We start from the raw sequence: 121,896 nt of genomic DNA, 5'->3' as shown, positions 1-121,896 counted from the left end.
GACATTTGTGGACGGGATTTATTCTCGATCCCCCTTTAATCTCTGCAAAAGAATAAGTTAGATTGACCATTTGACTTTTACATAATTTATGAAATTAAAAATAATTTTTTCTAACAAATGTTAATGTGTTTGAGTGGCTAATGCGACATGTCCATTTGGAACATCGTGATTCTTATCACATCATAACCACATTAGTTGATCGGGGACAGCTGGTTTGGAAATAGTGACATTATTGAATCACATCATAACCACATTAGTTGATCGGGGATAGCTGGTTTGGAAATAGTGACATTATCTATGATGTTATCTGAATTAGTCACGAAAGAGAGAATTTTTCAGACTGTGCAACCTCGAGAGATTGTCGTATCTCTGTCAGGTAACAATATAACAAAATTTACGCTAAAACTGAAACTATAGAAATCATATTAATAATTTTAAAACTATTTATGTTTAAATTGAAAAATATTTTCGTATCGATTTAAAAGAATGAAACTATAACTAATATTGAAAATACTCTCGATATCATCCTTATTACATATGCATATACTAGACTCATTCCTTCTAAATTTGTAAAGAAAAATAAGATTGAAAAAATCATAAGCAGAATATGGTACATGTTAAAAAAGTTCGAGATGAACGGTCTAGATTAATCTACTCCTTTTAACATCCACGAACTTCTAAACGAAACCGTTTCATTCAATTCTATCAAACGAAAAGTCTTTATGACCAATATCAATCTCATGTTGAGTGCGCGTTCGAGACGGTCGAACAGGGTTAACTTCAGTCAAACCTGATTCAATTGGATCTTTATCATAGCTTCCCATCTCAACGTGGGGTTGTGACGAGGACGAACCATCAGCATGACGAGAAGGGGACGGTGAATCATTGTCCCAACGATCTGGTTCAAACGGTGACCTTCTCGGCGAGTTATGGAAGCTATCGACCTCACTCTTGTAATGTCGAAGAAGGTGAACGGGTGACATGTGGTGAGTCGGAGTGGTGGGTCGACTCGACATTGGGGTGATCGAACCACGGTTGTGTTTGATGTGCTTTCGAGCCGTGTGGTACCAATTTCTAAGGGCAGCTGCCACTCTCTCATTGAATATAGTTGGCTTCATTGTTGAACCCATCTATATAGATACACAAATTTAAATCAATGCTTTTAAATTTTACCAAAGAAAATATGTTAATATTTCCAGTAAAAATTCAATTTTTACCTGAGTTACCAATGCATAAAGAGGTAGAGTTACATAACTGCAAAGGATTTGTACAATCACCCTGACATTCATAATTATATAATATCAAATATGTTAATATCTTCTTATAAAATAACAATAATAAATAAATAAATAAAACAATGTATGATTTTTTATAATAATTTTAAAAAAATTAATAAATTATGTTTAATATGACGATGAATAATTTAAAATTAAAAAATTTATTAGATACAAAATTAAGAACTGACCGACTGATCAAATAACTTTTTTAGTATTAGTATAGCAAACTTACCCCATCGAGATTCTGATCACCACATCCTCTACATGCTCGTGGAAACAAGAATTCAGCCCGAACTCATACTGAAAGAAAAAGAAACGTCAATTAAGATAACATCAACCTTTTGGAATGATAATCGATGTTCTTGCAATGGCCTACGTCCACCGCTAGCCGACATTGTCTTTTTTGGACTTTTACTCCAGTGCTTCCACTCAAGGCTTTAAAACACGTCTATTAGGGAGAGGTGTGAACGTGGGTTCTCACAATCCACCGTCCTTGGAGTCCAGTGTCCTCTTTGGCACACTGTTTGGTGCCTACCTCTCCATAGAAGACGCAAGGCTTTAAAACGCGTCTATTAGGGAGAGGTGTGAATGTGGGATCTCACAATCCACCGTCCTTGGAGCCCAGTGTCCTTTTTGGGCACACTATTTGGTGCCTACTTCTCCATAGAAGATGCAAGGCTTTACAACGCGTTTATTAGGAAGAGGTGTGAATGTGGGATCTCATAATCCACCGTCCTTGGGGCCCAGTGTCCTTTTTGGCACACTGTTTGGTGCCTACCTCTCCATAGAAGACGCAAGGTTTTAAAACGCATCTATTGGGGAGAGGTGTGAATGTGGGATCTCACAATCCACCGTCCTTGGGGGCCAGTGTTCTTTTTGGCACACTGCTTGGTGCCTACCTCTCCATAGAATACGCGTTTTAAATTCATGAGGCTGACGATAATACGTAACGGGCCAAAATAAACAATATCTGCTAACGGTGGATTTGAACCGATTAAATTAAAAGAAGGACGTACCCAAGTCCAAGCAAAGAAGCCAACTTGGAAGGCGTTTTGGAAGAGAACGAAGTTAATAAGATAAAGAATGAGGCGAGGGCGATTGAACCAGAACAGGTCATCGCCAGGCTCCACCACCGGCACGCCCTTCACCACTTCGCCTCGCTCTTGTATTCTCAGCGCCATCTTCGTTATGATCACCTGCAACTTCGTCCCGATCAGCAGCAGAATCTGCAAATAATCGGTAACTTTTTAGTCAAAATCATCTTCTTCGTCATTTTCCCACATCGAAAACACAGATTCTTGGCTAAGTTCTTACGATTAATGGGATGAATGGCAGCCATAGATATGCCCTCCAACCTGTTCGACGAAATGCCCCAATGAAAATTTTGTCAAATATTTTGGTTCTATTAATTTGATGATATTGATGTTTTGTTGTTGAATCTTACCGTGGGTGTTTGAGAGGAGGAATAGCACAGCGAAGAACCAGATTGGTGGGCTGCAAAATTAACCCAACAAAAGAGTTATTCACTCCGATATATGATCAATAAAGACGTAATTAGAGATGTTCATTGAGCGGGTTAGACGGAAACTAAACGGAAAAGCTTTCTCCGTTAACGTCTCTGTCTTGGTCTCCTATTTCAATCTCTATTCTCGTGAAATACCTAATTAAGATGTTCACCGAGCGAGTTAGATGGAAACTAGACGGAAAAGTTTTCTTCGTTTTTGTCTCTGTCCCCGGCTCCTATTTTAATCTCTATCCTCGCAAAATACCTAATTAAAGATGTTCATCAACTGGAGTTAGACGGAAACTAAATGGAAAAGTCTTCTCCGCGTTTCTGTCTTTGTCCCGATCTCCTATTTCAATCTCCATTCTAGTGAAATACCTAATTAAAGATGCTCACCGAGCGGGTTAGACGGAAACTAAACAGAAAAGCCTTCTTCGTTTCTGTCTTTGTCCCGACCTCCTATTTCAATTTCCATTCTTGCGAAATACCTAATTAAGATGTTCACTAAATGGGTTACATGGAAACTAAACGAAAAGGTCTTCTCCATTTCCGTCTCTGTCCCCACCTCTTATTTCGATCTCTATTCTCGCAAAATATCTAATTAAGATGTTCACCGAGTGGGCTAGACATAAACTAAACGAAAAAGTTTTATCCGTTTCCGTCTCTATCTCGACCTCCTATTTCAATCTCTATTCTCGCAAAATACCTAATTAAGATGTTCACCGAGCAAGTTAAACGGAAACTAGACGGAAAAGTTTTCTTCGGTTCCATCTCTATCCCCACCTCCTATTTCAATCTCTATTCCCATGAAATTCTCTATTTATTTTTACACGAATCGAGATAGAGATTCTCCACAGAGAATTTGTAATGAATTAATTAATAAAACTAACCTGATTCCCACGACTACTTTGAAGTCTTCTTCAAGAGAACGATTAATGTACTTTTGGAAATCGAATTGTGTATGACTTTGAGGAGCTAAATGTGCCTGTAATTAAGATAAAAAGAGTCCAATTTTCAACGACGGGTAACACACACTTTGACTCATATAAAAATCGAACTTCAATAAAAGCAACTAACCATTATAAATCCATGTCGTAACGTCAAGTAATCAACTTTTGGAACCGATCTTACAAACTGCCGGAAGAAACAAACCTGTTCAAGCCAAACAAACAAATTTCCATTAGTACAAAACTTTTTAAGAAAATCAGCAACAAAATCACGAGAATTTATGCTCAAAATTAACATTACCATACCATTGTAAACGTTCCAACTGTGAAAATTTAAATAATAAATTTTCATAAAATAAATCAATTTAAATATTTTGTCAGTAATTTAGAGCTATTTTCCCTCCATGTTTTAAAGCGAAATTTCAATATAATAAAATTATTAATTTAAAGTTTTAATTAATACGACCTCCAAAATCATGGGGGTATAATTAATTTTTTTTTTATTTCTCGTCAAATAAATTTTATTTAATAGCTGTCACGAAAATTAAAAAAATACTTTATAAATTAATCTATATATATATATATATATATATATATATATATATATATATATATATTGCATTTATTTAATTTTAAAAAGGTCAAACTGGTAATGTCACCAATAATGGAATATTTGGGCGGCTAAAGTCATTATCCCAAAGTGGCTTATTCTGACCGTTTTCATTTCCATAAAATTGCATCCACATGATTTTCCAATAATTGAATTATTTTTTTAATATAATAATTTAAGGACTAAAATGAAAATTAATTTATAATTACATATTAAATGTGGATTAAATAAATAAATCTGTCGAGGACCAAATAATAAATATATATAAAAAAGAGGATCACTTTCGTGCAATTAATATAAAATTAGAAACACGAAAAGAATCTTACTATCCACATTAGGGCAGAATTCTTCGTCCAGAAGTTTAAATGTCTTCTCCCGAACGAGGTGTCTCTTGCAAACCTAAATCTCTCGGGATCTGCCATAATTTTGTTATGTTTAATAAATCTCTAAACTTTACTAACAATATCAAATAAGTCCCTAAACTTTCGACAATTTGTTAAAATCTACAAACCCAGTTTTGAATATATCAGAGATCTATTATATACTGAATTGAAAACGGTACCGTGTGAGAACTGATATTCCGCCGTTTTGGTTTCTTTTTCCCATGTTTTCCAACTCCTCATCTAGACGTGTTAATTATAATAGTAAGAGAGAGAAAGAGAGAGGGGTAATAAGGTAATTTCACACTATATAAAAATTTAAAAACATTAAAAATCTTACCTTTGCTCTAGCCAAAGCATAAGTTAGAACACAATACAAAACATGGCAAACAGCCAACACGAATATGAAGATATGAAGTTGATGAATTCCTTCCGCTGAAATAAACGACACTAAACCCTGTAAAACCGAACGATGTTGTTATCGTCATCGTCATCGTAAATCAACGTTTTTAACCTAAAATTAATCTCGTGCTAGTGATATGAATACGAGTTGAGATTTTTTATTTTTATACTGCATTAAATTACTATCGAATTCGTGATACTACTACATGCTCGACAAGTGTGTTTTCTTTTTTTAAAAAGTCTTCACCTCTCTATCTTATCTTACAAACATTTAATGGTGTCGGACCGATAATTAATTTATGTCTTTTTTAAAAAAATAATAATAAATAAAATTCAATTATATAAACCTCCAAATTTATACATCAAATATTTAATTAAAAATTTATTGTATTTTACAAATATTTTTAAAATCTCTAAACCAAAATTTAAAATTTTAAATAATGGGGTTTTTAAAAAAACCGGGTTTTATTTTTCAAAAACCGGTTATGTGTTAGGTTTTGGTCGTACCTTAGCAGCACACTTGTCGGCTCCACCAGGCGCGGCCAAAACCCGCCGGAAACTTCCACCAGTTCCGTTCAGATGGAGAAGTCTCCGGCCATTATTAGCCAAATGTTCCACGGATTTCTCCATATCTTCATTCATCTTCGCTTCTTTCTCCTTCGTACAAGGATGCCACGTGGCAGCCACGTGTTCAGGAATACATATGTCAGAGATCGGACCTTGCCCGACCGTTAAAAGCAGCGATATGAATCCCAATAACATAAGCTCTACAAAAAAATAAAAAAACATTAATTTTCATTAAATTTAATTAATTTTCATTAAAAAGCGTTAATTTTTATTAATTTTTTTTTTTTTATTAAACCTGATTTGATCTTCTCAAGAGCTTCAAATAAAGCTCGTTTGTGTCTCTTCTTCAGCCACTTCAAAAAAAAAAAAAAAAATCATTAGATTTTAAGCGAAATTTCTAAAAGATTTAGCGTTTAAGCTTACCTGTCCGATAAGGTGGATTATATATTCGATGATGATGGAGATGAAGAGTAAGATGAAGCAGACGACGGCCACGGCCCACGTCGGCGTTTGCTCGAGCGACTTGCCACCACCTGCGGCCGCCATGGATGGACTATCGAGCTACTTCCGATGTTTGAATTTTCTCGAGAAAGTTTGAAGGAAAATGGTGGAGAATTTTCCGGGAAAATTTGGGAAGATGGTATGAAGTATGAAGTTGTTGTTGATGAGGATATTGTTGTGTTGAGTATGGACGATAATCATATGATATGATGGGAATGAAGATATATATATGGTTTTTAGAGAGAGAAAGATAAGAGAGAGAAAAAGGAAGACTTTGACTTTAAGTAATTCTCTATAGTGTTTTAAAATTTTGTTTTGTTTTATTGTATTTCTTTGTAATTTTTTTTTTTTTTTTCATTTCATTTAGACTTTGATTTTGTTTAAAAAAGGTTAATGTAATGTTTTGTTTTGTTTTTTTTTTTTCTCTCTTGAACTTTGGTAACTTTTAGGTTATTTGAAGGGAACATGATTTGTGGATCGTAGTGGTATGGTTGTTGAGCTCTGTCCTCGTCGTGTTTGATAACCTATTAGATAGAATAGTTGTCTTTGGGCCTTGTCTGCCCTTTTTCGTAGAGAATTTCGACTTGGATTGTGTAGCTGTTGCGTGTCATTGTCATACTTGTCCAAGACATGATGTCTGTGGCTGCATGTCGGATGTTCCGGTCATGATTGTCCAGGACGTGTTGTTCATGGATGCATGCTCGTTCCAAACCCTTTTTACTTGCTTTCATGTTAGATAGACATGTTGTCCAGGACGTGTTGTTCATGGCTGCATGCTCGTTCCAAATCATTTTTACTTGCTTTCACGATCATACTTATCCAAGACGTGTTGTCTGTGGCTGCATGTTGGATGTCCCAATCATGATTGTCCAGGACGTGTTGTTCATGGCTGCATGCTCGTTCCAAACCCTTTTTACTTGCTTTTATGTTGGATAGACTTTTCCTATTCTTGTTGTGTCAGGGGTGTATGATCAGTCACCAAAATCATGTCTACACTCGTCAGGTCTAAAATGCCCCAAAATGTACTATTGGGAGATGTGATTGGTTGTCAATTTTTCCTACCCGAGTTATATGCTATCAAAGTCGTTGTTGTTGTTTATTTGCTTTTAGCTTATAACATTGTCTCCTTTAAAATTGTTTTCAATGTATTTCTTCGTTCACGTTTTCTAAAACATTTCTCTCAAACGTGACCTGAGGCTCAAGTATATGTCAATATTGTCCACAAAGTTCGAATTTCACACGGCTAACTTATTTGCTAAATTAGAACAAGTATCGTACAATCGTTGTCCCTCTGCTGTAGGTTCAACACTACGCCCTCTCCCTTCTTATTCAATGGGGCAGTAGGTTCGACATCCACCAGAAAAGAGAGAATCCACACCAGATAACCATGTTATTACAAGTTTGCAGACCAAGTTCATACACATATAAGCGCTGATGCGTAGCTTCGAAATAAATTTTCATTATTAATGTTAAAGTTCATAAAATTCAGCAACAAAATGGTTAGTTTTGGTAAAAAAAAAAAGTATTTTTAAATTAATTTATTTTAAAATTAACCGGCAAAGTCAAAATATATCCTAACAATTTAGGTTCATTAATTATAAGGTCGAGTAAAGAGTTACACTTTGCATGTATATATATATACACAAACCGAAGGGTTATATATATGTATGGAGTTTTACTACGCGAATACGCATATACAAACCGAGGTCAATGGATTGTTATCTACTCTAGTGACTACTCCGAGAGCCGATAATAATCTCTTAGTTCGTTAGCTCGGACCAATCTCTATGTTGGGAGGTCAATGACTCAAATCTCTGTGTTGTATTAGTTTAATCTAGATGTTGACTCCTTCAAAGTCGGCTAAATAAATTATAAAATAATAAAAATAATAATAAGCAATTATTTTTTTAAAAAAAAAAAATTTAACGGATATATAAAAATAAAATAATTTATTTCAATTTCTTGGAGAGAAACGTTGACTTGATCAAGTAAAATTTAAAATAACAATATTTCGGTTTTCTTTGACTAATTCTTATCACGAATCTCAAATAATTAAAAGTTAGGTGGTAAAATCTGGACCGTCCATCACAGTCTAAGTCAAACCTTTAATTAAATTAATAAAATAAATATTTACGTAAATTACCTTCCTCTAATCATGTCTTAATATCTAAAACCCATAATAATTATAAGCTGTTTTTGTTCATATTAGGGGAAATATTCTCTCTGACCAAAGACCAAGAACATAATTAAATAATATATATATATATATATATTAATTTTAATATATGTAAAAATAGATTAAAAAAAAAAACATTTTCTTCACTTAGTCATCCCGTTGTTTTTCAAATATCGTATCCTTTTTGTGACTTTAGAGGGAAAATATTATTATAAAAAGAAGAAAATAAACAAAAAAATAATTATTTAAAAATATATTGGAAAAAGACTGAATTAAAATAATAATATTTAAATATGGATATAATTAGTCAAACAATGTAAAATTATTAGTGCTTTAATATAATAATTATTTATTATGTTAATTAGTCGCGTAAAAAAATATTTACCATGCGAATTTTACCATGGTTGAATTTATAACTTTGTTTAGTCATTTTAATGTTACCTTGATCAAGAGAAAATGGTAAGTTGTGAAATTTAAGAACTTCGATAGGTAAGATATTTTGACAATTGAAGACATGTTCGAGTCAAGATTTGTATATTATCTTTGATTGACTGTCGTGCAAAATGTCAAAAGACTTTTTTTTATAAGTGATTGGTGGAGCGGATCAGGTTGAATATTATGTAACTGGTAAGAATTTACTTGTATACGATATGGAATCGAGTTGAACATTATGTAAATGGTAAGAATTTATTCGTATACGGCATTAAGTTCAACTTTAATTCATTAGATGCGCGTACACACCCTTCACCCAATCTCGATTTTGGCCCATGATACCCATGACCTAACGTCAACACAACTCCGTAGCCCATACGACTCGCGACCAATGACCTGCATCCAACCCATGAGCCTTCAGCTAATCCACATCGCCAACTGATCTTACTACAATTCGAGCACTCCTGACTCACCCCACGTCATTCCCTTTGTGTGTGGCTCAATTCCAGTGCTATCTAGCTGACTAGTATCGATTTCAACTTGGTGGCTCGACTGACACAAATTTGGCAGCTGCCCTTCAGCTTAAATGACTCGGCTTGAGTTCTCGAGACCTTCCCTACCAATTTGGACCATTTTAGAGCTTCTTTTGACATTTTTAGAGACATTTGAGGTAAGTATGGCCACTTGTTCGTCAATTTAAGTTGTTGCTGGATACATAAGTGGATTTAATTAATACCATTAGATGAGTTGGATCATGTATTATGTATTAACTCAATGTCTTGAACCCACCTAAGTTAAATTTGGATACTTTTCCATTATGATGAGTACGGACACATACATTATGAATTACGACATTTATGTTTGTCATGATGTTATGCGAGCCTTTTCCCTCCATATTATTCAGTATAGTACGTTTGCGAGCGCTAGCCCGACGAGTCAATACCCACGGGGTGTGCGAGCCCGCTTGGTGGGCTCATGCTCAAACGCGTAGGTCGTGTGTAGAGAAGTACTACACATCCAACTTTGTCCGGATTCTAAAGTTGTCTAAGGTCATGTCATGATATTTTCTTGACATCTTTGTTTCTTCTCTTACTTATACCTTAGTTTAAAAATCGTCTTTTCTAGGTGTCTTGAATGATGCACTTTCATCCTCGGTCACATCATAACACTTATCTCGATTATATTTGTTTTTGCTAATAACGACAAGTATTTAGAAGTTAATTGAGAATAAATTAAAAAAAAATTAGAAATTAAAATTTTATTTGAAAATTCAATAAATAAAAAAAAACGAAATAAATATGAAAAATGATAGACAAATATAGTAATAGCAATAATGAAGTCAAAACTGTAGCTTTGATGTAACCAAATTATATTAATATAAAATTAATAAGACCCAAATATTAAATTAAATATGATGATAAATTATTATTTATTATTATTATTATTATTTTGAAAAATAATGTGATATTTTATTCCATTAGGTTTGAATAATAAGTTCAAACGGACACACATGACAGATCATTAATATTATATTATTGTATCGTAAATTGTGTCTTGTCGTAAAATATTTGGATAAGTATTAATTAAAAAATTGATCGAGGTAAAAATGTTGGAAAGTTGTTTTTACAAATTGTTTTTTAATAAGAAAAAAAAATTAATGAAAATATTTTTTAAGGAATTGATTTTGGAATTCTTAAATAAGAATTCCAGTTATACCCTTCCGATCGTATGTAGGTCGGTTTCGTCTCCATTAGGGAACACTTTCTTGTTCGTACGGTAAAAACCTGAAGCAAATAGATTGAAAAGCTACTCGTTTCTATTCTAGTTGGGATTGTTTGTCGATGTCGTCATGTAGAAACTTTTTCTTGTTCTATGACGTGTTTTTTTTTAGCTGCATCCCTAACTATTTTTGTAAGGGTTTTTCACTTACTAGTCGGGTGGTACGGTAGGGCATATTGGACAAAGTTTCGATACCACTAACCGTCTCATCTTAATATCCCCTGAGAGCTCGAGAAATGATGTTTTTACCGAGGTATTTTGAAATATTAGAAATAGTCATGGTTGTTATGTTACGTGAAAATTTTGGAAATTAAAATTAAAGTTGCATATTATGCTTCTTACGCCACGAACTTGTTCCCTTGCATTTTTTGTGTTGAAATTGGCATGTTAGAGTCATTCAAGTAATATTGATCAAGTTATCTTGTATAGTAATTTGAATCTTGAGTTTAAAAATAAGTTTTTTTACTCTTGGTATTGATTATAAAGGTAAATCCAGAATTTACTGGAGCATAATTTAAAATTTATATCATTTAGGTAAAGAATTCACCGATAATAATTTTATTATTATTATTCTTATTATTATTATTATTTTAAATATATGGCTTGATCCTGTGACATCCCACATCGGTTGGGGAGGAGAACGAAACATTTTTATAAGAGTGTTAAAATCTCTTCCTAGCAATCGGGTTTTGAAAATCTTGACGGAAAACCCAAAAAGAACAGTATCTGCTATTGCGCTATTACAGATCCTCTGTTCTCACGGTCAATGAATCAAATGCAGTTAAACTAATTGTGGTAATAATCAGTATAATACATTTATGTCTTAACTCATCGAGCTATTCAAATTATATAAATGCTATAAAATGTGAATGTTGGTAGAAAAAGATTTTCAAATTGCAAGAACAAGACAAGAAAACACTACAACTTTGTCTAATGTCTGATACTTTATATGAAATAATCATGGGAAAGAGAAACTAAAAGGAAATAAGAACAAAGTTTTGTTCCATTGGTATTGTAAGAGTTGACAATATAAAGCGACGCCGTATTTGAAAAGTGGAATTTGGTAGTCTCTTCCAAGAACAATGACTCATGGGGTCTTCTTCTTCCATCTCCTCTTTTGTTCCTTTCTCATTACTTTCCGTTTTTTGAGACTTGTTTTTAAGTTTCAACCAACCAAATTATTGAAGATTCTCCATAGTCGTAACACCGAAACTATGATGGATTAATTTTTCGATTTTTCTGCATCACCGAGCGCTACAGAAAGGAAAGATCCGCATGCATGTAGTGACGTCTCTAATTTAGAGAAGAACATTAAGGGCGTTACAAATGTTCGGGCTAAACCCTGATTCTCGGTTAATTGAATCTCCCGCTCTTGGTATTATTTCGAGACGTTCTGTATATGCTCCTCAAACAGGATTTATTGCTATTGATTCGATGATTCCTATCGGATGTGGTCGGCGAAAAATAATTATTGGGGACAGGCAAACCGGTAAAACTGCTCTAGCCACACATACCAATTCAATGAACTCCTATCGGTACCCACTGATATCTCTTTTTTCATCGTGACAATTCCAATTTCTAAGGTAGAAAGCGTCATTTATTCATGCATTACGATAGCCTTTACATGATGAATAATGAAAATACTTTCTCCATCTATGAATCTGTGAATAGCTACATCAGTTATGATTCGGGAGAGTTCATAGAATGTTACGCACCGCGACAAAATAATCGATATGATTGTAGACTATATGTGAATGGAAACTGCTAGGGGGATATACGAGCCCTATTTCAATGTTGAACAATTTCGAAGTAAGAATGAGACTGGTGGATTAATCGATATTTTGAATTTCGAAGCAAGAACGAGATTGGTGGATCAATCGATATGATGCAAAATATGAATTGTAAGTGTGCTAAGTCCAACGTGCACGGTTACACATTATCTTTGTGTTAATCTCACAATTTTGGCCTCTAGAAGAGGTTTCTTGTTTAAATAAAATATGCAAACCCGTTCATCAATTCAAATGAATGTTGTAATACGGTTTCAATATACGACATACAAGTTTAAAGATGACCTGATAACACGTATGTTCTAGTCATTTATTGTATATGTAATGTTTTAAACAATCGAATTACGATCTAAGTTATCAACGTGAGATCCTACATCGGTTCGAGAGGGGAATGAAACATTCTTTATAAAGGTGTGGAAGCTTTTCATCCCCACCACCTATTTCATTTCTTATCTTCACGAAATTTCTCATTTATTTTTTTTTAAGAATCAGAGCTGAAGTTCTGCGAAAAACTTTTACTTGTTTATTATTATTTAAAAAGTAATCATTTTAAATAAACTTTTAAACGTATACTTTTCATTTTTTCAATATAAACTATTAATGGGTGTTAGATTCACTCGTTAAAAATGGTCAAAGAATATTTAATACTATAATATTTCCATTTTATTACTATTTTCATATCCTTGAAATTTATTTGATTATAAATAGATAACTTTCACATTATTTAGCTGTAGTGGATTAAGCAAACATTCTCAATAACCTATGCTTTTATACGAAATTAAACATTAAAATTGTAATGACCCTAAATTTTACCTATTTAATCTAAGGTCATTACTATGTCTTGAAATGCAGAATTTACATTAAATGAACCCTGATCATAAATGTGACTTACACTAGCCTTTTAGTACCTAGTGAAAGAGAAAACGAATACTAGGTAAGGAAAGGAAAAAGAACAATATTGAAATAAAGGAAAGGGAACAAAACTGAAAGAATGTCTTACTCTACGTAAGGTTTATTATGCAAATACAATTCAACCTATGCTAACCTATACTAATGATGCAAACCAAATTCAACCTAGACTACGAAATGGGAAAACAACTACCATATGCTTGTGCCACGGTCCTAGGGTGTACGATGCCGCCGTCAATGTCACATGGGTGCCTTGCCCTTATCTGAAAAAGTAAAGTAGCACGAGGCTTGAGTATTTCTAGAATACTCAGTAAGTGGCCCCCTATCGGGGTTATGCAACAAACGCATGCAATGATAAGATGGGACCTATCTTTCGTTTCATTTTCCCTACAGTGCTGTCCTAACGGGTAAACTTTGGACGTGTACCATATACTCTACACACCGCCCATACGTGCGAGTATGGGCTCACCAGCTAGTTCGCACACCGCTGGGCCACTTTCCTCATCCGGTGGGCATACTCTAGGAGCCCCTTATGTCGGAACCCGTTAGAACTAGTAACCGTCACGGCAGCGCTATGCCTATAACGGTCGTTGTCCTGCCATTGGACGTACGCGTCCATACCCTCGTGATGGGATAGGGGTATCCCCCAGATGTATGAACACACATAATGCATGAGGTCCCCATTACTTCTACATTTAACATTAATGAACATAACCCCCCTGTCACGTTCCATGCTTATATGTCATTCTCATTTTCAATTTACGTATCATACATATTTCTATCGGGGTTATGTTTCCAGGCAGTTTACCGTATTTCATATCATACAATTCATGCTGTTTACATTCAAATATTTCATACAATCATGTCATAATCATTCAAGAACAACATAACGTCACATGCATTACATAACACATCAGACTAAACAGCATACATAGCATACATTCACGTTCACATGATTACGTTCTTAAGCACAACAACCTATCACACGATTTAATGACATGTGCAAATCCACTGGCACGTGCCAACAAACGACAAATAACGTGTAACCTACGACGGGTGAGCCACTTACTTGGTAGGCCTTAACCGAAGTACTCCCTAAAATATAAACGTCAGCTCCTAGCTCCTCATAACTGTTCTACGCTTTCGTTGGTGGTTGGTTCCTATTGGATCATTCGACACCTTCGTTAGTATTTCACAAACATAATTAATTTCCAACTTGAATTTGTGAAATACGACCTTAAAATGATCTATTTTATCTTAAACGGGGTCGAAACTAGGTTCGGGAGGGTCGAAATTGTACCAAACAAGGAAACAGGTTTTCCGAGCTGAATAAGCCGTCAGAGTCGAGAAGCCGCTGCAAACGTGCCACGTGGCACAACCAAAGGGCGACGCGTGTGCAGCGGTCTCAAGCCGAGGCGCGAGTTGTCGGGTCACTCGTGGGTAATGGGTCGGCCTGGGCTGAAGGAAACGTGTAGGTGGGCTGGGCTTTGCGTGTCGGGCGTTGGACTGGGCTTGCGGGTCTCGGGTAGGTTGGGTTTTTTCTCTCAGGTCGTGGCTGGTGGGTTAGGCCGTAACTGGGCTTACGGGTTTGGATTGAGGCGACTAGGCCGCGGGAGTCGTCGGGTGTTGGACTGACTTACGGTGGTTGGACTCAGTTCGAGTCGCGGGATTCGACCCTCTGGTTAGACTTCGTCTTCTTCACTCGGTTGCTTGCGTTTTTCCGGCGACCTCTCTCTCTCCTCGTTAACGTCGTTTCGACGTCCTTTTCCCTTTTTTTTCCTCCATTCCCGAGTCCCTTTCTCCCCCTAATTTCGTTTCTGGTATTGGTTTGGTTCGTAAAGGCCTCACATTCTCGAAGGGGGGTGGATTATGTGATCTCACATTGTTGGAAGAGAGGAACGAGTGTTAGGAAGGACACTGGACCTCAAAGGGGATGGAACGTGAGATCCCACCTCAATTGGAGAGAAGAACAAAAACATTCTCTATAAAAGTGTGAAAATCTCTCCCTAACACAAACGTTTTAAAAACTTTAAGAAAAGTCTGAAATAAAAAACCCAAAACAACAGTATCTATCACAGCTCTTACACTTAAAATCATTATAATGATAGTGGAAAAAGAATAGTTAATCAAAAACATTATTTCGTACAGACTTTTTAATAGAAATTGAGTAAGACCATCATTACATGCATATTGATAGTTTTTTTAAATAATTAAAAGACTTATTTAATTAGAATCCAATAATTTTTTTTTATATATAAATAATAATAATAAAATAAATTGAAACTTTCACGAATCAATAATTAAATTTAGAAAAATTATTATTTTTTGGTTCATGAAGATATTATTGATAGCGTAAATTTCCATTTTCAGAATTTAAAAAAAATTAAATTTAAGAATATTTTTTTAGACTAAAATTAGGTATTTTTATCAATTTTTTTAAGGAAGGGAAAAACGGCTCACAGTGATCCCGTTTCAGGCGGCTCTCCTCCGACCGATACCCACTCTCTCCAGTTTCCATTGATCCCTCCCTCTGAAATTTAAGTTTCAGCCCTAACTATACGCTTCGGCCTTGTCTCCATCGCTCCCTCTCGATTTTCAGTCACAAGGTAAATCTGGCAATGGAGCAATTACTTTTATTCAATTCTTCAATTCCTTCTGCAATGAAGTTTCTGTTTCTTAATCGTTCGTTCAAAATTGGAATGTGGCCGAATTAAACTTGATTGAAACTTTCGTAAGTATTTTCAATCCGGTTTGCTTATATGGCAATCAGAACAGCATGATGAGAAGCTGCTATCTCAGTTTTAATGTCTTCTGTTCTTCAAATTATGTATACATTCGATTGTTTTTTAATGCATTGTTTATCTGTTAGTTGGCTTCGGGGTGATTGATGTTTTTTGTTTCTTTATTGCAGTCATGGCTTTGCGTTCAGTGACTAGAAGGATTGGAAGTAAAATTTTTCCAATGTTTTCTTCTGCCAATCATTTACATTCACATGCTACAAGTTTTGGTTGGTTGCTCTCTCCCCCCCCCCCCCCCCCCCCCCCCCCCCCCCTCTCTCTCATTAGAACAGGAAGGATTTTTGGAAACGGTTGTCTTGGTTTTATTTTTGGCTTTTGTGGTCTTTGTTGGTGCCTAGTGTTACAGTCGTACATTTTCAACCTTGTGACATTATAGCCTTAAGGGGAACTCAAGCTCCATTCATATTTTTTGTCTGGCTTTGTGGCTTTGTTGGACCTTAGGCGATGTTCTCCTTCGCTAACCGAACACCACTCATGTGGAATTTAAGCTTGTTTGGCCATAGATACCGTCCGTGTGTGCATGTTCAATCGTGTGCGACCTTAACTGACTTACCTTGACGCTAGGCCAAGTCATCTGGCTCGACCTCGTCACTACTCTAGGTCAATGTCATTCATATGCATCGTCGCCTCTCATCTCCGTTATCTTGATTCTGAACAACATGGCCCTCATATCATGATGTCATCTGAGGTCCTGGAATGTCATTGGCCATTGGAGCTTTCTTGGACATGTCTATTTAGAACTTACCCATGTGTTGTTCATATCATCGGGGCATCCCGAACATTCATTCATTTGGATTCTATCGAGACAAAACCCTTCTGTGTCCATACTAAGTCATTTACGAATATCGTACTGGTAGTAGGTGCATATACCAACCTCCGATACATGGGCGGGGACGCAATGTCGGTACAATTTGAGCTCTTAAGGTTAATGGGATAACTACATGGTGCCAAGTTGGGGAACAAAGAAAATGTGGATATTGGACTCCTCTGTATAGTTTTCTTCAAGTTCATTCTCCCCAACTTTTGGTACTCTTGTTTAGGAATGAGAAAATTTAGGCGACCATTTGGTTGGAAGGTTTGCTAAGACGGTTAGAATTTTCATTTTTATACTGTAATTTGGTGGAGTAATACAGTTGAAAGGTGCTTGCTACAGGGGATGGTTGTGTAGTTGGTACTTGGCATTTCTTATATGGGAACGGCACCTGCAAAGGTTAACAAGGTTTTGGGAGCCCATCGAAGATAAAATCATTGGAGAGTTGGCCAATTGGAAGAGTCTCCCTTTCTAGAGGTGGTTGGTTAACTTTTGTAAATTTGGTTCTCTCGAGCATATCATTATGCTTCTGTTTCCATCTTTAGATGCCCATGATGGTTAAGAGCTGATGGTTAAGAGCTGGAAAACGTCCTTAGAGATTTCTTTTGGAAAGGGAGCGTTGGTGAGGGGTATCTAAAAACTCATCAAGTGGATATCGTGTCTCTCCCAATCTCCAAATGGGAGCAATTAGAGCTGGAAACATCAAGGCAAAGAAATAGCTTTGTTAGCCAAGTGGGGTTAAGCGGTTTTCAAAAAGAAGAAAGTTATTTGGAGAACAGTTTTGCTAGCAAATATCAACTCTCAAATGCCAAAATTTTATCTAATATTGAATTTAAGTAGTTTATTGCACAAAATCTTATTTTTATCCGAATACAGAAATTTTAAGTTGTATTACAAATATTTAAAGTAATAAACGAGACATTACTGAAATAAATCTGTTGAAGGAAAGTTTCTTGTATACGTAAACGTGATTTCACACTCATTGTGCTAACATCTAGTTAATAACGATTAATTTTGGTAAATGATCATAGACAAATCTTGTTTTAGACTTCAAGTAATTTGGTGTGAATTTAAAGTAACTTGCATTTCTCTTCGTTAATCCTCTTTTATATATTTGTGAAAAAAGACAATGATATATTGCTACTTTTTGCAGGATTCAAAGAAGTGCCTGAAGAGGAAAAAAGCCGACTGGTTGGTAATGTCTTTAGCAATGTTGCTTCAAATTATGATGTGATGAACGATTTGATGAGTGCTGGATTGCATAGATTGTGGAAAGACAGGTGCGACTTTTTAAACTCGAATTTCATTCTCTCGCCCACAGGACATATTTTCTTCTTTTCCTCAGGGCGTGACAGTTGAGTATCTTATCCTTCATCTGCCCTTTGGTGATAAAGGATAGTTTTTGTGGCAGATGGGTGTGTGTGCTATTTTGCGGAGGCTTTAGGGGGGAGAAAAACAACAAAAGTCTTAGAGAGGGTGTGAGAGTTCTTCTAGCAATATTTGGTCCCTCGTTAGATTCTCAGTTTCTCTCTAGCCTCAACTTCTAGGATTTTTTATAATTATTCGCTTGGTCTTATTTCTCTTGACTGGATCCCATTCCTGTTGTTTGGCTCCTTTTTGTGGGTCGTTTGGCCCATAATTCTTTTATCTTCTCTCAAAGAAAGTCAAGTTTTATGATTAAAAAAAAAAAAAAATTCTTCTTTCTTCGTCTCTCTTTTATTCTTTTTTGTTTGTTTTGATGTTTTATGCTAAATATTGTAGACTCGTTTCCGAGCTAAATCCTTTTCCTGGAATGAAGCATCTTGATGTGGCTGGTGGTACAGGTACGCAAACTATTTATATTTTTTATTTTAATCATGAGATATCAATTCTCGTGATTGTCATAATTTGAAATTGTTTATGTGCTAACTTTGATTAAGAAGAGGCATTCATTTTTATCAACATTATTTGTAAAGACTCTGTACTTTGTTTTTGACACTAATTCTTTATGTTGTTTGGAATTTCAAAATTCTGTAGTGTAAGATGGCTTGCTTAGGTTAGGTAGCCAATCACCATTTGTGGACCTAGTGGTCAGTGATTATTCAAGTCTGAAAAATGTAAAAGACTTGGAGAGAATGTGTTCTGTTAGACTCCTGATTGTGATATAATGCACGAGAATGGGAAAGAAGGGCATTTCATTGTCGACGTGTTAGTTAGGATTGAGGGGGTCATAGAATGTGTGTGGAAGTGCATTACAGGGCTTTATGATGTGAAGGGCACGGTAGTATTATGTTTTCATGCTTTTTATCTATGGAAAAGAGAGAGAGTTTACCAGCCCTCTCAAAATAGGCTGAGGTTGTTTTGTATTGCCTTGGGAAATTTCCTTTTTCTTATATCAATATATCGTAAGGAAGATACCATGCATATTGGTATAATGGTAAAACCTCTACATTATTGGAATATGTGCACTGTCCATGTAATAGGACATTACTTTTGGTGGTTTGATTCGAGTTTTATCTAAGACCTTGAATTTGTTAGATTGTAGTGCAACCTATATTGAAGTTCAAAAGAGCTTTTATCGTTTCATCCGTGCTATAATTGAAATTATGGATACAAAAAGGGATTTGTTTTTCCGTTGATTTGGGGATATCACTCTTGTTGATATGTAATAGCCCAAGCCCACCGGTAGCAGATATTGTCCTCTTTAGGCTTTCCCTTCCGGGCTCCCCCTCGAGGTTTTAAAACGCATCCGTTAGGAAAAGATTTCCACACCCTTATAAAGAATGCTTCGTTCTCCTCTCCAACCAACGTGGAATCTCACATGATATACCTTGTCTTAATGTCTTATAAGAGCACTTTAGATCTAAAAGATTTTTTTGAATCCGTTAGACATTATTCAAATTAGCTCTGTAATTGAAGATGAATAGTCTGCTCAGCATAGTTGTTCACCATCTTTTGATGACTTCTTAGTTCCATCACTAGGTTTTCTGCATGCTTCAAAGGAAAATTGAGAGATGACTATTACGATCTCTAATGATACATATTGGTCATTCCATTTCGGCACATGAATCTTCTAAGTCTTTAAGCGTTCAAGAGGTGAAGAATTGTTTTATTGCAACTTATCCCCAGTACTACACTCAAAGAAAGGTGCATCGTTCTTCAATTCCTCCAATCATTGTGGATAATACATTAAATCCAGATTGTATTGAAGAAATTGTTCTAGTCTTTTGGGCCACATCTATCTAGAAAGTTGTTTCTCATAATTGTAGTCAACAAGAATTTACAGTATTAGATTTTGATGTTGTTTTCACTAAAGGAGTATTTCATTCTTCAAAGAATACCACTGCTTCTCCTTCTCTCACATGATGATGATGATTGTGATGTTGCATTTGAAGTTAGTTTGAGTAATGTGGAATCTACTTTTATGATTATAAAAACTATTATTAACAAAAGATTTATTAATGTGGAACCAAGCTACATCTTTCCGGCTTTAGCAGCATACCATGAGCTCTAGAAAATGAAGAGTAACACAAACTTGCAAGGATCGCCTTTAGCAACATACCATGAACTCTAGAAAATGTCGGTCTAAATGAACCAATTTTCACCAAGGAACCAGTTGAGAATGATAAAAGCCATTGAAATCAAAAAGTGTCGACTCCAATAGGAAAGACCTAGCGTATGGAAATGATGGAAGAAGCAGACCGATGACACAAAGCGTAGAGAGAGAGACCAACAATAATGAAATTAAAAATCACCAAAATCCTACTTTTCAATAAATATAAAAATATCAAACATTCCTCTCTAACAGAACCTTTAAAACCTTAAAAACTACAAATATATATATATATATGTATGTATGTATATATATGTATGTATGTATGTATGTACAACAAAAATATATATAATTAGGGACCATTAAACTGAAAAATTCTCTGCTCTATAAAACAAGATTTTCCAAGATTTTAACACTAAAAGATTCAAGATTTACAACTGTTTTGCCCAAAATCAGATCTGAAAATACACTGAAATTTCTGTAAAAGAGTAAAGACATTCATTTTTCATGTATAAATCAGAAATATAAATTACACTTTATATTAGCAATCATTTTATGAACTTTTTGTGCAAAAAGAGTTCAAAAGAAGCACTATAAGAAACTCAACTGAAAGTTTCTGGAATTCTCATTATTCGAACCTTCAATTTAAACCAAAGGCCATAAAAGGAAAAACTTTGATAAAATTTGGCAAAAAACCTGAAACTTGTTAGGGCAAATAACTTCAAGATTTTCCAGTCTAGTCAATGAAGAAGATTTTTTTTTCTTCTCTCTTATAAATCTCTTTTTCGCTTCTCATTAGTTTATTCTGATAGATAAAGCCTGTTTTCTATTAAAAGAGCAATCTAATCTTCTGTGTTTCTATTAAAAAAATCTTAAATTTTTAGTTACTCGAATCTTGTGTGGGTGCAATATTTCTTTCCTTATCTTCCATTTGTAACCTATTTGAAACTGTCGATGGAAGTTCTCTTTGGATGTAAGTAACTTGAATTTCAAAACTATAATTACTTACTCACCACATGAATTTCCGTCTCTTTTGTGCTTATAAGATGTGACAATTATTAGCTGTTATATTAATTTCTCACATATTGCAGGTGATGTTGCTTTCAGGATTCTAGAAAGTATTAATGATGTGAAACGTAGAGAAAGGCAAGATGTTCGGGAAGATGATTCTCAGGAACAAACTCAAATATATGTTTGTGACATCAACCCACATATGTTAAACATTGGTAAAAAGAGAGCCATTGAAATGGGTAAATATACGATTGACATGGAATTGTCTGCATTTTCTGAATGCAATTTGTTGTCAGGAAAATAGTATCGTAATGTTTTCAACTTATAGGTCTAGGAGAAGAAAGATCTCTTATATGGAAGGAAGGAGATGCCGAAGCTTTGAGTTTTCAAGATAATTCAATGGATGGTTACACAATTGCATTTGGAATTAGGAACGTTACTCACATTGAAAAAGTTCTAGATGAGGCCTATAGGTAACTCTATTGTCTTATGATTTTTTTTTTTTTTCTTTTTACATTAAATCCTATGAAAAAATGAATTGTGTAGGTTGAATAAGACCAATTTTGGTGTAGAGAATGTGTATAAGGCTGCCTTCAAGTGGAGATTGCATTTACCCCTTTCTAAAAGTCATCTACGTGATATTGAGCCATTTGAGGGTTTCTATGGGGCAACTGATGCCCAATTGGTAGAGCATTTTGATGGGACCCTGCATGATGTCAGTTCATGAAGGGGTTCCTTTAATGCTTCGTGTGGAGGGGTGGGAGAATGTTACACAATGTGAGATGCTAACCATGACCTTGAATTCAAAACAACATTGTCCTTAATGAAAGATTGGGCTAGAAACCACTAGGTATGACAAACATAGGAAGGGATCTTTATGGCATCTTGATGGCATGGGGTAGGGACTGTTGGGGATGTTTGAGGATATTTTGTTGTTTCCCCCTTTCAGAGAGAAGACAAACCCTTTGATAGGCTTGGTATTTTGTGCTACTGCGTGGGGGATTTAGCTTGGGAGGAGTCCTAGAATTCTAGGTGAGGGTGAAAGATCTGAAGAGTTTTGGGAGTTAATTAGGTTTAATGCTTGGCGTGGGCTTCTGTGACTAAGGTTTTGTTTGTAATAATTATCAGCTAGGTTTCATTCTTTTGGATTAGAGGAGCTGTATTTTGCATGTTCTTGGATATTCTTTCATTGGTTCTTATAAAAAAAGAAGTGGTTTATGACTCGACCTAATCTCATTATAGGATTAGGAGTTAAGTGAAAATTAGGAGGGCCAAGGCTTTCTTGGCTTCTACAAGGGAAGGTGAGTGATCACGTTGTCTTGTGCTTGAAAGCTAGCTTGTATAAGTTGAGATTGTTCAAGTAGATGTAAAGGAGCTGATTATAAGTTTCTATGCTCTTTATTGTATTTTTCTTCGACACCTTCTTTGAGCAGCTTTTGTTGGTTGTAGATTGAAATAGGGAGGAATGAATTTGATTTGTCTGCTGTGAGCGTGAAAGACGAAGTGAGGTTTGCGCGTCGAAGGATCAAGGGACATCCTCTAAAGGTTCTTGCTTAAATGTTATAAGTGATTTTGACTCGACCGTTGGAAGATTACTTTGCTTGCCCTTAGCTAGGGGTTCGATTGTTTGTTAAAGCGTTGGGGAATCCTTCAGGTTGGAGAGGTCGAGTCTTTCATTACCCAAAGTGGAACTTTTCAGTATGTGAAGTGGGCAACGGTGTCCATGGCTAGTATCCAATCAAGGATTCCTGAGGAGTAGGTTGAATTTTTTCCCAAGCTTGAAAGTTCAAGATCCCAACAATGAAAGAACTTTCCGTTGGTATTTTTCACAAAAATATAAATACTCTTAGCCACATCCAAGGGAAGAAACATAATGTAGCCTTGTCTCATAGGAAACACGGACATGGATTGGACACGTGTTTGACATGCTTAACATGTCTGAATTAATTTTTTTTTCTAATTTTGGACACAACTAAACAAGACTTGGATACGGCACTAGAAAATATTTAACCTAAAGTAAAGGGGGAAAAATATTTTTTCTTATAGATTGGTTCCTTGTATATTAATCAATCCTAAAGTATTAGGACGACGTCTTGTTCCTCTAGTCATAACCAACTAAATCTTTCTACAGCTTTTAAGATTTCAAATATCGTTAATCGACTTAACTTCGTATATTTTTTTTGAAGTATATTATGTTTTTATGTTAAATTTACATGTTTTAGCTGTAGTGAAGTATTAATGTATCAACATATACACGTTATAGGGGAAAAAATGTGTTCTCACGGGTTTGTGTCTTACTTTTTTAGAAATTGACATGTGGTCATGTCCGTGTCCGTGTCCGTGTCCATGTCCGTTCTTCTTTGCTTGTCTCCTTGTTGGTTTATTCTCTTTTTCTGATACAGGTCTATTAGATAGCTGTGTAATAATCTTGTTTGGCACTTTAATGGGGAGATGACTCGTCTTCACTCTCTCCTTTGATAATGATTATTTTTCATTTCTTGAACTATCTAAGAAGCAAGCTCCTATTCGTCTCTTGCTTTCTTTTGGAATTAGTTTTTACTTACAAAGTGTGTTTGTTTGTAGGGTTCTAAGACGAGGAGGAAGATTTCTTTGCCTCGAGCTAAGCCATGTTGAAGCTCCCGTATTTAAGGAATTGTACGTAACTTTCACACTTTTTAATAAGGGAAAGTTTAATATTTCGTGATTTAAATAGTGATCTACAAACTTTAACGTCTCTTGCATTGATGCGATGATTTAATCTTTTCGAATTTTTTGAAAACTTCTCATTAATTTTTCTGTTATATTGATTTTTTAATGAATTTTGGCATTGAAAATGTCATTCTGCAAAAGCTTAGAACGACGTTGACCGAAACTTCTTGGCTAAAGTTTTGGAAAAGAAAATTTGGGTTGAAATGGAGAGTTTGGATGTGGAATAGTATTAAGATGGTTAACTTCTCCATTTTTGTTAATGGAGGGCTGAGGGGTAAGATTTTTTCTACGAGGGGCCTTAGAGAAAAGGAGATTGGTTGTGGGCATTTCCTCTTCCTTTAGTAATCGCGGGAGTGGAAAAGGGAGAGATTGAGGGAGTTAAGGTGGGTAAGGAGCCTGTTCACCTTTCTCATCTTGAGTTTGCTAATGACCATTTTTTTTTATGACTTGAGATTAACTAAGATAAGAAATCTATTATTGATTTAGATTGTTGCCTCTCCAAATTAAGCTCGAGATCTTCTTTGGTGGGTTGTAAGGTGTATCAGCTCCCTTCTTCCCACCTTGGATTGCCCTTTGGGGGAAGACTAAAAGTTGGGTTTTCTAGGTTTTCTAGGATCTCGTGGGGGAAAAGGTTTAGAAAAGGTTGTTAACTTGAAAAAGGTCTGGTTCTTTAAAGGAGGCTTACTCCTACCAAGTGTCACAGTCGTACACTTTCAACCACGGATTTTCTGCGACCCAACTGACTTGCCTCTAACTATGCCAAGTCATCTGGCTTGACCTTGCCTCTACTCGGGGCCAAGTCTCTCATATGCAACATCGCATCTCATATTCTCATTTTGGTTCCCAATTAACACGATTTTTATGTCATGATGTCATCCCAAGTCTCGAGATTTCATCGGCCATCATAGCTTGCTCAGTCATGCCCATCGAAAATGTGCCCATGAGTCGTTCATAACGTGCCCATGTGTCGTCCATGACACATCATTTACGGACTCCGTACCGGATAGCGGGTGCATATATTGTAACGATCTAAATCCACCGCTAGCAGATATTGTCTTCTTTGACCTTTTCCTTTTGGGTTTCTCATCAAGGTTTTTAAAACGCGTCTGTTAGGGAGAGGTTTCCACACCATTATAAAGAATGTTTCGTTCTCCTCCCCAACCGATGTGGGATCTCATAATCCACCCATCTTTGGGGCCAGTATTCTTGCTGGCACTCGTTCTCCTCTTCAATTGATGTAAGATCTCACAATCCACCTTCTTTCGGGGACCCAGCGTCCTCGCTGGCATTCGTTCCTCTCTCCAATTGATGTGGGTTCTTACAATTCACTCCTCTTCAGGCTCCAGCATCCTCAATGGCACACCGCCCAGTGTCCACCCCCCTTCACGGCTCAGCGTTCTCGCTGGCACACCGCCCGGTGTCTAGCTCTAATACAATTTTTAACGACCTTAGATTTCTACTAACCTAAAGTCGCTACCATCTTCATAACATCATCTCATGTGCGGAAATAAGCGTTTAAAACATCATAAAAGATTGTCATGGATTTATATGTTTGAAAAGGGTCTTGAAAGCAGCATGACGAAATATTAAATAAAACAAAGTAAATAATAAGCATGTGTCATGGTCTTTACTTGCGATGTCAGTCGTCAACCATACAGGGGTCCTTTGCCTTTACTTGAAAAATAGGAGTAGCACATGGTTTGAGTATTTTATGAAATACTCATTAAGTGGCTCTACTATTGGGGTCAGAGAATACAAACATGCAACTCATGATTAGGGATCTATCGTTAAAATCATAATAGAGGTATCTATCGTTAAAATCATAATAGAGGTGGTTTCCAATTCGGACTAAATTGGATGTGTACTTCCCTAGACACGACCCACACGTGTGAGTGTGAGTCCCTAGGCGGTTCGCACCCCTTGGACCCATCATAGTTGGGCTAGTTATCCGTAGTAGGGCGTCCAATCCTCGAATATCACGCAAGACATGATCATCATCATAGTGTACGCGTTCGTACTCATCATCATAAATGAGGAAGTAACCCGATGTATATGAACACACAATCTGCATGAGGTCCCTATAGTTATCATCTTAAATCATTCTTATGACACAATCTTATACATCATTCGCATATTACTCTAGGTAACATGCATGCATTGGCCTTTATACGTTTATTATCACAATGTATCAGAGCATTTAGTACATGCACATTATCTTAACATGGAATATCATTATATTAAGTCATATCATCATCATGCAACTTGCATCATCATGTTATCATGCATTATCATGTCATCATATCATCACATCATTATATCGTCATGTTGTCAGCCTCATATCATTGTCATCACATCATCATACCATCGTCATCACATCATCATATAACGTCATCACATCATCATATAACGTAAAGCATAAATGACACATGAAAGGGCCACTTGACACATGTCATGATACATAAGGCGAGTCTTCCAACCGAGCAATAGTAAGACCACTTACTTTGTTGGCCTAGACCAAAGCTACTACAACTCGTTGATGCTGCTTAACGCTACTCTCTGAAATTTAGTTACGCCTAAGGAGTCCAACAATCATAATTAGAATTCTATTGTGTAATTGGTCTACCTAATTTTGCATAAAATAATTTAAACTTACTTCTAATAATTTAAACTAGCTGAGCCTAATTTTTACTCGTCACAATTTAAACTAACTAAACCTAATTATGCTTAAATAATTTAAACTTGACCCCAAAAATTTAAACTAGCTAAAAGTAGTCATACTAACCTAAAAGGAATGGGTCCGAGCGTATCGGACCCAAGTCGCCAGCCTTGAGTCATTAGAAAGTGTATTCTCCGACTAGTTTCGAACCGTTCAAGTGGGATGATAAAATGAAATGAGGGACCTCCCTTTTATAGTAGAGGCCAACTCCCCATTTCTCAACTTAAGCAATGGGGGACAATTTTTTTTTTTTTTTTTTTACAACCGTTACATTATTTACCCCTAAAAAGGACTTTCGAGTTGATCTAGACTTGTTCAGAGACATAAAGTTGTAAGTTCCCTCACTCTGAAAATGTAAAAGGTTTGTTCAAATGTTTCGAGTTGGACTCAGTCAATTCATACAAGCATAACTCGCCCGTACAATCAGTCGAGCTTTCAGAAGTCAAGGAATTTGCTGGCCTCAACCATAGTATAAACATGTGTTGGATGATATATGAAAGTTAGTAAGGTCTAATGATGTTATGAAAATGGTATAAACATGTGTTGGGAAGACCGAAAATGGTCTTTACAAAACCATCAAGCGGAAGAAACTATGGAAAAACAGAGGGAAGAGATGAGGGAGAAATATCCCAAGTAATTTTAAGATTGAGACGCTTTCGAGGACGAAAGTTTCTTTTAGATGTGTATGATGTAATAATCCAAAAATTAAAAAGAAATGGAAATTGTCTCATGCTTAAGTTGAGGAGTGGGGAGTTAGCCTCTACTATGAAAGGGAGATTCCTCACTTCATTTTATCATCTTACTTGAACGGTTTGAAGCTAGTTGGAGAATACACTTTTTGATGGCTCAAGGCCGGTATTTTAGCTGATCCGACTTGGGTCTGATACGCTCGGATCCTTTCTTTCTAGTTTCAACTCTTCGGAAGTGTTTAAGGTTAGTATGACTCTTTTTTAGCCGTTTAAATTTTTGGAGTCAAGTATAAATTATTTATGCATAATTAGACTTGGCTAATTTAAATTATTAGGAGCAAGTTTAAATTATTTTACCTAAAATAACCAAATAAATGGTCTTACTATCAGCTCGGTGAGAAGACTCGCCTTATGTATGACGACACGTGCAAGGGTTCACGTGTCATTTATGCTTTATGTTATATGATGATGTAATGATGTTACATGATAATATGACGATGTTATATGATGATGTGATGATGTTATAGGATGGTGTGATGTTGTTATATGATGATATGAGATGATGACATGATATGGTGATGATGCATGATGATGTGATGATGCTATATAATGATGTTATATGATGATGTGATGACGATGAAATGATGATGAAGATATGATGATGATATGTTATATTAAGATGATGTGCATGTACTAAATGTCATGATACATTACGATGAAGAGTTTTCTAATATTCAACCCTAAATGATGTTAACGATGATGAACGTATGAAGACAATGCACGCATGTTACTTAGAGTAATATGTGAATGATGTATAGAGTTGTATCATAAGAACTATTTAAAATGAAAACTATAAGGACCTCATGCATATTGTGTGTTCATATACATCGAGTTATTTTTCCATTTATGATGATGAATACGTGTACACTATGATGATGATCATCATCATGTCTTGCATGATATTCGAGGGTTTGCGCTTGACAACTAGTCCGACTATGATGGGTTCAAGGGGGTGCGAACCGCCTGGGAACTCACGTTCGCACATGTGGGTCGTGTGTAGGGAAGTACTACACATCCAATTTTGTCCAGATTGGAGGTCATTTCTATGATAGTTTTAACGATAGGTCCCTAATTATGAGTTGCATGTGCTTGCATTCCTTGAGGTCATTGAGTTGCATGTGCTTGCATTCCTTGAGGTCATTTACGGAGTATTTCATAAAATACTCTAGACATGTGCTACTTCTATTTTTCAGGCAAAGCATCCCTGTATAGTTGAATACAGCATCGCAAGTAAAGACCATGACACATGCATAAGATAGTTGTATTTAAATTTTTAGATGATAGGTTAGTATAAGGCATTTTTCAATTTTAATATTTACTTTGTTTTATTTAACATTTCGTCATGTTGTTTGAAAGACCATTTTCAAACATGTAAGTCCATGACAATGTTTTACGACGTTTTAAATGCTTATTTTCGCACATGAGATGATGTTATGACGATGGATGCAACTTTAGGTTAGTAGAAATTTAGGGCCGTTACATATACCCATCTCCAATGCATGGGCTAGGGTACAACGTCCACATACCATAATGAGATTGTTCTAGCTAAGTGATTGTGGGCTTCTTCATGGAGTCTTAATCTGCTGTTGTCTAGGGGTGATTGTGAGTAGATACGATCTCATCCTTTTGAGTGGGATGCAAGTGGTGGCCAGAGAGGCCTTGGCAAAAATCTTTGGAAATGGTATCTCTTCTTTTCCTTTCTTTCTCAGGTTCAAATTTCAAAGGTTAAGGTGTTTGTGTGGCAGGTTTGACATGGGAGAGTTAATATCATTGATCGTGTTCAAAGACACTCTTTCTATGCTTTGTTTCCACAAGGATGCACTCTTCCTAAGCATATTAAATATATGTCTGGAAAATGTATTGATTTTTTAAGACATTTAATTGCCGACCAAGGTCACATTACATATACGTATGTATACATTAATGAATTAAGATTAAATTACTTTCTTTGTTTGACATAAGCATATTGAACTAGGACACTTTCTGTTCTTGCTAATTTATGTACTAGGTGGAATTCTTTAGTTTAATGCTGTTTTTGTGTCTTCTTTGGTTGTGAGATCCCACATCGGTTGAAGAGGGGAACAGAGCATTCCTTATAAGGGTGTGGAAACCTCTCCCTAACAGACGCGTTTTAAAACTGTGAGGCTGATGGCGATACGTAACAGGCCAAAGCGGATAATATCTACTAGCGGTGGGCTTGGGCTGTTACAAATGGTATCAAAGTCAGTCACCGGATAGTGCGAGACACTAGTTGGAGTAGGGCTAGACTCTCTCCATAGTTGATGCGTTTGAAAACCGTGAGACTGACGACAATACGTAACGGCCCAAAGAGGATAATATCTACTAGCAATGGGCTTGGGCCGTTACAAATGGTATCAGAGCCAGTCACCGGATGGTGCGAGACACTTGTCGGAGTAGGGCTAGACCCTCTCCATAGCAGACGCGTTTTAAAACCGTGAGGCTAACGGCGATACGTAATGGGCCTAAGCGGACAATATCTACTAGCGGTGGCTTGGGCTGTTACAAATGGTATTAGTGCCAGTCACCGGACGGTGCGAGACACTTGTCGAAGTAGGGCTATACCCTCTCCACAGTAGATGCGTTTTAAAATCGTGAGGCTGACGACAATACGTAACAGGCCAAAGTGGACAATACCTACTAGCGGTAGGCTTGAACTCTTACAAATGGTATCAAAATAAGTCACCGGACGGTGCGAGACACTTGTCGGAGTAGGGCTAGACCCTCTCTATGGTAGACGCATTTTAAAATCGTGAGGCTAACGACAATACGTAACCAGCCCAAAGAGGACAATATCCGCTAGCGGTGTGCTTAGGCTATTACAATAATCCTCTTAATCAAGCCCGTGGTAGCATGAAGTTTTGACTTCACTCATTTTCTTTTTTCTAGGATACACTAGATATTAACATTAGAATCTTCTAGCGATTAAGTTTTAACTTGAATTGCCCTCTTCTAGTGCAGGTATGACTATTATTCGTTTTCTATCATTCCAGCCGTTGGAGAGCTAGTTGCTGGCGACCAGGAATCCTATCAATACTTGGTTGAAAGCATCCGTCGATTTCCCCCACAGGTGATAGTCTTTTCCTCTTCTCTTCTTTTTCTCAGACAACAAACATACTTGAAGTTGTGAAAAGTAACAATCATATCAGTATGCGCTGTTTAACAATTTCAAGAATACCTTCAATTATTATTAATTAAGCATGGCATTACTATAATTTTGTTTTGAGGCACTGATACTCCAACACACAAATTTTGTTTTTTTTTTTAATTTTCCTTGCGCCTTGCACTTGAGTTCCAAATGACTATTGTGCTTTAGTGTGGCTCTAACCTTGAGAAGCTCTGCAGCTTTACGTGGTTGTCAGCTTCTGATTGAACATCATTTGACTTGCTAAGTCGATCAAGAAAAATTATTATAATCATTCCAGTGTTTTGTTTCTAGTGAACTTTTTGAGATGGTGGGATATGTCATTATTATTATTTAGTTATCTAAGAACTGAATCAGTAACTGGTAGCTACGTTCACTTTGGCGATAGGATTAGTTTGTTCATACTAGTTTCCATGACGAACCTTTGGCTTTTATGGTAAAGATTACGAAGAGTTATTATAATCATTCGATTCTTTTGTTTCTGATAAACTTTCCCAAAGGAAAAAAGGTAGGATAAGTTCCTCTTATTATTTGGTTATCTGAGCAAAGTATGTTCACTTTGGCGATAGGATGAGTTAGTTCATACTAGTTTTCATGACCAACCTCTAGCTTTTATGATAATCATTTCAGTTTCTGAAAAACTTTTTGAAAGGCAAAAAGGGTGGAATATGTCACTACTATTATTTAGTTACCGAGCACTGAATCAATAACTGGTAGCTATGCTCACTTTGGCGATAGGATTAGTGTGGTCATACTAGTTTCCATGACCAACCTCGGTTTTTATGTCTTTTATTTCTGGTAAACATTCCCCAAGCCCAAAAGGGTGGGGATATGTTCTATTATTATTTGGTTATCTGAGCACTAAATCATTAACGGGTAGCTATACTCACTTGAGCAATAGGATTAGTTTGTTCATACGAGTTTCCATGACCAACTTCTGGCTTTTACGATAACGATCATGAAGAGTTATTATAATCATTCCAAGTTTTTTGTTTTTGGTAAACTTTCCCATAGGTAAAAGGGTGGAATATGTTACTATTATTATTTAGTTATCTCAGCACTGAACCAGTAACCGGTAACTATGCTCACTTTGGCGATACAATTAGTTTGTTCATACTAGTTTTCATGACCAACCTCTGGCTTTTACGATAACGATCATGAAGAGTTATTATAATCATTCCAAGTCTTTTGTTTTTGGTAAACTTTCCATAGGTAAAAGGGTGGGATATGTTACTATTATTATTTAGTTATCTCAGCACTTAACCAGTAACGGGTAGCTGGTAACTATGCTCACTTTGGCGATAGGATTAGTTCGTTCATACTAGTTTTCATCGCCTTTTATGATAAAGATCATGAAGAGTTATTATAATCATTCAAGTCTTGTTTCATAAACTTTCCTAAATACACAAGGGTGGGATATGTTCCTCTTATTATTTGGTTATCCGAGCATTGAATTAGTAATTGTAGCTACGTTCACATTGACAATAGGATTAGTTTGTTCATACTAGTTTCCCCTATTGTTTACCTTATTAATGATTTGGTGGGATGTAGGAGAAATTTGCTTCCATGATCGTCGATGCAGGCTTCGAGAAGGTCGAGTACGAAAATCTAGTCGGAGGAGTGGTTGCTATCCATTCAGGCTTGAAACTCTAGAACCAGCTTTTGCATCCACATGTAACTTCTTCACTTTAGCTATTTCTTAATTCATGATAAAAATGTCCCCAGATGTTCCTACTCTTTCCCCCCAAGTTTAGTTATTTTTACTACGGGAAAATGTTTTTATTTTACCACTGTAATTAGTTTAATATGTTAGTTTATCAAATTAAGGAGTAAAACGATTATCGCTTCTGGTAGTTTATTTCAGAAATATTCTTTTAAAAAAAAAACGTTAAAATAATACTTTTGAAAGTTCATGAACATTTTTTAAACTTATGCTAATAGTAAGAGTATTTTTAAACTTTTAAAAAAAATTTAAAGATATTTTTGAAGGTAAGTTTAAGAGTTTTTTTTTTTAATTTTTTTATATATAATGTCAAGAGTATTATTCAAACTTTCAATCTTCACTCGTATTTTTTAGATAAAATATCAACTTTAACGACATTTTTATTAATTTAACCTAAAATTAAAATAAAAAATTTAGAATGAATGACAAGTCTGTGGTACATATTATATACAAATGATTATGAGAGGAAGGATTCTGTATCTAATACTTCAAATATTATATACCCAACTTATAAATATTAAAATAAATAAACATTTCTTGGCAACTCCGTTACATTATTTTTAAAAAATACTAATTTAAATGTTTAAAAATAGAATGAGTTTGAATATAATTAGAAATATAATTGTCTTTTTTATGTTTTTTTTTTCTTTTTCTAACTTTATTATTTAAATATAAAATAATTTAAACTAATGCGTCCATTATAAAATGAATAATATTTGTTTTTATTTTTCTTTAAGAAATATTTATAAAATAATATTAAATTAAATAAATGAATATAATATTGGATCGTGTAAACAGCTGACCAAGGAAAAGGATGCCAATAATTAAAAAATATATATAATTTAAATTAGAAAATAATATGTTGTTTTAATAATAATAATAAATCTCCCCACAATATTTATCAAACTTTTTCAAATTTAAGGGTATTTTTGAAACATTTTAAAAAGTTATGGAGACTCTAACATGATCGTACAATAAAAAAATAAAAAAAAAATTAACACTTATCGTGATGATAAACGGCTCATCTAACCGTGACCTTCTTTGAATTCTCAAAACTTCTGTCGCTCCTTCCCTGCAAAGGGCAGAGAACCCATCATTGTCTCGACTATGCTATCGGAGGCTCTGAAGAAGTCGTAATAAGAGAGCACTCATTTTGGAGTAGGCTTATTATTTACATGTTTTTAGCAGTTATCTGATTCGCACTTAGCTACCCAACATTTACCGTGGATATGATAACTGATACATCAGATGTGCGTCCTTCCCGATCTTCATGTACTAGAAAAAAGAATAAAAAAATGAGAGTGATACAAATTTATCACAATTACATAAAAATTATAATATTAAAGTTGATTTTAAATTTATGAATATTTTTATTAATTTAGCGTGAATATAAAATAAATGAATTAAATGTGAGATTATAATTATAAAAAAAAGTGTGAAAAGTAGATAGAAGAAATTAATGATTTTAAAAACCGCGTGTTGAGGTGTAATGAAACCTAACACACGTGTCGCTTCATTGATATGCATGAAAAAAACAAAAAAGAAACTAAAATTACATTTTAAATTTTGAAATAATAGTAAGAGATTTTTTTTTTTCACCTAATTTAGTTGAGATTTATAACATTTAAATCATTTAATTTTTAGGATTATTGGCTCGAACAATTCCAATAAAGTTCACAACCAACGGAATTTCAGTTGGGTTGAATTGGGTTTAAATTGTTTTTTTTTTTTTTAAATTCTTCTTATCCACAGTACATTTTACATTAATAATTAAAATTTCGTACAATTTAAATATCAAATATTTACAAAGTTATAATGCATCACTAACTGTGAGATTCTACATCGGTTAGAGAGGAGAACGAAACATTCTTTATAAGGGTGTGAAAACATCTCCATAGCTTACGCGTTTTTAAACAATGAGAGGAAGCTTAGAAGAAAAAACACATAAAAGACAATATTTGCTGCTAGTGGGCTCGAGCCGTTACACTAATCATAATTACAAACCCAACATTTGTAGTTCGGGTTGTTCAGATCAAATCATATGAATATTTTTATTGGACTCAAAATTTAATTAAATCGGGCAATTATAGCATAATTATGCTCATGCTTCCACGTAAAAATCTCAATAACTTATGAATTAAGTGAATTAAAGTTTTGGCACAAAATAAGTTTAGAATTTTTCCAATTTTTCATAAATTTTAATTAAAAAAAACTAGCTCAAATGTCTTTTTCTTAAAAATAAAATAAAATTATAGGGACTATAAATAAATAAATAAATAAATAAATAAATAAATAGATAGTTTTGCAAGAAAGGGCATTAAAAATCCAAATTCTCAACCACACGGCGCCTCAGTCAAAGCCTTCACCAGAAGTAATGGCGCCAAAGCTTCCACTTCAATGGCCCCATAACTCTCAACACTTTCATTCTGGATATTAAATCATCTCCTTCTCCCGCCTCTACAGAATCAACATCTCTTCTCCTTCTTCTTCGGATTGATTTTCCTTTGCTTTAATGGCCGCCTCTGCTGCTGCTGCTGCTGCTGCTGCTTTGGATCCTTCCTCCCTCCAATTCACGCCGACTTGGGCCGTGGCTGCGGTTTGCTTCATCTTCATCTCCCTCTCCCTCTTCCTCGAGCATTTGCTTCATCTCCTCTCCAATGTAAGTCCAAATCTAGTTTCTGATTCAGTTTACAGAGGTCGATTCGATTTTGATTTTGATTTTGATTTTGATTTTGATTTTGATTTTGATTTTGATTTTGCGCAGTGGTTGAAGCGGAAGAGGAAAACGGCATTGTTCGAGGCGGTTGAGAAGCTTAAATCAGGTACGATTTCCGAATCCTGAAGTCGAATAATGAAGTTAAGAGAATGAGAATCGGAGGATTAATGATTTCTGCATCTGTATTTGTTCGTCGATGCCGCAGTTTTGATGCTTCTAGGGTTCATGTCGCTAACTCTGACGGTAACGCAACAGCCAGTATCGAAGATTTGCATTCCGAATAGCGTAGCGTTTACGATGCTTCCGTGCCAGAGAGAAATACAGATCAAAGCGAATAAGAATTTGGAGATGGAGCAATTGCGATCGTCTTCCGCTACAAATCGGCGGTTTTCGTGGCTGCCAGGAAAATTCGTGAGCCTCGCGGCGGGAGGCGAAGAAGAGGAGAGTAGTAGTAGTAGTAGCGATGATTCTTCTTCTTCTTCTTCTTCTTCTTCTTCTTCTTCTTCTTCTTCTTCTTCTTCTTCTTCTTCTTCTTCTTCTTCTGATTACTGTACTGCGAAGGTAATGATTGGAAAATACTGAGCGAATCAAAATTTGAAATCAAGTTCGGTGTTCTTCAGTGAGGAATTGATTGGTGAATCGTGAATTGCGATGGCAGGGGAAGGCGTCGCTGATATCGCAAGGAGGAATGAATCAATTGAACAATTTCATATTCGTGTTGGCAGCTATGCAGATTCTTTACAGCGTTCTTACCATGGCGTTAGGGAAGGCCAAGGTCTTTTCTCTCTCTCTCTCTCTCTCTCTCTCTCTCTATCTATCTTTTTTACTTATTTATTTATTTATTTATTTATTTCACTCCCTTAAGTTTGGAGTTTATTGCATTTTAGTCCTTCCGCTTTTAAAATATCTATTTTAATCTTTTAACAATAAAAAACAATAATTTTTAAACGGATTACTCTAACTTAAATTTTAAAAAAAGTGTTTAAAAATTATTCTTAAAATTTTCAAAAAAAAAAAAAAAAAAAAAACGAAAAGAGTTCATTCTTTATTTCAAAAATATTTTTAAATTTTAAAAGATGTTGAAAAAAATATCATTTAGCTTTAAAAATGGTTTAAAAATATTTTTCAAAAATTTTATTAATAATAAACTTTTTTAAAAATTTTCAAAAATACTTTTCAATTTCTCTAAAATCTTCAAAAAAAAAAAAAAAATAAAAAAAAAAAATACGAGTTTCAAATTAGAGAAAATTTTCTTTCGCAAATGTACATTAATTATATATATATATATATCTATTTCATATTCCCATATATTTATTAGATGGATATTAGAATACCATTCCAAACCCCACACAAGATTTATAGCTTTTATGGTTTCGGTTAATCCATAAGGATTGGATAATCGTATTCCGGAACCATAAAATTTGGTTACATGAAATGCACCAAACCAAAGTAACCAAATTCAGAGAAATAATGAATTTTAAAATTCTTTGGGCAAATTCAAAAAAAAAATTCTTGTACGTGATCACAAAATGTTTCTAGATCCATTTCATGGAATGCCAGATAGGTGCTAAGAAGCACAATCTAATTCCTAAACGAGTCAGGGTATAGACTAAGTAAATGATCAAAACATGTGTCTATTAAATAACAAATAAAACTCCATGAGCAAAACATGGACAAAAAAAAAAAAAAAAAAAAAAAAAAAAAAAAACTATGATATTATTAATATAGAAATGTTAATTCCAAAACAATTTAAAAAATTCTACGGTCGAGAATACATTATATTTAAATAATAATAATAGAGAGTAGAAAATACATTTTTTTTTAGTACTCAGCAGTAGAATGCTTCAAAACGGCAGGTAAGTATTGTCGTTTTGTGAGGTAAATGAAATATTATTGGTCCACGGTCCAAGTCAATCTGGTTCCGAGTGTTGAATTAAATTTGGGTGTGGATGTGACAATATTTGAATTTTTATGCATACTTATTAATTTATGTACTATTGATTTGAATGTCATATATTGACTTTTCTCTCCCATATTAATTCAAAATATAATTTTATTCATATAGTTTATTTTATTATTTATTTATTTATTTTTTAATGAAATTTAAACAGATGAGACGCTGGAAAGCTTGGGAAGAAGAAACTCATACGTTGGATTATCAAGTGGCCAATGGTAATTCAACCAATTTTATTTCATTTTTATTGTGGTATAGACATTAAACTACCATTATTTCGGTTAAATTATCAAAAATACCCTCGTGTTCGTTTCAATGCTCTTGAATTTTTTTTAAATAATCTTACAATTTTCTTCACGTATGTAAATAGATTTAATCCTAACAAATAATTAGATACAAACTTTTCCGTTCATGAGTTTAATAACATAAACGTTTTAGGGTTGTTTTTAACGAAAAATAAGACTTCAAATTTTATGAGATTCTTAAGTGTTTTGTGTGCCTAGTTTTGATTTAACTTTTCAATTATTAGATCCGCATCGCTTTAGATTTACAAGGCAAACAACATTCGGACGTCGGCATATCAGTTCTTGTGCAACACCACCATTTCTTCTCTGGATAGTAAGTTTTCTCACTCATTTATGTTATTCATGTTTGGGACTGAATTTCAAAATCTTAAAAGTTGTTATAACCTCGTGCACTCGTTCTTAGGATTGGGTTTTTAGAGTCTTTTCCTTGTGCACTCGTTCCTAGGGTTGAGTTTCTATAGTCTTTTCCCCGTGCTCTCAGTCTTACAGCTGAGTTTCTATAGTCCTTTTCTAGTTTCTAGTAAAAAAAACACAAACAAACCCTAAACCCGAAACACCTTAACACGGTAACGAAATGGCGAGAAAACAAGAACACAAGAACAATTTTTTAATAGCAAAAATAAAAAATTAAGTAGTTATCAAATGGATCTAATACTTCAATTATTAACCTCATAATGAAATATTTATCTTTAATATTTAATAAATTTTTAAAAAGTATATTTTTGTTAGAAAGACAAAAATTTGCAGAAATGCTTCTTGAGACAGTTCTTTCGTTCGGTGGCCAAAGTCGACTACTTGACCCTTCGCCATGGTTTCATCTCGGTTAGTAAAATCTCTTTACCATGTTCAATTTTACAGCATTTTGAATCATAGAATCATCTTAAAAAAATATTTACCATCATTTTTTTTTTACTTTTTTTTAAACAGACCCACATACACGGAAATACTTCCTTCAACTTTCAAAAGTACATCGAGAGATCATTGCACGACGACTTCAAAGTCGTCGTCGGTATCAGGTAAATTATCCAATTGAGTCTTCAAAAAGTTTAAAAAAAAAATTTACCCTTTTAACTTATTCTTCACTTTGTTTTTTTCCTTTGATATGACAGTCCTTTCATGTGGCTTATAGTAGTCATCTTCATTCTTGTAGATGTTCATGGTGAGTTTTTCTACCCCATTAATTTAAAAGCTTAGCCTTTTATTTTGTTTTAATAATAAAATAAATATATTTTTTTTTTGTTTAAATTTGGCTAAAAAAAGGTTTTACATATGACGATGTACAGGTTGGAATGCATATCTATGGGTGTCTTTCCTTCCGCTAATTGTAAGTTTATAATTTACGTCTCAATAGATATTGTTCTCTTTAAGTTTTATCTTTCGAGCTTTCATCAAGGTTTTTAAAATACGTCTGTTAGGGTGAGGTTTCACACTCTTATAAGAAATGTTTCGTTCTCCTCTCCAACAAACATCATTTATAACGATGTGAAAACCAGACGCATTTTAAAACTTTGAGAGGAAGTCTAAAGAAGACAATATTTGCTAGCGGTGGGCTTAGACGATTACGAAAGTAGGGCGTTTTAACTAAGAATAGTTAATAATATATAATTTAGGAAAGATTTTAAAATTTTAATTATAATGTGTTGTGGGTGTACATGTAGATAGTGCTAGCTCTTGGAACAAAACTTGAAGTAATAGTAGCAAGGCTTGCCCTTGAGCTTCAAGACAAGACCGATGTGATCAAAGGAGCTCCAATGGTGGAACCAAGTGATGATCTTTTCTGGTTCAATCACCCCAAATTTGTTCTCACCCTTCTTCATTTCACTTTGTTCATGGTAAACTTTAGCATACTTCCTCAATTATCGATGTTTTGGAACGACTTTCTAACGATTTAAAAACATGTTTTTTAAAAATCTTTAGAAAGTCATTCGAAACATGTCCTTATCTGATTGACCTTCTTTTCTTTTCAGAACGCCTTTGAGTTTTCGTTTTTCATCTGGGTTACGGTAAAAATCTTTATTATCCTTTACATGTTTTTCTTTCTGGGTCAAATTATAACTTTAGTCTTTACATACGTATCCCTGACACAATCACGATAGACATGTTTTGAAAAATCGAAAGGTCCATGGATAAGAATTCAAGGACTAAACTTGTAATTTGACGTTTTTTTACGACTATTTATTTAATTTAATTTCGTTAAAACTCTACATTTTCAGCTACAATATGGGATAAAATCTTGCTACCACGAACACTTGGAGGTCATCATCATAAGAGTCGTCTTAGCGTGAGTATATGATCCATAAAATTAATATTAGTTTAGTTTTTGGTTTTTTTTTTTTTTTTTTTTTTTTTTGTTTCAATTTTTTCTTATGAAAAAACTTTAAAATCATTGTGTAATAATTTATTTTTCATATTAATAGGGTCACCGTCCAAGTGTTGTGCAGCTACATTACTCTGCCTCTTTATGCTCTCGTCACACAGGTAAAATATTTTTAATTATTTTAATTGTATTTTTTTTCTTTAATTCAACAACATGTGAAGTGGGAATTCGAACGTTCGTGTTCGTATTATGAACTTGTGGTTGTTGTATTTTTTTTCTTTAATTCAACAACATGTGAAGTGGGAATTCGAACGTTCATGTTCGTATTATGAACTTGTGATTGTTGTAATCGTCAGATGGGGTCACAGTTCAAAGCTGCAGCATTAGAAGAACACACAGCCAAAGCCATAAAGCAATGGCACAAAGATGTGAAGCAAAAGAGAAAGAAGCATAACTATCACCATCACCATCACCACGACCTCGACTCGAGTCTGCACCAGGAAGGATCGTCTCATTCCACGATCACCGAGCGTCAGTCGTCGAGAGTTTTCGAGAGCAGCAGCAGCAGCAGAACCCTAAGCTCTCAAGAGATGGTGAACTCTTTTCATCACCGAGCTCCTACTTTTTCTGAGTTCAACAGTCTTGATATTATTGAGTCTAGTGAGATGGTTGAAGAACCAATAAAAATAAAAATGAGAGAAATTAATGAAATTAGTGAAATTGGTGAAATTCATGAAGAAAAAACCTTAACTACTCAAACTCAAAGATGGGTTTCATAGATTTTGGTTACATCTTTTGTCATTTTATGTAGAACTTTGATATACATATAATTAGGCTCGGGAATAAATGAATTTTAAACTATTTTGATAAGGAATCACCTCACGGGAAACTAAGATTTAGAATATATTGTTAATCGAATATCTCAAGGCAATAATAAGACTCCAATTATTCCACAAATAAAATTAATAATGTCAAACCTGTCATCTAAACTACATAGAATTGTAAAGAAATTTAGTCATTGACTAACAAGAAAAATAAAAAAAACATTGGGAGAAAATGTCACAACCATATCATACGAGAGTAGGTTGTGGCCCATGCTATACAGACAAGGTGATAATCTTCAAGTGACACCCATTCAGACACATGAATGTCAAGATAAGACAAACGAGATACAGGCAAAAGATAGACAAAAGACTCGGGTAGAGCCTCGTGCCTTAATTTAAAAGTCCAGGTTCGATATGAGTTTGGTGTCACGGTCATGCTCGTTCAGGGCGTGTTGCCCATGGCCGCATGCCCATGACAAGCCAAACCCTTGTCATGTCTTTTCATTCTAGTGTTTTTACTTTTGTAGTTCTAGGGCGTATGACGCCTCAAAAATATCATGTCTAGGCCTGCCAGACATGAAATGCTTCAGAATGTACTATAGGGGGATATGACTAGTTGTCAACTTCTCCCTACCCAAGGTTATATATGCTAAGCCGTTGTGATCTCTCTCTTGCTTGCTTATATAACGTCTCTTTCTAAAATCTCTCTCTCTCCTCGTTTTCTAAAACCTTCTTTTAAAACTGAGGCTAGAGGCTCGATCATACGTCGCTTGGCCGTAGCGACGTAAGAACAAATTGGTTTAGCTCACTTGTCGTTGGAAAGTGAGTGCCGCACAATCGCGAGTCCGCTGCCTTCAAAAGTGTGATTGTGTCATTTGGCACCAACCCTCATAGTATATATATGTATGTATGTATGTATGTATGTATGTATGTGTTAACCAATACGGGAGAAAGAGAGGAAGCTTGGGAAGCTATGGGGGGTTTTACTGCATTTTCAAGCGCAGGGGACTCGAGCCGAAAAGATGAACATCTTTGAGTTATCTTCCTCATTGCCATAGTGTAATCAAAACCTTGTTTGTGTTGGAAACCCTAAATTGAATCTCAAATTCTGATCCATACGAATGGCAGCAGTCGGAAATGGAGGAAGAGCCGAGGGCTCTCCTTCTCCGAAGCCCTTGAAGTTCTCGGCGTACCAAAACCCGGCCTTATCCGCCGCTCTAACCACCAACAGCCTCCAACCTTCGAAGTTCACCTTCCTCTGCATCTTCTCCCTCTCCTCCGTGTCTGCATTTGCCTTCCTTCGTATTCTTTCCTGGTACGATTTGATCTACTGAGCTTTCATTTTTATGTGTTTTTGAGTTTTGTGAACGTTGTGATATTTGTTTTCTGTGGACTGTGCATCTTTCCGTTGGTTCCTGCTCCTTTGAACTCCTGTGAATCTTTCGTAGCTTTCTGTTAGTTCTGAATGAGGATTTTATGGATGATTGTCTTGAATGTGTATGATAAATTAGGAGAACTTGAGGAAGAGTTGTGCTGGAAGATGTTCTTAGATATTGTTTATATGCTCTGGATTCTGTTTTTCAGTAAACTGAAGCTAATGCCATTTTTTCCCCCTTGAATCAATGAAGGGAAAATGCGATTGTTGACAATTTGAAGCTCAAAAACTTTCCTGAAGAGGCAGCCTGTAAGCTACTAGATTATTCCCATTTGTTTATGTCTGCTTTGAACTTGAGCTCCCATGGCTGCATTGATTTTGTTTAAAATCCTATTTTTCTATGCTTCAGATTTGTCTGCTAAGGCTGTACAGACTGCGGTAGGCTTAGTCTTTTTGGGAACAGTCTTAGCTTTTTTCAAAGCGATATCCTTGTATAGAAAAAGATTGAGTGGTTTTGTGTCTGTTATAACTGCTACTAAAGGAACCAAGGATCAAACACCTCTTTCCAAGCGTCAATTGGGGCTTATGGGATTAAAACCAAAGCATGATAATGGGACATCTGAAAAAGCTGTAAAGCCTCCAAAATCTAAGCCTTACTCATCACCTTCTGATGTTCTTGTTCCTCTTCATCAATCAGTTGGCAATTTTAGTTATTCATCTCAAAGAAACATAGATAAATTGAACTCTACCAGTGGAAGTAAAATGCAGTCTTTCGCAACACCTTCAAAATCTCCGGGTTCTGCTTCTTCCTTGTATCTTGTCTCTGGAGTGGCCTCTCCCCTGCCTTCTGCGCAGAGTTCATCAGGACGGGAGTCAGTGGTTTGTACCCCGTGGTCAAGCAAGCGAGTATCCTCTCTGAAAGAAATTACGTCTGAAGAAGACTTTGAACGATTCCTTGCTGAAGTAGATGAAAAATTAACTGAGTCTGCTGGAAAATTGGCAACTCCACCCCCCACCATCGGCAGTGTTGGTCTTGCCAGTCCTAGTACTGTGGCTACTTCAGCTAATACTTCTGGAACTACCAGAAGTACTCCCTTGAGGCCTGTAAGGATGTCACCGAGTTCACAGAAATTCACCACTCCCCCTAAGAAGGTAGAGGGTGATGTTCCCTCTCCAATGTCTATGGAGGAAATGGTTGAAGCTTTCAAGCATTTGGGAGTATATCCTCAAATTGAAGAATGGCGTGATCGTCTCAGGCAATGGTTCTCTTCCACTTTGCTTAATCCTCTTGTTGAAAAGATTGAAACCAGTCATGTTCAGGTATGGTTGTTTTACTCTGTGCTTTAGTAATTAATTTTCATTTGCCATGACTGAAATTTCAATCGTTTTCTCAAGTGAAGGCCACCAAAATTTAGGAATTCTATATTGGGCACGTTAACTCATTGATAATGAAGTTTTTGGTGCAAATATAGATTATATATAACAGAAAATATATGAACATGTGCTATAACCTATAGTTTAACCTGTATAATGGAAAATTTTAATTTTCAAGTCTCGTTTTCTAGTTCTTTTATAAACCATCAGTGCATTCTTGAGACAGCAGCTGTGTGGAAGCAATGCATATAGAAGATTTATTCCTATTTTGTTCCTTGTACATCTCCTTATGAAGATTTATTCCTATTTTGTTCCTTGTACATCTCCTTATGAAGATTTATATGTCTGAGTTTCAAACTGGGCTGATTTGTAACTGTGTTTGAGAGTGATATTTTCGTAGTTGCTTGAGGTGTTCCGAACTTCAAATCTAATGATCATGATATTGGTAGGTTGCACATCCTTTACACCTTATTAGTCTGCTAAACTTCTTGATTTTTTAAGGTAAAAGAAGTGGCTGCTAAACTTGGTGTCTCAATTACTATAAGTCCTGTAGGCGACTCAGCGGAATCCCCTCCCACTGTGTCTTCGGTTGACAGGACTAATGAATGGCAACCAACATTGACCCTTGATGAAAATGGACTCCTTCACCAGTTACGAGCAACTCTCGTGCAATCCATTGATGCCTCTACAAGTAAGGCTTTCCATCATTTCGATCAGAAGTTTCAAGAATTTCTGTTTCTTATAGGCCTCTGGTTATAATTGATTTGCTTGTTTTTTCACTGGTCTCAATAAACGAAGCTTTCTTTTCTATAACAATAATACAAGTAGTAGTAATAATGATAATAATAGTAATTGTTTTGCTTTACAATCATCCACCTTTAATGCAGTCAAGATGCCTCTGGCAAACGCACCACAGTCCCCTCAGCAGAATCCGTTAGTTTCGGTGATGCAGGAGTGTGTTGATGCCATTACAGAGTACCAGAAACTCCTTGCTTTAATGAAGGGTGAATGGGTCAAAGGCTTACTGCCTCAAAGTAGCATTCGAGCAGATTATGCAGTACAAAGAATCAAAGGTGGGCATAGGCTTTGATGATCAGTTTATTATGTTTTCCAGTTTCCCGCTGTCTTGTTGATCTCTCCAAAATTTGTAGAATATATTTTAGTTAACAATGAATTTGTGAATTCTACAGATCTTTCTGAAGGGACCTGCTTGAAGAATTACGAGTATCTCGGGACTGGAGAGGTTTACGATAAGAAGAACAAGAAATGGACACTTGAGCTTCCAACCGATTCTCACTTACTCTTGTATTTATTCTGTGCTTTCCTAGAGCATCCAAAGTGGATGCTACATGTGGATCCTTCAACCTATGCTGGGGCTCAGTCCAGCAAAAATCCTTTGTTCTTGGGGGTTCTGCCTCCAAAAGAACGGTTTCCCGAGAAGTACGTAGCAATTATATATGGCGTTCCTTCCGTTATTCACCCCGGAGCTTGCATACTGGCTGTTGGAAAGAAAAGTCCTCCAGTTTTCTCTTTGTATTGGGACAAGAAGCTTCAGCTTTCCCTTCAGGTTGTTAACCCTTGAGCGTCTTGTCTTATCTGTTGTTCAATATCGTAGAATACCGAATGTGTACCATCCGAAACTAATGTCAATTACTACGAATCTCCGAAACATTATTGGGATAAAAGTAACCGTTCAGATCTTTGTTTTCAGGGAAGAACAGCATTGTGGGACTCCATATTGATTCTGTGTCACAGAGTCAAGGTTGGATACGGTGGAATTATTCGGGGAATGCATCTCGGTTCGTCTGCTCTAAGAATCCTTCCAGTCTTGAATCCAGAGCCAGTCGACTGAGTGAGTAACTGTGGTATTGCTTTCAACAGCTTCTTATTGCATAAGCTTACTGGCTGTTACGTGAAACCACCAAACTGTGCTTATATGTACAACATGTATCCTGGGGAAATTGCGTTCTAACTTTAGTTTCCCAGCTTGAATGTTCATGTATTCTAGTCTGAGTTCTTCGATAGTTTTGTACTGACCACAATTCCCAAGGATCCACAGGGAGAAATTGTCGTAGAACATTTTAGAAATCATTATTGGTATTGAACTTTAAGCTTGAGTGGATCATTTAAAAGCTTATTTGACATTGCTTTTGGCTGATAAAAACACTTTTAATTTATTAATGATACAATGTAGAAGCGTTCTCAAAAGAGCCAAAAATATTTGGAGGGATTTTTAAACTAATTATTTTGTGAAATCTTATAGATAATACATCTACTATCATGATAATAAAACCTATTTAAACATTTCAATAGGATCTATTAGCTGCATAAATAATAATTTGAATAATGGAAACATTGAATGCGAGGAGAAAAAAATAATAATAATAATCGAGACTTTTGTCTGTGTTCCATTAATTTCGTACAAATCTCTTGAATTGTGCTAGAAAAGAAATACCAAATGATCTATATGTTCTATGAAATTACCTTGATTTGGAAAGAAAAAAAAAAACGAGATAAAATAGATATATCGAGATATTTATTTATCTTCAATAATTAATGTTTCTCGATGAAATTGGATGGTGAGGAATTCAGACTAGTATAAAGAGTAATTACTAACTCCGATCTAGGCTAACCAAGTAACTTTACTATCACCATGGTTAGAAGTTTGTGTTCTGTATGATAATACATGTCCCCAAATAACTTTACTATCACCATGGTTAGAAGTTTGTGTTCTGTATGGTAATACATGTCCTATGATTCTGCACGTATCATATGTTCGATATGTGTGAGATGTTTATGGTGGCTTCCATCAAGTCCACTGTGATACAGTTATTGTTTTGGGCAATCTCAACAAAACTTTTCTTTTTTCTTTTTTACTTTTTGCAATTTCAACAAAACCTCTATACCTCTCTATACCTGCACATGGATCTCCGATGTGTTTCATGTCCCAACAATTGAAAGATTTTTAATTTTCATTCACCCTCCATTCGAGGAATCATTAGGTTGTTGGTCTTATTTTTACAACATATACTCCTGTTCATCATATTGGCTCATAATGGAATTTTTTTTAAGATATATTTAGAAACAACCTAGAAAATAGATATACACGAATTCCTTAACGATTTTCGATTCGAAGTATTTTCGAACAATTAGCAACAAAAAGAGAAGCATCCACTCTTTACCTTTACCAAGACCTTGCCATGAAAAAAGCACTACCTTATTACCCTTCGAAAATCTAGAAAAGATTAGGCCAAGTAAAAAATTAAAACTTGCTTTCTGGTGTAAAATTAATTTCTATAAATAAACTAAATCTCAATCCAAGCTATTTACAGCTAATTGCTCTCATCGTAGAGGAAAAAATTTGTATTACATGACGGCTACCCAATTCATATGTGACCACATCTCTCTGTACAGTTTAACCCCGCACACTACACAAACAAGCCATCCTACCAGCCTGCCAGCCATCTCAGGACTAGCCGTCAGGAGTGAAGAGAGTTGATGTTGGGGTAAGATGTCCCATATCTACCTATTTCCCAAATGACTGGCCAGATTCCTTTCGCTAGTTTCGTTTCACGACGATGGCTCGCTTATGAGCACAATGAGTGTAACGACTTTCTTTCCCACAAAATATTGAAAATACTTTGAAGTTTGAAGATGAGATGGACCAAAATGAATATGTACGGTCTTGCCTATCCCCAGAAAAAAATTCAAATGAGAGCAGTAACAATTCTTGGTCACCTAAAGTCCAAACCCTACTCTGACTCGGAGTCTATAGAAAGGAACATCCGCTGTCTGACCGAACGTTTCTGGCGAGGGAATGAGAAAGGACTACCTGATCTTTGCCTACTTGCTTTGTCATGTCTAACATCATTCATTCCAAGAAGCAGAGAAGCTGATGCAAGAATATAACTAGTTAGCCTCAAAATCAACAATACATCAGAATTATGAATAAATACAAATGCAGAAACGAGAGCAGCTGGAATTCAGTAGTAGATTTTAAAAGAAGTTTACAGAAACATGATTTCATTAATTCTGATGAAATATACAAGGGGGAGTAGAGCCTCTGCTAAGGCTAATGGGAGTTACAAAATGGTTCTCCACGAGTATAATTTCAGAGATCTTTTGGGCATGTTCTTTCTAAAATTATTAATGAAGTATATGAGCAAGATAATGAAAAACGGCCAGAAAACCATATGTATGCATAAACAAATCATTCTGCAAGAACCCAATTTTGGGTATGTGCATGCTTTTGGTATAAAAAAAATCACAAAATAACAATAATAAAAATAATAATTCTAACAAACAGGAGACAGAATTTGAACCTCTAACCTCCTCGTTGAGGATAGAAAAATATGTCCCAACAAATTTAGCTATTCTAATTAAGAACTTTATCAGTTTTTGTAGCATTCCCATCTTTCAAGATGTCATTTGCTAATTACTAAAACTATAGATTAATAATTTGCACCTTAAGAAATTGTTAGATCCAAAAGAAAATGAACATGGTCTGTGAAGTCAAGGTCCAAAAGAAAGGAAAATAAATAAATAGATAACCTTTTTTAGTTTTCACTGATATAGGAAAAGTTACAAGACATTAGTGAGGAACAAGAAAAATAAAACACTAAAAGGAAAAACATTGCAGTAACTACAATTCGCATTCACACTAACAGGAGGGAAAACGGAGAAACAACTAACCAGTATCAGACAATGAATTGATTTCGCCTCCTGTTGATGGAATATGCTGTCTTGAATTTAAACCCCTGGAGGCTGTGGACTCCCCCCCATTGCTACCGCCTGCATCACCCCCAAGCCTGAGAGAGATCCAATCTTCAGTATGAACACCATTTGATACATCAGCCTCGTCTCTGAAATCAGACTGCATAGGGGCAACTGAAGGCCTGGTAGGAAGAAATATTTGAAGAGATGGATCATCACCAGCAAAAGCTAATGGATTATCAACCAAGCTGTCATTCATTTCACCATCAGTATGACCAATTGAAGAACCTGGAACAAGAGAAGCGGGACTTATAGCTGCCTCTGGGGTAGCTAAATAGCCATTCATGGGGGAACAATTAATGGAGTCATGTTGCAAGTCAACTAGAGCCTCTGATACATCTGCATCAGAGCTAAACAATTGGAATCCAGCACCTCCTTGAGCTCCAGGGGGTAATGACCAAACAGGCATGCCAAATTCATCGTCATGGGAATTAAAAAGACCCAAGCATGAATTTCCAGCCGATAATAGAGTTGGATCTTCAGGATATGCATCAGCGAGTCCAGGAGGTGGCATGGAGAAAGAAATCTCACCTGCATCTGTATGGTTGCTCTGATAAACAGTTCCAGAGGAAACTAAAATGTCATTTTCTTCATCTGAATCACTTAGAACAATGACTTCACCAACAGGAGCAATAGGATTTTGTTCAGTAAATCCATACTCTGAGTCAACATGTAAGGACAGGGAATTCATCTCAATCCCATTATTGGTTGAGAAATCGAAGTTTACACCACCATCCTGGTTTACACTTGGATCTTCACCATCCCTACTGCCGGTGGCACTGCTGCTCATTGGGATAATCTTCTGGTCATGACCCCCATAATTCTCCGGTAATCTACTACCAGAAGTGAAAGTATTGATATCTTCAGGTCTGCTGACTTCCCAAAATCCATTACTATTCTTCCTGATGCCAAGTTTCAGACCACGATCTGATCCACCTTCCTGCTTTATCTGCTTCGATGCTTCCATCTTTGGTTTAACTTCCTCATTAGTAACACACGAAGTGCCGTCAGAGGAGTGCCACAGGCAAAGATCACCAAGTTCCCTGCGCTCACTTTCAGTTCTTGACCGCACACGCCAGGAACCATCAGGCTTAACCTCAATTTCAGTAACATCTTCTCCACAATGTCTCATCTGTACAACAGTAATATTATATCATTAATCAATTTCATTGTCAAAACGTAGATGAAGAATGCCTACCGCATTACCATAGATGTTATACGGTTGAAATAAGGGTCTATGATAACATTCTCCAGTGCATAGTTCTTCAGACAAATTGGACACTGCCACTGCAGTAAAAATACAAACAGTTAAATATGAGAACAAGGTTTGCATCAGAAATTGATGTAACAACTTGCCTTCCTTGAACGTTGATTCAATTCTACGAACACTTCAAGATCAAAGCATCCCATATGAGCACAAGGACTAAATCGTCCAGCAATCTTCATCCTTGAACCACTCATCTAGAGAACAGAAGCACAGAAAGGAAAAATGCAGATTACTATTAATAAATGATTTATGCAACACAAGGTACGCCAGTATCCAAAAAGATGTAAGAACATTCTAGCTGAAAAATGAGTTCGCACTCAAGCTTCAGTTCCTTGATTGCACAGTAATAAAGGTAATTCTTGCTACAATGTTCCTTACAAAAATAATTCTGTGGAAGTGGATATGCATGCACATCAGTAATACCCAGTAGTCAGCCAATTAGAATTGACCAAATTACAAGCTGATGGGTATCCCATATAAGCATTTACACTCACTTCAGTTTAACAACCAAAATTTAGTTAGTGAAACCATCTAACCAATGTCAAGTCTCTGTAACATTGGTTCGTTGACCTTAAGTTCACACTGCAAAAATAGCTTAGACCTTGCAACTTCAGAATCCATCTGAAATGTGGTATATTCTTCAAAACTGTGAGGAACATGGTATAGGCATATGGTGCATGAACAAAGCTTAATACTGCAACATGATTGACTTTATTGCCCAAGGTAAAGGTAATTAAAAAATTGATAGTTAAAAGTGAGCAGAACCACTACTCAGATAACCGTGAACCATAGGTTCTCCATATCCAGACGGTTATATGATCCACTAGACCAGTCACTTGATTCCAAACTATTTTCCAAGATAAATTCGATCTCCGTATTATGATCATCAATTATTATTATCACCACTTTGTTTTAGGACAAGATACAATTCCATTGATATAATGAAATTATACAGGGGGTGAAAACCCAATCCAAAGTTAGTTACAAAAGCCTCCTACTAATTAAACGAGTGCTCATGCCATGATTGCACAAGGGGGAGACATTTTTACACCATGATAAAGCCGAAACAGAAAGAGATTTGGATTGAATTTTTTAAGTCTTCTTATCAGGAAAATTATGTAGCTCCTCTCATTCAATAGCAACCAAATAAAGGCTATGTTGAAATGAAACCAAAGCCAAAGCATCTCCGTGGCATAACGGAAAGGATGATCACGTAAGATCAAGGATAACCAAGCATTATATCAGTGGGAAGAACCACAGACCAACCAAAGCCCAGAATAATCCCACAAAGAGGAAGGGGAAGTAGGATTAGTTGTACTTTTTGAACAGTTGCCACTGATGAAATATCCATCCATGAACAATGTAATCTCCTATTTGCAGATGATCAGAGTATTGTGGCAATAATTCCTTCATAAGCATGTCCTCCAAGATACCCTAAGTAAAATTCTTATTGTGTGAACTTATAAACGAGAGTATTCGCATGCATCACAATATCCAAAAAATGACTCCCCAGTAGCAACCGCTTCCAAGATTACCACTAAAGAAGCTTGGAAGCTCTTCTCTCATGTGGAGTTTCAATTTTCAAGAAAACTTACCAAATGAAATGAGAAAAGAAAAAAAAGACCCATCAAGAACGAAGTTTCTTTATTAAAACAAGAAATAAACTTTACACTTCATTGATTGATGAAAAGGTTAAAAACTGTTCAGAGATTATAACCCAAATTACTTTTAGTTCTTTTACAAAAAATAAAGAAAATCTTTTATTAAAAAAAATAATAATAATAAAAAGTGAACGAAGATTATGTGTCCATTGAATTTAGTTTAAAATTTAAACGGTGCATAAAAGCCCATGAGCCCACTCAAAGCCCAAAAAGACAAATCTGTTCCGTTCCCCCTTCCTAAATTCTACTTCTACCCACCTTTGCTCAATCTCTTTCCCTCTCCGATGAACTTTGTCATCGCCCTGCCCCCAATCGTCTCTGACCAAACACCATCGTCAACCACCTCTACCCATGACATCATTGATTGCTTGAGAGGTTCGGGTTTTCAATGTGATACTTTGGATGTAATTTTACATATATAAAAAAAAACGCACACACATGTTCATATGTCAAACATGTGTATAGAGCATTTTCAAACATATCTCTGCCAGACACATCTAACATGGAAAAATGATTCAGCTTTATTTTATACTTGTACCTCATGTTTCTTATTGGGGAAAAAAACACAAACTGATAATGACAAAAAGGATTTGACTCTAATTTATGCTTATACCTCATGTTTTTTGTGAAAAAAAAAAAGACAAAAGGAAAAGGAGAGGGTGGGTCACCTTGCTTGAGGCCTCTTTGGGCATGTGTCTACCCACTAGGGCAGTCATTAATAACGATGGAGAAATTTGGCAAGGATATGCATCCTTTGATCCATTTTCTACATGTTTCACCAGAGCCTTTAGTCACGGGTTAAATCTAGAAAACTCAATTCAACTTTGCCAAAGGCCTTCTTGATGTCAAGCTTAACCACGGCCTTCCTTTTGGCACCCTCCCCCACAACTTCGTTTACAATCCACAAATGAATATTGATCCTTAGTGATGGTGGAGGGAAGAACTTTTTAAACGTTTCACAAAGAACTCAAGCTATGATCTTGTAAAGGCAATAGGTATATTTCGTTTAAGCTTGTATTTATGATTCGGGTCTTAAGAAAAATCCTGGAACACTCTCATAATGTCTTTTTTAAGGATGTTCCGATATTTTTTGTCGAACTCTGCCGTGGAGACAAAAAAGGAGTCCAATTAAAGGAAATGACTCCAATCAAGAAGAATAAGACCTAGGAAATAATTACACACAAAATTTTTGTTATCGACACCCAGAGAGAGCCAGAGAACCTTGCAAGGGGCCACACGTCATAAGCTCCCCCTCAATTCCTCTAAAGATATAGAACTTTGTCATGTATTCATCTGAACCGAGTGATTGATTAGATCCAAGATTCTTTATGGCCAAAATGACTTGTTCCTGTAAAGTTCAAGAGCTTATTGTTTGATGATTGAATTTGTCTTGTATCTTCTAATGCATCTTCATGAAGAAGAGATGAAGGCAACAAAAGACAAATTCTTCAAAAGAGGTTTGATTTCTTCTTGAAAAAAATTACAAAGAGATCCTTCAATAGCTTCGTTCATTGATATCTTTTCTTGCAAGGACAATTGGAGAATTGAACTCCAAATGAGATTACTACTAGGACTAACTACGGATTCTTCATTAGAATCAAAATCTCCCCCGAAAACTTCACTTTTTGGAAACCTCCACAGTTGAACAAATTACTCTCCTTGAAATACCCTTGTCAACTAAGGGAGTAGAAGAAATGAGGGAAAACTAAAGAGAGCAGCACTCTAATTTCTTCCTGTTTGAGAATGAAACCATGTCCATCCAATTGGATTCTTTAGCAAAAGCTCCCAATAAGAATGCATTTTCCTTCAAATAAAATCGCTGTCTGTAGCATTGTCAAGATCGAAAAATGTAGCACTTGAAATGACTGAGCTTTTTTTTTCTTCTATAATAGGAGGGATGTGCTTTTATAAAAGCATTCTTAATATCCTTAACACTCTAAAAAAGAGAACGCCTATTCAACTTCCTTTTGACAATGAAGAAATGTTTCCTCATCAGCATGTCCTCCAACATACCCTAAAAGGTAAAATTCTGCTTGTGGGAACTTGTTTATGTGGGAATTAACAAGCATGACAATATCCAAAGAAGACTCCCTTGTTGCACCCTTCTCCCTCCAAACAGAAAAGGAAGCTAAATCTCAAAGCCATTTTTTCTTGAACTTGGAATGCCACTTTATTGATGGAATGTGGAATCTCATGCTTTTACCAACTGGCACAGCGCCCTCCCAATTGATAAAACCCACCTCCTGATATTCATCACTTTGGATTGTCATTTTAAAGAAGAAACAAAAATCTGGTACAACGTATGAGAGCTTTCTTCAGGAGCATGTGATTTGAAAGAAAACAACAATTTTAACAATTAGGAAAAGGTTTCTTTTCTTGTCTTTGGATGATTTCATTTTTTGTTGCCTACTTGGTGCAGAGTTTATGTCATTGCTACTCTTAACAATGATAGTCAAAGTTCGCCACCTTTTGGAGCCAGTTTTCCAGGTCTTTTGAAGTTGTGAGCTCATAACAGAGTGCCGTTTTTGGTTTGAGGAGGCTCTCTTGCACCCTCGTTTTTTGGATAAGAAGGGAAGTTTTGAATCAAGCTTTTTGTTTTTTGCTGTTTTGTGAGGAATTTCACATGAAATGAAGAATAGGATCTTTAGAGGGGTTGAGTGATATTAGGAGCTTATACAGTTGGCTATATTTAATTCTTCTTTATGCATGTCCATTAATCGAACTTTTTATAACTACCAGCTTGGTCATAGTCTCTTATAGATTGAAGTCCATTCTTGCAGCTTGTATTGGATCCTTTTTGGTGGGTTTGTTTTTTGTATGCACTCATGCATTCTTTCATTTTATTTCAATGAAAGCTAAGTTTCTTACCAAATAAACAAAATAGTGATAGTCTGAATTCTCTTAATGTGCACTAGAAGAGTTTTTGTGATCTTCTTTTGGGGTTTGGCTATCCTCTCCCTCTGTTGGAATTTCATTAGCCAACTCCGGTGAACCAATTTAAAGTGTTTAACATTTCAAAGAGAAAAAGAATAGCGATAAGCATAATACATAAAGGCTTGAGAAACACTTCTCCTCCTCCCCCTTCTCACAAATATCTCAAATGATAAGGATGATAATACGATGTAGAAGAATAACGTCTTTCAGTAAATGGCACGAGACTTACAGGACAGCGTAGATTAACCCCAAAAAATTCTGCAACAACCTCCAAGTCACTATCACTATCAGCATTATCTGCAGTGTTCCCACCACCAATGCAACGGCAAATACGAGCAAGAGCATCTTGAAAACGTTCACCCTCAGACTCCTTAGGAATCATGCTTAGAATCTAAAGAAAAAAAAAAACACATGTAAACAAACGTGCATAGAGATTAAAAAAAAAAGGAAATTAAAAAGAAAAGTAGAAATGAGATACTAGTGATAACAAAAGCCAACATTTGTAATAGACAAAAAAAAGTAGAAATGAAAAAGAAAACAAACATGTGCGCATTTGTAACATGTTCCACTCCCCTCTCCTTTATAATGTGAGAAAAACCTCCAACATTCTTTTTTAGCCTTCTATTTCCAGCCATCTCCCTCTCTCACGCACCCAATTTCAATCTACCTCTCACAAATAATGCCCAAAATGCTTATCCCTCAAGATAGTCTCAAGCACCACTTTCCTAATAGCAACATTCTTATAAATACAATCTCAATGCCTAAACCACCACCAGGTAAAGGGTTAGTAACCACAACCCATCTACCCAAGAAGCCTTCATCACCATTTGTCCCCCCTTACAAAATTTTCTTATGGCTGTAGAAATTAGTAACTTAATGAGAAAGTATAAGAATAAAGTACTTGTCTTAGAAAACTGCACCGCTAAAAAAATGTATTCTAAATATAGCTAAAAAAAACTTTAAAAAAAGGTGGTCCAAAATGATATCCAAAAGAATCCAAAACCTAGTCAAACATTTAACAATGGTTCCCAAAAAAATTATTTTTTATAGAGAACCGAGCATTTCATTGATCCAAAAAAAATAACCTGTTGAACAGTGCGTCGTTTCACAATTCGAACCCCTAAACAAAAAGTTCGAGCATCACACCCTGTTAATGTTATCTTATTCATTCCATCTTTCGTGCATGCTGTGATCTGACAGAACAAAAGAGTCAGAAAGATAGGTGTTGAAGAAAATATAATGGTTCCAGTAGAAAAAAGGAAATTTGAAATTTAGCATGGGAACTTACAATTGGGCCATCATCACGACCATTAGCCCCCAAAAGTTGAGAGCCGGGTCTATTAATGGCACGAACAGCCAAACCTGTGAAGCCATTAAAATTTGTTCCTCAACACTAAATGAAGTGTCCTACTGCATAGTAGAGATCCTCAATCATACATGCGTAATGCAACATCTAATTTATCAAGAATTAAAGGCGGACGTACTTAGTTACATACTTACAAATATGATAGATGAGTAGTCACAAAATTGGCAACTATAGTTTTGATACATAAATAGATAAGTACAATCACAAAACCGGCAATCACAGTTTTGATACATAGAGAGACAAATTAATAACATAGCCTTAATTTTCTTATAAAAAAATAATAATAACATACCATTAATTTGTAAGTCTGCATACTGAGGCCATTGCATCCTGAATGGAACTTTATCGTTCAAAAGCATACACCAGGCCTAACATAATCAAGACATACTCAGTTCAAGAAATCAATCAGTTTACAGGGAAAGAGATTCAATAATATGATGCACCAACCAACCTGAACATCGTATTCCGGTTTAGAAAGTAGGTCCTTATCTGCCCTCGTGAGTTGAAACGTTCTATCCACACTCTGCATTGGATTTGTACTACAAATTTGTACAAGAGGCCCATCATGCACAATACAGAAAACCATTTTATATACAATCTGGGATGTGAGGAAAAGTGCAACATTAAAACTGAAATAAAAGTGGTGGAGTACCACATGCATAGTTCATACATCAGCAATCAAAAGTGTATGTCCAAGATCAAAAGCAAGTAAAGCAATAATGTGAATGTAGAAATGTAAAAATAAAGATATGCCTATGAAACTTCCACATTAAGTAATGTAGGCTCGAAGACCAAATACTTTGTCTGCAAACATAACTAATAATGTTAAATGGTCTCCCAAATTCATAACCTGGAAACAAAGTTGACACGAGCTCAGTTCCTTACCCCAAAAAAATTAATAATAACTCATCACCTCCTCTATGATAAAAACCTGCTGTTGTAACTGAACGACCAAATGATGAAAGCAATGGTACTGTACCAAAAGCCTCAAAAACCTCTTTGCATATATAAACCCAAAGAGAACTTCTTAATGGCATATAAAATGCTTTAGGTTGGTCAAGTGTAGATCAAAGAAACTGCACTTTTCAGTAATTGAGATAATCCTCTCCAGCATTTGATCCTTCATCCATTCGTTTAAGTTACTTCCAACTCTTAAAATGTAAATATAATCATCTAAACTTTTTTTAAAAGAAACAGGACATTTCACTATCATAATGAAATCTGCAAAAACAAGGAGAGGATAGCCTAAACCTGTGGCTAAGTGAAGTTACAAGGGAGCGCTCAAATTAGTCCACAAATATCATGAAGTGAATAATTTCATGAGATGTTACCGAGTCAACACCAAAAAGAAACAGCAGAAATGACATACTACTTAAACTTAAACTAACAATTGTATCCACACATAAAAACGGTGCTTTCAGGTTTCTTTTTCTTTTCCAGAGATGTGGGATACAGAATATCCTGAATCAGAAGTCAATAAATGTGAACTCACCCATCCGTTGGAATGTTTGTAGACATTGTGGTTATCAGCTTTACGGGAAACAGAGGATGTGCAACTGAAACCCAAAAACTGTAGAAAAGAATATTAGAAAATACATCATCAGAGAAGAAAACAAAACAACATTAGTTAATTAACTCTTATTAGAAACTGTTTATAATTGCTTTAATGAACATACAGGTTACTGTAAACTGATCCAATCCTAATTAGACTGTTCTTGTATAATCATGCCCTTCACCAAAGTATTTTTAATATTTCATTTTCAAATATTTCTGCTTCCTATAAAGCCAGTTTATGTCGACAACATAAGCTACTTATAACACAATATGGACATGCTGATACGTGCTTTTTTACAATCTAGGACATGACACGACAAGAACATGCTCATTAAAATATAAATTTTTTCAAATACATATCATTTTTATACCCGATGAAAAATCAAAGCCAATGAGTTTATGCATTTATATGCTTAAAAATTAGTTTGATGTCTTTTACGCTCAAAATTTATTATTTTTGTCATATATGTGTCTATGTGGTATACTTAACTAGTGTTCGATGCATGTCTAGTAAATGTTGGACCTACTTCAACTTTGTAGTGTCTAACATATTTATTAACATATTTGTTGCACTAACAAGTATTTGATACATGTCCAGCAAGTGTTGGAGTGTCCAAGTGTCTGACACGGACACACTAGCAAAACTTAAGTGTTTGTACTTCATAATATCAAATCATAGGAAGAAGATACTTTCAAGCAAACAATAAACCTCATAACCCTCTATTGCACAAATCCATATGGATATTCACATGGGAAGGACAAAATAAAAGAAAATAATTATTGGAATGGATTACAAAACACATGCAAACATATATTCTGTACCCCCTAATTCCACAAATAAGAAGCCTATAAACTAAATTTTTTCATACGAAACCCAATAGTCTAAATGAAATACAACTGTAGTAGATACGTACGGGTCTGCACGATTGAGTCGACAGATCTCACAATAGAAGTGTTCAGGGTATGGTGAATTTCCTTCCGTAGGTTTCTCCGGGACTATAACACAACTAATGTGCTGCCATACTTGGCACCGTGGATCCTCACACTGCCAAAAATAAAAAACGACTGGTGAACAAAAGTACTGATGTTTCAAGGCAGATGGAACCATGAATGGGATCAAAATAAATAAATAAATAAAAACATGGAGGAACTTATGAGGAAAAACGCATAAAAGGAATGGTTTGATAGACCTCGATCATTGATTCTGTTTGCAAAGCACTTCCACAGAGACATCGAACCTTTGTATCTAATTGCAAAGAATCATCTGTTTCACCTTTTACCTGCACATTACTACTGTCTGAGACACCTTGACCCTTAGAAGCTAAATCCGTGGCCCCAGAAACCTGCATCTTTCTGTGTAAGAAAATCAAATAAGTAAGAAGATGAAACAAATAAAAGATGACAGTTGGGCATACAAAAGGAATAAAAAAAATGTGAAAAAGAAAGCACTACTTGAGATGAATGCAAGATATGATATATTTATGAAACATAAACATGTGAATAATTATTGAATTAAACGAAATTTGTCAAGAAAAACCTGGAAGAAAAATATGACACCAGAAGACAAACCTGTACGTGTCTTCAACTAGTTTTGCCACTTGATCCTTTCCAACAGCATTTTTCTTTGCCCACATTTTTGAAACTGAAACAAATAATTGCAAAAGATATTGATTATACAGAAAACACAGGTCTTACCAAGCTATAAACTAACTAAAACTTAAGTTCACAGATGTAAAACAATGGAGTCATCAATGCATAATACCAGGAGAAACCAAAGAAGTTTTCGTTTAGTTAACCAAAAAGAATTGAACACAAGACCTTAACATTCATATATTGAACTCTGAACCAAGACATGCAAAATGGAACAATCAACATAACAGAATTGCACATATATAAGGCCTTCAACATATTTCAGCCGAAGAATTATGAAATAGAATCCAGTGTATTAAGGTTCATTCATGATTGAAGGGACCAATAAGGGTCGATTGTACTTAAGTGTGGTTATAAAGAAGAAAATTTATAGTTCTTACCTTGCTCATCAGAAAGAATGGCTAGTATCCGCTCAACAAGGTCCTACAAAAACATGCAGGACAATCACTACAACACAACTCATATTGCAACTTGTAATGCAAAAGAATATATACCAACGCACAACTGAACTTGGTAAGCATGGAATCATATTGTCGTTGAACTTTTCTAGTCTTTCCTCTTTGGCACAGATATTTGCAGTAAGAGAAGTCAGTGTACAAAAAAGAATGAATGGATATCAAATTCTCCCAAAAATCAAGTAATTATGAGGACTTCAATTTCCAGTTGGGTTGTAAACCTAAGACTCGCAGACCTTTCACTCAACTACCCCCCCCCCCCCCCCCCAAATCAACACCACTTCAACAAACTTCTTATAAACTCATCTAACTACATTTAAATTCCCACTAATGCACTAAGGATTGTTATAAAGTCCTAACAAGTCACACAGCTCTTGTCACGACTCCCTTCTCCCAGAAGCTGAATCTGTCCTGCTATCATACAAACCACAAGAGGAAGAATTTTTGTCAAAAATACTCTTCAACGGAAAAGAAAATTTTCCAGAAGGAACCATCACCAACCAACTCAAACAAGAGACTCCTTCAATAAAGGATTACCAATATTCAGTTCTTTACATTGAAGAAATAAAGGAGAGTTTAGGTATACTGAAGGAGGGTAGCCATAAGAAATTAATTTTTTTGAAATATGAAAAAAGAAATGTATCGTTAAGATAACCAATTTAACAAGAATTGTTCTATATTGAAAATATGGACAATAATTAAAAAAAATGTCCGTTGAATATCAGAACGAGATTATCTTAATGGATATTTGTACTTAGTATTACTTCATAATGCTGGGGCAAATTTTTTTATTATAAAATTTGACCTGTCAATCTATCTTAGTTTAGGTTAACTTAATTGAGAGCAGAGTAGGCATATACCAAAAATATAGGGAAAATTTGTCTTATTATAGCACCATTCACTGCACTGAAGATAATAGATTTGGTGGTTTCTGCGTCTCCAACGATTCTATCTTTCTTCCGCACTGCAGCATAAAAATTTGAACAAGCCTATGGCCTAACAACTACATCTTTGTTTTCTTTGCTGGACAAAGGGAGTCACCATCCGGAAAGTACATAATTGAAGCATTCATGAATTTGAACTTTGTAGTTCATTAGAAGTCTAGATTCATCAAAGGACTTAGGAACATAAACTGAATCCAAGATGAGCAAGTGAATGCTGCTGGCAGAAACCCAAGATAATCTTTTGACTTCAATAATATCTCCCATTCCTTCAGTTCAGTTCAGTTCAGTTCAATTCAAGAATTTATGGTACAACAAACGAAATCCTCACATGCATTCCCATAAGGATTGCAAAACCTCCTTCCTAGAGTTATGGAAGATTATGAAATTTTAATCCAGCCTCAACAGTTGGGAATAACAGAAATTCACTCAAGGACTCTTAATCCCATTCTTCGAATTTAATACAAAAGCCCCCTAAGAAGACACAGTACCTACTTGCCAGAAGAATTCTACTTTCTTATTCCAAGTGACAACCTAAAAGACCTATATCTGGTTGGCATAGGCTCATCAAAGATATTGTGCTTTCTTAGACAAACCAAAGTTCCCCCAACTAACCTCAACGTCTGTATAAACAATACAACTTTAACAAATCACCAAACAGTGCTTTAGAAAAGTGTGCCTCGTCAAAAAGGCTCCCTCACAACCTCAACCTCTTTTCTTTTCTTTTTTTTTTTTCAAAAAAGACTTTCATAAATAAATGAAGAAATAACCAAAAACCCTCATTTCTCTAAAGATAAACAAAATTTTACAAAGTGTTGTTCATAATTCTGTATTTTTTTATAAATAAAATTTTAATTTACATTTTCCTATAATGCACCATAAAAAACCTTATATAGCTTTTTTTTCTTTTTCTTTTTTTTTTTTTTTTTTTTTTTTTTAGTGACATCCAGACTCCAGCAGAAATGAAATATGTTCATGCACCATGTTGCGCAAGAAGTAGAAAAAGTCAAAAACCACCATCAGACGTTTGCCAATGTACCACTATACAATTTGAATCAAACAGCATGTTCAAGATAATGATGCTGAAACCAACAATTAGGACTTCTTATAATAGTTTTCTTCTTGTCTTTTGGACCTTTGTATTCACCTCAACCCTCTTTGAATTCTTGTGTATTACTTACATTTCTCTCAACAAGACTGTTTCTCATCAAAATAAAAAATAACATTCAACATTCAGACAATTCACCTGCTTCTTTCCTTGCTTTGAGAGACCTAGTTGAGTGAGAATATCCTTGAGCTCTTTTATTCGAAAATAAGCCAATTTGTCCTACAAGTGAAAATGAAACATCACAAGTAGAAATCAAATCAGTAGCATTAAAATTTCTTCATAATATCCAAATTGATCTAATAAAATCAATGCAAGGAAGGATAAAGATGTACTCTGTCTAACCAAAGTTACAACCACCAAAAAATCAAATTTAATTAGTAATGCTAATTTTGGAGTTTCTTAAATGATGAATAAGAAGTTTGAAATTTATGAAGAAGATAAACCAGCAAATAGAAAACGAAAATGAAAAACTGGACTTTTGGACAACTAAGACTAACATCATAAACATGTGTTCAATCTTATACTATACAAGATTAAAGTATTGTTCTAGATGAGTTGCATTCAATTTAAGCCAAAACTAGACTTCTTCTCTTCTGAATTTTGCAATCCTATACTGCATTGAAATATAAATGGCCTGAAAAAATGATGCAGTTAGATGGAATGGTATTACGACTACCTAATCAAACTAGAGTAATCCTTCCTAAATACTCAACTGGCCAAACCTTGCTATACCTATTTTGTTCATTATAAAAAACAAAAGTCACGCTAACTTTCTATGATCTCTTAGTTCAACACTCAAGGCTATAGTTTAATCAACAATATTACAGATATGAACATTTAAATTTGATAGTAAAAAATAGTTCAACAGTAATCCAAGTGAGATGGGAGCTTGAAAGACTCAATCACTCAAAAGGCTGGCCACTTGATTGAATTCATGGAATTTTAACAGTGCTCAGCAATCACAGTAAACATCAAGAGCGTAATTAGAAAAATGTAAAAAAACAAACTCTAAGTTAAACTTGTGCCATCCCAATCATCTCAAGCTAACAGAGAATAAAGAAGAAGAAAAAGTAACCCAGAGGAGCAAATCCCCTAGAAATATAGCAAAACGACATTTTAGAGGCAAAAGTCGACATTAACCTTACATTACAGCAACAAATCCAGAAGCAAGCCAAGTGACAAGACAAATGAGTAGAGTATCCCCAAATTCAAATTACCAGCCACAAAAATTACAACATGCACTGAAACAATACAAATTGAACTAAAACCCAGGATTATCAAGTACCTTGCAATTAGCAACCAAGTCCATATCTTCGAAGCAACAACCCGCAAAATCCCCTACGATGATGAGCCAAAAAGACGATTTTATCAGCAACTCAACACACACCAACAACGCATGGTCCTCAAAACTGCGATTGATCTCATGAAAACAACCAAAATGAATACAAAATCAGATTCACATACAAAATTCAAGCATAATTGATCAAAAAAAACAAGCCACCAATCAATTGAAGTAATAGATAGCGTAAAATCAGATTGCGAAGTTACCTAAAGGAAAATTGGATTTCTACAAAGTGGAAGAAGAATTGAAATCCGTATATTGATGAAGAAACGCTCGGGTCGCCCACGCCGACTTCTCCACTCGAACCTGTCCTTTAGCGCTAGTGTTTCTTTTTGACCGAAACCCCAACCAGAACCAATCCCCCTCCAATTACAAAGTTCGGACTCATCGGCGATTATCCATTCCGGTTTATGACGGAGAACATGTCCGGGCTGCGATACGCTGTACTCGTAAGTAATTTTTCATTTCGTTAAACTTATTTAATCATTTATCATTTCTTATATTTAATTAATTCGACGGCTCAGATTTGAAGATAACGTGTAGAGAATGCTTCTTATTGTGCCACGTCATCGAACTTCTCTAGATGTTGTACGCACGATTTTTCCCCTAAAATCAGTAACCAGCCGGGCACATTTTCGAGTCAAATAATTGCTTTTTAATTTTATTTTTTTTTTATTATTTTACACAAAGAAATAAATAAATAAATAAATAAATGACCAAAGTAGATAATTTAATAATACTTGATAAACAAAAAATATAATATAAGGTTAAAAAACTTAAATTTTAATATTTATATATTATTATTTTATTTATATTACTTTAATTTATTATTAAAAATAATTTGTAGTTGCATTTTTTACATTAAAAAAACTTTTATGATATGGTATGATCCATTTAGGTTGAGATTAGAGTTTGTAAATTCATTTCAAATTCATTTAATTTGCATCACCTTATTATTTTTAATTATTTATTAGATTTTATTTCTGACCCAAATATTATTTTTTAGTTAATTAAAAATAAATAAAAAAATTATTATTAAAAATTTTAAATTCTGTTTCATTTTTCAAAATTATTAGGAATTTAAAATTCCATGAACATGAGTTTTTAATATTTGAAACGGTAAAAAATATATCCTAATTAGTTAATTAAATAATTAATTATTAATATATTAATATATTATTTAGACTTATTAAATTTTAACCAATATATTTATAATTAATAGTTTATGCTATCTTAATTATTTAATATACTATTTTATTATTCTGATTAATTTATATTTTATTATTTTCAGTAATTAAATTAAGTTATTTAATTATCACTTAATTAATTATAATTTTATCAACAAAAATGGTAAAACATACACGTATTATATTAAAACTGCAAAGTTATAATTGATTAATAGTATTGAACAATTATTAATATGATGTTAATACTTCATATATAATTTTTTTAATTTGGTTTATATTTAAATTTGGTTAAATAAACTTTAAATTCTATAATTATTCGTATCTTCATTATTAAATTTCGTTTTATTCATAATTATTTTATAAAAATTTTGTTTCCAATAATTTAAATTAAAGAAATAACTTAATTTAAATCCTATAAACTTCTAAATAATTAATTTATAAAAACTATATATATATATATATATTGTAATTTAAAATTAAAATTTACCAATCAATTAAATTTTGTAAAATACCGTCAATAATTTTTTAAAAGCTTTAAAAATAAAATAAATTAAAAATGGACAAAAAGGAGGGGAAAGTTAGGAGTACCCCACCATTTAAATGCAACTTTAATCTATATAGAATCTTTTTTAAAAAGAAAAAAGAAAAAGAAAATTTCGATGAGGAAAACTGGGCGTACGAAATTACCAAACTACCCCTGTCGACGTGGGTTTGTCGCGGCCGTAGATTGGTGTATTATTCACATGTGAACACAAGAATAGAATAACGGAATGGATTTGTATTTTTCTTCGAACACGTGGAAATTCGAATAATTAGTGAATTATGAATAATTCTCTCGCAAAATAATAAGAATAAGAACATGTGCATATTTTATTATTAAATTTATCAAATGCAATAAAAATACCCGTTAATATTTTATTTTTAAAATATCCTTAAATTCCAAAAATACCCTCACTTTTAATAGTATTTCAAAATTATCTTTAAACCTTAATTAAGTTTTATTAATCTTTCCATTTAAGAAAAAAATATAAAAAAAAAATACCGCTCCATATTAAAAATATCTTACGGAATTTTAAAAGTGGCATTAATATCCTCTAACTTTATAAAGAAATTAGAAAAATTAAATAATTTGTTTAAGACACCGCTTATTATTTCGCCTTTCGAATATTATTTTTTAAAATTCATGAATATTTTAAAATAAAATTAATTTAAAGAGGTTTTTTAAATTTTTTAAAAAGTAAATATATTAATTAAACTTTTCAAAATTTAATTATATTTTTTAAGTTATATATTTTAAATACTTATTATAAACATACTTAATTAGTTTTTTTATGGACTAGACTATTCAAAAATTTGATCGTAATTTTAAAGATAATCAATGACGGGGAAATATAAAGAAAATACGTGCATTACTAAATTTGTAGCGATAAAGATTTTGTTGATCTTTTCTCACCGTTCTAATCAGTCCATTTGTTGTCGTCAAGAAAGACCGTTTTCCACCCTCAAAGATTTTTTTTTTTTTTTTTTTTTAATTGGGTGATATTTTGCTTAGATTTGAAGGGATATTTTTTTAATTATTTAATTATTTATTGAGATTATGGGATTTTATATTTTAGCTAGACGTTTTTTATTCTGTTTGGTTTGAAAAAATTGAGGAAAAAACAAGAGAAATTACAAAAAAAAAAAAAAAAAAAAAAAAAAAAAAAAAAAAAAAAAAAAACTTTCAATTATTTTTTATTTTATTATTATTATTATTTTTTAAACTATGGTCGCCCAACTATTTTGACTTGTGACCAAATTTGGGGAAGAAGAAAGGTATTTATACCAACTTTGTTGAAAGGGACATTGATGGGCCAAATTTAATTCAGCAATAAACGTTACATAAATAAAGAGAAAATATAAGATACATATTTGATTATTCTTTTGAGTCGCCTCTAAATTATTGAACCATATATCAATTTTTACTATAAATTTTTAATTTCTTCGTATTATAATATTTCACGTGGAATAAAGGTTAGTATGAAAACAAACCCGAGAAACAAAAAATAAAAAGGAAAGAAATATAGAGTGGAGTTAAGTAAGAAACTATCGAGACATACGAGGGTATCATGTTCAAACAATAACTTAAATGGTGTAATAGTCTAAACTCACCCCTAGTAGATATTGTCTGTTTTGGTCTGTTACGTGTTGCTGTTAGCCTCACGATTTTAAAACGCATCTACTAAGGAGAGGTATTTCCACACCATTATAAGGAATGTTTTGTTCCGCTCTTCAACTGATGTGGGGTCTCATAGATGGTCTATAATAATATAGATAAGGTTGAGTGTCTTATCCTGGTAACAATATTGAGACGATTCACTTTGTAATTGACGCAAATGATTTGATCTAAATCGTTCATGTGAAATCCCACATCGATTGGAGAGGGGAGTAAAACATTTATGGTAAGGGTGTGCAGAATATCTCTCTAGTAGAGGCGTTTTACAACCGTGAGGTTAACATTGATACGTAATAGGTCAAAGTAAACAATATCTACTAGCGGTAGGCTTGATTGTTACGGTTCTTGTAGAGTTGAGTGTAGATATCTTACACAATGAGTTTGTAAAAGACTGAACTACAAAATATTTAATCTCCTTTTATAAATCTGTTGATCGAGAAAATTAATGTTTCCCAAGTTGATTATATGTAATTTTGATCTTAATGTGAAGTGAGGCTGACGATGATAGGTAATGGGCCAAAGCGGACAATATCGGCTAGTGGTGGGCTTTGACTGTTATAAATGGTATTAGAGCCCGACAATATTTGCTGGCGGTGTGTCAACAAGGACGCTGGGCCCTCAAGAGGGATGGTTTGTGAGATCCCACATTGGTTGGTGAGAAAAACGAAGCATTTCTTATAAGGGTGTCGTAACCTATTTCTAGCAGACGCGTTTTAAAATCATGAGGCTAACGGCGATACGTAACGGGCCAAAGCGAATAATATCTGCTAGCGGCAGGCTTGGACTATTACAAATGGTATCAAATCCAGACAATATCTACTGGCGGTGTGCCAACAAGGACGTTGGGCCCTCAAGAGGGATGGATCATGAGATCCCACATCGGTTGGTGAGAAAAACGAAACATCTCTTATAATGGTGTGGAAAGCTCTCTCTAACATACGTGTTTTAAAATCAGGCTGACAATGATACCGAACTAAAACAAACAACATCTGCTAGCGGTGGACTTAGGTTGTTACAAATTTGCATAAACTAACACATTTTTTTTGGGTTGAAACGTTTTTGGATCCGGTTTCTTTCATAAGTGTTTATATTTGTATTTGATTTTCACTTTCAAAGTGGATTGGATCAAATCCACGATCCTAATTGACTCAACCCACAACCCGCATGCTGACTTGAGCTTATTCCGAGCTTTGCAGCTCTATCCAGTCACGTTCCTAACCATGGCTCGCGCTTCAACTGACGTCCTACGCTCGGCTCACTCTTGGCTTCGCTTAACTTCGACTCAACCTAGGCGACTTAGATGCCTTAGATTGGAACGATGGACCATTTTCTATTATTTAAGGTCACTATGACAACTGTTTAGCGAATTAAAGTATCATTAAACCAAAAGTTGAATTAATTGATATCGTTAGTTAAGTTAAATCATTTAATATGTCCCAACCCGATATTGTGGGACTCTTTGGATTTCAGGAAATAGATTCAAGTTAGCATTAAGAAAGTACGATGACTCCGGCTTAGGCCAACAAAGTAAGTGGTCTTACAGTTGGATACCCATAGACTTGGTCGGAGGACGTGTGTGTAATATGAATGATACATACCCTATGGCCCCTTTACGTGTCATATTTTTAGGATGCTATAGTGTGTTACATATGATATGATATACATTACATTATGATATGAATGTCTATGATGCATATACTTTTAGTATGTCACGCCATATATATTATGATAGTATGTTCACATTATGACTATAAGACCTTGATGAACAATGTATGTTAACCATGATAGACATGTCGAGTATACATATGCATGCTTCATAGAAACGTTATGTCATAAACGGAATGAAAGTATGGTTTGCATCATAACTATGTACCATGGTTAGAAACTATGGGACCTCATGCATGTTGTATGTCACGAGCATTGGAATACTTACCTAATATGTAAAAGGTTATTTAGATTAGTGAAAATGATAGTGAGAGTAAGATTGATGGCCTCGAAAATACTGGTGTAACGAAATTGATAATAGAGTGCAAGCGGTAACAAAAAATTTGAAGAAATCAAGTTTGACAATGAGATTGAGAGCGACCACGAGATATGATTGAACAACAAAATCAAGAACGAGAATTCCATATAGTAAATTTCCATAAACATATTATAACTCTGTTGAGAGAGAGAGCGGGAGGAAATGTAATAGCAAACGAGAACGAGAATAAACAGACTAGAAAAGAGCCAATACGAGCATAGCCCAAGAATCCAGGCTTAACCCTGAATCTGTCACTAAGATCACGAGTGCTTGAACTGTGTAAGAAATAACTACAGATTGGAATTGCTGAAACTCCTTCGAAAGATAGACCAACTCAGAGAGAATATTTCGTTAGAGATAACTAACTAGGATCACCCACCTTCAGGAATTCCTCGGTAAGACTCACTAGATATACTCGGATCCCTAGACAACCTTTTTATGAATAGCTACCCCAATTAGACCATCCCGTAACACTATCTGCTGATTGGTGTAAAACGAGCTTAGTTCATATTGGGCTCGACTAGCTATGATAGACTATGTCCTTACCTGGATAAGCCAGTCGGATGAGAGCGTCGTCTCGATAGGAACCGAGTTTAAAAACTAAGTAAATAAAAGAGATATTTTTTCCTAAATTTTTAAAACCTATTGTCCGCCTCTTCCTTCTCGGAGCGCCCTGTTTTCATTTCTACCAAAAATTCGCAGCAAATCGTCTGAAAATCTGTATTTTTGTGCTATAATCTCTCTTCAATTCTCGAAGTTCAGTTTCATTTTGATCTTGTTTTGAGATTTTTCTTGTTTTTGATTTCGTGTTCTGAAGAATATGAATCTCCTCCTTCGCATTCGCATTCAGTTCTTGAGGAATTCCATTAACCAGCTCTGTAACTCGATTCCATCGAATCCACATTTCGTTTGTCTCAGAAGATTTTCATTTCATTCATGGTTGTTGAATACTGATCATGGTAACTTCAGCCATATTCTCCGTCTATCTCAAATCCAAAACTATCCAGCTCCCGTCCTCTCTTTTACGAAATTTTGTTTGAATTTCTACTCTAATAGGGCACCTTCAAGATCCTTTAGGAGGAGAGCGAGTAAGAGATTGAAATCCAGAATCAAACCTAAGCTGAACGAGGCTCAATTTCAGCACGCAATTTCTCAAATCCCTCCAAGGTTTAACTCCGAAGAACTCTATAATGTCATTTCTGTTCAGGGAGATCCTTTGGTGTGCTTTGAACTGTTCAATTGGGCCTCCCAGCAGTCTCGTTTCAGACATGATGTTTCCACTTATGAGATTACAATTAAGAAGCTGGGTGAGGCGAAAATGTACGAAGAAATGGATAATGTTGTGAACCAGGTGCTTGCTGTTCCTTCTATTGGTTCTGAGACTCTTTACAATACTATGATATATTTTTTTACTGAGGCAAGGAAGTTGACTAGAGCTATCAATATATTCAAGCATATGCAGAACAACAAAAACGTGAACTGTAGGCCTTCAATTAGAACCTATAATCTGCTTTTTACTGCATTCTTGAGTCGGGGTCGTAATGCTTATATAAATCTCATGTATATGGAGACTATTAGATGCCTCTTCAGACAGATGGTGAATGATGGCATTGAACCTGACATATTTACTTTAAATTGTATGATAAAGGGGTATGTGCTATCCCTTCATGTCAATGATGCTCTCAGGATCTTCCACCAAATGGGTGTTGTTTATAGTAGCCTCCCAAATTCATTTTCCTATGATTATTTGATTCACGGGTTATGCGCGCAAGCGCGAACGGATAATGCGAGGGAGTTGTGCAATGAAATGAAGGAAAAGGGGTTTGTGCCAAGTAGTATATCATATAATTCAATTGTTAATGCTATGGCTCTCAATGGAGAGGTTGAAGAAGCAGTGAATTATTTGTGGGAGATGATTGGTAATAGAAGGTCTCCTGATTTTATTACATATAAGACGGTATTGGATGAACTGTGCAGGCGAGGGAGGGTTGGAGAAGCCACGAGTTTGTTGAGGGAAGTGCAGGAGAAGGAACTTGTGGATGGTCATACTTATAGGAAACTTCTCTATGTGCTTGAAGATGACTATGGAAATGTAAATGGTGGATGGCCATGATCTGGAATCATGGATCGTGTGGTTTTTTTGAAGGTAGGATGGACTCGTGACGTTTGATATCAGAGCCACGCTTTGTATTTTAGTCGGATCAAGCAGATAGAAAAGCGGCCTGTCTTGATTTCTCCCAGTGGTTGTTGTGTATCAATGGAAGGTTTACCGATGCCATTTGCTGAAAAGTTAGAAACCTATGATTTATTCAGATGCTTTACTTAATTTAGTTATAGATCAAGAAGATTCTTCTGGAGAATCATCAATCAGTTGTGGCTACTCGGCTTAGAGCTGGTGCATATCTTTTGAAGCTTCAAGAGTTACAGCTGGTGCATATCTTTTGAAGCTTCAAGAGTTACAGCTGGTGCATATCTTTTGAAGCTTCAAGAGTTACAGCTGGTGCATATCTTTTGTGGCTACACGGCATAAAAACGCTACAAATATTAGTCAATCAGCGAGGTAAAAAGTCTAGCAGCTTTGCTCCTTCACCAAACTTCGCTCCCCATTGTCTGAACCGTCCTTTACAGTCTCACAATTCCATTGTCTGAACCTATCGGTAGAGCAGCTTTGCTCCTTAGACGACACCTATTTACCAAGAAAAAGAGAAAGAGAGAAGCTATTTCATTGTTTGAACTTATCGGTAAAGCAGCTTTGCTCCTTAGCTGACACCTATTTACCGAGAAAAAGAGAAAGAGATAAGCTATTCCATTGTCTGAACTTATTAGTAAAGCAGTTTTGCTTCTTAGCCGACTCCTAAAAAGAGTAAGAGATAAGCTATTCCATTGTCTGAACCTATTGGTAAAGCAGCTTTGCTTCTTAGCCGACATCTATTTACTGAGAAAAAGAGTACAAGAAAAAGAGTAAGAGATAAAGCTTATTGAGACTTCTTTAATAGCTTATAAATGCTTTTCTTCTCAACAACGTAAAAACTTTTGAACAGTACTTGAAGCAGTGAAGCACTTCGACTTAGTTCATGAATCCAACTGTATACTGCTGGTACAGTCTCACATCCCTTCATTTCTTTTCATATAATAGGTGTATTCTCATGCGAAGCAGCCGTCTTTGTGGGACTTGAATTATATGATATCTTCTCCAAAAGAAGCTCGTGATCCCTTTATGGCTTTTCCCCCATCAAGTTCAAGGTACATTTTTCAAGCTGAGTTCATTTAACACTGAATTTTGTTTGCATGAGGAATCAATAAAGAAATTCATACAAGTCCAGCAGGATAGTGCTATATTTATAGTGCTCAAGACATGTTTCAATTTTTGACTAGTAGGTTGGTGTCTAGTAGAATTTGCATTTAAGAACATGAAGAATTGAAGTTAAACAACACTTGAGCTTAATGAATATTACACAAATCTTCAGTTTGCTATTGATCTGAAAATTAATCTAATTGTGTAAATGTAAAAAAGATATATGTGGATTTATGTGTAGCCATATGCCAAAAGCAAATAATATTTAACTATTAAGAATTTGTATTTAATAATATGCAAAGTTTAAATCAAGTTTGCTATTCTAGCATCGTGGATAAGATATCTATTACTATCTTGTGAGTTTAAAAAATTATAGATCAATTAAAGATAATTGTATGTGGTTGAAGTGGATTGAAAAATGAAATCAATTCCAAACCTAAGCTTTTGTGATTACATTACACTTTTATAACTTTCTACGATTTGTTGTAGAGAATAGAATTTTAGGAGATAAGAAACGTATCTTGAGATTGATTGCAATGAAGTTTAATGTTACTAATTTTGTTTGTAAGTATGCTTAAATTGTAAGCTTAATCTTTAAACTTTTTGAATAATGTAATTGAATGACTCAAAATTTTGAGACCAAATGAAATATGACTCAATTTCTTCAATTTCTTGAATTTTATCGCCTTGCTCACTTGGTTAAAACAGAACAATTTCTCTCCCTCTCTCTTCTTCCTCCCCCCTTTGTCTCACTCCTCCCTCCCACTCTCCTTCCTTCTTGTTCTTACCTTTCCTCCTTTCTTCCCTTATTCTTTGTGTCCTCTCTGCTTCTCTCCACTTTCAGAATCAAGAATCCTATCAAGAGTGAGAAATAGAGCACGAGCGAGAGCAATAGAGCATGAGCGAGATTGAGAATGTGAGCGAGACACCAATGGATGCTCTATTGAGAATGTGAGCGAGACACCAATGCGCAAGAGAGACTGACAAAGCATGGATTGACGAAGACGTCTATTATACTTTCACATGTTGCTGGGGATGAGCAAAACAATATACCAGCTTTTATGTTAAAAAACTGGACATATTTTCATTTCAACCCAAAGTTAGGGGTATAATAGGTTTTTAAACTTGTAAAAATATTAGACAATTTACCGTAAACAACATTGACTTGTCTTTTTTTTGCAAATATTCTCTGATTTCTGACGAATGTAAGATGACATCCAAATATATTGAGAATCGTTGTCCAGAAATTCTAGACGAATGTGTGTTGCATAAACAAACAATTCTGTGATTTGCATAATAGACACTCATTTGTGTATCTCATGAGTTTTTATCATGATTGATAGGACTATACGTCAATCCACCATCCACAATTCACTATTTAATAGGTATGTAAATTTTAAACAAAGTTAAATAAGTCTAACATATTTAACACAAAATTAAAATTTTAGAGATACTCAACGAACATATTTAACACAAAATTAAAATTTTATAGATACTCAACGACCAAATCGACACACAAATAAAAAACTTAGAGAGTGACTTAGTAATTTTGTCCCCATCATCTGAATCTTAGCAATCATATACAAATTCTTGGGTTAATGTATCAATAACCATTTTTTTAATATGAAGAACGCCTCAGGAATCTGTTCAATCCCTCAAAATCAATAAAGCCACAGCCAATTCTGGATATCCATTCCTTCTACCAAATGATTCATAATAACAGTAGCTCATTTAAAATATTGTTGGTATGCTATTAAATTCATAATAACAGCAGCAGCCACAGCTCTGGAACACTTCAAAATGCTATCCAACAAAATTCTATCATATGCAAAGCTAAACTCAACAAAAAAAAAAAAAACAAAATAAATTCCATATTATTAAAAAAGAAAAAAACAAAAATTCGACCTGTTTTCGAGTAGATCAAAGTGGGCTGGCTATACAGAAACTTTTGCCATAGAAAAATCCTACAAAACTTCTTATTACCTGTAATCTAAAACCTCAGCAACCAAAATTTTATGCCGTTTATTTCTGATAATCAACCTCTGATAATGCAGAGAAATGGAAGGAGGGAAAAGGCTAAAAGAATTGCACCTTGCCTGATATGACAATGGGAGGGTTCAGTTCCACCAGAGTTGCTTTCCCCTCTGATACTAACTGTGGTAATGTGTTGGCCTCTTTTGCTGCAATCCCTTCTCTTGTCCATAATGTTACATGCGGCCACTCATTTTTCGAAACCACTCTTTCGTCCTCAATGCTGCCAACCCGAGCTTCGAAGGCAGCCATTTTATCTGAGAAAAGTAGGGCTGTCAGCTCAACTGGAACTTCTTTGTTTTCGAAGATGCCGTAGTCAGCTACAGCTTTAATGCCATGGCTTCTTTTGTGTGCGAGTGTGACATGAGCGCTTTTAAGTGTGTAATCCTTGTAGCCTTCTTTAATGAATGCTTCAACCTGAGGGTTTTTGTTGCCCAACTGCACAATAATGTTGGAAAACGTAAGGATACACATAGTGGGACTTGGCTTGTGCATATGATGAAATTACAGATACATAATGGATAAAGGATAACGTGGAAAAATATCGGAGCAGATCACAAATAAAACCGAAAGAGAAGCTAATAACGATCTCGATATTTGAAGATCACGAACAAATTTGTCAGCAGTAAGAAGTAAAAGAATATGTCGAGCTACTATTTTTCCTCCCACGTTATCTTATCCACTATGTTTCAGTCATAGACTATGGAACTTGCAAGATGTTTCGAAGATCGTTTAACGGTCTGTTAGAAGACGGGAGAAGGATTTAGAAGCTAATTTGGCAAACTACACAGAAAAGGAAGGACTATAACCTATCAGCTTAAGTTTTGTTGGGTCTTGAACCAATTTCACTTAAAACCATGTTGAAAAAATATCGATGGGCTACCGGCTGTGGGAGCCAAAGTGGTTCGTATACATGTTCACTTACCGTGTCGAGAGCATCTTGGATGTCCTGAACAGGAAGACTAACAGCAGCATACACTATGGTCGCAGACTTCCTCCTCTCTGTAATAGGGCTTTTATAGTCACCCTTTGAAATCTTCTTTAATTGCTCCAACACATTTTGAACAGCAAACTCAAATGGAACCTGGATAGTAAACATTGATTATTTTATTAACGTTTTCGTCGAAAGACGGTTAATATAGTTTGATACAAACTAAATGGAAGCATGGATAAATCTGAGCTTTTAAAGAGAAGTAAAATGCACCTGAATAGCATTGAGATACTCAGCGTTACCAAACAAAGTTTCTCGCAATTGCTTCTCCCATTTCGCCCATTCTTTCGCGTAAGAACCTTTAGTAGAGTCCGCCCTGCAAAAAAGTTCCAGATTTACATAAGAGGTAGCTGACAAGAAAGCACATTGCAGATCATCTATTAACATTCCTAGGCTAGAAACTTCAAGTCAACAAAGTTCAACAACTAAAAATACTTGAACAAGCTAGCCACCAACCTTCCATGTCTACTAGTATGGAGCTTATACAGACTTAACCCTTCCTCTAAGATAGTCTTCAAATTGTCAGGTAAAGGACTCCTGCAGTCCAAGAACAGCAAAATATTAGATGAACAAACTCAAAAAACGATCTCAATATTTTGCAGAGGGAAAAAAAAAAAAAAAAAAAAAACAGTTAACTTTTCAAATAATAAATTTCGCTCTCGCTCTCGTATGACATTTCTAGGAAACGGGTTGGTTTCTTATGGTATGGATTTGGATCCCCTTCTGAATTTTAATTTGATTAAAAATAATATTTGGAAACGAGAATTGTAGCGCATGGGGAGGGGGAAATAATGAAAAATAAGACCAGTGCTGAGGATCAGTTATTATACCTATCAGATTTCAGCAATGGAATCTTAACCAGAGACCCAAAACGATCGATAAGCTCACCTTCGAACTCTCTACGACTCTGAAAGCATTAGAGAAAAAATGATCAAGATACTAAAAGTGAAACCGAGGATGAAATGGAGGAGCAATGAGAACTGCTCACACCTTGCCCTCATAAAGGTGATAAAACATTAGTAGGACATAGCCTGCATTAGGGGACGCCTTGTCGAGATTTCCCTTCAGAATCACAGATCATTAGTAGAATCATTAGAAAGAGCGTAACCCAATCAATGATGATAAATGAGATACTTTTACAGTTTGAAGTATCAACATAGAGTGCATACTGGATGGTTAACTCTTTGCAGCACACGGAACATGAACACAGCCAGTGCGTCAAGGGAGAAGGGGTTAGAATCAGTTCCTGCACATTCAGCGACAGTAAATGAGAATTCTTCTGTGAAATGTGGAGGGCGAGTAACCAAAATAACAGTTTCCAGTAAAGGCATATATGATGTCAAGAGGCACAATACCCTTTATCAACACAACATTTGCAACAGAATCAACATACAACAAAATTTTGAACATAAACTCCTCAATGCCATGAAAAATCACTATTGGAAGAGACAATGAGAAGGAAGCTAGAGACAATTATATTCACATCAGTCATGCTCTCCATAATTTCCTTCTATTACCTTAGCATAATTGGGTATAGCAGCCTCAGATTTAAGAAAAGCCAACCCTTAAGGTATCACTAGTTTTCTCATTAGTTTCTCTCTCCAAGGTCTACTTCCCCATGTTTTATACTCCACAACAAAGCATTTTCGAACAGCATTTCTGATCTCGTTCCGTCATACCACAGCATATTTTTATTTTTGTAGTTTAGACGTCTACAGAATTTAGTAGGAAGTCCTCAAAAAGCATGCAGAACTGTCCAAGATGCTGGAAACATATTAAACCAGAACCAGCAACGCCAAATCATTTCTCAGTTCTCCTCACAAGTTCAAATTCAATTGTCTGAATTGTATGCAGGTTTAAAAGCAACTTTTTTCAAAAGGCATCCCCATATTTTTTTTGAGGAAACTTTTGATTTCATTGGTGAGTGAAAAAAGGCATCACAATATTAGTATAGTCCATGAACTTTCTGTTGATAAAGCAAGTTTCGTGCAATTAAAGAAATAACTTCTCTAGACATATCACGAGACAAGGAACTAAACGTTATAAGCATCCAATGATTATAACCTTCAGAATCAGGTATAACTGGAACTGCAGAGGCTCTTGTGCGATGGCACATATCTTCAATCTGCACAAAAGCAGTTTCTTATAAGGAGTTTAATAAAAACGTACACACAGTTCAAAAACAGAACATCCTCAAAAACTAACACGGCCTTTTGGCCTCTCCCATCACAAAATAGATGGGTCTCTTTTTGTAAATAGGCTTAATAGAAAATAGTCATCTATTTTATAAGAAATACAAAATATAGCAGAAAGTAAGACGTTCGTTCGATCATGATTTTTCGGGATTGACATATCCTGTGTTTAGACGATCAATACTTTAAGAAACAAGAGTAACAAATATATTTAAAATGTCAAAATGAAAAAAAATTTCTAATGAAGTTGAAACATATGCTAATATCAATCAATTGGATAGCTTTTTTTTCAACTCCTTTAACCAAAAGTGATTTTTAGTTATAATAAAAGTGGCCTATCTATGAAATTTCTGAACTAGATTCAATTTTCCTATTCCAAGGTGCAGATTGATTGGAAGAACTAAGGTCCGTCAGGTTGAAGATATGACAAAAATGGCCTTATCAAGTTCATCCAGAAGCTGGAAATACAAAATGGGTATAGCATCAATAGTCATATTGTATAAATATTTGAGCTAGCATCAAATCGACTATAAATAATTTTGAAATGCAATATGCTGATACAGTGGTCCATGGACATACACCAAAGAGGCTCTATGAATAAATTGGACCCGTCCAAGATATAATATCAAATACCAAATTTCATTTCACCTTTAATTTCTATCTTCGGAATGAAACAATGCTTACATAAAACCGAAAAGCAAATTCAAGGGACAGAAGGATTAAGACGACAAGAACAGAACCAAAGAATATCCTCCGACGTCAAAATCAAATGCTATCACCACGAGTTCCAATGATACATCTAAAAGGCATATTAGAAGGAACTTAAGTATTACAAGCCGCAACTAGAAGACTCTAAGGACTCTGTTTACTTTCTGGAATTTTCTTTTAATAATCTGTAGTCCCATTTCCAAATAAAAAGTTGATAATAGAGATAGAGACAACGCTAAAATAAATTATTTGATGAAGAAGCTAGCAACATTCACTTTATTTTATATTCCTCCCGCTTTGTTCACTGGATCGATGTTTACTATTTAGAGTAAAGAACGAGAACATACTTGTCTCCACACTTCTTCATTTGGTGCGTTTTTGTCTGCAAGCATTATGGAGTATGGTTTTCTCTTACGCTCATCAGCAACCTTCTGCCAATATCTTCCTGTATATATTTAATATATAAGAAACAAGTTGATTGCTATTATATGCCTAGCACTCTTAACCAAGAATTTTGGGAATTAAAACAATGCAATCTCAAGACACAGTTGCATTCTTCCGAATCCAAAAGCCTATATTTCTCACTAGCTTCGAGAAGGAAAAGAAAGCTTAGAATGGCAAAGCAATTAGGAAGTTAGAATGAACTACAAATTAGCCTCTTGAGGAGGCCAAAAAACCTAACCCTGGAACCTGTGGCCTATACATTTCTCTCCTGATAAGAAAAAACCTCAAACCTCCAGAGTCTAAACAAGTTATCTTATCAGTTTATTTTTTTACTGTTTCCAGGTAACAAAAAATCAAGATGTAAAAATATATCAAACTCATGAAAGATAAAATAGAAAACCTACTGAAAAAATCCATCCATCTCTTCTAACTCTTCATTTAAGCCCAGATAACCAATTTTGTTTTTGAAAATATTGCTTGTTGCCACACAACTTTTGGTCAGTTTTGCACCTTTAAAAACACATTTGAATTCTAAACAAAACTTCAGAATCAAGTTTTTAAAAACTACTTTGTTTAGTTTTAAAAAATTGGCTTGGAACCCTAACCAAGAGGCAAACAAAGAGGCAACATCTGAAATCTCTAGCTTAAAATCATAGAAGAGTCAAGAAATTCATCTATTACCTTTAATCAGGTCACCCATTAGAGTATTGACCGGTCGGTCATCTCCAAGTGCTCCCGGGGCATTAAGTATCTCTCTGCAAAGAGCAGACTTTGCACAGCCTGGGATTCCTATAAATTGAAGTTCAAAGCAACGTATAAAAGTGAATTATAAAAAATCTATTAACCAGAGAATTTGGTTAAACCACAAAAAATGCTACATAATACATTAGAGAAGATCTATGTATTTCATGAACTGTACCAAGCTAAAGTTAATTGAAAGCGACAACAATATAATGCATTTGAGGGCCACTCAAGATAAAAAATTACAGCATCTTGTAAGAGTCAAAATGCAAGAGCAATAGCTGCTAAAGAATTTCCACATTAAAACAATAAATACATTTGTAAACCTCAATGTGATAGTGTCAACTGAAAATATGTAGCTTTATAATTGAAGGATGTGGGAAACTGACAACCAACAATAAACGTGTTCTTTTAGCTCAAACTGCATTCAACCTATACTTTAATGTCTTGACTTGAATAAATTAAATATAAGGGGTAGAATAGTTTCTCTTAGTTCTTTTACCACAATTAAAAGTACTAGAAAGCATACCCATACCATTGTTACATGCTTCAGAAAAGGACAAACACAAATTCAAATGCCAATGGGCATGGGCATGGCTACAAGAAGAACTAAGTTCAGGTAGCCTTCTCAAAAGAGAAATTAAAGGAATCCAAAATATGACAAAAATACATGGTCACGTACACACACACACACACACACATATGCATATATACACATATATATAAAGGAAGTATGAAGTTCCTCCACCAAGATAATCCATAATCCTAACCTAGATAATGGAATTTGGACATGAAAAAACTTGACCACAAAAATCTTTAGAACATTTGGAAATAAACAAGGCCTGACCAATTAGCAAATACAAGTACCTGGAAAAAACACAATTAAGCCCTCTGCTTTTGGCACAACATCCTTCCTAGAGAGCATAGGACTTGATGGTGCTGCGTCCTCTTTCTGAAGATCACCCTCTTCGTCCATTCCTTCCTCGACAACAGCCAAGAAGTCTTCTGCTCTAACTAGATTTCCAGCAGATCCGATAAGAGCCTGATTCTGAGGACTGCGCTTAGCATACTGTTCAAGAAAAGGTTCGGCTTCACTAAGATAGATAGACGATGACAGTTGTTTATTCCCGTACTTCCTCCTCAAGTATACAGCCCTATCATGTTAAAAGTATATCATCAACTTCATTATTTTTTCCTGCAAAGTACCTACAATTCTAGTGGAACAAGAAAACAGCCCAACAATCAATAATTATATACTTACCACTCGTCAAGCATCTTGCTGAGCTCCCTTTGTTTTCCAAATGATGTACCCCACAACTTCATTTGCCTACATTTTTAAAATAAAGATAGATATGCTTCACTTTAATAGCAGGATGAATACAAATAATATAGATTTTCTAAAACAAAAATATAGGCAAAAATCTCATTGATGAATAGAATACAGAAGAGAAAAACAACACACCCTCATTGTAATACTAGTGTAATAATGAGTGTTTACACAAAATACAGTAATACACTCCGAGAAATTCTAAGCCCCTTTCAACATTTTTATAGTCTTACTATTAATTTCAATTTAAATTTCTCAAATATAAGCACAAAAAATTGAAGGAAGAATTGGGAAAAGTTCTACAAGAGGATTGTCACTGATTAGTGCATGAACGAAAATTTTATTTGCTTCATCCCCAAGACTGAGAGTGCAAGGAGAATCAAGGATTTTAGACTTATTAACCTTACCATAATCCTTTATAAGATCACTGTAAGCTTCTGGCCCCGAATGATTTAGGAAAGTTCTCCATAGTATTCTTGGAATATCAAGGAGACTCCATAGTACGGAAAAAAATTATGGATGAAATCCTCATTTAGAACATGAATATTGAAGATTATAGGAACCTGAAGTTGGAGGGTCTTATATTTAAGATTGAGTCCAAGAAAGCGATGGTTAATAGATTGGATTTTTTTTTTGGGATGTATTGTTGTGGAAGAAAAGGCTTTGGGTAGAAATGAAGATCTTGGATGTGGAATTGCCTTCAAACCACGAACCTTCTCCATTTTGAACAATAGTAAACCTAAAGAGCGGATCTATGCCACAGAGGGGTGAGAGACAAGGAAACCTCCCGTTCCCCCTTCTCTTCCTAGTAGTAGTCAATGTCCATAGCAAGATGGTGTCAATTGAAATGGATAAGGGTTGACAAGGACCCTCAGGTAGGACGAGAGAGAATTCATCCATCCCATCTCTAATTTGCTGATGACATGATATTTAATTTTATGTTAGCAACTTTTGAGATCATTTCAGGGCTTAAAATAAACAGGGATAAGAGTTCTCTGGTAAAACTGTATGGCTTCTAAAATTGAGAGGTAGGCTTTCTTGGTGAGTTTTTAACAATCAGGATCTTCCTAGGTGAAATAGTCCTCACCGTTCTACTCCGTCTTTAGTAATTTTGTACCTCCTTTTCCTTTTCAGTTAACACAACTAGCTTGTATCCCAAAAATAAAAACTAAAAACAATTGGTAACATTCAGCATAGTCTTGTTAAATACAGTCTTGAAAAATATCGTTCCATGATTCCTTTGTAACATTCAGCATTTATCAAAATAATTCTCTAGTTGGACTACTTGATTATTGAGGATTTCTCAAGAAGCATCTTTTTTCTCGTATAAACTCAAGGATCTCCAACGTTCTTCAAGATTGCAAGTCCGTTAGATTATTTCTTATCTGTTACTTCATGATTGCGTTTGTGTGGTTGAAGGTGGAGGTTTTCTTTTTACTCCCAAAAAAGAATCTTTTACTTTGTTCAAAATAATTTTCATTTAGAACTTTTTTAAAAGGAGCCACCACAAGATAGAAGTTCAAAGAGGAGAATGAGCAAGATGTACTTGCACAAGAGACTCATACTTAAAAATGACAAATAAAAGAACTCCAGCAGTTAGATTTCCGTGTTTGGTGTTTGTAATGTTGCGTATTTTAACCGAGTGCAGGAGTGAAGGGAAGTAACCCCATTGCACTTGCACCATGAATAAGATTATTAGTCTACAATTTCCGTCTCAACTATAGATTCATTTTCTCAATTTGCGAGTAAACAATATGGCATGCCCATCTTCATCTAATCAATTGATCATACCTCAAGTAATAGGCCTTGTATGCAGATGAACCTTCTTTGAAGAGAATTGACAAACCATTACGAATCAAAAAAGTCCGCAACTACGAGAAAATATTAAGAGTTCAGACAAATTAATAAAATAATTTGTTAATAGCAATCACAACAGAAAGTTCACCTGAACAATTCTTTTTTTAATCCGGTAACCACATTCACACAATTCTTAACCTAAACCCGACATGTGATACTCAGAAACTTGTTAATTTAATACCTCAGATTTCAGACCTCAGGATTCTAGATTAAATCATAAAGCTCTGTGAAGACTATACTCAACTAAAATTAGCATTAATACATCAGTAAAAGAAAAGAAAAGCCCTCAAGCATTAATCGACTAGAGGCTCGTGATGTTTACACCATGACCCAAATAAAAGAGGATTGCACCAATGGCTAATATCTACTGAACAGAAATATTATTTTCCAAAATTTAGAAAAAAAAAAAAAAGAAGAAAAGAATCATGTTGTGAACAATAAAACTGGCCCAATGAACCTGGAAGGTACAAAAGAATAAGAACCGACAAGTACGTCCTGCCCTAGTATGAGGTAAATTATTTCCTTCTTATACTTTTACAATAACTTAAACTAGACAAGTTGAAGAAAAATTACCTTATATGTAAGAAATTTCAGTTTTATCATCAGATTTGCATCTTCATCAGCAAATCCATCTCTTCCCACGGTCCCATTGCCTTCAGTCTCCATCAAATTGTTTTTACTCTTCACTATCTCAGCAGCCTTCTCCTTGTTTTCTTTGAATAAATTAATGTCAACAAAAAAACCTGGGAACACGTGAAACTGTGAGCAAAAGTCTTTTATACAGTTTAGAAGAGAGTTGAATAGTTTGATATAGCATATTCTACTTAGTTCTTCTTCTTCTTATTATTATTCTTCGTTTTCCTTTTCTTCTTAAATAAACAAATTTTTACTAAAGAGGATGAAGATGTTACAATCTTGAAGCTAGCTTGGAGGGTTTACAACGTGCAAATGTGGAAAAGAGGAAATTAGAAAAGACTTATGACAGCATTGTGATCTTGTACAATTCACGACCTCAAAGGTTTAAAGACATGCTTGCCGTTCCCATGATGGGGGGGTGAAGTTTTGTAACATCACTTTTGACATGTGAAACCACCATGTCTTTAAACCTCGGGGGCATTCGTAAAGGCTATCTTGAATGTGCCTCAAGTTCTATCAGCAGGGCGGAAAAGCTTTGAGGCCTGTGTCAGGGTTCATATGCCACCATCTCCACTCATCTGATATCAATAGAAATCCGGGAGGATTTGATTATCCTTCTATTCACTTCCTTTAATATTGTTTCTTAGATCAACACAACCTCCAGATTTAGTTTTCTCGACTATCAATTTCTTCCCTAAATAACCAAGACCCTAGTGTTCTAAGACAACCTTAACAAAACTCTCTTCCCCACCTCCATGGACTCTACTTTTAATCCTCACATAAATAGCATCAGAAATTAAGTTAAACTCCTTAAACCCTTTTGAGCTTTAAACTTTTCTAACTTATATTCTTTCTCCTCCCACTGGGAATGGCTGTAATGTAGACACCTCTCAAATATTCAATGAGAACACACCATAGAGATTCATTAAATCTGATCACTCCAACTGGTTCAATCCAGACTGGGTGTCTTACTTGTGAACCAACATTCTTTTTCAGAGAATGGAGGTGTTAAGAACTCTAGTATACACATTCTCAAGCATCCGCTTGCCACTCAATCTAAATCTACGAGAAGTCCGAACAATATCCTTACTAAACTCAATAAAATATTAATTAATTAGAAGTTGTTTCTTGTTCAACATCTTTACTCATCAGTTTCGTTTCATCTATTAGTGAGAAGTTGTTTCTTGTCAACAGAATTAATTAATTAGGAACAGCTAACTGGAAGTTGAAGAAAAACATATTAAGTTTGGGTTTTAATTTTCAATGTTGGCAATAGCAATCATATCAACTTATGGATTAGATATTTGGCTTGGTGAGTCTCCTTTAATGATTAGATTCCCTCGTATTTTCAGGGTGGTTTCAAATCATTCTTGTTCTGCTGTTGGGATAGCTGTCATCATAGTTGGCAACTATTGGCTGGAAAAAAATTAAAAAGATGATGAGATTGGGGAGTTCAGCTCACTTTCAATTCAATTCAACCCTTAAACAAAACCAAAAAAATAAAAAGAAGTATGGAAGATTAATTCTATATGGTGTTGGTAAATTTAATCTTCTACCAATACTTCAACAACACTCTTTCCGTGGTTGGCTTAAAAATTTGCATAACACAAACAAATGGTTATCAATAATAATGGATAAGAAAATGACATTACAATGATTCCAAGAAAGCACCCCTTGCTCTTATGTTATGTTAAATCAACTGTGTGATGGTTTAAGACAAATATAATCTTTTATGAACACTTTTAACAGTAACAATTGGTGAGCCTTTTGTGGCATGACAAATATCTATTTAGCAGATTTGTTTCGTAAAACCATTTTTGAATTTCATTAATGTCGTACATAAATAAGTCTCTTTTATGAACCTTTCAATTTTGTTTCGACTCGTCGTGAGTTATAAAATTTCAGATCTAATAGAGACCTATTACTATTAGACACAAAATTGAGAGATTTATTTGACGTTTTTTAAAGTTCAAGAAGATGTAAGGTATAACCCTAAAAGTTCAAGTTTAGTCATCTTTATATTTCTTTCTGTTACTTAATTTCCTTTTGTCCAACACTGGGAGTCTTTTTCTTCTTGATCTTTCTAGAAAGTTTCAACCATGAAGGAAATTTTGTTTGAGTTCAATTTTTTTTCTGTTAAAACAAGATATCAACTAATAAGAAACAAAACACACCAGAGTCCAACATCAGAATTATGAATCATAATCATCATGTACAAAAGTGTAAAGAGAATGCTTAAGATACTTTGAATCGAAGTAGTTGAAATAAAGATAAGGAATTCACAGTATGAAAGGTTAGCTATTACCTCGATACAATGGCCACAACCCTGGCTTGTGCCTGAAACATGTTCAACACATTTGACACCATTAATAAAAACATGACAGTAGCTCAACGATACCAATAGGAACAATTATTTTGAACACTGCAACTGAGAATAGAGTGAAAGTCCCAAGCAGTACCTCATTTCTTTTTGATATCGCCGAAAAGCAGAGTCACTTTGAACATGAATGACCATTTTATAGAAAAGGTTGTCATTTGATATGGAACCAATTTTGTGAAAGTTATGATAGCATTTGAAGGCAGCTGGAAGACGCCTTTCTCTCATTAGACGAACCATTTCCTGGATAGATTTGAATTACTTCAAGATCAATTCATATCGAGTAAAGTGAAATGCTCACAAATAAGGTAACTAGTATGACCAACAAAATCAATGATAAAAACAGAGGAAGGGGTTTAAAAGGAATTTAAAAATAACCAACACGTGAAACATTGGTAGGGAAATTGGTTCTCAAGTCTGGAGAAGATGAATCACTATTTGTTTTAAGAGAAAACACAAATACAGATAAAAGTTCATTGTCCTGACATGAAGTAACGATTATCTAACCTGTAATTTGGAGGTGGAAAAATCAGCTGGCTTGGCTTGTAAGAATTTTGATACAACAGATCTGTCTGCATTTCTTGAGTGGGAATCACCATACCAGTCTGAATGATCAGGGCAAAAAGCACTACCCACGTTTTGAAGAAGTGCTTTTATTTGCTGCAGTTGTATTTTACAGAAGCAGAGATGAGAATAAAAATGTGATTCTTAATAGATGAAAATCATTCCATTTCTGTTCCAAAAAAACGCGCAAAACCATCATATTTCATGCCAAGGAATTTCTATTACCTGTTTTTCATCTGACCTATTTGCAGCACAAATTTCCCTCAGGCTTGGTCCCAAATCAAGTCCACCTAAACAAAACAGGGTATACAAACAAAATTAAGGGTGCCAATGGAGAAGGATTAAAAGTAAATAACGGCACCAACACCGTACCTCCTTCGTTATATGGCAGAGCAGGAAATTCTTCCAATACTTTCTCCATGTGTTTTGAACTCTCATGGCTCACCATACGAGCCACAAGACCCTCAAGAATTTCACCCTGCACTTTTATATGATCTTTTGAGCCTGCACACCAATTCCAGTTGACAACCATTATAAACTTTTCAACTCATAACAAAGAGTGAGCAAACACTGCACGAATTATAATTTATAAACACACAAAAAAGTAAGAAAACCTTAGTATAAGTTCATGGCTGCAAGTCATGGAAGAATAGAACAGACGTAAATCAAAGAGACCTATCCATTGAACAATCCATTCAATGGATAGCATACTAACTTTGACAAAGGTCTCAAAAAAAACAAAGGTCTCAAAAGAGAACAAAGGTAACAGGGTATATAGGAATACAAATTTGAAAAGGACAGCATGCAGCTGATAAATGTACTGGCTACAAATTAAAGTTTAAGCTGACAAATAAAAATACCTGGTACAGATATTTCTGCAACTTCATCAAGAGCCTTACATACTGTTGTAGCAGTTCCTTCTTCACATAGGGCATCAAAGGAAGCAAAAAAAGATGTCACTGATTTCCTTCAATGGTTAGAAAAGAAAAGGATCAGGCGCCAGAAGAGAGTTGTTTTATGTAACAAACAGTAAGTAGACACTACAAGGTTTAAAAAGAAAAAAAAAAAGTAAAATTCACACTCTATTCAAATTAGAACATCCGAGTTTAAAACAAAAATCACTTGAGCACTGAAGACATATAATCAAAACCAAAGCTGCATGAAACTAAACAAAAGTAGAGAACTAGCGCATGCAAGAAACACTTGGAACCCTGGATGATATACACATCTAATAAAGCACAGCAACTGTCAAAATCTGAGAAGCATTGGACGTTGGCAAGTTCAGCAACTGTGAAGATATCATAACTTTTTTTTGGGACATAATCCCTTAATTCAATTTTCCATGTCATGCAAAACATTAGAAATTACTTTTATTAAAAAAACAAATTGTCTTCAAACAAAAAAATGGGATTGTAAATGAGACGTCGAAACCGACTCTGAAAAAGAAAATTGTTCATACCAAGTAAATTAAATGAAATTATGGACCATCACCTGCTTGAGAATAACCAAACATGATTGGTTGGTAAGCGCCACTTTCTACAAAAAGCTATTATTTCTGAAGTTGAATAGAACTTTGGCTTTCCGTTGCCCAGTTCTGTAACTGCTGTAACTACCACTGCACGAAATGAAAGAGTGCATTGCTTAAAACCTAATGCAATATACTGACAGAAAACAGCACAACATAAAAATAATAATATTTTCAATAGAAACATAAATGACCAATGTGGAAATAGGTAAATATAAGTTTGATTGGACGGCAGGAAGGATGTCAAGATAATTATTATGTATAACAACTCAAAAATTAATTAGAACAGCTTCATGATTGAAAATCTATAAAAAGGACGCTCAAGTAAGAATTTACTCCAGTTTCAATCAAATCAACAGTCCTAGAAAAGATAATTAAAAAACAAAATTTAAGAAAAAAAAATCTTCAGAAAGAATTTGTGATGTCCCACATTGGTTGGAGAGGAGAACAAACCACAGTTTATCACATTGGTTGGGGAGGAGAACAAACCACAGTTTATCACATTGGTTGGGGAGGAGAACAAACCACAGTTTATAAGGGTGTGGAAATCTTCCCCTAGCAGACGCGTTTTAAATTCTTGAGGGGAAGCCCGAAAGGGAAAGCCCAAAGAGGACAATATCTACTAGCGGTAGATCTGGGTCGTTACAAATCGTATCAGAGCCAGACACCGGACGATGTGCCAGCCTTCTCGCTGTTCCCCGAAGGGGGGTAGACACGAGGCGGTGTGCCAATAAGGACGCTGGCCCCAAAGGGGGGTGGATTTAGAGGCGGTCCCACATCGATTGGAGGAAGGAAAGAGTGCCAGCGAGGACGCTGGGCCCCGAAGGGGGGTGGATTGTGATGTCCCACATTGGTTGGGGGGAGAACAAACCACCATATATAAGGGTGTGGAAACCTTCCCCTGACAGACGCGTTTTAAAGCCTTGAGGGGAAGCCCAAAGAGGACAATATCTACTAGCGGTGGATCTGGGTTGTTACAGAATTCCATCCAGTATCAAAGAGGAAAAATTGATCATACAAATCCTTCCTGCGCTCCCTCTTAATTAAATCAAAAAACAATTAGTTCAAGTTGAAAGTTCTAAATTTAAGACTAAAGACTAATAAATTGCAAGTTGTAAGTTGCTATTACCATAATCCTCTCGTGGTCGCTGGCCATGATCTCCCAGAACGGCAGTTACTAACTCCATTGATATGCACATACGGTTACTCTAAAAGAAGAAAGGTAGCAAGATGGTTAGAGTGCTGCAAGGAAATGTACAATGACAGAAAATATATAAACATGTTAAAGATTCTCATAGCATTTTTTTTTCATGGAAAGCCGTCCTTTGTGGAAAAAATGGAAGAAACAAAAGGACCTACAAAAAGAACCAAACATAGAACTTGTACAATATATACAAAACTGGGGCTCCAATTAACAAGAAAAAAGGCATAAAGAAGGTGCAAGGATCAAGGCTAAAAGCTTTAAATAACAATCATTGTTTTTTTAATGTTAACAATACCTCAAGGAAATCATTGAACTCTGCTTGTTTTTTTGGTGCTACAGATCCCCAAGCCTCTCGAAACATCCTTCCCAGAACAAAGACACCAACAGCAGTGTATCTGAAATGGTATTTTTATTCAGAAAAGCTTAAAAAATGTGGCGAAATAGAAATGGCAACCGTGATAAGTTCCAAAGTTATGAAGTCCAAACTTATGGCATCCTCCTCATCTAATACTAAAAGCTACAAAAGAAATAATAATAATGGCAAATGATATTGTAGGAAGTGTGTGCAGAGCAGTTAACGAGCCTTATTCAAGAAAGAATACCAAAAAAAAAAAATGAGTACCACTTCAAATTCAATTCCATACTGGCTTTATCAAAATGGATTTTAGCAAATCAGCATATCATACTCCCTTCAAAAACAAATTTAAAAGAAAAGACAATTATCGGCATACATATTCCCGAAGCTGTTTTTTGCATATGCTCCGCCCTGATGACCAGCGTACATAAACAAAGACCCAGAGTGTTTTAGTGAAACCTGCAGAAATTTCCAAGTTAAATAACCTAATAACAACTTATAGAATTCAGAACACATTCAATATACTATTACCATGAGAAACAGTAACCAAGCAGTATAAGCAATGAAAATTTTCACGGTAAGATATGAATTTATCATGAAGTAGGAAACGGGATCGTTCCAAAGCGAGAAGAAAACCATATTAACCCTCACAATAATGGAACCACTTTTTTTAGAACTCAAGAACACAGTGGTAAAACCTATAGAACAAATCCTGTTTAGTAAGGTCACAGTATGGACCCACTTTTGCAGTATTAAAGCATAAAGAATCACGAAATGCATTGTCACCAACACAACACCCAAAATTGAATCAACGTCCAAAACAGTTAATGTACTTTTACTTTGAAGCTAAAACACTATCATTAAAGGTTTAAAAAACCAGAATAGGGACTGAATGACATTAAAAGATATGTAGTAACTCCATTATAAATGGAAGATTAAGCACCGTAAACATTATGGTACTCTTGACAAAAAATGCAGGTAAATCTTTATACCTCCAATGTAGCCAAGCCTTTTGATACCATCTCTATCATCCTTGTTCTAATCTGACATAAAAACATACACACATTAAACATATTACCAGGAAACAAATTCTCTAATTATTGACAATGAAATAAATATCTATCTTATAAAAAATAAACAATAACATCTAATCACCTCATTAAAAATTACCCCAGAATAACCATATAAACCGTCCCTTTTTCCGTAATGGAAAATTTCATTAAATATGATGACATGATGCATGTTTCACAAAGACAAAGGTCCAATAGAAGCCAAAAGAAAAGTAGAAGGTTCACAAGATAATTTCCCCATCCATTTATCCATAAAAAAAAAATAAATAAATAAATAAAAAAAGAGAAACCATGCTCTCATTTTTCTGAAAAAAATACAAAAGGGCGAACGAGGGGTAAACTAGATAATCTATTAAAAGCAACCACGCAACTAACTATACAGAAACGGGTTCCAACTCAATCTAATAAGACTTCGCAGGTAATTACAAGATTCCTTGGAAACTGACACCCAAACAGAAGCATTAAAAGTAGCAGTGTGCCAAAGCTTCTCCCAAGATCTCTCCAAATCTCAAAAACTCCGTTGTTTCTCTCAATCCAAAGGCCCCGAAGGCTGCGAACAAACCAACCTCCTACAAAATTGAACCCTTATTGGCATATGCAAAAGGACACCCAAGTGAATGGGAGGTTTACTTGGTCTAATCTCAAGGAATGTAGTAGATTAGATAGGTATCTGAACCCAAACTAACACTGAAGGTCTTGGTAAAAAATTAACAAGTTCACCGCTATAAATCATAACCCAAATCCTCTTCCACACTCTTAGAGAGAGAACCAATGCAACCCCAATATACAGAATGAAAGCCTCAGGACGCAGTCCAGGGTGTTCACTCTCCCAACCTATAATTTTATACACAAGCAGTTTATTGCAAAGGATTCCCCCAGAAATCCATATAAAATCAATTTTCACCTTGGATGGTGGAACCAGTTGTAAGCAAAGTTTATTTGCTAATTAAAATCACCATTTTATTAATTTTTCTTATAAGCTTTGGTGCAAATTCTTTTTCAACCTGATGCAGTTTCGACTTATTGCATACACTTGGATCGTTAAGAGGTTTTTAGGGGTGGTAGAAAGAGAAGGTTTTAGTAATTTCGCACGGGCAACAATATGTGTTAGATTAGAGGAACAAAAGTCTTTGATGACAGGAGTAAAGATGTTGAATATTGAACTAAATCACTAAAAAAGAAGAAGAAGAAGAATTGTTTGGAATGGAGTTCAGACTTTTATATACCTTCCTCATGAAAACGTTAGTTTTTAAAATTTTTGGTATTCCTCTGGCCTCCTTACATACTGGAATGGAGTCCCTCTGGCCTTCTCTTCTTTAATTATTAGATCTTATGGGGTTTTTTCTTTCTAAATGTAGTTAACAAGAAAATGCGGAAGTTACAACAAAACTCGGCCGATGACCCAAAGAATGCACCTAGAAAAACACATACCCAAACAAGCCAATGACATGGTGAATGGGAAAACCATCTTCGAGGTAGAATAATGACAATCTAACAAACGAGCTAAATATACATAATTAAGTGTAATAAAGAAAAACCAGAGTCCCAAGTGTAACTTGAAAAAGAAATACCTCCTGATCCGACTTCTCGTTCTCAAATTTAGGGTAGAATGTAGCTCTTATTTGTGCCTGTGTGTATGCCGAATTATCCACAGTAAACTGTTCAATCTGATTGCCCTTAAGTAATTGAGTCAAGGCAATGGCGCTGCTATTTGCAGCAATTTCAGCATTACTACCCTTGTTTTCAATAGATGTTCCAACGGCAGGTGCCTTTTCACCTTCAACCACTGCAGCCCCACTGGTTGTTCCATAAGCTTTTGGTTTCCAAATTGCTCTATGACCAAGCCCAGGGGTGGCCAGGTTTGTAGGCTGGGCATTTCCAAACTGCACACTAGTAATAGGAATATGCGGTTGATTACTCTCAGTAACCCTCAAATTACTGAGTGCATTAGTTACAACTTCAGAAGCAGCCTCTGACTCTGTAGAAATTCCTTCAACCTTTGCCTTCTCTTTCCACTTCTGCTCTCTACGACCACCCCTTCGCTGCAAATCAAGATCAAACTTAACAACGACAATCCAAACATAAAATTCTAATTCCAGATTCCTTGAGACAAACAAATAAACAGAACAGAAAAAACTACCAATTACCATGGATGAATCCTTTTGCATGCGGATTGTAATAACACTAATTATTATAAATTCCACTAAAACCATAAAACGTATAACAAATAACAAATTCTCAAAACAGATTATACCAAATTCAAAACGAGATGATAGTGATTAACAAAAGATGATCGTGATTAGCAAAAGCATCAACAAAAACAAACAAGATAACCAGATACAAAAATCGAGAGGAAGAATTCATAGCATTCCAACCATGGCAAACAAAATTCAGAAATGGGTACCTGATTGTAAGGCATCATGAATGGAGAATCCCAAAAAACCGAAAAAGGGAAGGAGATTGAGGCTGAAGGAGGTAAAATACAGTGGGAAAGAGAGCAGGGAATGAAGAGAAAGGCCCTGTAATGTAAGGTGGAAGAGGAAGAGAAACGAGGGAGAGGAGGAAGAGTTATAGCACGGAAAATCCTGTGCGGCGCCGACATTCAAGTGCAAGGGCTCTGCAACTGATCAATATATGAATATGGTTATAGAGAGAGAAAGACGAGGAGGGTCAGGCGAATTCTGAGCAGCGAATAGTCCACACCTCTCCTTCGCGCTAAACCATGGTGTAGATGAGAAAAGCAGTTTGATTGTATATATTGAATATTATATTTAATATAAAGTTAATTCAATATATTATGAGTTTGATTATTATATTTAATATAAAGTTAATTCAATATATTATGAGTTTGATTGTATATATTGATTATTATATTTAATATAAAGTTAATTCAATATATTATGATATGAGTTTGATTGTATATATTGAATATTATATTTAATATAAAGTTAATTCAATATATTATGATATGAGTTTGATTGTATATATTGAATATTATATTTAATATAAAGTTAATTCAATATATTATTCAAAAAATAATATATATATATATATATATATATATATTATAAAAATTAGGAATATTAAGTCGATAATTAAAAAAAAAAAAAAAATTCTTTAGTTAGGTTAGTTTCCCATATTTTTTTTAGATTTAGTTGTTACTTTTATTAAAATTAAAATTTAATTTTGTTAACTTAGGTATCATAATGACGTTGCGTAAAAAAACATAAAGAATCTCAAAATATTTATTATACATTATTTGAATTAAGACGGTGAACACTCCAAATCAAATACTTCATGTTAATTAAGACTAGTGAACACTCCAAATCAAATACATTATTTTAATTAAGACAAGTGAACACTCCAAATCAAAATATTATACATTCAAATACATGATACACTTCAAATCCAAATATTATATATTATTTGAATTAAAACACTCCAAATCAAAATATAATACATTATTTGAATTAAGACTGGTGAATGAATTAAGACTGGTGAATGAATTAAGACGGATGAATCCTTTACATGCTATAAATAAAGAAAAACTACCCATTAACATAGATGAATCTCTTTACACGCTAGCATTATAATAACACTAATCATCGTAAATTCCACCAAACCCATCAAACTTTGCAAAAAATAACAAATAACAAATTCTCAATACCAACACAAAACAAAATAGATTGCCGAATTCAAAACGAGACGATCATGAACACCTGAGCATCAACAAAAACAAACAGAGATACTCAAATACAAAAATATAGAGATGAATTCATTGAGTTCCAATGGTGAACAAAATTCATCAAAGAAATGAGTATTGTAAGGCATGATGAATCGAGAATACAAGAAACGGGAAAAGGGAATCGAGAATTACAAGAAACAAGAAAAGGAGAGGCAATTGTAACGAGGTAAATTACGAGAAACAAGAAAAGGGAAGGCAATTGAGGCTGGGAGAGTAAGGGAACGAGGTAAAATAGAGTGGGAAAGAGGGTAGAAATGAAGGGGAAGGCCCACGAATTAGAGGGCGAAGGGAAGACAAACTATGCGAGATAGCACATAAAATCATGTGCGACATTAAGTGCGAAAGGCATCAAGAATATGGTTATAGGGAGAAAAACTAAGACAGGCACGCGAATTTTGAGAGAAGGTAGCGAATAGTCCACACGTCCTGCGCGCGCTAAACCATGGTGTAACGAGAAACCGAGGCACTTTGATTGTATATACTGAATATTATATTTAATATAGAGTTAATTTCAATATATGATATATATAGCTTCAAATTTTCAAAAAATAAAAATAAAAAATAAAATAAAAAAAATGAAAATTATAAATATGAGAAAAAACTAGATAATAATAAATAAATTAATTAATTAATCTCCTTAGGTTAGGTTATTTTCAAATAATTTTTTTTAGATTTAATTGGTTAATTGATTTTCTGATTTTATAGATTTACTTAGGTAAAAAAAATTTCATATATTTTTTATTACAAATATTTTATTTTATTAAAATCAAAAATTAATTTTGGTGAACGTGCGTAAAAAAAAAGTCTCCACCACACTACCAAACAGTCCAAATTAAAATATTTATTATACATTATTTGATTTAAGACGGATGAACATTCTAAATCAAAATATTATACATTATTTGAATTAAGACGAGTGAACACTCTAAATCAAAATATTAAGGATGACTTGATTACTCTAATAACAAGGTAAAAAAAATATAATTAATTTGTTTGGAAATAAAGAATATAATTAATTCGTTTGGAAATAAAGAAATTTTGAAAGAATTATTTTTAAATAAAAATATAATTTGATAACAGGTACACATATAAAATAAAATAAAATTATCAATTTTACTTTTCCCTGAAATTTTGTAAAAATATAAAATATTTATATGGTAACCTAATTTAGATAAAATATAAAATATTTATCTATGGTAATTTTATATAAAATATCTCTGGTAATCTAATTTTATTTAAAACCGTCGAACACCCACAATTTTAAATGAAGAACAGTAAATAACATTATCTCACTCACATGAATAAAATATAAATTTTGTATCGAATAAAATATCAGATAAAATATATTTTAAAATAAAACAACTCACATGAATAAAATATAAATTTTGTATCGAATAAAATATCAGATAAAATATATTTTAAAATAAAAATATCTCTCGATATGGTAATCTAATTTTAGACCGATACTAAAACTAAAACAAAAATGTAAATATAAACTTTTGTATAAAAACAAAAATGTAAATATTTATCTCGATCGATAGATACTAAAACTTTTGGATAAAAACAAGAATGCAAATATCTCTTTTGGATGAAAAGAAGAAGGTAAATAACCTTTAGATGAAACCAAACTTTGGATGAAAACAAGAAAGGTAAGTTTGAGAATAACCTTTAGATGAAAACTAAATAATCTGTAAATAATCTTTCGAAAACAAGGATGTAAATAATCTTTCGAAAATCTAAAGGTAAGTTTGAGTGTTTGAAGTTAGGTTAGTACTTACTAAACGAAAATCTAAAGGTAAGTTGAGTGTTTGAAGGCAGGTTAGTACTTACTAAAAGAAATTACAAATGCATTACAAGACATTTTAGTTGTCGTAACTTTTATAATTTAAGACCATAATTCGTCAAAATGCATACAAATGCATTACAAGACATTTTACTTGTCGTAACTTAATTCGTCACCAAATAAGGTAATCGGTACAAAAAAAAAAAAAGAATTATACCAAAAGAAAGTTTTAAAAAAATTGAAAAACAGAAAACAAAAAAACAAAAAATATAAAGAATTATACGAGACCATCAATACATAATATTATTTGTCAACATTCTCAAAGAAAAAAAAAACACCTATTTCCAAGAACGAAGAAACTAATATTATTTGTCAACATTCTAAAAAAAAACACCTATTTCCAAGAACGAAGAATTAACAAAAACTGTCTTCATCTCAAAATTCCTTCTTCCATTCCTAAGTTTCAAAATGAGACATTCAAAGTTGACATAAAGCTATGATCTAATATCAACAAAATTCCTGCTTTTATCTATGCCTACCATCTAAAACAGTGCAAACAAACAGAAACTCAAGAGCAAAAGAAAGGGGTCCGTTACCCCCGAATCGTTCAGCTAAAGAGCTTATCGTCGACGTTGACGTTGATTGCGTATGATGTTCCGCTCGTCCCATATTGGACAGGTGCATGTAGGCTTCTTACCTTTCCAGGGGGCTCCGCATGTATAGCAAAACTCATATCCACATCTGCACACACAATCCATTTATATTTACAAAGTAGGGAAAGAAAACTCCAATGTATAGCAAAACTTTCACAAAGAAACTTGTAGCAACGTCACGTGTCCATCGTCTCGTCTTTGCTTTCATGGAACTTGACCTCAACAAATCAATGCCAATTACTAGCATTTATTTGACAAGACAAATCAATACCAATTATCCAGTAAAGTAGAATAATCATCGATGTACCAACTCGAAGGGGTGTTTTTCAGAATTCATTTTATAATTACTCTTAAGAAAATGTATCAATTTCAGATGCTGTTACCCTCACTCCATCTTCCAAGCAAGTAGACATTAGTGAATTGCATTAATGCTCATAGGGTGCTAAGGAAACATTGAATTTTGAACTGTCATATTCATCAAGGGAGATAAAGAGCAAGCGAGATAGATAAAGGTAAATAATGTACCTGCAGGTGATGTGGTAGCAGCCCTCGGCCAATTCGACCATCGTGTTACACGCCACACATTGGCGCCAAAGTTTCTTCGAAGCAAGAGACTTCAGCATTTCCTCATCAGGACGAAGAACGGGATTTAACTTTCTGAAGTCGTAGCAAGTCATATTATAATGCCAAGGGGCCTTGCAATTAATACAGAAAAACAGATTGCATTTCATGCACTTCCTTGCCCCAGTTCGTTCTGCATCGAAATATGAAGCCTCGCTATATTTTAAAAGCTCGCTTTTGGACATTAATGCCGAGCACCTGGAATAGGGGCAGTAAACTTTCTCCAGAACGGGCATAGACGCTTCCTTAATCCTTTGGCTGATAATATCAATCACCCTACTATCCAAGAACTTTCCACAGCTTTCGATATTAATTTCCGACGTACAACCCAGATGAGGACAGTTTGCCTGCATCCCATTCCCATTGAGCAACCTTATTTCTAAATCCTGCTTCATACAAGAAAAGCAGTATCTGTGCAAACAACCATCAACTGAGAACATCTGATCCACACAAACATCTTCAAAGCAAATGGTACAAGTTTCCTTCAAGCACTTTCCATTTTCTGATTCTGCAGGCCAGGTGATCTGAGAAACTATTGCCTCTCTTGCAAGTCTAAAAGCAAACTTGATATCATTACGTGTCACGAGGGATGGGTTACAATAGGTAAATTTTCCCTGAAGAAGAGACACCTCATTAACCACTGTTGCCATGGAGCTCGAGCCTGGAGCCACGCTACGTATAATCTGTAACCACAGAATATGAACTATGATGTCAAATCACAACACTTCCTTACATGAATTCTTCATATCGGATACGGAAAATGAGAAAGGTCACCAGTATTACTGATGTGAATCAAGATAAATCATTCAAAGGAAAAGGCCATAGGGAATTTTTTTTCTTTTACTTGTCAACAAGGATGAGTGAAAAGCTGGCTATTCAAATCATGATAAATAGCATATTAACATTAAGCTAGAAACATAAAACTTAAAACTAGTCTCGGTCATTATTATTCAGCCAACCACTAAGAACAATGGAGATGATGATGCAACAGAGAAAAAGTTCATACCAACCTTGATATTATTAGCATTATTTTTTGGTAAGAAACCAATACCACCAGTAAAAATCCAAAAAAGAAAGTCAAATAAAGTCAAATACAAATTGAGATGAAAAATCATAGAACAAAATGATCTAGCTAGAATGACCATCGCACCACCTTGTTAGTCTGTAAGGTAAATTTCAACCTCGCAGATTGTATCGTTAATATGGCTTCCAAAGAAAGCTCTTTATTTAAGCACTCAATCCAATTACTCCCCCTACTTTGCTTGTTTGTTTTCAATATCTGTGAGTGTCCTGTTTGCACCTACCTCAATTATCTCACAGTTAACCCTACGATTATTGGTAATCAAGTTATCCGATAATCAAGTTAACACGTAGGATGATATCGAATCTTAGTAGAAGGTCAAAATATCTTAGGATCATCACTAGACACTTCTTTAAGCACCAAAGACTCTTGGATTGGGAGGACGACTTGTCGGGAAATCTCAAGAAACATGTGAGATGTAAGATGCACACAAGTAATGATTGGTGATCAAGTTATCCTATAATCAATCACATTCTGATTGTTATTTGATTAATCTTCTCAAAGAGTATTCTTGTTTACAATAAAACATCTTATCATGGGATTATAAAGCAAGTAAAGTCTCATGCTCATACACTTAGCATTCTAAAGGTAATCAGTAGTTTCCAACAGAGAATTATATTAAAAGACAAAATTCAATGAACTCTAAACACAGAATAGTATAAACATAATGAAAAGTGTAGGAACTTACATACTGGTAGAGCATGTAATCTGCACAGAAAAAAGTGACATTTTTCAAGCCTAAAACAAGAGCAATATTAAGCCCTTCAACCAGCGCTTCAAGCTCAGCGCATTCGCAGCTGGTCTCCTTACCATCCACCACAGATTCCAGAGGCCTCGTCTTCTCAAACAACAGATTATCCTTAGGGTCACAAACTGCAACCCCAATACCGGCAACCCTAACCGTCATATCTCTAATTCTCTCTTCACTGATCAGCCCCTTCGAATACACCCTAAAACATTCAGAATCCAACAAACCCCTCGACGAAGCAACAGACGAAGAAGAAGAAGACGACGACGACAACGAATAACTCTCACCATACGGCTTCTCATAATTATCCCCATACTTACTCCACTCATCATCGGGAACATTCAGAATGTAATTCGCAAAGTTCTGATCGTGAATCCGACGGTCAATCTCCTCCTTCATCTTCCTCATCTCCGCCTGACACTGCTCCCGGTCCTTGTGCTCCATTGCAATCCTTGCAATGTCCTCAAGCAAAAGCGTGGTCGCGAAGTCCAACGCGCCAGTTTCTTCAGACTCCAAGACAGGGACGACCCTGTTAACAGTTGCAGGTCGTTTGGACGAGGATTTCGAACCAAGAGAGGCGTTCATTGCCTCCTGCATCTGAAGTTGGTAGGCCAAATCGAGGTCGGAGATGAGGGTTTTGGCGGCAAGGATTTCGGAACGTTGCTCGGTGATCAAGTCTTGAAGGTAATCGTCGTCTACAGTATCCGCCATCGTTGTTGCTTCTGTGGATCAGAGAGAGAAGAAGGAGTTGGGCAATCGGGAATGTATTGGGAGAATTGATGTGTTATGGAAGCAAAGGCCGACGCGAAATGATCGTCGAAATTCCGCAGAAGCGCGACACTATTCCCCCACCGCGCTAGGTTCGCGAGAACCGAAGCAACCTTCGTTCTTAATTTTTTTTTTTTTGAAGTTTCAATAATATTTTTACTTAAAATTGTTTTAAATATACTTTTAAAATTTAAAATTTTAATAATATTTTAAAAATATCTTTTAAATTTTAAGAATCTATTAATATCTTGAATTTTTTTTTTTTTTGAAATTTTTAAAAATATATTCCCTTCTACTTTTATAAAAAAAAAAAAATGTTAAAATAAATCGATATATTAATATATGAGGATATATTCAAACTTTTTAATCCTACTCTTGAAAATTTACGAAATTTTTTTAAACTTAGTATTAATAGTAAATTTTCTAAAAAAACATTAAGGTGTTTTTGAAGTTTTTTTTTTTTTTTTTTTTTTTTTTTTTTTTTTTAAGAAAGTTTAGAGGTATTAATGAAACTTTTTAGAAATCAATAATATTTTAAAGTAGTTGTGAAACCGAAGGTATTTTTGAGAAGATTTACATAAAAAAACTATCCGTATTTAAAATAAAAATTAAGTTTAAAGATATTTTTAGATTTTTTTTTTTAAGTTTAAATTTGATACTGAAACGTTTAAAATTTTAGGAGTATTTTCGAGATAAAATTCAGAGTATTTGATATGATATGGAAACCTTCTTGAATTTTTCAAAAAATAGACTCAAGCTTCCATGAAAATAATTTCATAAAAAAATTTAAAAAATTCTTATCATTAATATTTGGACGGAAACTAATCTCCATACCATTTCTAATTTATAAAAAATCTAAAATTTTAAGAATATTCATTTTACTTTTAAAAATTCATGAATAATTTTGAAAACGTGGCATTAATGTTTGCATACTAATGATAAAGGGTATTAAAAGTGTTTTTTTAGTTATTAATTTTTTTTAAAAATAATATAAAATGTATTTTCTTTTTTAACAAAACTTTTGATTTTTTTTTATTACTAAAGTTGAAGGATTTTTTTTTTTTTTTTTTAAATTGGAAGAATATATATATATTTTTGGAATATACCAAATTTAAAATTATTTTTATTAATTTAGTTAACTAATAATAATAATAATTTTTTTTCGCTTAATAACCATTATTAAATAACGAACCCAACCCAATCATAAAATTTTTGAGGTAGTGCGTGGTCTAATGGTTTATTCAATTTTTTATTTTAATAAAAATAGAATCTTATTTGATAAAATATCTATTTATTTATTTTCAAATATTTGATTAAGATTCTCAACTCAATTTTAATATATATTTTGAAAAGTTACTTTTTTAAGAATTGTTAGGCAATAAATAATTATAAAATAATTATAAAATTAAAAAAAAATTAAAATATTTATTTATTGAAGAGAAAATATGAGATATTCGAATCATAATCCTTTATTTACGTATTTATCAAAATAACGATGAAATTACGTAATTAGATCATATAATGTTCGGGCCTAAGTTCAAATGAACTAAAAATTTATCACCCATACAAAAATTAGAGATAAATAAAGCATACGTCCAAGAGAAAAACTCGAGCCTTTGAATCGAGCATACGTTCGAGAGAAATAATTAAAAATAAATAAATTATTACTTGAAAATGCTGTATGTTAATTACATATGATTCAGGATTATATAAATTTTTTATACAATAAATAATATTAAATTACAGATAAAACACCATTTTATGACATAAATTCTAACATTTTTTCATCTCAAAACTTATTCAATGATCATTGTCACGGGTGACTCTTGCACTGTTTTATGTTACATGGCGTCTGCTAGAATCAAGTTACTCATTAAGTATAGCCCTTTGTTCGAGTTTGATCCCAATGTAGTGTCCATCATGACACTTAACACAAGCGTCACGGGAGAAAAAATGACAAAGATTATCGAATTGTATGCCTAAAGAACATGATTGAGAAGCAAAACGTCACCAAATCAAGTCAAAACTGTTGTTGTCAAAGATCACAACAAAGAGAAGATCGTTGTCCAAAAAAGATCAATTACGACACCCCACTTCAATGAACTTCCTATTTGTCCGACAACATCAGGACACGATAACAAAACCTATTAGAAAATAATTTCCCGACGGTTCTAAAAGTTCACTTTTGTAGTCTAAACTATATAAAAAGAGTATTGATAGGTTGCAAACGTCAACTTGATAACAACCATAAAAACCCCGATAGTTTGATGAGAAAGGAAACTCAAAGCATATATTGCTCATTTCATTGAAACAACGAAAATGTTGGTATATGAAGATATCTATTGATCAAATAGGTTATTTGCACGTGATCGAGTCAGTAGAGTCAAGAATCTTGATTGCAAAAACCGTCTCACTGAACTAACAACATTCGAGATTTCTTTACATCTTTCAAGATATAAAGCCTTGTACCTTTGAAGAGCTAGCAATTCACGCTCATATAGATAAGAATTGCTAGTCAAAGAGATAACGACCCTTGAATCTCTAAAATAAACAAAGAACGAAACAACGTTGAGACGACCCTAGAAAATTGTAGTTGTCAATATAGTCCAAGTCGAGAAGAATCATCGAGAAGACTATGTTTTAGGATAATATAACCCAAATGATACAGATCGGGTTTGGCTGACCTAATTCTTTTAATCATCAAATTTTCCTAAACCGTTTAATTATTACTTTTTTATTTATTCTCTCCAAACACATGCAACCCTAAAGGGTTGAGATCTTCTTGGAATTATGGGTTAAATATTTTTTTGAAATAAAAAGTCTTGATTATCATCAAAATTATGTATTTAATTTCAAATTTTGAAATTATTAGTTTGTTTGAATTTAGCACTTAAATACCTTTAAACTTCTTTTAACTAATCAAAATTAGTTTTAATTTTGTAATACTTTTTTGTACCTATTTTGACCCATATTTTGATAAAAAAAAAATTAATTAATTAATTACTTCCTCCAATTAAAATATCGAGAATACTTTTATTGTCTATTTGAATATAACTTTCTGAATAAAATGCTTGTTACGAGGTTCAAGATGTTCGACCATTCAGTCAATCATTAAAATATTATTATTATCCCTAGCGATAAAAAAAAAAATTATTAGTATTTGAACTTTAGAAGAATTAATAGTGTTATTAATTTTGAAATGTTTTTTATGAGCAAAATATAAAGTTGAACATGTTTATTTTAGGATTTTATTAATTAGGGTAATTTAAAAAAGAAAACGCGTTTAAAAGGGAGATTAATCATGATTGTGTGGATTAGTGTGGAGCACGTGACGTGTCTCCTCAAATGGTCCTTAATGAACTCAAGTTCAATTTCCTTTAAATATTAAATAAATAAGATTTTCAATTTTAAAAAAGCGAGCATTACTTTTTATAGAAAAAGAAGAGTGACGTAATAATTAGAAACAAAAAAACAAAACCCTAATTTTGTCTCAACAACACTATCTCTTCTTAAATTACCTCGATCAACTTAAAATTAGGATTACACTCCAATTCTGTCTCATCTATACTTATTATTATGAAAATTAAATTAGGATTACAGTCCAATTCTGTCTCATCTATACTTATTATTATGAAAATTAGAAATATTAACGTTTTAACCGATATTAGTGATATATGATAACTTTTTTTATGAGATTTTAGTCATTAACGTTTTTACATTTGTGAACCTTATTCAGGTTATTTTAGTCACTGACCCATGACCCAACTAACTTGAAATTTTGGATGGGTCTAAAAAATTTTTCAACCGAGACTCAGTAATAATAATAATTAATAAATATCATTTTCATCATCTCTATTATTATTTCTTCAATAAAATTTAAAACATTACTCCACATATTTGTTTAAAATGTTAGATGTTTGAATTTTCAATAGACATTGAAAAAAAAAAAATAATAAACTCAATCATCAGAATTATACTTTACAAAGATCCTACTAAATGAAATAATATTTAAAAATGTCAAATGAAACATAATGTTTATCATAATTTTTAAATTTTAAATTTCAATATTATAGCATAATCTTTTTTAACGTACATGTTTTCGCGCACATATTAATGAAATAAGGAGTAGAATAAGGATGGGATGAGAAAGCATATAAGAAAAATTTTATCTCTAGCTAATTCTTTGTAAAAAATACTCGAGCAAGATAAAAAATTCATTCACAAATAAGATTATAAAAAGAGGGAAAAAAGGAATAGTAAACTTGAACATAATTCAAACTGTTTCAAATACTATATCATCGATCAAAATGTTAGATGCGTAAATTCACACAACCCACGAGTTGTTGAGCCCGAGATCATAGCAAGAGGACATTTGTGGTCATTTTCAAAGGAGGGAAGCAACACAACTGACAGTAAAGGAACTTTGACAAAGATATCTAAGGATATATATATATATATACACACACACGCTAAGATTTAATACTTTTGCACTAATCTAGTGTAGTAAACATCATCCTTTTTCTTCTTCACTCCACTTTTCTTGGTTATGAGGGAGCAAATGAGGAACCCATCTAACCTAACAACTGCCTAATATTACCCAATATTCAACTACTCAACTTTCATATATTCTACTCCATCTTTGACTTCCCACAACCTTTTCAGGTCTAATCATGTCCAAAGAGGCTCCCAAATACTGCTATCTTCAAACAAATTTGTGTAGCTCTGAGGAGTGGCAGTGTTGAGATTGTTATCGAGTGCGTGGTGGTCCGGGGGCGACACTGGTGGCGGTGTTTGAGCTAGTTCCTTGCAAATTAGAGCCACCAAATTTGTTTGGTGGCTGTGGATGTTGACAAGCTCAGCCTGTGTTTTGGCTAGCTCTGCTTGCAGTTCGTTTATTTGTTTTTGGAGCTGGGAAATGGCCCCTGCACATCCATATACTGGATCTCTGATTCTTGCGCTTGCTTCGTATACCAAGCTACTCACTGCATCAATTCTCTGTGATTCAGGAAGATCCTGAAGAATTCAATAAGGTGATTGATATCAGGAAGTGTTTGGTTTGTGGTGATTTGAATTGTGGAAGAACAGATTGTTATATGATTGGCTGTTCTTTGAGGACAAAAATCAAACAGAAGAGCTGCTTTGTTTGATTGTTTGATTATAATTTCTCCACATGGCCATTGAGCCAACACAAACAAACAAATAGATTTGGATTGCGTAATTTTTCAGATTTACAAGCAAAATATGAACATCGTTACAGATTTGGATTGCGTAATTTTTCAGATTTACAGGCAAAATAGGGACATCGTTGTATATGTGAGCCCTAACTATGTTCATTGCCTGTACACCAAGTCACCTACGGCACTAAGCCGCCTCCAAAAACACACAGTTCTACTCGATTACGATTCGCTCGATTATATAGAAAGGAAAGGAAAGATCAATTTCACTACTAATTCCATTTTGTTCTTTTGCTCGGAACGCATACGCATTGACCAAACTATTCCTGTCAACAGTATTTTTTTCCTTCCCTAAAATCGTTCGGTAATTCAACGATTTCGTAACGATTCCAAAAACAAATTTCAATTTCCACATCGAAATTCACAATTTCAACAACTAAGAACAGAGTGATAACACGAAAACTCGAGAAAAAGTAGCAAATTAGGGCTGATGAGGTACCTGAAGCAATTTGATGATGTTGCTAGCGCCGAAGATACGGTGAGCAATGGTAAACTTGAGAGGATCAGAGGGAGGGAAATAGGGCGCCAATACGCATTTCTCTGTGCATCTCCGCCTCAGAGTCTTGCACGCAGCACACGGACTGACCACCAAGCCGGCCTGAACACTCGGCGGCGGCGGTAATGGGGACGACGACGGCGACTGAGAACGGAAGATGTTTGAAGTTGGGCTGGATTTTGCGTCCATTTTAGACTCAGTAGAGAGAGAAAGAAGACAGAGATATGGGATTCGTTGTGAAGCAACATTCTATAAATAGGGGCGAAGTGAAGGAGAGGGGATGACGTCATAGGTTTAAATAATAAACTTAATTTTTTTTAAAACTTTTATACAATTTCGCTTAAAAAAACTGTTGCTATATAAATAATAATATTTATAAAAAAAAAAAAAAAAAAAATTCTATTTTAGAACCAAATGTTTAAAAAAAAAAAACCTATTATAAAAAGGTATATATATTATATATATATAATTAATCGGTGACTCGATGACTTTATTTAATAATTTTTTTTTATTGTAACAATTTTGTAACGAGAATTATATTATCCATTCCCGGTTCAAATTCGCCTCACTCACTATATATATATATATATATTAAAGTGGAAAAGATTAGACCGTTATATTAAAATTTGAAATTTTAGAAATGACGTTAAATACCATATATATTTTTTGTTACGAAATAAAGTTAAATTTGGTATAGATGTTTTATTTTATTTAATAAAAATTATGATTAAAAATAAAAATTTTGAAATATATATATATAATAGAGAAATTTGAAAATCCAATTAACCATAGTAACACGGTTAAAATTGTTGTTCAGTAAAATTTTTGTTTGCTCTTACTGCAGCAAGAGCATGCAGTTCAGTACCTTCTCTGGATCTGACATTAGCAAAATGGCTTAAGTTCAGGTGTATAAAGGCTTGTATTATGATACCACTAGAAAACTGATCGATGGTGGCTTGCTGGATCCTCAAATGGTATGATTCTTATATTTGTTAAAATAAGACTCACTAATTTGTGGGTAAATCTCATACACACTAACGATAGAACGCTCTGATACCACTTTGTGAAAATACTATTCGCGTGTTTGTGAAGGAGATGTTGAGAGAGGGGAGACAAGAAGACAAAGAACACTGATTTTATAAAAAAAAAAAAAAAAACTTTTCTATTGATTTGTATTTCTTTTCTCTCTTCCCTCACTTTACGATAAAAGATTAGGTATTTATAACCTTTCTTACACTAGGACGAGAGAGACACCATAAGCTTAACATTACTCCTACAAAAACTCTTTCTTTCACCTGACTTTTCAAATTAACCTCTCCTAACAAATGACGTAAAATTAACGTTTAACAGTTTATTTCAACAAAACTCCCCCATAAACTTAAATGCTCCTACCACCGATCATTCTTGTATTTGTCCAAAAGTACTTTCGGTAGCGGTTTTGTAAAGATGTCCGTAACTTGATCCTGACTTGCCACATGCAGCAATTCCACACTTCCTTCCTTCACATAATCTCGAATAAAGTGAAATCAAACGTCAATGTGTTTGCTTCTTTCATGTTCAATGGGTTCTTTGCCAACTCAATTGCTGATTTGTTGTCAACTTGAATCACGGTTGCACCTTGTTGCTTTAGCTCCATCTTGCTCAATAAATTTCTAAGCCATATCGCGTGACACACACACTAAGATGTTGCCACATACTCAGCTTCACATGTTGAGAGTGTCACGATCGGTTATTTCTTTGAAAGCCAAGTAAATGCTGTGTTGCCCATGAAGAATACATAACCCGATGTACTTTTCCGATCGTCTATGTCTCCGAACCAATCACTGTCAGAGTAACCAGCCAACTTGTAATCTTTTGTTTTCGAGTAGAATAACCCAAGTGACACCATTCCTTGGATGTACCGTAGGACTCACTTCAACACATTCTAATTTGAATAAATCGGCTCCTCCATGAACCGGCTTATAATGCCGACACTTAATGAAAATCTGGCCTTGTGCATGTAAGATAGCGAAGGCTTCCTACCAGGCTCCGGTACCTATTTTCATCTACTCGTTCTCCTTCATCGTACTTTGAGAGTTTTGCACCTGGTTCCATTGGTGTTGATATCAGGTTGCAATTTTCCATCTTGTACTTCTCTCATTTGCGTGCTTGCTTTAACCCGTAAAGCGTCTTCTTCAATTTTAGTACCTTCTTCTCTTCTTCAATTTTCATGTACTCGGGTGGTTGTTCGAGGTAGACTTCTTCTTCAAGCACACCATTCAAGAATGCCGACTTGACATCCATTTGAAAAATCGGGCATTTGAATTGAGCTGCTTGGGAAATGAGCAATTAGATTGTCTCAATTCTAGCGACGGGAGCAAACACTTCGTCATAGTCGATTCCCGCCTTTTGCTTTTATCCCTTCGCAACAAATCACGCCTTGTACCGCTCTATCTTGTTGGATTTCGATAATCAGCCAGGGAAATCCCTTCTTCTCGGTGAGAGGAAATCTTCGACTAGAGGTTGTTGGAAGAAAAAATAAAATGCGTAAAAATAACAAAGAGAGAGAAGGTGAAATTTTGACTGCGCTTGAAATCAGGTTTTGAAATCTTGTGAACAGATTTTCTATTTAAATATAACCTATCTAAAAATGGCTGGAGAGTGGCCAACTGAATCTGTGCCACTTCCTAGAAAATTGCCGTCTAAGAATTCGCTAATCCATTCGACGTGTTTGTCAAATGGTCAAACGGAGAATTAATGTAATCGTGTGAATCTATATAAGGAAAAACTCAGGTTTTATCTAACAATCTCCTCCTAAAACCTGTGTTATATCTACCTTATTTCGTTTGAACTCCGTTTTGAGCCCTATGGCTCGGTGTCCCTGGCGGCATGTCCTCCAGACTCCACGTCTTGTTCGGCCGCCTCTTCTTCGAGTTGGCGCGCCGCCAGTCCAGGTGGTTCACCTCTTCCTAATAGGTCTTCCATCTTCCGGTACCTGGCTGAGAAGTTGAATGGTTGCTCTATCTCCAGCTTTAGGATGTAAAGGCAGTTTGCCGTACACCGAACTTGCGTGAGCAACCATCGTCGATCATCGCGGATCCTAAGTAGCCTGCGTTTGATGGAAATGTGGCAGCCGGCCTTATCGAGTTGACCCAGGCTCACAATATTAGCCTTGAGTCTCGGGATGAAGTAGACGCCGGTCAGCTTGTGATGATTGCCTCCCTTGCCGACGAATAGGATGGTGCCGTGCCCTTCGATCTCGACGACGGAGCCATCGCCGAATTTCACCGTCCCGCGAATTCCCAAGTCAAGTTCGGAGAACGCAGACTTGGCCCCGGTCATATGGTTTGTTGCCCCCGTGTCGAGGACCCATCGCCGGTGCTCTTGCTGCTCGCCTCTTTCACCGATTTGAGTGAGCACTCGCTCCTCCTTCAGTTGAATTGGCTCCCCAGCCGGTGCATTTGTTATGCACAGTTGGAGCTCTTCCTCGAGTTCGACGCTCACCGGAGCAGTTATGCCGTCGTCGATTACCTCTGTGGATTTGGGGAGCTCTTCCTCAGGTTCGACTGATGCAGTCACCATGAAAAGGGCTGGCTCATCCTCCTCGGATTGGCCTGTCATCAGTCGACTCCTCCTTCTTTTGATCCCCTCTTTCCCGTGCATGCGCCAGCGAGATTTCTACGGCGTCTTACCGCCTTTGCACCGCCTTTGCGGCTGGAGGGCCCATTGCTCTCGCCGGTGTCGTCACGGAGCTTTAGGCGTGCAAGCCATTCCTCCTCAGTGAGGAGTAGACGACCCTCCTTGTCGACAGCTGAAATGGTATTTTTCTTCCGCTGCTCGACGTTACGCAGTCTTCCGGTCACCTCTTCCACCGTTAGGTCGTTCACGTCAAGCAATGTCTCGATTGAAATCGCGACTACCCAACGGGATTTAATTCCCTCCCAGGCCGATTGCGCGGTGCGCTTGGTGAAGCATCTCTCTGGGGGCACAGATCGTTTCTCCTTCCTCTGGCTCGACAGCGTGCCATAACCCTTGCGCCTGTAGGTTGACACGCATCAACAAGGTCCACTCGTTATAGATGGACCTTGTCAATATCGGATACTGAACGACGGCAGTCGTTGTCTCCCTGATCACTCGCGGGAAATCTTCGACAAGAGGTTGTTGGAAGAAAAAATAAAATGCGTAAAAATAACAAAGAGAGAGAAGGTGAAATTTTGACTGCGCTTGAAATCAGGTTTTGAAATCTTGTGAACAGATTTCCTATTTAAATATAACCTATCCTAAAAATGGCTGGAGAGTGGCCAACTGAATCTGTGTCACCTCCTAGAAAATTGCCGTATAAGAATTCGCTAATCCATTCGAGGTGTTTGTCAAATGGTCAAACGGAGAATTAATGTAATCGTGTGAATCTAAATAAGGAAAAACTCAGTTTTTATCTAACATAGCTTGCCTTGAGATTCGAGGTGTTTGTCAAATGGTCAAACGGAGAATTAATGTAATCGTGTGAATCTAAATAAGGAAAAACTCAGGTTTTATCTAACATATCTTGCCTTGAGATTCATCTTTTTCTTGAATACCCACTTCACACCTATGGGCTGACTTCCTTCCAGTAATTCTGTCACCTCCCATGTATTGTTGCGATGAATTGCTTTAATCTCCTCATCCATGGCAGTTTGCCACTTCTTGTCTCGCACCGTCTTTTCAAAGTTGATATTTTCAGCATCTGCCAGAAGACATACAAGGTGTACCTCATTTGTTGAGTCATACAAGTCTCGCAAACTTCGCATTTTGGGTTGTTGTGGTTCATCTACCTCATCGAAAATTTCTGAGTTTGTTGGTGCACTTGTTGGTGCAACGACTGATGATTCTCCAACTTCGATATTGACTTCCGTCGAATTGTTCCAGTCCCATTCGCTTGCTTCATTTACTCGCACATCGCGACTTACTATCACCATCTTGCTTATCAGGCCAAGTAGCTTGTATCCTTTTGTCTTCTCATCATATCCAATAAAAATATACCTTTTTCTTTTGTCTTCGAGCTTCGTTCTTCGTTGATCCGGTACGTGAGCATAAGTCATACTACCGAACACTTTAAGATGGGAGATTATAGGCTTTTGTCCGCTCCAAGCCTCTTGTGGTGTTTGATCATCTAACTTCACATGTGGACATCGATTTTGTACGTAGATGGCGCATTGCACGGCTTCTGCCCAAAATTCCTTTGTCATCCTTTTGCTCTTGAGCATTGATCGAACCATGTCGAGAATGGTCCGGTTCTTTCTCTCGGCCACACCATTTTGTTGAGGGGTGTACAGTGCGGTTAGAAATCGCCTTATACCTTGCTCCTTGCAATACTCCATGAAAGCCGTCGAAGTATACTCGCCACCTCTATCGGATCGTACAGCTTTGATGTGTCTACCAGTTGCCTTTGTTAGATAAATCCCTCCCTTTGAGTGAAAGTGATCCCTCATTTTTAGTTAACTACTATTAGGTTAAACCCACACAATTAAAGTAAGTGGGAAGTACACGTCGAGTGTAAGCGCGTGAATTAAGTTGCCCACATCTTTCCCTTTTTAAGATGTAATTTGTTATTTAAATATCCTAATTAATGAGAAATGAAATCCATCGGGTCTTCAGCACATACTTTCTCTCTCTCGGTTATTTTTTCATTATTTTTTTCTTCCAACAAATTTCCTTCGGCCGTTTTTATTCCGTCGACGATTTCCTCACGATTGTCAGAAGTCATCAGCCTTCTTTACCATTACTTTGAACTTTTTGAACACCTCGAATGCCTCGAATGCCTCGAATTTTTCTTTCAGAAAGTAAGCCCAAGTTTTTTGTGAGTAATTATCGATAAAGGAAATGAAATACCTCTTTCTGCTGAAAGACTCAGGGGTAATTGGTCCACATATATCTGTATGAATCAACTCGAGAGGTTGTTTAGCCCAAAATTCACCCTTCTTTTGAATTGAGGTTCTCGCATGCTTGCTGAGCACGCATTCTTCACAAAAATTTCCTTCAAAATCCATGTTAGGTAGCCCATGCACCATATTCTTCTTCGCTAACTCTTTTAGGCCGCCATGATGTAGGTGACCAAAGCGGAGATGCCACAGTGATGCCTTGTCTTCTACATCGACTCGCAAACAATTTTCTCATATGCTTCTTAAATTCAGTTTGTACATCAGATTTCTTCCCATCTCGACTCGAGCAACCAAACGCCCTTGCTTATTCTTCAGGTATAGTAGGCGGTCCTTTAAGAATATCGAGTAACCTTTCTCTGTGAGTTGCCCCATATTTAGTATGTTGGTCTTGAGGTCTGGTACGTAATAAACATCTTGGATTGACCCCATTACACTATCCTTTTGCAAGAAATGTATTATACCTCAGCCTTTGACCTCCACCCTTGACGCATCTCCAAATGGCACATGACCATCTTCAATCTTTTGCATCTCTTTGAATAGGTACTCGTGACCGCACATATGGTTGCTTGCTCCTAAGTCGAGGTACCACAGAGTGTCGTTGTTGATGTTGTCTTCATATTGAGCCATCAAAAGAAGACCTTCATTTGTTATATCTTCCAAGGCTAGGTTGGTTGCTCCTTCCACCCTTTTTCCGGCTCGACAATCTTTTGCAACATGCCCCACTTCTGCTACAATTGTAACATTTGTCAGAGTTACAATCATTTGCATAGTGACCATATTTTTGACATTTATAGCACTGAACGTTGGAATAGGTTGATCGGCCGCCTTTTCCTCGACCACGACCTCTTCCACGCCAATTTGCTTGGCTCGACTATCTCTTCTCTTTATAATGTCCTTCATTACTGCTGCCTTGACCACCTCGACCATTTTTGTGACTTCTACGACCTCTACCTAGAAAATTTTGAGAGTAGAGTACATTTTCATCTTAGATTGATGCCTTGGTTTGAAGTGCTTGATCGGGTGTTTCCTCCTTCTTCTTACGTTGCTCGTGTGCCTCGAGAGAACTGGCGAGCTCATCGACCGTGAACGTCGCTAGGTCCTTTGACTCTTCTACCGCACATACAACATTCTCGAAGTTGTTGGTTAATGACCTCAAGATCTTCTCCACAGCCCACGTCTCGGGTAACATTTCTTCGTTTCGATTTAGTTGGTTTACCACAGTCTGTACGCGCGTAATGTAGTTAGATACATTTTTTTGACTCCTTCATCTTCATGCTCTCCAACGCGCCACGAAGAGTTTGGAGACGCACTTGCTTGACTCGGTCGGTTCCTTTGAACACTTTTTCTAAAGTGTCTCACACTTCTTTTGAAATAGTTGCCCTGACAATCTTCTCAAAGCCCGACTCGTCAACGGCTCGGAACATGTATAATGCCGCCTTATCCTTTGAACACAATTCTTTTAACGCCTTGTTTTGTGCCGCTTTATAACCCGTGGTATCCTTTTCTTCGAAACCTTCTTCGACCACCTCCCATGCATCTCGAGAACCGAGAAGAGCTTTCATTTGGATGCTCAAGTTCTCATAGTTCATCTTCGTTAGTCGCGGTAGCGGTATTTGACCCATCACATTCGCCATCGGCTCTGATACCAATTTGTTAAAATAAGACTCACTAATTTGTGAGGTAAATCTCACACACACTAACGATAGAACGCTCCGATACCACTTTGTGAAAATACTACTCGCGTATTTGCGAAGAAGATGTCGAGAGAGGAGAGACAAAGAGATAAAGAACCCTTATTTTATTAAAAAAAAACTTTTTCTATTGCTCTGTATTTTTTTTCTCTTATGCTCTCACTTTACAATAAAGGATTAGGTATTTATAACTTTTCTAATATAGGTACGAGAGAGAAAACTTTTTCTATTGCTCTGTATTTTTTTTCTCTTCTGCTCTGACTTTACAATAAAGGATTAGGTATCAATAAAGGATTAGGTATTTATAACTTTTCTAATATAGGTACGAGAGACACACACATAAGCTTACCATTATTCTTACAAACGCTCTTCGCCTCTTCTTGACTTTTCAAATTAACCTCTCTTAACAAATTACCTAAAATTAACATTTAGCATTTTAAGTCTATTTCAATAATATTGTCAGGGGATTAATGGTATAATTCTTATATTCTTAAGGGGATCAATATTATATGTGATATCTCACCTTGGTTGGGGAGGAGAACGAAACACCATTTATTAGGGTGTGAAAATCTTTACTTAGCAGAGGCGTTTTAAATCCTTGAGGGGAAGTTCAAAAGGAAAAGCCCAATAAAAAAGTATGAGTGAGATAAGCGTGTTGGATACTTGAGTCTTGCTGTCCTTGTTTTCAATGCCGGTTATTTTACTACAATATTGGAAATACTAAAGTGCATTTGCAAGGTATTGAGCAGATAAGCATGTTGGTTTCCCTGAATTAGTGTGAATTTTCTTGGAACATTATTGCAAATGCTGAATTTATCTCCACTCACATTTAGGATACACCAATGCAGACTCTTAGGCCATTTCCCTCGCGATTGGGATTGGGAGATCTCCAAGTTCCCTAACTTATGCTAGGAAGTGAACAAGGTAGGATATAAGTTGTTTGACGTCTGATTAGGAAAAAGGATATGGGAAGTCTTGGGAAGTGTGGGGATTATATACCTTTGAAACTCTACTTTATTTTCTACTTTTTATTTTCAACTTAGATAATCCTAAATTTCTTTCTTTTCTGAGCTCTTTCAATATTGGCATCAAAGCTCTAATCTCGAGAGTGTTTGTGATATCCCTCATTGGTTGGAGAGGAAAATGAAGCACCCTTTATAAGGGTGTAGAAATCTTTCCCTAGCAGACGCGTTTTAAAGTCTTGAGGGGAAGCCCGAAAGGGAAAGCCCAAAGAGGTCAATATCTGCTAGGTGGTGGGCTTGGGCTGTTAGTATCAGAGCCAAACACCGGGGCGATGTGCCAGCGAGGAGGCTGTTTCCCGAAGGGGGTAGACACGAGGCGGTGTGCCAGCGAGGAGGTTGTTCCCCGAAGGGGGTAGACACGAGGCGGTGTGCCAGTAAGGACGTTGAGCCTCAAAGGGGGTGGATTTGGTGGGGTCCCACATCATTGGAGAAAGGAATGAGTGTCAGCGGAGTGCCAGCGAGAACGCTGGGCCCTGAAAGGGATGGACTGTGATATCTCACATTGGTTGGGGAGGAGAACAAAACACCCTTTATAAGGGCGTGGAAACGTTTTCCTAACAGACGCGTTTCAATTGGAGAAAGGAATGAGTGCCAGCGAGGACGCCGGGCCTAAAGGGGGTGGATTGTGATATCCCACATTGGTTGGAGAGGAGAACAAAACACCATTTATAAACGTGTGGAAACCTTTCCCTAGTTCCATAGCAAACGCGTTTTATAAAGCCTTGAGAGGAAGCCCGAAAAGGAAAACCCAAAAAAGACAATATTTACGAACGGTGGACTTAAACGGTTATAGTTAGAGTGTTGTTAAAAATGTAGAACATAATGGATGCAGTCATATTAGGTTTGCAATGAGTTATTGGGATTTTTATGATGAACTTCATTACTACTCGCCATAGTTGGAAAGGATGGGCTAATCTCTATCTAGAAAGTAGGAGGTGAGGGTACACTACTTATTCATTAGATAATGGTGTCAAGGGTAAGCTTTATGGAGCTTACATTATTAGATAACGTGGTACTAACTCTAACATTATTATTATTATTTTTTTTAAATTTAAAGGTATTAATGAAACACCTCGTTGGAGGTCCAAGGTTTGATATTGCCTGAACTTTTCAGTCGAGCTACTTCCTCCTACTAATGATCAATCAATCGGGTAGTTTTTAAATCTTTTTAAATTTTAAGAGTATTTTTCATGAAAAAAATAAAAAAAAAAATAAATAGTAATAGTTTATTTGAATATTTTAAAATTTGAAAGTTTATGGGTGTTTTGTAGACTTTTTCGAATGTTTAAAGTATTATTTTAAATTTGAAAGTTCAATGGTGTTTTTATTAAGAGCTCAAAGAATATGATTTTACGGACATGAGACACAATTTAGACACCACAGGAACAAGATTTCATGACATTTTAAAAAAAAACCTAAGATAAAAATATATTTTATTTCTTCTTTCATTTATTTGTTCATTCTCATCCTTTGGTCTACACGACCCATTAAATGACAAAATTAAAGTTGTAGTTAGCCAATCCTAATATTTGACCGACAAATTTTCAAACTATTTTGAATGGGTGTAAACAAAACATTAGAAGAACTTATTCTCAGGTCCCTCTTCAACACGTGTTGGATATGCAGAGAATAATTTTTTTTTTTTTTAATTTTGGAAAAGTCAAAGAAAATTAAAATTAAAATGTGACTCTCTGTTCTTGCTAATCAAAAAAAAAAAAAAATAATAATAATAATATAGAATTTAAGATTAACCGAGCTCAATCCAAATTTTTACTCACTAATTTAATTATTATTTATATAAAACTATTAATATGTAAGAAAAATATACGTACAAAATGTTTGTACTATTGGTAATACACTAGTCTCTGTTGTTTGACTGAAACAATGCAACCATCATCCCAATTAAAGAATACGATTCCAAGCTATCTCCTAATATCGGAATGCTCAATTAGTCTTTACGGTAAGATTCGGCTATATCAATTTGATTTGCGTTCAGCCACTACTATAAATATCAAACTCCAAAATATTCATGAGCAAAGTAAGTTTGTTGAAGCTATCTTTCAAAGGTGTTAAAAAATGAGTGATGAAGAAGTGTTGCCTTCCGATCTAGTTCCAATTAAGGATGTCAACGACCAACTAGTGCAAACAATTGGAAGGTTTGCAGTGGAAGAGCATAATAGGAAGGGTGGACATCATTTCATTTACGAGCGTGTGGTGAACGGTCTGTGCAGTGTCAATAACTTCGAGCTTTTCAAATGTTATATTGTTGTGATAGAAGCTAAAAATGACGATGGTTTTCATTGGTCATATATTGCAAAGGTGAGGAGGATGAATTCATTGCCGCCGAAACTCTACCTCTCATCTTTTGAAGAAGTCATCAAATTCTCTGTTCCCAATTAATTGTATACTACTAGACTGCTATCTTTACTTACAATAAGCCCTCTCTCTATCTGTGTTTGTGGGACATTACTCTCCTTTTTCTATAAAAATGGCATAGCCATAATGATATAATTATCCTTATATGAGTATTTTTTTAGAAGGGTAACCAAATAACCAGATAATTATGGTTGAATTTTCAAAGCAGAGGGAACCCAAACGGTGGGGGAAGAACAGCAACAACGGTCGGATACATATGAATACTCTCTTGTGCTAGTTGCCCGCCCGAACCCTCGTTTGACGACAAGCCTGCTCTGAGCAGAGCAAGTTGGATGGCCTCGACGATGGTTGAATCACTTCTCGACAAATCAAATCCTAACTCCACCAAGTTCGTATGGTTTTTCTTCAGACCTCGTTCATACAAGAATAAAATAAAATAAAAAATAAATTCTCATCAATATTACCCTTGTCTTATTCCAACATGGCAATTCATGTCTCCATTTTCGTCCATAATACTCTTAAATTTTAAAATAGTTTTAAAAATGCTTCTTGAATTTAAAAAATACCTAATTTTTTTTTAAATTTAAAAAATATTCATGGATTTAAAAAAATAACGTTAATACCCTTAAACATTTTGAAAAATATTTAAAAGTTTTAATGTATGTACCTCGGATTTAAGAAAATTATGATCTATGAAGATGAGATATAGAGCGAGAACTAATTTACTTATTTATTTATTTTTATAAATATTAAAAGTATTGTTGCTATTCCTACCGGTCATGAGTATTTATTAAACATGTTACTAATGGTAATGACATTTTTTTTAAAATTTTTTTTAGAAATGTTTAAGAGTATAAAACTTTTTACGGTTTAAAAGGGTATTTTTTACCCTCATTAAAGTTTAAGGATACATTTTAAAACAAAATATTAACCGTTTTATCTAGAATGATCATTAATATTTTTTTTTATAAAAAATTAATTTTAAAAGTATTATTAAAATATTTGAAAGTTTATAAATATATTTATTAAACAAAATACAAAATTTAATTTATCGTTATTTTTATTAATTTAGAGAAAAAAAAAAAAAAAGTGGATAAGACAAGTTGACGTGGATGATAGGCGAGCTGAAGTCCAAACTCTCCTCGCCATCGCCATTCTCAGTTTTCTTCTCCCTGTGAGCCGAACTCTTCGAAATGGCGTCAGCCACTGCGTTTACGATTACCCCATCTTTCCCGGCCTCAAGCCACCCGAAACCTAAGAGAGAAATGGCTTCCTCTTTCGCTCCCTCTTTTCGAATCAATAAATCCACTTCCTTCTTAGGGGGTAAATTGTGAGATCGTACATCAGTTGAGTTGGAGAGGGAAATGAAACATCATTTACAAGCATTATTTTAAAACGCGTCTCATAGGGAGAGGTTTTCATACCCATATAAAAAATGCTTCATTTCCCTCTCCAATCCTTATGGGATCTCACACATGTCGTACACACACAATAAAATATAACATGTAGTAAACTAGGTCATATAACCTGTGTTCCTGTTCGAAATACGAGCATCTAGCATGTAATCCTGATCAAATCCAACAACATTGATCATATAACATATGAGCGGATCTCAAACACTGACCATCTAACCTACCGTCAAAACTCAAAACCCCGATGAACTAGCAAGTGATCTAAAACCAAAACGTAAGTCATCTAGCCTGTGACCATAGTGGTACAATTAACCCATGAGTAATTGCCACGGTTTTATTTCACACCTACCATATGGATTGAAAATGTCCCATTAAAATTTTATAACAACACGAGCATCAAATCATTGAATCATAGAGCACTGTCTAACAATTTCTAAACTTATCCAACAACAAAAATCTTTACCCTAATCCAACTAGTTGTGAATAGCCTACTCTATTCCAAATTCCTTTCTAGCTAGTAGATACTCGATCAACTTTTTAAAAACTGTAATAGTTCAAGCCTACCGCTAACAGATATTGTCTTTTTTGGGCTTTCCCTTTCGGACTTTTCGTCGAGGTTCTAAAACACGTTTGCTATGGTGAGATTTCCACATACTTATAAAGAATACTTTGTTTCCCTCTCCAACTGGGATCTCACAAAAACGATCCAAAAGCTTAAAACAAAGTGAAACCAAAGCAATCTAACCTTGACATCGACGTAGCTGAAAGCATATCCTATGTAGGACGATGTAGAAAGCTTATTTTTTGTTATAATTTCTTCTTGTCACTGTCTTCTAAGTTAAATAACTTATATGCTAATGGTTATGGTTGAGATTTAGTTCTCGGTTATTAGGGAGAGGTTTTTCCTACTATGTTACATGCTATAAAAATAACTTGGAGATATAAGATTTGCTTATCCTCACGTTAATAAATTATCCTTTTAAGTAACTTATAATTTAGTCGTATATTCAATTTAGACTATTCTTTATAAAACTTATTATTATACCGAGAGATTGATAAGTACGGTTAGGAACCACGACTCTCCACAATGGTATGATATTGTCCACTTTAACCATAAACTAACCAAGGCAACAGCTAAAGGAAGCACGGTTGTGTAATTTGTGGTTAGTGCCAATGATAAACAATGATAGACGTATGAGAAAGTTTTGAGAACCATGCTTGATTCTTTTCAACTCTAGTTCTTCCTTCAAACAAATTACAAATCAAGTTATATACGATTACGTTTCATATTTGCCTCTATCGAATAAACATCATCTTATGATTGAATTTGAAGTTGTCTAGAGAAAAAACTGGCTATTGAGAAATCAGAACCTTCGAGAATGGTATGATATTGTCCATTTTGAGCATAAGTTCTCACGACTTTGCATTTAGTTTCTCCAAAAGGTCTCGTACGAATGAAGATAGTATTCCTTACTTATAAACTCGTGATCTTCCTCTTAATTAGTCAATGTGGACTACTACTCTCAATAATCCTCAACATGTTGGACAAGTTTTGTAATGGCCCAAGCCCCAAGCCAACTTCTAGCAGATATTGTCTTCATTGTGCTTTCCCTTTCGGGGTTTCCCTCAAAGTTTTTGAAACTTGTTGTTAGGGAGAGGTTTCCACACCGTTGTAAAAGATGATTCGTTCTCTTCTCCAACCGATGTGGAATCTCACTAGTTTTCATGCCTTTTAAGAGTGATCATGCAGACAGAAAAGAAGGTATTGTCATAAGTATTAAATTATTTTTTTATGTTAATGTTTTCTAATTTTGAGATTTATATCCAATTCGTTCTTAAAATTTTAAAAGTATTTACTACGTTGATAAACGTTTTATTTTGTGTCAGTTGGTTTTTGACATTCGATTCTTTGTATAAAAAATTGAGTGAAGTACCAGATTTTTATCGGATAGTTTTAAATTTATATTAGACATTCAAATTTATATTCAACACATTATTTTTTATAAATTTTGAGATGCAAGAAATCTGTTAGACACAATTATGTCCACAGTTGAACCGTTGAGTTGTGTATGATCTAATAGGGTTGAGTAGCGGAATTTAAATAGAAACCACGAAACCCACCGTCGTTTGATCACTCTACTCTAAGAAATGTTTCGGGTCACTAGAATTTTCTCGTGGCAAAGTGAATTGCAATTTAACGTAAGATATTTTAATGCTATTTTGGAATTCAAACAAATCAAAATACAAGTTCCATATCACAAAATACATTAATCATTGTCCCTACACGTTCATTTTATTTTCACTTCTTATAAATCCTCGATCAAATATTAAACCAACGCGATTTGTATTTGGTCATGCGAGCAGAACTAGCAGGTTCATCATTATCCATACGTCGATTATTTCGAATGGCTGCATAGTCAACAACGTAAGAGATGACGAGAATGATCAAGATGACGATGTTAATGACCGAGACCTTTCTCCAGCTCTTCTTGAGGCTGGCTAGAACCCCAGCCTTGCAAGAGTCGCAAGCATAGCAAAGTTGGTGTTGGTCATTGCTCCACCTTGCACAGTTAGGCTCAGGCCCCACGAGCCCTCCCCCAACCTCCCAGACTGTCTCATTCACATAGACATACCCACACACTGTGGGCGGCTTGGAGCAACCAGACTTCAAAAAAAAAAAAAAAAAAAAAAAAAAAAAAAAAAAAAAACATAGCAACAAGATATCAAATCAAAGGGAGAAGAAATATCAATTAATTGGTCTTTTTTTACGCATTTTTTCTCAATGTTTTTAATGGATACATTTAGAGATGTTCGACATACACGGGCTAAAATATGTCACTTTTTGTTTAACTTACATACTTCATAATATAGTGGTAAGTAACCTCACTCTATCCCTTTCAACAACTAGGAGTAATCATAGGTTGAGTTGAGTCAGGTTGAGACATCTTATAAATCCAACCCAATTGTTGGGATTGCAAATTTTTTTAACCTAAATAACCTTCATTAATATCACAACCCAGAATTACGACGCATCGAAATTACCAGGAGTGACTCGACAGACTATGCAATGCATGAAAGTAGAAGAAAAACGAAATGCAAAAATTTCAAGTATAAAATTTCCTCGCGAGTATTAAAGCGTTCAAGTAAAAAAGAGTTGCATTGTATAAAATGGGAAAAAAAAGATCGGGGTACATGATGAAATAAATGCCATGTACACAAAGGTAAACTAGACAGACGCCCCGGGACGACAATTCCTCTGTGACTTTCAAGCTCCCAAACACCCTCTTTGCCATGAAGTGTAAATTCACAGACCTGAGAAAAAAAAGAGGGAAAGGGGGTGAGTATAAAAATATACTCAGTAAGCAACCTACCTGTAGGCTCTTTATTGCATAAGTTTAAGAGAGAACCACCAACTATACTCTGGACTCTAAAGTCTCAATGTTCTCTGTTCGCAGATTGGGGTAGAAGGACTTAACCTTTGTAGCGGTATACGACGTTTGAAGATGAGGTGCTCCCTCATAACTACATCTATCCCTCGTACAACCCAGCTAGAATTAGTCACTGCATGGTCAACGTCCTTCCACAGGACGGAACTCATCATGCAGGTGACCTTGACCTACCCGCATGATCAACATCTAACCATAAGAAGGATCCCCATGCAGAGTAGTCGATCTACCACTGAGTAACACTTCCTTAAACAGGCGTCTCGCCAAGCTCAACAGTACCACACTGGAGTAGGAAGGGAAGAGTAGCACCTCCCTAACTGGCGTCTCACCTAGCTCAACAGTACCACACCGGAGTAGGAAGGGAAGTGGAGTATACTCAAACGCTATACCAGCTACAGTCGGCTAAGAGGTTCTCTCTCTACACCTCAGGGTCCTAATGTGGTTCTCTTTGTCTCAAGGGTAGGTAGATTATTGAGTTAGGGGCCCTAGTTTCCAGAATCACTCAATCAAGGCTTACAAATCCATAACAGTTCAGGGTTAAAGGGTCTCTCCCTCTAAGCTCGCTCACGACAGCATGGACCGTATCGTCAAGAGGGTCCCCTATCCAAACCCCACTCGATTCCTACCAGAGTTCACCATAGACAAAACACAACACTACAACTTATCAACCATATCATAAGTTCACACAATCATTCAAGAGGAGTTTATATAAGAATAACAACAAATACAACCATTCAAGCTCAACGGGGCAACATCATCTATCAACACCCAGAGCATAGATACACAAATCCTCCAGTCCACCAACATAGAATGAACAGATAAACGCAGTAGATAGATGGTCCAGCAAGCAAACAAATATTGAGCACAAAATCTCATAAAGGCAGCAAGTTCAACAGATATATATTCAACTTCCTAAGAACAGAGGGTCATTAGATGTAGCCACCTACTGGTAATCTGCTCTAGCATGCATGCAAAACTAAGTGCACCCTACAAGTATTACTCCTAAATCCGTATGGTTAATTACAGTATGTCGCGTGCCTTCCCGAGCTTGACTACAGTCGTATCGGAGTCCAAAAATTACGATTTATCTATACAGAGACCTAGTTCTTAGTAAAATAGGATTAGCACTAGAATCGGGATGAAAAACGAGTGAAAACAGGGCACTCACGCGCCTGCACGCGCTCATAGGGAACTCTCACGCGCCTGCACACTTCCCTACGCACGGGTTCCACGCGCAGGGTGTCACGGTCATGCTCGTCCAAGGCGTGTTGCCCATGGCCGCATGCCCGTGACAAGCCTAACCCTTTATGTCTTTTCATATTCTAGTGTTTTACTTTTGTATTTCTAGGAAGTATGGCGTTACAGAAATATCATGTCTAGGCCTGTCAGACATGAAATGCCTCAGAATTTACTATAGGGGGATACAACTAGTTGTCAACTTCTCCCTACCCAAGGTTATATACTGTGAGCCGTTGTTATTTCTCTCTTGCTTGCTTATATAACGTCTCTTTCAAAAATATCTCTTTCGAAAATCTCTCTCTGCCCTCGTTTTCTAAAACCTTCTCTTAAAACCGAGGCCAGAGGCTCGAGCATACCTCGCTTGGCCGTAGGTGACGCAAGAATGAGTTGGCTTAGCTCACTTATCGTTGGAAAGTGAGTGCCGCACAATTGCAAGTCCGCTGCCATCAAAAGTGCGAGTGTGACAAGTGGTATCAGAGCTTTGTAAGCTTCGTGAGATAGTAAAAGACCGAAAACATGTCGACGACAAAGTCGACACCCAAA

The 121,896-nt window shown here is 35.2% G+C and overlaps 9 protein-coding genes and 1 pseudogene across 14 annotated transcripts; 4 read left to right on the top strand and 6 right to left on the bottom strand.

The window, feature by feature from the left end:
• Positions 1-477: 477 nt before the first annotated feature.
• LOC111783324 (MLO-like protein 6) lies at positions 478-6,374 on the bottom strand. The gene is made up of 14 exons (XM_087120740.1): positions 6,111-6,374; positions 5,983-6,040; positions 5,628-5,887; positions 5,059-5,175; positions 4,901-4,961; positions 4,665-4,753; positions 3,859-3,933; positions 3,672-3,766; positions 2,722-2,771; positions 2,592-2,632; positions 2,294-2,503; positions 1,510-1,577; positions 1,218-1,278; positions 478-1,130 (listed from the first exon to the last, which is right to left on the bottom strand). The coding sequence occupies exons 1-14, from the start codon at positions 6,231-6,233 to the stop codon at positions 693-695; spliced, it is 1,746 nt and encodes a 581-aa protein (XP_086976866.1). The 5' UTR covers positions 6,234-6,374; the 3' UTR covers positions 478-692.
• Positions 6,375-15,710: 9,336 nt separating this feature from the next.
• Positions 15,711-32,608, top strand: LOC111783724 (2-methoxy-6-polyprenyl-1,4-benzoquinol methylase, mitochondrial). The gene is made up of 9 exons (XM_023664644.2): positions 15,711-15,877; positions 16,183-16,278; positions 18,034-18,160; positions 18,642-18,703; positions 21,504-21,662; positions 21,752-21,896; positions 24,007-24,078; positions 30,577-30,685; positions 32,312-32,608. Exons 2-9 carry the CDS (start codon positions 16,185-16,187, stop codon positions 32,411-32,413), a joined length of 870 nt encoding a protein of 289 aa, XP_023520412.2. The 5' UTR covers positions 15,711-15,877; positions 16,183-16,184; the 3' UTR covers positions 32,414-32,608.
• Positions 32,609-34,786: 2,178 nt separating this feature from the next.
• On the top strand, positions 34,787-40,640 carry LOC111783030 (MLO-like protein 3). 3 transcript variants are annotated; one of them, XM_087120384.1, is made up of 16 exons: positions 34,787-35,142; positions 35,248-35,305; positions 35,405-35,700; positions 35,743-35,760; positions 35,858-35,974; positions 37,311-37,371; positions 37,683-37,771; positions 38,206-38,280; positions 38,386-38,474; positions 38,568-38,617; positions 38,742-38,782; positions 39,117-39,290; positions 39,426-39,461; positions 39,672-39,739; positions 39,876-39,936; positions 40,132-40,638. In XM_087120384.1, the coding sequence occupies exons 1-16, from the start codon at positions 34,996-34,998 to the stop codon at positions 40,552-40,554; spliced, it is 1,803 nt and encodes a 600-aa protein (XP_086976510.1). In that variant the 5' UTR covers positions 34,787-34,995; the 3' UTR covers positions 40,555-40,638. The 3 variants fall into 3 exon arrangements, with proteins under 3 accessions (XP_086976510.1, XP_086976509.1, XP_023519675.2); XM_087120383.1 differs by having other exon boundaries at positions 35,405-35,760; positions 38,224-38,280; positions 40,132-40,640; XM_023663907.2 differs by having other exon boundaries at positions 35,405-35,760; positions 40,132-40,639.
• An 882-nt stretch (positions 40,641-41,522) lies between these two features.
• LOC111783547 (cytochrome B561, amino-terminal protein) lies at positions 41,523-45,529 on the top strand. The gene is made up of 7 exons (XM_023664471.2): positions 41,523-41,914; positions 42,228-42,283; positions 42,384-43,294; positions 43,850-44,039; positions 44,236-44,421; positions 44,539-44,915; positions 45,060-45,529. Exons 1-7 carry the CDS (start codon positions 41,721-41,723, stop codon positions 45,198-45,200), a joined length of 2,055 nt encoding a protein of 684 aa, XP_023520239.2. The 5' UTR covers positions 41,523-41,720; the 3' UTR covers positions 45,201-45,529.
• A 1,074-nt stretch (positions 45,530-46,603) lies between these two features.
• LOC111782957 (E3 SUMO-protein ligase SIZ1) lies at positions 46,604-62,823 on the bottom strand. Of its 3 annotated transcripts, none has more exons than XM_023663816.2 (17): positions 62,606-62,823; positions 62,343-62,477; positions 61,196-61,276; positions 58,934-58,976; positions 58,473-58,545; positions 58,094-58,256; positions 57,818-57,948; positions 56,842-56,919; positions 55,801-55,888; positions 55,642-55,717; positions 55,272-55,345; positions 55,069-55,176; positions 54,213-54,374; positions 49,478-49,582; positions 49,328-49,408; positions 48,041-49,253; positions 46,604-47,240 (listed from the first exon to the last, which is right to left on the bottom strand). In XM_023663816.2, exons 2-17 carry the CDS (start codon positions 62,364-62,366, stop codon positions 47,101-47,103), a joined length of 2,640 nt encoding a protein of 879 aa, XP_023519584.2. In that variant the 5' UTR covers positions 62,367-62,477; positions 62,606-62,823; the 3' UTR covers positions 46,604-47,100. The 3 variants fall into 3 exon arrangements, with proteins under 3 accessions (XP_023519584.2, XP_023519583.2, XP_086976551.1); XM_023663815.2 differs by having other exon boundaries at positions 62,343-62,466; XM_087120425.1 differs by lacking the exons at positions 61,196-61,276; positions 62,343-62,477; positions 62,606-62,823 and adding an exon at positions 59,048-59,255.
• A 5,644-nt stretch (positions 62,824-68,467) lies between these two features.
• LOC111782958 (pentatricopeptide repeat-containing protein At2g27800, mitochondrial-like) lies at positions 68,468-72,335 on the top strand. Of its 2 annotated transcripts, XM_087120381.1 has the most exons (4): positions 68,642-68,783; positions 68,881-70,384; positions 70,961-71,067; positions 71,964-72,335. In XM_087120381.1, exon 2 carries the CDS (start codon positions 69,143-69,145, stop codon positions 69,935-69,937), a length of 795 nt encoding a protein of 264 aa, XP_086976507.1. In that variant the 5' UTR covers positions 68,642-68,783; positions 68,881-69,142; the 3' UTR covers positions 69,938-70,384; positions 70,961-71,067; positions 71,964-72,335. The 2 variants fall into 2 exon arrangements, with proteins under 2 accessions (XP_023519588.2, XP_086976507.1); XM_023663820.2 differs by having other exon boundaries at positions 68,468-70,384.
• Positions 72,336-72,971: 636 nt separating this feature from the next.
• On the bottom strand, positions 72,972-91,861 carry RNL (RNAligase). The gene is made up of 27 exons (XM_023663813.2): positions 91,546-91,861; positions 90,713-91,183; positions 89,064-89,114; positions 88,448-88,530; positions 88,012-88,111; positions 87,642-87,720; positions 86,479-86,602; positions 85,848-85,954; positions 85,360-85,491; positions 85,213-85,277; positions 84,931-85,083; positions 84,506-84,666; positions 84,352-84,383; positions 81,984-82,153; positions 81,345-81,424; positions 79,488-79,553; positions 79,094-79,380; positions 78,167-78,274; positions 77,389-77,486; positions 76,206-76,266; positions 75,311-75,387; positions 75,132-75,203; positions 74,972-75,048; positions 74,598-74,678; positions 74,355-74,457; positions 74,076-74,234; positions 72,972-73,588 (listed from the first exon to the last, which is right to left on the bottom strand). Exons 1-27 carry the CDS (start codon positions 91,741-91,743, stop codon positions 73,196-73,198), a joined length of 3,588 nt encoding a protein of 1,195 aa, XP_023519581.2. The 5' UTR covers positions 91,744-91,861; the 3' UTR covers positions 72,972-73,195.
• Positions 91,862-95,098: 3,237 nt separating this feature from the next.
• On the bottom strand, positions 95,099-98,667 carry LOC111782521 (E3 ubiquitin-protein ligase RSL1). Its single transcript, XM_023663284.2, has 3 exons — positions 97,713-98,667; positions 95,848-96,626; positions 95,099-95,410 (listed from the first exon to the last, which is right to left on the bottom strand). The coding sequence occupies exons 1-3, from the start codon at positions 98,481-98,483 to the stop codon at positions 95,290-95,292; spliced, it is 1,671 nt and encodes a 556-aa protein (XP_023519052.2). The 5' UTR covers positions 98,484-98,667; the 3' UTR covers positions 95,099-95,289.
• A 4,142-nt stretch (positions 98,668-102,809) lies between these two features.
• On the bottom strand, positions 102,810-104,508 carry LOC147786538 (LOB domain-containing protein 1-like). Its single transcript, XM_087120688.1, has 2 exons — positions 104,214-104,508; positions 102,810-103,553 (listed from the first exon to the last, which is right to left on the bottom strand). Exons 1-2 carry the CDS (start codon positions 104,457-104,459, stop codon positions 103,209-103,211), a joined length of 591 nt encoding a protein of 196 aa, XP_086976814.1. The 5' UTR covers positions 104,460-104,508; the 3' UTR covers positions 102,810-103,208.
• A 1,150-nt stretch (positions 104,509-105,658) lies between these two features.
• LOC147786537 (secreted RxLR effector protein 161 pseudogene) lies at positions 105,659-106,406 on the bottom strand (annotated as a pseudogene).
• Between the last annotated feature and the right edge of the window lie 15,490 nt (positions 106,407-121,896).

The sequence above is a fragment of the Cucurbita pepo genome, chromosome 20 (genome assembly GCF_057944985.1).
Source record: "Cucurbita pepo subsp. pepo isolate OVF chromosome 20, ASM5794498v1, whole genome shotgun sequence".
NCBI lineage: Eukaryota > Viridiplantae > Streptophyta > Magnoliopsida > Cucurbitales > Cucurbitaceae > Cucurbita > Cucurbita pepo.
This window is presented reverse-complemented; position numbering and strand designations above follow the sequence as displayed.

Bases quoted from the DNA above. Each gene is read 5' to 3' on its own strand.
- LOC111783324 (XM_087120740.1), bottom strand. From the start codon at position 6,233: ATGGCGGCCGCAGGTGGTGGCAAGTCGCTCGAGCAAACGCCGACGTGG. The intron at 5,888-5,982 runs GTTTAATAAAAA...ATTTTTTTGTAG, and splicing joins TCTTGAGAAGATCAAATCAG to AGCTTATGTTATTGGGATTC. The intron at 1,578-2,293 runs GTACGTCCTTCT...TTTTTCTTTCAG, and splicing joins GCTTCTTTGCTTGGACTTGG to TATGAGTTCGGGCTGAATTC.
- LOC111782957 (XM_023663816.2), bottom strand. From the start codon at position 62,366: ATGGACTTGGTTGCTAATTGCAAG. The intron at 55,177-55,271 runs GTAAGTTCCCAT...TTGTTCTGTCAG, and splicing joins GTCGTGATGATGGCCCAATT to ATCACAGCATGCACGAAAGA. The intron at 49,254-49,327 runs GTAATGCGGTAG...ACTGTTGTACAG, and splicing joins TCAACCGTATAACATCTATG to ATGAGACATTGTGGAGAAGA.
- LOC111782521 (XM_023663284.2), bottom strand. From the start codon at position 98,483: ATGGCGGATACTGTAGACGACGATTACCTTCAAGACTTGATCACCGAG. The intron at 96,627-97,712 runs GTAAGTTCCTAC...CTGTGGTTACAG, and splicing joins ATTACATGCTCTACCAGTAT to ATTATACGTAGCGTGGCTCC. The intron at 95,411-95,847 runs GTACATTATTTA...TTGTGTGTGCAG, and splicing joins TGCTACCACATCACCTGCAG to ATGTGGATATGAGTTTTGCT.
- RNL (XM_023663813.2), bottom strand. From the start codon at position 91,743: ATGTCGGCGCCGCACAGGATTTTCCGTGCTATAACTCTTCCTCCTCTC. The intron at 91,184-91,545 runs GTACCCATTTCT...CTTGATTTGCAG, and splicing joins TCATGATGCCTTACAATCAG to CGAAGGGGTGGTCGTAGAGA. The intron at 85,084-85,212 runs GTAATAGAAATT...ATACAACTGCAG, and splicing joins ATAGGTCAGATGAAAAACAG to CAAATAAAAGCACTTCTTCA.
- LOC147786538 (XM_087120688.1), bottom strand. From the start codon at position 104,459: ATGGACGCAAAATCCAGCCCAACTTCAAACATCTTCCGTTCTCAGTCG. The intron at 103,554-104,213 runs GTACCTCATCAG...TGAATTCTTCAG, and splicing joins ACATCATCAAATTGCTTCAG to GATCTTCCTGAATCACAGAG.
- LOC111783547 (XM_023664471.2), top strand. From the start codon at position 41,721: ATGGCAGCAGTCGGAAATGGAGGAAGAGCCGAGGGCTCTCCTTCTCCG. The intron at 42,284-42,383 runs GTAAGCTACTAG...TCTATGCTTCAG, and splicing joins CTTTCCTGAAGAGGCAGCCT to ATTTGTCTGCTAAGGCTGTA. The intron at 43,295-43,849 runs GTATGGTTGTTT...TGATTTTTTAAG, and splicing joins TTGAAACCAGTCATGTTCAG to GTAAAAGAAGTGGCTGCTAA.
- LOC111783030 (XM_023663907.2), top strand. From the start codon at position 34,996: ATGGCCGCCTCTGCTGCTGCTGCTGCTGCTGCTGCTTTGGATCCTTCC. The intron at 35,975-37,310 runs GTCTTTTCTCTC...AAATTTAAACAG, and splicing joins TGGCGTTAGGGAAGGCCAAG to ATGAGACGCTGGAAAGCTTG. The intron at 39,462-39,671 runs GTAAAAATCTTT...CTACATTTTCAG, and splicing joins CGTTTTTCATCTGGGTTACG to CTACAATATGGGATAAAATC.
- LOC111783724 (XM_023664644.2), top strand. From the start codon at position 16,185: ATGGCTTTGCGTTCAGTGACTAGAAGGATTGGAAGTAAAATTTTTCCA. The intron at 21,663-21,751 runs GTAAATATACGA...TTCAACTTATAG, and splicing joins AAAGAGAGCCATTGAAATGG to GTCTAGGAGAAGAAAGATCT. The intron at 24,079-30,576 runs GTACGTAACTTT...CTTCTAGTGCAG, and splicing joins GCTCCCGTATTTAAGGAATT to GTATGACTATTATTCGTTTT.
- LOC111782958 (XM_023663820.2), top strand. From the start codon at position 68,645: ATGAATCTCCTCCTTCGCATTCGCATTCAGTTCTTGAGGAATTCCATT.